The 144,179-nt window shown below is 41.1% G+C and overlaps 3 protein-coding genes and 1 long non-coding RNA gene across 9 annotated transcripts; 2 read left to right on the top strand and 2 right to left on the bottom strand.

Moving 5' to 3' along the window:
- Window positions 1–47,164: 47,164 nt before the first annotated feature.
- Window positions 47,165–51,533, bottom strand: sub1b (SUB1 regulator of transcription b). 2 transcript variants are annotated; one of them, XM_044197060.1, is made up of 5 exons: window positions 51,445–51,533; window positions 49,349–49,418; window positions 48,464–48,583; window positions 47,927–48,035; window positions 47,165–47,740 (listed from the first exon to the last, which is right to left on the bottom strand). In XM_044197060.1, the coding sequence occupies exons 2-5, from the start codon at window positions 49,415–49,417 to the stop codon at window positions 47,661–47,663; spliced, it is 378 nt and encodes a 125-aa protein (XP_044052995.1). In that variant the 5' UTR covers window position 49,418; window positions 51,445–51,533; the 3' UTR covers window positions 47,165–47,660. The 2 variants fall into 2 exon arrangements, with proteins under 2 accessions (XP_044052995.1, XP_044052997.1); XM_044197062.1 differs by having other exon boundaries at window positions 49,349–49,421; window positions 51,445–51,521.
- On the top strand, window positions 49,428–58,212 carry LOC122876563. 2 transcript variants are annotated; one of them, XR_006378091.1, is made up of 2 exons: window positions 49,428–50,808; window positions 55,625–58,212. It is a non-coding gene; the product is annotated as an uncharacterized LOC122876563 (long non-coding RNA). The 2 variants fall into 2 exon arrangements; XR_006378092.1 differs by having other exon boundaries at window positions 49,428–51,171.
- Window positions 58,213–66,627: 8,415 nt separating this feature from the next.
- On the bottom strand, window positions 66,628–72,300 carry LOC122875946 (ubiquinol-cytochrome-c reductase complex assembly factor 3). Its single transcript, XM_044195653.1, has 2 exons — window positions 71,982–72,300; window positions 66,628–66,860 (listed from the first exon to the last, which is right to left on the bottom strand). The coding sequence occupies exons 1-2, from the start codon at window positions 72,096–72,098 to the stop codon at window positions 66,729–66,731; spliced, it is 249 nt and encodes an 82-aa protein (XP_044051588.1). The 5' UTR covers window positions 72,099–72,300; the 3' UTR covers window positions 66,628–66,728.
- Window positions 72,301–85,410: 13,110 nt separating this feature from the next.
- zfr (zinc finger RNA binding protein) lies at window positions 85,411–137,790 on the top strand. Of its 4 annotated transcripts, XM_044195647.1 has the most exons (21): window positions 85,411–85,569; window positions 85,737–85,818; window positions 100,101–100,159; window positions 100,223–100,380; window positions 103,863–104,001; window positions 104,769–104,987; window positions 106,916–107,151; window positions 107,582–107,785; window positions 108,458–108,773; window positions 109,690–109,883; window positions 109,984–110,103; window positions 110,972–111,117; window positions 112,233–112,392; window positions 115,293–115,495; window positions 116,312–116,462; window positions 120,187–120,328; window positions 129,250–129,347; window positions 130,194–130,289; window positions 134,022–134,133; window positions 136,165–136,262; window positions 136,647–137,790. In XM_044195647.1, the coding sequence occupies exons 1-21, from the start codon at window positions 85,533–85,535 to the stop codon at window positions 136,827–136,829; spliced, it is 3,153 nt and encodes a 1,050-aa protein (XP_044051582.1). In that variant the 5' UTR covers window positions 85,411–85,532; the 3' UTR covers window positions 136,830–137,790. The 4 variants fall into 4 exon arrangements, 3 of the variants coding, with proteins under 3 accessions (XP_044051582.1, XP_044051581.1, XP_044051583.1); XM_044195646.1 differs by having other exon boundaries at window positions 100,101–100,380; XM_044195648.1 differs by lacking the exons at window positions 85,411–85,569; window positions 85,737–85,818; window positions 100,101–100,159 and adding an exon at window positions 100,557–100,792 and having other exon boundaries at window positions 100,257–100,380.
- The last annotated feature ends 6,389 nt before the right edge of the window (window positions 137,791–144,179 follow it).

Below are 144,179 nucleotides of genomic sequence, written 5' to 3'. Positions count from 1 at the left end.
ATCTCCTTTTTTTGTAACATAAGGGAGTCAGTTTCACTGACTCTACCTCAGTTCAACGTGCAGTAGTAGGTGGAAGTGAGTATGAGCAGTTTTACATTGCATTTCATAATTTTTCATCATGGTGAAATATTGTGTTTGTGTAGGTTGCATAAACTCCAGCCTGTCAAGACATCGAGTCCAAAATTTTCCTAACAGGAAAAGCAATGGTGCTAGCTCTCGTGCCTGGATGCGTGTTTTACAGGTAAAATGATAGGACTTCCCTGCTAAATCTTTAACAAAAAATATGACTGAGCCCAGGATGGGATGTCGAAGCCAGGACCATGTGAGACTGATAGCTGGTACGGTTCCTTCAGTATACACAGCTGCTTGAACAGGTCCACCATCAGCAGCGGCCTCTGGTTCTGCCGCCAGCAGAAGCAACGTAAGTCTTGTTTTCCACCATTTGCTAACTTCCCAATTAGTCAGTGTAATTATTTCAATAATGAGAAGCAACAATGTGATTAGTATTTATTGTTGTAAGGCAGCGTAGCTGTCTTGTAAAACCCTCCAACTGATTAGCTTAATGGCTAATGGTAGCTAGCATTAGCATCCTATTTTGTAAAACCTACCATTTAATAAGGCATAATTGGCAACTTCAGTTTGCTAACATTTGAACCCTGAAGTCTAGTTACATAACTTGGTGACTTTGTTTGCACTGCTAATATATTACACAATACACGTAAATTATTTTCATGTGGTGTAATGTTGGTGTGTTATAAGGTTGCTGTGCTTCACAGTGCTGCACAGTGCAACCTCAAACCTTTCCATCGTTCATCAGGTAGTGTAAAGTTACTCTTATATCTAGCATTACCTCTACATGTTCTGTAGCAAACAGATATGTCCACTCCACTTACATAATATAGAAGGGCAAAATATTAGAAACACCTCTCTATATACTAGTCCGGTACAACTCCTCCACTAACTATGATCTCAATTAACATATAATTGAATTGACATATCTCAGACCGAATGTCAACAAAAACTGAATGTTGTTTTGTAAAGGCAGATTTTATGGTAGGGCTATCTGTAGTTTATTTCAGGTTGGCTGTTGGTATAATTACATTTTCTATTTTAACATTTTGTGTCTGTTCTGAAACAGGTCTAGGGGAAACTTTGGTTTTGTTTGAGTGTGAGGACCTGAAGTGTGGACGCCAGTCATTATTAACCACCTATACTGGACTGCAGCTTTCACTCCAAGTCAAGATCCAGATATCATGGAGGCCAAGTGGCAAAGTACGGTGAACCAACGGCCTTTTTCAAGAAGAGTAAAAACACATGAATAAATCGTTATACCAATCGCACCTGATAGTAATCATTAAATCATGCCTTACCAGTGTATGTAATAAATGCATAGACATAACATCAGAACAAAATATGTGTTTATGCAGGAGGCGTTTTCACCCCTCATACTTTGCACTGGGTTCTCCTTCCTTGGGATGTCCAGCAGGTAAATATTATGTGATGTTGAAAGAATGAGTACGGCTAAAACTAATGAATTGAGCAGCCCAAACCTCATTGATATTGCAGGGCTGTTGTAAACTGCATTAGTTTTTACTTGGTGGACTTAATAAACTGGGAACTAGAAGTATTTAATGTATGTAATGAATATTCTGTCCTGTCAATGGCCAATGGCACTTTTTAGCCACACGATGGCAGTGTTGCCTCAACACTCTACACAATGCAAGAAAAATTAGGTTTTACAAATTTTCTATATGTTGTTTCTACTTCTTTGTTTATTAACATATGTACAACTTGTGAACTGCATAATCTACTTTTTCTACAGGTTTCTCTTGGCAGCCCTGCATTTCAACCACAATGGCAGCGGAGAGGTTGCTCGAACCAGTTATGATGAGGTCTCATAGCCCTAAGCAGAAGTCCACGGTTCACCACCAGCCTGTTCATGTTTCTAACAAGTTCTCTCCACTCAGCGACACACCCGCTTAGAAACCAACTCTGATTATTTGCAGCTCCATTTTGAGAAATGTGAGGTTAGCGACACCAGCGACCATAGTCAAATGTATTCCTGGAGCCAGAGTGGGTGACTTTGAATACTAGAGCAGCCTACTATTCATCATTAATAGAGGAAAATAAGTGTCACAGCTCTATTGAGCCATGTATTCCTATAGCCCTCAGTAGTAATGACTTCATGAGCTTCTTTAATGATAAAATTTAAACTATTAGAGAAAAAATTCATCACATCCTGCCCTCAACCGGTACCCATTTATCTTCAAACACAGGAACCTTAGAAACAGCTGTAAAACCTGATATGTATTTAAATTGCTTTTCTCCTATCGACCTTGCTTAAAGACGTTTTACCCTTATTAGCAGGCTTTGTCCCACAGTCTTTTGAAATAGCTGTAATTAAACTTCTTCTTAAAAAAAACACTCTTGATCCAGGGGTTTTAGCCAACTATAGAGCTATATTAACCATCCCTTTTTCTCTAAGATTCTTGAGAAAGCAATCGCCAATCAGTTGTGTGGCTTTCTAAATAACAATAGTTTATTTGAGGATTTTCAGTCAGGATTTGGGGTGCATCATAGCACAGGACAATGGACTTGTCTCATTAGATCTTAGTGCTGCATTTGACACCATTGACCATCACATCCTATTACAGAGACTGGAACATTTAATTGGCATTAAAGGAACCACACTAAGCTGGTTGAAATCCTATCTATCACATCGATCTTAGTTTGTACATGTTAATGGTGAGTCCTTCGTGCACGCCAAAGTTAGTCACAGAGTTCCACAAGGTTCTGTGCTTGGGCCGATTCTATTCACCTTACATGTGCTTCCTTTAGCCAATATTATTAGGAAACACTCCATAAACTTTCATTGTTATGCGGATGATACCTAATTATATCTATCAATCAAGCCAAATGAAACTAATCAGTTAGCTAAACTTCAAGTGTGCCTTAAGGACATAAAAACCTGGATGACCTGAAATTTTCTGATGTTAAACTCTGACAAAACTGAAGTTATTGTATTTGGCCCCAAACACCTCCGAGACACATTATCTAAAGATATAGGTCATCTAGATGGCATTGCCCTGGCCTCCAGCACCACCGTAAGGAACCTCAGAGTTATCTTTGATCAGGATTTATCCTTTAACTCCCACATGCAAGAAACTTCAAAGACTTCTATCACCTATGTAACATTGCAAAAATCAGGCACATCCTGTCTCAAAATGATGCTGAAAAACTAGTCCATGCATTTGTTACTTCTGATTGCAGAATCAGACTCAAGGTTTGCAGCTGCCAGTTGGGTTGAGAGAGAGAAAGAGAGACTCTAGAGAGAGAGTGAGTAAGAGTAGCTGCACCAAAAGATGAGCTCCTGAATACATCTCAAACTTGGACCTAAGTGGGACATTTTGCAAAATAAACTTCAAATAATCTTCAGAAAGGACTCTTAAGAAGAGGTAACTGCATTAATCAACAAGAACAGAAGAGGAAATATCATCTTTGGATTTATATTTTAAATCAAAACTACTTGCTAATTGTCAAGCTAGCTGGTAACTGCTAATGTTACCAACATTCTAAAGGAGAGAGCTAAGAGGTACTCTATAAAGCAAAATTAAAGGATCCTTGTTGGTAACATTAATATATCTGGTAAACTGTGCATAGTTCAGTTTTTTCCACTGTTTGTAGGTTAGAAAAGCTTGCAAATTGTTGGCCTAGCTCCCCTTGGAGTAAGCAAGTCATCGCCATGGAAACCGATCAGAAGGCAGCACAGCACAGCTCTCAGAGTTTAGAAAGCAAGAAGATTCAGTACCCTGCTAAATGTAAGAGTGGAACAGCTAGGGAGAAACACATGGAGTAGACAATCCGTGAAAACCCAGAGGTCCTCTTCAATGACTATGCCCAACAAAAGGAAGAACAACCTCATATTCTTCACTGATTCCATGACATTCATATAGAGATCAGAAGAGGATATGCCACCTTACCCAATGTCCACCTGGCCCTCCACCCAACCATTGACACCTGGGACCACTGTGACAGACTCCATCTACACAGGTGAAGATATTTGCAAAGACCCTCAAAGACATGGCCCTGGAATGCAATGCTTCCACCCCTTCTCTACTAGGAGCTTTAGAGACCACCCTGGACCTCCTCCTCCCCATCACCACTCCAGGATCATCCCCCCTCTGTGAGGAGACACAACAGTTCACCCTGGACATCCCACTCACCATGTGCCCACAACCTCACCACTTTGAAGCACAACCAGAGGAGGTTACCTTCCCCCTACTTAGCCCATGCCCACCAACCCCCTTCACAGCATCATTAGGAGAGATATGCAGCAGCACCTTCCCCTGGTCCCCCTCCCCACCCACAGCAGCGGAGATATGCTGCAGTTGTAGCCCAGCCAACTGCCACAGTCCCTCCCCCTGCTACCTCTGAGCTGGGAGACATCAGGGAGATGCTGCACAACCTGTGCACCCGGCTTCTGTCCAGCTAAGACACATAGTCAGAACACCTTCTCACTTGAGAAATAGCATGATAGCAATAGTAGTAGTTAGTACAATAGTAATATTAGTGAAAAATAGTACATGTCTCCATGTAATCCATGTAATATTATTATTCAGTATTGTAAATGTATAGATAGTTGTGGGTGTTTTTATATTTGTCTCACTATAGAGGTTCGTTTTGATAGTATTAATGCGTTCATTTCATATAAGCTGCTGGAATATTCAGGGTCTCCACTCAACCTTTGAGCTGAAGAAGATCTATCAAAGATGTTGATGTAATTGTGTTAACAGAAACATGGTGTCAAAATGATCTGCTCACTCACTGTCCTCCAGGATATAATGAAGTCATGGTGCCCTCTATAAAATTAAAAAAACATACGCAAGGGCAGAATATCGGGGATCTTGATGTGGTATAAAGGAGATCTTTGCCATCAGATCTCACCAGTTAAACAGGGTAAATCACACATTTGGTTAAGATTAGATCAAAGCCTGAGCATAACTGATAGAGACATATATATCTGTGCCATTTATATACAGTAGATTGTCTTTATTTTGAAGAAGACATTTTTGAAACTCTCCACTCAGAAATCGTCCATTTCCAGCTGGAGATTTGAATGGATGAACAGGAATCGAACCTGACGTCATCGACCCACAGGGCAACAACCATGTGTTTGGTCAGTCTCCCCTGTTTACCACACCAACCATCACCCATCGGAACAACCTTGACTCTGAAATAAACCAAAGTGGCAGGGAGGTAGTGCATCTCTGTCAGGCCTTAGGCCTGTACATAGTTAATGGTAGGTTCAGAGGGAACTTTTCAGGGAGAATCACATACTCCTCAGCTCTTGGGTCTAGTGTAGTAGTGTCACGGACTAACAGGCAGAGGACACCAAGATGGATGGATGTCTTTATTTGATGACACGGAGGACTAGAGAACACTCTGGAAACTGGAGAGACCACGGGGAACTGGAGAGACACAGGAATAGTCTGGTGCATGGAGTCCTATCCACAAACGAGGTTGGACACTGAGAGTGGAGTGAATTTATCCTGGGTGTGATTGGGGCTGATTGAGGGCAGGAGTGTAATTAGGAGCAGGTGTGGGTGATTATGGGCTGGTGAGGACATGACAGGCTGTGACAAGTAGACTATGCAATAACTTACATGGACCCCTCCCCTATCACTGTCGCAAAGCAATACCCCTTTAAGGCCACAAATAAATGTGTTCTTTAAACTCTCAGGGCAAATGAGTGATGCAAAACGGGAACCCAGTAAGCTGTATAAATTAAACCCTAATTACAGATGGGCCCAAAACAGTGGAGACATTCATCATGGCCTTGAACTCACCTGATCTGATGAATGACATATCAGTATATAACCAAAATCACTATGTCCCTACCAGAGAGGGTGTAAAAAAAGGCTATTGATGATATCAATATGATATTTCATATATTTCAATATTATATTTAGATATTTCAAGGCAGCTATTAAAAAGCAAAATGCCAACAAATGGTTTGATCTCTGACAAGTCTCACAACAACACTGCTTTCCAAACACCAATCAGAGTGAAGACATGTTGAAGGACTGCACATAGCTGGGGAGCACAGGCTTTTAGCACCCTGGGGAAAACGCCATTGGGGCCTGCAGCCTTGTTTGAGTGGAGTTTCATCAGCTGTCCTCTCACCTGGTCAGCAGTCAGGCACACAGCAGAGGTTACAGGCAGGGGGGGGGGCGCGTCAGTCTGGAGAGGGCCGTTAGCCTGAGAGCTGGGTTGAGGGGGACGTAGGACTGTCCCAGGAAGATGGAGGAGCGGGGAGCAGTGGACTCAGAGGAGTCTGAGGGCTAACAGCAGCTGAGTTAAAGGGGGGATGAGCAGGCGCCGGTGTGTTGAATCTGTTAAAGAACAGATTAAGTTCGTTGACCCTGTCCAAGCTGCCTTCAACTCCTCTGCTGCCAGTTGGTCTGAAACCAGTGATGCTCTTCATGCCGCTCCAGACCTCTCTAATGTTCTGCTGGAGTTTCCACTCCAGCTTCCTCCTGTACTTTTCCTTCAGGTCAGCCTGGATTGCCCTCACCTCCTCCCTATTACCATTGGTAATAAGGCCCTGTGTCTGGCCAATCACTTGACCAATGATATGACCAATCATTTAATCAGATAAACAAAAATTAACAGTATGCTTCCTTTAGAGATGCATTTCACTCCATAAATGTGCTGGCAATGTCAGTATCATCTTAAAAAAGCTCCCCAGTCACTTTTCCTACAACAGAAGCTTTACTAGGTAGCACAGAATAGGTAACAATCCATTCCAAATCTCAAAATTAGATTGGAGATTAGAAAAAAAGGTCAACAAAATACTACTGTACTGTACTATCTCTATATCCTGGGGAAGCCATTCCTTGCATCTATGTCCTTCCCAAAATTCACAAAGAGAATGTTCCACTCAGACCCATCATGTGCAGCACAGATTCCATCACATACAACGTAGCCAAACATTTGACTACAATCTTGGCTCCACTGGTGGGGAACACAGTAGATCATGTGGAAAACACACAGAAATTTGTGGACTAAGTGAAACATCTCCAGTTGGACCCAGATGACGTAATGGTTTCTTATGATGTTGTGTCCTTGTTCACCTGCATCCCGACCTCAGAAGCAGTGACAGCGGTGAGGAGAAGACTGCAGGAGGACTCCACCTTGCAGCAAAGGACCAAGCTTACACCTGAACACATATGCAAACTATTAGACATCTGTCTTAACACAACCTACTTCCAATTCCGGGGACACTTCTACAGACAGATTCACAGCTGTGCTATGGGCTCTCCGGTCTCTCCCATCGTGGCCAACCTGTACATGGAACAGTTTGAGAATAAGGCATTATCCTCATTCCCGGGCACACCACCAAGTCATTGGTACAGCTACGTGGATGACACCTTTGTGAAAATCAAGAAACAAGACTTGGAAGCGTTCTCAGAGCATATAAATACTGTGGACCCCAACATCAAGTTCACACGAGAGGATGCCAAAGAGAACCGCCTGGCCTTTCTTGATTGTTCTACACTCAGAGGAGAGGACGGAAAGCTCCAGATAGAAGTGTACAGGAAACCAACACATACGGATCAATACTTGCTCTTTGACTCACACCATCCATTACAGCACAAGCTGGGTGTAATCGGGACATTACAACATAGAGCCCAAGAAGTGCCCACCGGCTCAGAGGGTAAGAAGAAAGAGGAAAGGCATGTCCAGAATGCACTCTCAGCCTGTGGTTATCCTATTTGGGCTATCAACAAAGTTAAAAGAGCCAAAAAACAGGACAAAAATGGAACAGAACCAAGAAGGAACGGTGTCTCCATTCCTTATGTATCTGGACTGTCTGAAAAACTACAAAGGATCTTTAGACAGCACGATGTTCCTGTTTTCTTTAAACCAGGCAACACTTTAAGACAGAAACTCGTTCACCCTAAGGACAAGATGCCCACACAAAAACAGAGCAATGTAGTTTTGAACAGAAATGGTGGTCTGAGATTCAATCTGCCCAAAGTCTAGCAGTGTATTAGCACCTTGGTCACGCCAATCATATGCTAATCAGGTACTTAACAGTGATGAGGGAGGTGCAGCCAGAAAACAATAGCCCTGATTACTGATTACTGGGCCACCATGGAAACAATTAGGTCAGTTTCAGGTGAAACTAGCTAATCAACAGATACTCAGGTAGACTCCTTCCTGAGGGCAGAGCTTATGTAACACAGAGTAGCTTAAATATCTAGTTCCCATCCCATTTTTTCACAATTGAGAATGACTTCCGGATGGGAGCCGAAACGTCTTGATTCTCTTAACAGTGTCCAGATGACTACGACTGAAAGCTTTTCTACGAACCTTCCCTCTCCCCTACCCCCCTTCTCTCCCTCTCTCTCTCTCTCTCTCTCTCAAAACCCAACACAGCAGCGGCGGATGGCCGCCCACCCTGAGTCTGGTTCTCCCCGAGGTTTCTGCCTGTTAAGTTTTTTCTTGCCAAGTGCTTGCTCATGGTGGGATTTGTTGTATAATATTGTAAAGAGTACAGTCTAGACCTGCCCTATAGGAAAAGTGCAATGAGATAACTTCTGTTATGAACTGGCACTATATAAATAACTAAAATTGAAAAATGAATTGAATTGAGTCAATAAACCTGTAACATCACAATGGACCATGAAATATATAATAATTATTAGATGTGAAAATATGTGTGAAACATTAAAATATCCATAAAAGTAAAAGCCAGTACTCAAACTAGTTTTGGAAGCTAAAGTGCTCCCATAAATGCATTTAGAGATTTTCTTCCAGCTCGTCTGATCAAACGCTATGTCACTATAAATTATTACTATGTTTTATTTTGTTTATTTCCTGCAGTTTGTTCTGTAATTGAGAAAAGAATGGAGCAGCAGCTAGTTTGACAGCAGAGAGCACAGAGAGAACCATACCAGCAGCCGACCTGTCTGAACAGATTGCAGGCTCTGGATAACTGGTCAGCTGGGTTGGTCTGGAGTCAGTCTCTTTCACTCTCTGCACAACCCACTGTGAGCCAAAAAGCTTTACTGCTTTAAAGAGGCATGTCATGCACAATCACATTTCAGTTAATTCAATGATATTTTAAAAGTCATTCAACATCAACTTTTTTGTGGTGTACTTAATTACACGTATATGTGGTTAGTATGCCACTTCTCTATATGTTTCTTTAAGTAAAATACCTTGTTTAGCTACTTTTTCTGGGTAGCTTGTAGTGTAGGGTGCAATTTTCAACAAAAGTGGAGTATTACTTGTACCTCCGATCTTTACAGTTTTAAAATATCTTCCCCAACACTCCAGAGAGGTTGCATCACCAAAGGCCAGCAGTGTGTGGCACATGTTTAACCCAGGACAGAGGAATACCCATGTCTCAGTCAGTCTGAACTGGATATAACATCTTGGCTATGAGAAGTTAGCAACCCTGAAGCACCATGTGGAAAGGCCTCACCACCATCGTCAGCTACAAGAAACCATCCCCCACACTGCAGACAATCAAGGACTGACACAGATTGTCACAGACTGACTGGAACAGATTCATACCCCTCACCAGCTCCAAGTCACTCACTTCTCAGAGGCAGAACTCACCACAATTAAACCTTAAAAGTTCGCAATATTCCACTACTTCAATGTAGAGGAAATGTTTTATGTCCACATCATGAACTGAAGACCCATTAAGAATGTGTAACTTCCTAAAAGTAAAAACCCTCACACACACTCTTCACACTTAGTAAATCCATTGTAACACACAACTACTGCAATTAACAGACTCTATTCTTAAGTGATGGGTTACACCTTGAAAAAAATTGAGGTCTATTGAGATGCACAGATTCTATTTCCATTCAGTGATAGACAAACAAAGTCAGCACAAGTAGAAATATCCCCTTTATTAATGGACCACTTCAAAGATTTTCAAACATATCTATTAGAAGATTTTTCAAGTTCCTTCAAGGCGAAGAACAAATGTACTGCCTAAACTTGATGTATAAGTTTCAGCTGACAGAGCTTTTTGGTGTGTAAAGGATTACACAGATTTTCTATTGCTCAGAAACATGGTCCATTTAGCACCCAAAAATCCCAAATCATAAAACCTACACATCAATAGAAACTTGCTCTTTTGTAGCTAAACTAGCATTTTCAATATTTCACTATTCCAGTACAACATAATTTACCTCCAAAATGTTCCCTGTTGGCTTTGTGGTCCCATGTTGGTGAGTGTGTAATGACGCCAATGTCCACTGTTGGATAGGTAGGTAAGTACACACACACACACACACACACACACACACAAGGTCTCTAAACTCATAAGTGACTGCAAAAATAACATGTCTGATTTTAGGGTTTGGGAGTCTACACTTGACCTTTTATTCTGATTTTATACATGGTTTTGGAAGTACTTTTGTCTCAGCAGCAGGTGTATAAACACATCACACTCATAACCAGTTGTCAAATGGCTATTGTCAAGAATTGCCTACAGCTGCCTCAACACCAATGGTTACCAAGGAAACAGTGTATTATGCTTACTAGCTTAGCCCGTTTCCTCTTGACTTGTTACTTTGACAACAGGAATGTCAATTAGCTGTGCTCCCAAAGAAACATTTCGAGCAGCTTTTGTTTGCACACCTCATTTCTTGTAAGGGTGATTGGAGCTGCTATAACTAAAAGCAGTAACAGTTGCTATAAATCAACACGGTTTCTCATTAACATGGTTCAACTGCCCCCTTTAGACATGCATTCCAAACTGATGCTACAACATGTCAACCTGTGTGCTTATCTTTAATGTGTTTCCTGCGTTGATGTAATATGTATTATGTCGTTATCTACAATCTGAATTGAATGGTGTTCAGATTTTAAAACTTGATTTGATTTATGATTCAAAAACAAAAACGACAAAACTGAAGGTATTTTACTTGGCCCCAAACACCTCCGAGACACATTATTTCTCTTGTGGCATCGCTGCGAGTGGCTGCCTGTTTTAGCAGCTCTCCTATGTTTCTACTTTCTTTCTCTTTCATGCAACCTTTTCATGACTTCTAACTAAGAAAAATAGGAGATTTAAACCCTACCTGCCCTCTGTAGTCACGGGGAATGTAAGATCGCTGGCCAACAAGACGGACAAGCTATCAGCCCTGGTGAAAGACCAACGTTAATATTGAGAGTCCAGTATGTTATGCTTTACAGAGACATGGCTGAATGGGAATATACCAGACTGTTTTGTGGAACCGGACGGCTTCACGGTGGTGTGAGCCAACAGAGATAAACAGAGCGGTGGGAAGAAAGGCGGAGGGCTTGCTGTGTTTGTTTACTCCAGATGGTGTAACCCTGAATATATAACTGTAAAGGAACGTATCTGCACTCCGGACATAGAGATGTTGGCTATGAGTTTGTGTTGTGTCGTTCACAAACATTTGGTTGAAAAGAATGAATCTTTTGGGTGAACGAACTGAACTGAATCACTTCCTGAAACGATCCATTCTCTCAGTCAGTTCAGTTGAGCTCTGTCAGATGCAAGCAAACGTGCAGGGCTACACTCACTCACTGAGTGAGTGATTCAAGTAATTCGTTCGCAGGAGGAATAGGGTGTGTTCAAGACAGCAAATACATAGTTGATTCAGGTTGCTAACATTTAGGTGCAGTGATTCAACAAAATTGGTCATGGTCACAGGCTCCTCAGAACACCATGAAGCACCTTGGCCAGTCTTTTGTGCCAGTAGCCATCAGGATCCACAACCAAGTCTTGACCCCCACATGAGAACTTTTCAGATTTGTAATGTCTTACTTACTTTGGACCTTAAACTACTGAATCCTGTATGCACTCTGGAGTACTTTGCACATGGACTCATACTTTCATTGATTCCTATATTCATATTCGTATAAGTGCATTATACCTAATAGACAGACTATTTATTGATTGACTGTACATATGCATATATCTATTTATAATTATATTTATTGATAGAATGAACATATCGCCACTCATTTGCTCACTCAGAGATCCAGCAGATATCGAGGGCCAGCTGCTCAGTGTTTAACTTTATTTATATTTTTATTCTTATTGTCTTAGTTTGGCTCTGTACTCTTACTCTGTACCTCTCCTGGGTTTCATTCTCATTGCTGTTGCTACTATGACACCTGAATCTCTCTCCGGGGAACAGTAAAGGTTTATCTTATCTAAAGATATAGTTACTCTAGATGGTATTGCCCTGGCCTCCAGCACCACCATAAGGAACCTTGCAGTTATCTTTGATCAAGATATATCCTTTAACTCACACATAAAACAAACTTCAAGGACCTTTTTTCACCTACGTAACATTGCAAAAATCAGGCACATCCTGTCTCAAAATGATGCCGAAAAACTAGTCCATGCATTTGTTACGTCTGGGCTGAATTATTGCAATTCCTTATTATCAGGCTGCCCCAATAAGTCCCTTAAGATTCTCCAGTTGATCCAGAATGCCATGGCACAAGTACTGACAAGAAATAGGATAGTTTCTCCAATATTAGTTTCTGTGCACTGGCCTCCCTTTAAAATCCAGAATAGAATTTAAAATCCTCCTCCCCTACAAAGCCCTTAATGATCAGTCACCATCATAGAGCTCATAGTACCTTATTACCCCACTAGAACACTGCGCTCCCAGAATGCAGGGTTACTTGTGGTTCCTAGAGTCTCCAAAAGTAGAATGGGAGTCAGAGCCTTCAGTTATCAAGCTCCTCTCCTGTGGAATCAGATCCCAGTTTGGGTTCAGGAGGCAGACACCATCTCCACATTTAAGAGTAGGCTTAAGACTTTCCTCTTTGCTAAACCTTATAGTTAGGGCTGGCTCAGGTGAGTCCTGAACCATCCCTTAGGTATGCTGCTATGGGCCTAGACTTCCCATGATGCACTAAGCTCCTCTCTCCTCCTCTCCATCTGTATGCATTCTTATCCCATTAACGCACGTTACTAACTCAACATCTCTCTCTTATAGTTTTGTGCTTACTCGTTTCTCTCCTCTCTCCTTCTGTCGCTTTCAGCAGGTATTTCTGCCTCCGGAGCTGTAGAGCTTAGCCTGGCACTGAAAGTTGTTTTTCTAGAGATTATTGTTATCATTATTATTTTTATTATTATTATTATTATTGTATTCTATCCCTTTGAATGCATTTTTGAGGGGCTTGGGATGCTTGAAATTTTGCACACAACAACTGGTGAAAATCACACATTTCTGCAATGATTGGGCTTGGGTGTGGCCAGGGGGCTCTATAGCACCCCCAAACGCACACCATGGTTGAGAAAAAGTTGCTTTGATCTTCATGAGATTTTCGGGGTTCATTGCTCTCATCATAAAGAACATATTTCAGTTTCTTTTGAGAGAGTTTACCCAACAGGAAGTCAGCCATTTTGGATTTCCTGCGTCAATTTCAAATCTTTAAACACATGTTTGAGGCCTTTAGCATGCTAAAAAAAAGTCACGAAACTTTGCGCCCAGACTTGAACTTATAAATACTTTCATTTGAGTCCAATTTTGGTCTTGGGGTTGCCACGTCAGCTCTATAATGACTTCAAAACGGCTAGATATAGTCGAAAACTCATGAAACTTGGCACACGCGTCAGAAGGGGTGTGATTTGTTTCCTGGGGCTTGGGTGTGGCAAAATGGCTCGATTGCCTCTCCTACAAAAATTTATCGAAGCAACCCCCGCAGTACATTTCACCTAGATGTATGAAATTTGGGAGGCAGATGTATCATCTCTAGACTTAAGAAAAAGCCTCTTGGAGCCACACCCTAAACCCAACAGGAAGTCAGCCATTTTGAATTAAATGTGCCATTTTTCACAGGCTGTACTTTAACAAACTCCTCCTAGAGAATTTATCAGATCAACTTCAGATTTGGGCTAGATCTAAAGATCTTTGCAACTCTAAATTTCTAAGCTTTTTAGGTTTCCTCAAACGGCATTGCCGTGCGGCAACACGAATTTTAGCGATTTCTTTATGTTGCTGCTGCCAGAGAATGAATCCAATCGACTTCAAATTTGCACAGTGTAATCTAACGAGAGTTCTGATGCTAAATTGTGAAGCTTTTTATGTTTTCTCAAGCGGTGTTGCAGTGGCAATGTGGCAAATTCTGGGTTCCAAAATTAGTAACAGTACTACCTGGTTCCAGAATTAGTAGCAGTGCCACCTTGTTCCAGAATTAGTAACAGTGCCACCTTGTTCCAGAATTAGTAACAGTGCCACCTTGTTCCAGAATTAGTAACAGCGCTACCTTGTTCCAGAATTAGTAACTGTGTGACATCAACCTGAAGATATCTACATGACAATATTCATAGACATAATCATAGTGCCACCAACTAACAACAGGAAGTTACAGGCCCTATACTCTTAAAAATTACTCATAGTAGGTTAACCAGATCCACCTCAAAATTGATGATGCTTAATATTGAAGTAATATTGAGTTTTCATCAAAAGCCGTTGCCAAGATGGCTCATTATTCGCCATGAAACAGGAAGTTGTTGTAACTTGAGTGTACATTGTCCGATCTGCCCAAAATTTCACATGTTTGATAAGAGTCCCGGCCTGAGGACATCTACATGTCAGTATTGAGTTATAGTCATAGCGCCACCTACTGGCAACAGGAAGCAAGCCATGTGTGGCAAACATCATCTGATCTACATGAAATTTACAATGTGTGGTCTACACTCAATATACAGCAACATCTGTGTTACACGTGGCCGTCGTGGCAGACAAGTGACGCCATGCCAAACAGGAAGTGGGAATAACTCAGCAATGTTTCAACTGATCAGCCTCAAACTGCATGTGGTTATTGATGGACCACTCCCAGTTACACTTATGTGACATTCATGAGTGATAGTCATAGTGCCACTTACTGTGTACTCCATGTGGCTTGCTTCCTGTTAAGCAAGCCACATGGAACAAATATCATCTGATCTACATGAAATTTAAGTTGTGTGGTCTACACTTGATATACGGCAACATCACGTATGATTAGTGCGTGTTCTCCACATAGTGGACACAGGAAGTGATATTTAACTCCTTCGCACAGAGCGGTGTCAGCTGACCTCCGGTCACAAGACCGCGGTTGTTGCTCCCCCCTAGGCGAGGACCCGTTCAACGCTGCTTGCAGCTTGAATTATTATTATTATTACTATTATCATTTTATTAATATTAATATTATTACCATTACCATTGCTATAACATCTCTATGTGGAAAATTGTGCTACTGTATGTTCTCTTTCCTCCTGCTCTCTCTCTCTTTCTCTCTCTCTCTCTTATCCCAATTGGTTGCAACAGGTTCTGCTAGAGGTTTCCACCTCTTAAAAGGAAGTTTTTCCTTGCCACTGTTGCCAAGTGCTTGCTTATGGTGGAATTTGTTGGCTTTCTGTAAATAAAGAGTACGGTCTAGATCTGCTCTATATGACAAGTTCCATTGGATAACTTCTGTTATGATTGGGTGCTATATAAAAAAAAAGTGAATTGAACTGAATGCATAGCCTTAATCTTGTTCTAGCCCTTCTTCCATGGATTGTTTTTAACACTGTGTGGTGATTTTCCACAACGTGGACAATGAAGGTATACTAATAAAATAAATTGAATTGATTCATAGAATGTACTTTCTCTTGATCCCCTTTCTGTCCTCTCCATTTTGTAAAAGAAAATAATATATATAAAATGGCAATTCCAAAGAAACCACAGTTACAATATTTTATTAGCAATTTTCCATATATCTAAAATGTGCAATGCAAAGCATAGGCTAAAGTTTATCAAACGCACACCCTTAAAACCACAGGGGAAATGCTTCTCAGTAGATTTCTGAAACACAGATGAGAGCCCAGCTTTCTCAGTTCATTGTGATATAGAGATACTCACCCAAACCTAGAGGCTTTAAACCACTTGACATGCCTTTTTCCTAATAAAATTACTTTCCTTTGTTAAATTGCCTTTTATGGCTTGTCATTCACTATTGGTTGCAGCACCACTGAGCCACAGCATGCTGACCCTACAGGTGGGCTATGGATAAATCATTACAAGCATGCCTCACTGTTTATAAAAACCTGCCAGATGATCAGCAGATTTTGAGACTTCTGGTCTGAGATTCATACTTCCTGCATTGAAAGTAGTGTGGAAGTAGTAGGCCGCAGTGATGGGCATATAGTGCATCAAACCTTAATGCAGGTTAGTGGAGTTCTTTTATTCTTTTATAGACCAGCAATAAATGTTCACTTTTTTTTACCAGAAGCACAATCTTTTATAAGTTGGCTAACCCTAAAAGTTATTTTAACCATATTTTATTTGCCATAACCACAATCTTTTCCTAAGTTTTCCATAGTTGCCATGCACAGGTATTGTAGAAAACAAAATTAAAATGTTGGACACTGAAAGGTTAGAAGAATTTGGCCTTGACTGTAATCCAGCGGTTTGTAGAACCATCCAATCTCAGTGTTCTGTCTGGTGATACTGTTGAAACATATATGACCCACTTTAAATAACAAAATTCATTAACCAGTGGAGAAGGGTATCTTTGACATTTTAGCTTACCAAAAGTTAATTTCAGTTCAATTCAATTAAATTTTATTTATTTAGCGCCAATTCATAACAGAAGTTATCTCATTGCACTTTTCCTATAGAGTAGCTCTAGACCGTACTCTTTATAATATTGTGTTCTGTATATCTACGATAGAACACTCCTGGACGAATGAGGGACTACACCGTCTTATTGTGTTCTGTAGTTATCAGTTTCAAGAACTGGCAACATGCCACACTATACAGATTACTGTTGTGTTGTGTGCTGTGTTCAGTCTGGAGGAATTCATTGTTCCATGGAGAACGGATGTTCTTTTAGACATTTTGATATAGTTTTGGTATACTTCAAATTGGTATTGCTTATGTACAGTAAATGTTCCTTGCAGCTTTATTCAGATATGACAGGAGTGTTACAGAAAGAGAGGAGAACAGTGATAATGTGGAAAATAATGGTATGAAAGAAGACTGTTCTCTGTTCTCCCACAGGCTGCATGACTGATGGGTTTTAAAACGACCATTGTGAGCTTGAAAGTGAATCCACTATACATTTGTATTTGTAATTTTATCATTTATCAGATAATTCTGCTGCCTATTGCATAATGTCTGACAGTGGATATAGAATAACAAGGACTATTACTTATTATCTATTTGCTCACATGTTGTATGTATTCGAAAAGTTTATTATTTTATCCATAAGACATCTGGTCAGATTATTATTGTTGTTGTTTTAGTGTCCACGAGTACCATGTGGGGAAACAATAATTTTTACTGACTGATCTGACAAGAGAAGAATCTCCACACCAAATCTCCTCAAATGTGCTCATTCAGAATCAGAATCAGAAATACTTTATTGATCCCCAAAGGGAAACTCTTTGTTACAGCAGCTCACCTTTATGTCAGTGTACAAAAGAGAAAGTACTAGCAAAACAATATAATACAATACACTATAAAAACTATAAAAACAGGTCAGAAAATAGTACCAAGTGGGTATAAGTATAAAATAAAATAAGTGTGAAGTACCAAGTGGGTTTACCGGTATAATAATGCAATGTAATAATATAAGTAATAAGTAGTATTGTAACAGCAGTAATGGAGGTATGAATAATAAATAGGAAAAAGCTAAATATTGCACATGAGTATTACACAGATATTGCACAATTATTCAAGTATTGCAGAGATGTAATGATCAATGTCCAGTTTAGTGACCTAGAGTCATATAGACTAACCCTTAGAGGGAGGAGTTAAAGTTTGATGGCCACAGGCAGGAATGACTTCCTGTGGCGCTCTGTGGTGCATTTTGGGGGGATGACTCTTCCGCTGAAGGTGCTCCTTTGCTTGACCAGCACGTCATGGAGCGGGTGGGAGACACTGTCCAAGATGGCATGTAGTTTGGCCAGCATCCTCCTCTCTGACACCACCGCCGGAGAGTCCAGCTCCACCCCCACAATGTCACTGGCCTTATGGATCAGTTTGTTGAGTCTGTTGGCGTCCGCTACCCTCAGCCTGCTGCCCCAGCATGCAACAGCATACAGGATAGCACTGGCCACCACAGACTCATAAAACATCCTCAGCATTGTCTGGCAGATGTTGAAGGACCTCAGCCTCCTCAGGAAATAGAGGAGGCTCTGGCCCTTCCTGTAAACAGCCTGAGTGTTCTTAGCCCAGTCCAATTTATTGTCTAAGCTTGAGCTGCAGATGGTTCTGCTCACACCATGAGACAAAGTTCCCCACCACAGCCCTGTACTCAGTCTCATCACCACTGCTGATACATCCCACCACAGCAGAGTCATCAGAAAACTTCTGAAGGTGGTAGGACTCTGTGTGGTGGCTGAAGTCCGTGGTGTAGATGGTGAAGAGGAAGGGAGAGAGGACGGTCCCCTGAGGGCCCCAGTGTTGCTGACCACGCTGTCACAGTGTTTCCTGGTTTATTAAACTGATTTTATTTTTTGTTATGCATAAGAGATGATAATTTATTGATACATTTATTATTTTTGTTCAATTCTTTATTACAGTGACTAACTATCTGCTATACATTTAAACGTACACTAGTTCTGCTCAAGCACTCATAGCGCTCTCCTTCTTTTAACGACTTTCTCACTGATCCCACAGTTCACACGCTATTCAGTTTTGCTAGCTACTGTTCTTTAGCATAGCAGCTAGCGATGGCTTCTCTCTCTCCCTCTCACTCTCCTGCTCTCTCCTACTCTGTGTGTCAAATGTTTAGCCATTCCTCTGCCTCCTTTAGTGTTACATGTAATAAATGTAGTTTATTTGTAGCATTGGAGGCAAGGCTTAGTGAATTGGAAACACGGTTCCACACCATGGGAACTCAATCATTAGCTGCTGTAGTTAGCCAGCCCCCAGTAGCCGGTGTGGACCGACCAGAGGTAGCTCCTGTTTGCTCTCTCAAACCAGGGAGGCTGGGTGACTGTCGGAAGGAAGCATAGCCCTAAGCAGAAGCCCACGGTTCACCACCAACCTGTTCACATTTCTAACAAGTTCTCCCCACTCAGCGACACATCTGCTGAGAAACCAACTCGTGAAATGTGAAGTTAGAGACACCAGCAACCATAGTCAAATGTATTCCCAGGGCCAGAGCGGGCCACGTTGCATCCTAATTAAAACTGCTGGCTAAAGATAATCGTAAATACAGTAAGATTGTTATTCACGTCGGCGGTAATGACTCCTGAACTTATCTGAGGTCACTAAAATTAATGTTGAGTTGGTGTGTACATATGCAAAGACAATGTCGGACTCCGTAGTTTTCTCTGGGCCCCTGCCAAACCTGACCAGTGATGACATGTCTTCATTCTGCTGCTGGCTGTGGAGGTGGTGTCCAGCAAACGATGTGGGCTTTGTAGATAATTGGCAGACTTTTTGGGGTAAGAGCTGGTCTGATTAGGAGAGACGGCATTCATCCCACTTTGGATGGAGCAGCTCTCATATCTAGAAATCTGACTGATTTTATTAGTGGACCAAAACCATGACAAGTCAGAGTTGAGACCAGGAGGCAGAGTTGCAGTCCTACACGCTTCTCTGCGTTTCCATAGCTGTTACCCACCCACACCCAACTCCTTAGTGACGGTGTCTGCCCCCCGACCACTTAAATTAATAAAATCAAAAATTGACAGAAGAGGAGTTATACAGAAAAACCTAAACAAAAACACTGAAATAGCACAACAAAATAGGAGAAACATCTTAAACATCAGATCTCTGTCATCTAAAGCTGTACTTGTTACGGACAGGAGACACCGATATGGAGATAGATGGCTCTTTATTAGGTTATAGTATGTGAAGACAGGTGACAGGTTAAAAGGAAGTTTTTTCTTGCCACTGTCGCCAAATGCTTGCTCATGGTGGGATTTGTTGGGTTTCTGTAATTAATATTATAAAGCGTATGGTCTAGACCTGCTCTATAGGAAAAGTGCAATGAGATAACTTCTGTTATGAATTGGCACTATATTAAAAAAAAGTTAATTGAATTGAATTAAACTGAATGCATAGCCTTAATCTTGTTCTAGCCCTTCTTCCATGGATTGTTTTTAACAATGTGTGGTGATTTTCCACAACGTGGACAATAAAGGTATACTAACTAACTAACGTGAAATTTGTCCACAGGCAAGCAAACTCAATAAAATCAGCTATTTATTGTAATATAGTTGCAGGTAAAATTATTTTTATAGTTTCAATGCTTGACCTTTATAGTTGGTAGGTAGGCATTACAGAGCACTGTACACCAAAACAACCAGACACAAGAACTGTTTCTACCCACAGGCCATCACTGTGATGAACACTTCAATTCATTTCAGTTCAATTCAATTCTATTTATATAGCGCCAAATCATAAAAGAAGTGATCTCATTGCGCTTTTCCTATAGAGCAGGTCTAGAAACTCTTTATAATATTAATTACAGAAACCCAACAAATCCCACCATGAGCAAGCATTTGGCGACAGTAGCAAGGAAAAACTTCCTTTAAGAGGGCAGAAACCTTGGACAGTACCAGACTCAATGGTGGGCGGCCATCCGCTGCTGCCTTGTTAGGTTTTGAGAGCAAGAGAGAGAGAGAGAGGTTTTGAGAGAGATAGAGAGAGAGGGGAGGGGTTTGGGGGAAGGGGATAGGGTTAGGGAGGCACAATAACAAACTTAACACCAGTCACTTAGGAACAGTCCCTGTGCAATAACCTTGTGACACAAACATCCACTGTACTTGTAAATTTATGTCATTATGTAAATATGATCACTTTTTAAATCTACGCACGCTGTGCATACTGTTTATACTGTCACATCCACCTACCTATGTTACTGTTGTTGTTTTTGTACTAACATAATTCAGATTTATTTATTTATCTATATGCATATAGTTGCTTAATGTTTGTTTACCTTGTTGAGCTTGTTGTCCTTGTTTTTAGCTGTATTTATGTCTATTTCTGTGAGTGTACATTGAGAGCAACAAAAAACCGGAGTCAAATTCCTTGTATGTGTACACATACCTGGCCAGTAAAGCTGATTCTGGTTCTAAATATACACATTTCTGGGATGTTAATACCTCAAACAGTGTTTAACTGTAACCTCAAATAGTGTTTAAAAGTAAACACTGAGACACATTTATGACAGTTGATGGTGCTGCAACTGAATAATTACTTCCTGCAATCAGTCACATCAACACTCAGAGAGGAATAGCCAGTCAGCCACTCTGATAACTTCGCTTATTTTTTTTATATATTTCATATATTTTCATTTACTGAATGTATGATATTCAGAAAAAGCACAAATGATTTAAATGTTTAAAAAATATTATTTATTTGTATGAATTCTTGGCAACAAATAACATAATATGAAAGTGGTCTCTAACCATATAAAAACAGATGAAATTATGTAAAACTGGCAAATAGAAGCAAACTGGACCATGAAGGAAAGTCTGCAAACAGAGGAGGTGTCTATAGAGGAAAGCACATACAAAGGAGATGAGTAGAAATAGGTTGCAAGTAAAAAATGATATCTTTACTCTTGTCATTTGATCCTCTGAGTAATGCAAAAGTGTAACAACCTGTCAAAAGTGCAGTTGGAAATAACAGCTCATAAAAAAGCAGCCGTTCCACTGGTGAGCTGAAACTATTCTGTACTATACACATTGCTTCTGATAATGTGTTAACCAATGTTATATTGTGCAGGCACTGCAAAACATTCTCCCTATCTTCTTGAAGTTGCATGCTTTTCTCTGCCTCTGTAAAACTGCTTCCATAAAACGGTTTCATCAGACAGAACAGATTTATTGCAGCAAGTAGAATTTGGGGCAGTATCCAGAAAGCTCATTAGCCCTGCACAAGCAGCATTTGGTTTCTGTGTAAATAGATGTAATGTACATAAAGCAGCTGATGACCAGGGTCTCAGGGCCTTAAGGGTTGCTATGGCCACACACAGAGCTGTGTGAGTGGGCTGTGTAGGTCAGGTGCAGCCACACAGAGCAGGCAGAGCTTGACCAGTTTTAGCCAGTTTCCTGGTGACAGGCTTGCCACCACTGATGACAAACAGGTGGTCATGGGGATAAGGGTCAATAAGAGATAAGGGAGGTGCAGATTGGTATAGTTTGAGTAAAAATCTGAAAGATTCAATAAGTGATGTGCCTGCTAAATAGGAAGAAAGCTTGTAACAGTAAGGCTCTATGAATCTACGGGCATGCATGCAGATCAGGGCCTGTATTTATCAAACTGCTAAAAGTTAGAATTTGGACTTAAGTGAAACATAAAAGTAAATCTCTTTCACTTTTACTCCTACTCACAAACTTAAGAATAATAGCTATCTATTAAATCTCTTGTGACTAAAATAAGCTCTTAAATTTAAAAGAGCAGTAAGAGAACAGTAAGACCTCTGTGGTTTCACTTTATTGTTCCCAAAGCAGATATTTGCACATTACTTATCTGTGATAATCATTTATAAACTATGTACACAAGTGACATGGAAGTATATAGAATATCCAGTATGTTATTTCACTTCCACAGCAATCCACAATCTCCAAAGCTTGTCATTGTTTTGATTGTAACTCTAGCTTCCAGTATTCTTCAACTCTTGAGTAGTCTTGAGTCTTTTGTGCCAAAAGAGCAAAGAGTGAACAGTGCAGGCATGCATGAGTCAACAGTGGAGAGGAGGTGTAATTTGTAGAGCATGTTTTTCAGCCTGGCTTTGTTAAGTGTCACTCCTTGTATGTCTACACAGCAGCAATTGCCTGGGAAATGTCAACAAATACTCCACTCCCCTGTCCTTACTTGACAGGTCACCAGTAAACAGTAAATTGTGTTCGACTAGTTACCATCACGCTTTTCTTCTCAGCAGGCAACAAGATGATGTGAACTTTACCTCGAGTCAGGACAGTCTAATGGTTCAGGGAAAAGGTTTGCTGGCAATCCTGCAACGGTTTGTCTGTAAGAAAGCCTGATCTGAATTCTAACATACAAGCATGTGCTCAGAGCAAATGCACAGCAGCAATATATGCAGTGCTACAACAGGACTGAAATGTTTGCTTATTTACTGCTGGAATCTCTCTATAGAATACTGTTATTATAAGCTGCTGGAAAGAAACTTATAATAACAGTATTTGTTGGAACTTTTTTCTACCTCCCTTCCTCTTGAGCAGTAAGTGCCGAAGGTTAGAAACTGTAAAATGTGCCCTAATTAAGTTTGAAGCTACATTAAGTGTGGTGTTGATGAACACTGGATAGTGGACATGGAATGGACAATGCAGTTCAATTCAATTGTATTTATATAGCACCAACTCATAACAGAAGTTATCTCATTGCACTTTTCCTATAGAGCAGGTCATACTGTATTCTTTATAATATTATTTACAGAGACCCAACAAATCCCACCATGAGCAAGCACTTGGCGACAGTGGCAAGGAAAAACTTCCTTTTAAGAGGCAGAAACCTCAAGCAGAACCAGACTCAATGGTGGGCAGCCATCCACCGCTACTGTGTTGGGTTGAGAGAGAAGGGGGGGGGAGCACAATGCAAATTCCACCTAGAATTTTAAAATAATAATAATGTAATGGCAGTGGAAATATTAATATTAATAAAGTAATAATAATAATAGGAATGGCATAGGAATAATAATTACAATAATAGTAACAGAGCCAATAACAACAATTGTAGCAGTTGTCGAGCAGGAACAAGGGGGTAGCAGGTGGCCCACAACCACAGATCCAGACTCTGCAGCTCCGGAGGCAGAAATACCTGCTGAAAGTGACAGGAGAGGAGAGAAACAAGAAAGCACAGAACTACGGGAGAGAGAAGATGTCAAGTTAGTTACATGCAGTAATGGGATAAAAATGCATACAGATGGAGAGGGAGAGAGGAAAGAGGTGCATCTCCCGGAAGTCTCCCGGCAGTCTAGGCCTATAGCAGCATAACTAAGGGATGGTTCGGGGCTCACCCAAGCCAGCCCTAACTATAAGCTTTATCAAAGAGGAAAGTCTTAAGCCTACTCTTGAATGTGGAGATGGTGTCTGCCTCCCGAACCCAAACTGGGATCTGATTCCACAGGAGAGGAGCTTAACACAGCTTTGTAAATGCTATGTTAACATATCACAAATATGTTGTTAGTCATATATAAACCATTAGTTAATCATGAAATAATCATAATCAAATCATTAGTAAATGATTTTTAAATGTGTTCATGTGTATATATGTAAGTCATTCAAAGTGATTATAATAAATAAGGAACAAACTATTTTCAAAACATATATGATTTGTTTTCATGAGGATACACAGACCTACCACCACTTGGCTTCAAACCCCCGCTTTCCCATGCTTCCAGCATGGCCAGGTACTTTGTCGAACACAAGTGAGTGGGTGAGGAGATGGCGATGGATCAAATCCTCATCACTGCACCAGCAGCTCCTACTGGTTGGTTGGCGGGCCTGTGCAGAGTGGGTGAATAACGTTAAGGACTACTATGATCAGTGTAACTTGCCTTTTATAAATGATGTGTAAATGTAATGTAAATCATTTACAAATCATTTTGCATCCCTATTATCTTAAGTGTGAACAATTCATCATGTATAAAAAAATTCATAAAATGTAAACATCAGTTATGAAACTATTTTCTGTAGATAGCTTTGGGACATATTCTTAGATTGTCTATGTCTAAAAGTTGATACAAACTACAACATGCCGTTTTTATCCCCTTACTTTGCAACAAAATAATCCATAAAGATTAGTTAAGGTATAGCAGGATACAATGATTAGCAAGGAACAGCAGAATGGCAAAAAATTCATTAGCTGCAATGACTTTTTTGGTATCACAAAAAATAATCTAGATTTTTCTCTGCAGGTGGCTTACTTTACAGTAATTGGTGAAAGAACATTACGTAATCACTTCAACAATCTAACCACATTTCAGCCATAATATACTAACTTTTAACATGTTGCTGGAAATGCCATTGAAAGTGCAGCACGAGATTTGACAGGCTTATCTATACAGTTTTCCAATGTCATGAATGAGGCGGCCTAGGGGTCCATTACAATGTTTTACAAGCCATTAATGCCATTCACTGCCAGGTGGTCCACCAGTAATTCCACTGAGCTCCTGTTTGGGCATCGACAAATGCTACAATGTGGTTCACAGTATAATGCCAGCTGGGGCAGAGCAAGTCTGTAAGCCTGCCACTCATCACTGATGATGATGGACCATCTCTTGGCACGGTGAGCTGTGAGTGGAATTAGTTCTCTTCTAGTCCTTCTTTCAACCAAGCAGAGAACTGGTTTTGCAGATGTGTCTCTTTGGTATATCACCCCCTGCGTACCAAACACCCATTTCCTCCTGGTTAAAAAAATGTCAACCCTGGGTAATTATGGTGGCTAGCTTAATGTTTAATTATCAAATACTTATGTAATATTATTACTTATATATGGAGCATCCTAAAGGTCATGGCGAGAATTTTATTGAGGACTACTTTCGCATTCCCTCACAATATGTTTTGCATTACCTCGCAATACTTTTGGATTACCTCGCAATAAATTTTACAGTGAAAAAAAAATTCTCGCTGTGACCTTTAGGGGACTCCGTACTTGTAATGATAGTTGTACTTGCCTTGCTTTTATGTCAAAGTGACTCTTCTAAGTGTTTTCATCCCCCTATACGCTGTCCCCATCGTCATCTTAATCTGTCCATTGCAACCACACATGCCTCTTGCACTTTTTTGGCCATCTTTGACAAGGTGGTAGAGCTGCCATAACCAAAGTTCTTGAGAAAACCTTGAAGAATATGTATTGAGAAAATGCATTTACGAGAGCACAATGACAAGAGCAGAATATGAAAAAAAGTAAGAAATACATAATTTGATCCATGATATGGTAGAATTAACGTGACTTTCATTAACGTGACTTGCATCATGATATGTTAAACAGACATCACAAAATAAAAACTTGATTGTTAAACTAACCTGTACACAAATCCCATCCAGATGAAGAGGCAGACTTTGGAACACTGAAAATTGAATTGTGCCTAATTGACGTCCCACAGTAGGTGGAAAGTAACATGTACACAAGTATTGTACTTAAGTACAAATTATGACTACATTTACTTGGCAAGGAGTATTTTAACATAAATGCACTATTTTTTACTTATTATTTCAAATAAAATATATCAATACTCCACCACTGATGGGCTACTTACCGTTCACAGCTGTCAAAATAATCACTTTGATCCGCTTCATTTTATGACCACAGGAATTGCTTTTCATTTTCCTGTTAAATATTTTTTTCTTTTGCAGCCATTCAATAAGTTTCAGATGTTTTTTTTTGTAGATTTCTTTCCTTTAACCAGCTCTCTCTGACTATGTATTTTCATTTATTAATAATAATTTAATAATATAAATTAATATAATAAATAATAATAACTGTGTAATAACAAACAACAACAAAAATGGTTCAGCAGTTTAGACAATTATATAATTTACATATAGTGAGTCTTTAAGACTTTTGGATTTATTGAGTGCTGAATAGTTTGTATGTACTATTGTATTTCATTTCTGACAATTTTAAATGAAGATTTTCTGTTATAAAATGTAATTTTGTGAATGGGGCATTTTGCTTGAAAAGTTCAATTTTTGTCCACAGAGTATTTTCCCAAAAGTCTTGATGATCCCCAAGACTTTTAGGAAAATACTCTGTGGACTGACGAGACAAAAGTTGAACTCTTTGGAAGGTGTGTGTCCCATTACATCTGGCGCAAAAGTAATACTGCATTTCAGAAAAAGAAGATCATACCAACAGTAAAATATGGTGGAGCAACCAGCATCACACCATTGATACAAAGTTCAAGACACAAACAGCCACTTCAAAAGAAGACTTACACATATTCACAAAAAGAGCACCAAGGGCTGGTAAGGCGTAGCAAGGCACAGCTGCAGGTGTGTAGAATAACAAAAGCGTTGGTAGTAAAAAAAGAATCTTATAAGCTTTAAAACAGACAAGAACATGCCATAAAATTAGAGAAGAGATTTCTCATCTTAGAAGGGATATAGGCGATGAACACAAAAACTGGTCTAATTCTTGAAAAGTTGGAAAAGATGATCAATAAGTTGCGTCTGATATCGCTTATCTTATTTGTAATGTTCAATCATGAGCCGTAAACGCTTCCGCAAATCAAAACATGGAAAATGTTGCGCTGGGTTGGGTATACTGAAACGTGATGCCTCAGAATTTAGCGAATCAGACAATGAATCACAAACATATCTAATGGGGGGTAGCACAGAACTACAAAGTCAATACAAACAGCCAGTTCCCAAACCCAAAACAGCACAAATGGAGTGTAATAACATACCGCAAAAACGATGCAAGCAGTACAGTGCTGAACTGATTGCATAAGACAGACAGGTGGGGTGCGTGATTTTAACATCACAGAGAGAAGAGAAGTTTAACAGTATTGATATTAGTCATTCTTTAAACTTGTCTAGTATCAAGATGAATAATATGGAAACAGCTTTGGACGTACTAAAACATCACTTAACAGAAATTGTCGACGTTTCATCAAAACTGGCTGTGCCAGACAACATTTTAAAAAGTTTTGAGAGGTCAACTGGCTCGTGTAGCATGGCAGGCAGCTTTCAAAACAGCAGAGAGAACATGATGGCCACAACCACCGGCAGGGAACGACCACGGGCCTCAGGTAGGCAGCGGTCAAAACTGAGAACAAGTCCAAAAAGCAAACAAATCCCACAGGGAGCAGGCAAAATACAAAAGTCCACAATACTGGCAAGGTCCAAGGAAACAAAGAATCGATCTAACAGAACTCACTGGTAACAAATGCTGGGATGGGTGACATGGGAACAGAGCACAACCAAAATGCACATGACAAGGGCAACGACCCGACAATGAACAAAGGAAAAGACCCGGACTAAATACACTAAGGTAGGTGAGACAACGAGACACAGGTGCAATCAATCAAGGTGGGGCTCTAGATGTTCTAGAGTAAGAGTTTTTCAATATCTATCTGATATTGCTGTGGCTAAATTCAAAGAAGCGATCCCATTTGCATTTAATTCAATGCTGTCTCAATATAACAGAGGACTCCTATGCAAATTGCAGCCCCTCCCAAACTGACCATCTAGTTGATAGTGCTGCAAACGACACTGCGAACGACACTTGATTCTATCGCTCCTCTAAAAAAGAAGATAATAAAACAAAGAAGGTTAGCTCCACGGTACAACCCCAAACCCGCAAATTAAAGCAAACATCACGAAAACTGAAAGGAAATGGCGTTCCAACAACCTGGAAGAATCTCGTTTAGTCTGGCAAGATAGTCTTAAAACATATAGGAAAGCCCTCCATAATGCAGCTTACTACTCATCATTAATATAAGAAAATAAAAACAACCCCAGGTTTCTTTTCAGCACTGTAGCCAGGCTGAGAGTCATAGCTCTATTGAACCATGTATTCCTATAGCCCTCAGTAGTAACAACTTCATGAGTTTCTTCAATAATAAAATTTTAACTATTAGAGAAAAAATTCATCAAGTCTAGCCTTCAACCGGTACTGACTTATCTTCAAACACAGGAACTTTAAAAACAACTGTAAAACCTGATATATATATTTTGACTGCTTTGCTCCTATCGACCTTCCTCAACTAATTTCGACGAGTAATTCATCTAAGCCATCAATCTGTCTCTTAGACCCCATTACAACTAGGCTGCTTAAAGACGTTTTACCCGTTGTTATCACTTCTTTACTGGATATGATCAGTCTGTCTTTAAAGTAGCTGTTATTAAGCCACTTCTTAAAAAGCCTACTCTTGATCCAAGGGTTTTAACTATAGACCTATATCTAACCTTCCCTTTCTCTCTAAGATCCTTGAGAAATCAGTTGTGTGACTTTCTAAATAACAATAGTTTATTTGAGGATTTTCAGTCAGGATTGAGAGTGCATCATAGCACAGAGACAGCACTGGTGAAAATTACAAATGACCTTGTCTTGTTAGATCTTAGTGCTGCGTTCAACACCATTGATCATCACATCCTATTACAAAGACTGGAACATGAAATTGGCATTAAAGGAGCCGCACTAAGCTGGTTGAAATCCTATCAGATCAATCTCAGTTTGTACATGTTAACGGTGAGTCCTCCGCCCAAGTTAGTCACAGAGTTCCACAAGGTTCTGTGCTTGGACCGATTCTATTCAACTTATATATGCTTCCTCTAGGCAATATTATTAGGAAACACACCATCAATTTTCATTGTTATGCGGATGATACCCAATTATATCTGTCGATCAAGCCAGATGAAACTAACCAACTAGCTAAACTTCAAGCATGCCTTAAGGACATAAACCTGGATGACCTGCAGTTTTCTAATGTTAAACTCTGACAAAACTGAAGTTATTGTACTTGGCCCCAAACACCTCTGAGACACATTATCTAAAGATATAATTACTCTAGATGGCATTGGCCTGGCCTCCAGCACCACAGTAAGGAACCTCGGAGTTATCTTTGATCAGCATTTATCCTTTAACTCCCACATAAAACAAACTTCAAAGACTGCCTTCTTTCACCTACGCAACTTGCAAAAATCAGGCACATCTTTTCTCAAAATGATGTCGAAAAACTAGTGTACTATGCAACTATCATGCATTTGTTACTTCTAGTTTGGACTATTGCAATTCCTTATTATCAGGCTGCCCGAATAAGTCCCTTAAGACTCTCCGGTTGATCCAGAATGCTGCAGCACGTGTACTGACAAGAACTAGGAAAAGAGATCATATTTCTCCAGTATTGGCTTCTCTGCACTGGCTCCCTGTAAAATGCAGAATTGAATTTAAAATCCTTCTCCTCACCTACAAAGCTCTTAATGGTAAGGCACCATCATATCTTAAAGAGCTCATAATACTTTATTACCCCACTAGAACACTGCGCTCCCAGAATGCAGGGTTACTTGTGGTTCCTAGAGTCTCCAAAAGTAGAATGGGGGCCAGAGCCTTCAGTTATCAAGCTCCTCTCCTGTGGAATCAGATCCAAGTTTGGGTTTGGGAGGCAGACACCATCTCCACATTTAAGAGTAGTAGTTTTTTTTTTTATATAGCACCAATTCATAACAAAAGTTATCTCATTGTACTTTTCCTATAGAGCAGGTCTAGACCAGTATTAGTAACAGAGTCAGGAAGTTCATAATCTAATTGCAAATGGAGGTGTTAATGCCCAGGGATGACAGCGTTGAATGCAGAGCTGAAGTCAACAAACAGTATTCGTGCATAAGTGTTCTTATTGTCCAAGTGTGTGAGTACAGAGTACAGTGCCATGGAGACTGCATCCTCTGTGCTCCTATTGCTGCAGTAGGCAAACTGGTATGGGTCCAGTGTGGATGGGAGGAAGTCCTTTAGATGTGCCAGGACCAGCCGCTCAAAGCACTTCACAACAATGCTACCGGGCGGTTGTCGTTCAGGCACGTTGGACTAGACTGTTTCGGCACTGGCACAATGGAGGTGGATTTAAAGCATGCTGGCACAACTGCTTGGACAAGGGACAGGTTGAAAATATCCGTAAAGACCCCAGCGAGCTGCTCTGCACATGCCTTGAGTACGCGACCGGGGATGCCGTCTGGTCCAGCAGCCTTGCGTTTGTTGATCCGGCTCAGTGCGGTGAGGACATCTGTGGAGGTGAGTGTGATGGACAGGTGGTCAGCTGAGGATGTGAGCTTGGTGGCAGTTTCCCTATTGTCTCTCTCGATGGGCGAGCATAAAAGTTGTTAAGCTTGTTCAGGAAGGAGACATGGCTACGGTGGTGGAGCGTCTGGGTTTGTAGTTGCTGATGGCCTGGATGCCCTGCCACATGGCTCGAGGGTCGGAGTTGGAAAAGTGCAGTGTTGCATGCCTTCAACGGGAGGCGCACCTCCTTGTTCATCCATGGCTTTTGATTTGGGTATGAAGTGATCTGCTTCTGAGTTGTAACACTGTCTATGGTGATGTACTCCAGTATAGAGGAGGTATAGCTGTCTATGTCCGTATGAGAGCCACAGGTGGCCTGAGAGGCAAACATACTCCAGTCTGTATGTTGAAACCTGTCCTGGAGTGCGGAGTCTATCCCCACAGGCCATACTTTGATGGTCCTCGCTGATGGCTTCACACAATTGATGAGAGGTGAATACTTGTGGGTGAGGAACAAAGAAAGGTGATCAGATTGACCCAGGTGGGAGAGGGGTTCATGGCGTAAGCCTCAGCCATCTTTGTGTAGACATGGTCCAAAGTTTTGTTTCCTCTGGTGTGACAGGAAACATGCTGGTGAAATTTGGGAAGCACTGCCTTTAAGTTTGAGTGATTCAAATCTCTCGCAACAATAAATGCAGCCTCCGAGTGAGCAGTCTGTTGTTTACTGGCAACATGAAGGCCGCATGAAGTTCGCTCATAGCAAGCATGGCATCAGCATCCGGAGGAATATAAGCTACCGTTTTAATGGTGGAAGTGAACTCCTGTGGCAGATAAAATGGTCTACATTTAACCATGAGAAACTCTAGGTTAGCTGAGCAGTGTCTCCTAACAATAACAGAGTTCGTGCACCAAGCTTTGTTAACGTAAATGCACAATCCTCCGCCTCTGGTCTTACCGGATTCATCTGCCGTCCTATCTGCCCGGAGTGTGTGGCGTTCAACTAGCTCCATAGCATTGTCCGGTATGCCGCTGTGTAGCCATGTTTCAGTGAAGATCATGACGTTGCAGTTCAAAAGTCTTCTGCTGTTGATGATGCAATGTTGAATCTCGTCCATTTTGTTCACCAATGATCATGCGAGGAAAATGCTGGTTAAAGAGAGCCGGTGTGGTGTTAGCTTTAGCTTAGCTCTGAGCCCTCCGTGCTTCTGCAGAGGGCTCGAGCCTTCTTCTGGTTTGTTTACGATCTCAACGCCACCTGTGAGAACTTCTGCCAGGCCGTGCAGGGTGCATGGGATCGGGTGTTCTGGCGATCTCAGGGACGAGTCGAAGATTGTCGAACTGCCAGGAATGCGCAAACCAATATCCAAGAGCTCATGCCGGGTGTACGATGTTAAGGCATAGCTGTTCATGCACGAACAGACTCGAGATGAGCAAGAGAAACACTGCATAAATGCAAAAACTGTGAGACACTGAGCCTCGCAATGTACACACGCCGCCATCTTGGTATAAAGAGTACGATCTAGACCTGCTCTGTAGTAAAAATGCAATGAGATAACTTCTGTTATGAATTGGCGCTATATAAATAAAATTGAATTGAAATGAATTTCCCTCTAAACACAGACAATAACTTTTCCATGTGTTTAGCACGTTACAAAAACCCTAACAATGAAATTCAAGTACAAGCAGATGCAGGATTTAGTTCGACTCACAAAGTCTCGCTAGCAGAAGTGTCAAAATTTGAATGGCATACATGTGTTAAGATTCTTGTTTTTCATCACAATCATGGTACTAAATCTGTACCAAATCCGAGAGCAACCCCAGGAAGACATTTGTACGAAGACCATTATTACATGATACAAAACAAAACAGGATTTTTTTGGAAGTGACTATGTGTGTAAATCCTGTTACAAGGGTTATAAAAGCCCAGCTTACCACAAATGCAAATATTTTTGCAATGTAGGTCTGTCTGAAGAGTGTCATAAGCAGCAGGATTTGAAAAACATAAGGTGCCCAGATTGTCAGGGCATTTGCATCTCCGTGTCTTGTTTTTACAGACACAAAAACGTGACAGAAACCAAACATCACAAAAGAGCTAGTCCGTGTGATAAAACAACAAAAAAGGCTACAAGCTACATGTGAACAACAACAAAAACTACACGTTCATGGCGCACAATGCGTCAGGATTTGATAATTACATCATGCTGGAATACTTTCGCCGACCAGCAGATCACCCCGAGACTAATTATGCACGGTAGCTAAGTCATATTAATGCACAATGACACATAGAGACAAAGGTGGCTCGAATCTTTCAGCTTCCTTCCAATGTGTTTGTCGAGAGATCCCGAAGTGCTAGGGTTCGAAGATGCCAAAAAAGGTTATTATCCACACCTATTCAAGCTGTTCACGGTCGAGATAGAAACTGTGTAGGTCCGTATCCAGATCCTTATTTTATGGATATGACAACATGTCTGACAAAGACAGGGCAACTTTCATGCAGTGGTACAATAAAGTGCGTCATAGGGTGTTTGATTTCCAGGCTGAGCTGCAAGCGTATGGGATCAATGTTGTTGTGTTGCAGAAGCATGCATATGTCGAGTGCACCAAATCTGGATCCTTTTGATTACACACAACACTTGTTACATGTTGTATGGCTGTGTTTAAAACACAATTCCAGCCCCCCTGACACACTGGCATTGACATGTGATGGTGCTTACATCAATCAAAACAAGTCTTTCTCTAATGCGTCTATACAGTGGCTTATTTTGAGGCTTTCAAAAACAAGATAGAAATTCAGCATGCCCTCATCATGATGACGAACAAATTGGTCCATATCATGTTGACGGAATTTGTGAACGAGACAATGTATGCACAGTTTATGAAATTGCTGGTTGTTTTTGGCACGGCTGTTCGAACCTACAGTCCCGGACATAAAAATTCTGTAAACAGTATTGCATTTGGTGTTCTTTTCAGACAGTTTAAAGAAAAAAATACAAGCTCTTAGACAGACACACAAACTCCATGTCCGGGTGATGTGGGAATGCGAGTGGGAACGAACCAAAAAAAGAGACCAGATTCTGCAGGACTTTTTGAAAAGTTACGAGATGCCTGAAAGGCTTGACCCGCGAAAGGCGCTGTTTGGTTGTTGCACCAATGTGTACAGACTACACAACAAAGTTGCTGAGGGCAAGAAAATATATTATTATGACTTCACCTTGTTGTATCCAACTGTGCAGGCTCGTAAAAGCTACCCAAGTGGACAAAAAAAAAGTAATCTTCCACGACTTTGAGCTGATTGAAAATTACTTTGGGCTAATAAAATGTATTGTGCTACCTACCAGGGGTTTGTATCATCCTGTGCTTCCATATTGCTGTAACAACAAGCTAATGTTTCCTTGGTGTAGAACATGTGAACTAAACAAGGAGAATTTGTATTTAATGGGAATGTTATGAAAGGCTCGCATATGTATGATTTGATCTCTGGGAGCGCCATGGACTGGTTCTCCTCCTAGCTCTCGGATAGGAAGTTTTCTGTGTTGCTTGGTCTCTACAGGTCTGAAACTGCTGCTCTTTCCTGTGGTGTGCCTCAGGGTTCTGTATTGGGCCCTATATTATTTTCTTTGTATATGCTTGCCTTAGGTCATATCATTAGCACATTTAAAGGCATCTTTTATCACTGTTATGCTGATGATATCCAGCTGTAGGTCTCTTTTAAACCAAATGAGACTGACAAACTGCACAATTGTCTGACTACCATTAAGGACTGGATGGCTAACAGACTGAGGTCCTTATTGTTGCTTCAGATAGCTTAGCTTCCAAGGTTGCTCAGTGTATGGGGTCCTTTTCTTCAGCTGTACAGTCTAATCTACGAAATCTCTGTCATATTTGATCAGGTTTAGTACTTTGACAAACACATCAAATCATTGACCCGTACATGTTTTTTCCATTTAAGAAATATTGCAAAACTCAGGGCTGTTGTATCACAACCTGAGCTTGAGATGATCATTCACATTTTTATATCATCCCGGGTAGACTACTGTAATTCCCTTTTCACCTACCTCAGCAAGTCATCCCTGGACCATCTACAAATGGTCAAGAACGTTGCTGTAAGGCTGTTGACCAGGTCCAGCAGGCAGACTCACGTCACACCATAATTTTACTCTTGTGAAGCACTTTGTGACCTTGTTCTGTGAAAGGTGCTATACTAAATAAACATTACTTACTTACTAGCTTCCCTGAGGGATTGCTAATGGTTACTTTATCAGCATGTTATGGAATTGTTATTGTTAAAGTGTGTTTTGGTTTATGTGAATGTAAGTCATATGATTTGTTGGAATAATAATGCACCTTTTATTTTGCATTTTTTAGTTTGTTATTGTATTTAATAATTTCTGCTTTAGAGTCTGCCTTACTTTCGTTGTCTACTGCATTTCTCTTTTAATTCGTGTTGGCAAGTGGCTGTGAGTGAGACAAAGATAAAAATTAGATAAATTCCTTTAACATCTATGCTCGCATTTTATATGCAGCACCTCAGTAATCTCTAGGGAATGAAACTCACTCATGGGATCATAGTTAGTTATAGGTGCGCTCCATTTTTACGTCCATGCTTGCTTACGTAGAAGCGATGGCGGGGCAAGCCATTTAAAAGGTATGTGGGCAGCAGCTGTAGTAACTACAAGCAATTTTGCCAATTGTGTAACTGTAGCTGTGAAAACAAACAATAAATGAGCCATTATTGGCTCTTCATCAAAGCCAAACTTCAAAATCTTCTGGTAAAACTTTATGGTAGGGGTACATGAATTCATTCATGTAGTACTTCATGAACTATAATAATAGTATCTCAGCGATAGCCGCGGTCTGACACTGCTCTGATTCTTAAAGACCATCAGGCACTGCGCGAATGAGTGAAATATCACTTCCTGTGTCCATTATGTGGTGCTAGAGAACACAAACTAATCATTCACTGTGTTGCCATGTATCAAGTGTAGATCACACAATAAAACTCCAAATTAGCCTTTAATTGTCCTCAGCTCAGGACTCTTATCAAGCATGTGAAATTTGGAAAAGATCTGATGATGTGGAGCTGAGGTAGCAAAGTTACTAATTTTGAAACAAGGAACCACTGTTACTAATTCTGGTAATAGGTAGCACTGTTACTAATTTTGGTACCCAGAATTCGCTACATCGCCATGGCAACACCGCTTGAGAAAACGTAAAAAGCTGCGAAATTTAGCATCAGAACAGCCTTTGGATTACACTGCCCAAATTTGAAGTCAACCGGATTAATTCTCAAGGAGCAGTTCAACATCAAAAAATCACTAAAATTCGCCAAACTTAGATCTTGTAAAATGGTGTCTAGTTCTGTATTAGGATATCCTATTAGGTTTCTAATTAGCGTATAATTTGGTATAATAGTGTCTAAGTATTTGGGTCGAATACGGCATTATATGCAGTTTCTAAGAAGGCTGAGTTTACTGGGACATATTATCACAAATAATAAACAGTTCTGGTGGTAGTCTAGTGGATAACTGAGCTGCTAACACTGTATTCAAATCCACACCACTGTCCTTGTAATGGGCCTCTTGAATTACCTATATAGTGGCGAGCCCATAATTGAAAAGACTCTCGGCTATAGTTGTGAAATGATGGCAGCAGGGGAATGCCCCATGGCACTTCCTGTGCTCTGATGGATGGCGGCAAAACTTGCGCTGGAGCTCCACTTATGCTCGTGTTGGCTTGCTGCTCACCAGCGGAGGGAGATTCCTCTTCAGACATAACGAGTTTTCTTCCTCTCTTGTATGATTTTCTAAAGCTGTCTCTAATAGTTTCACCACAACAAATACATGAACTACCAGCTGCCTGAACAGTGCCGCCTAGCTGAAATACCTGATACCAGAACATCAACTTAACATTACTGTAAACACTAAATATGTGTAAACAAGATGGTAGATAGCAATTCATTAAGAATATAAACGTATGCTTGCGCAATTATGTTTAAACATGTGTTTCCACAATTATGTTTACATCACAAAACTTCACTCCTACATAAATTCAGTCCCTCAATGACATGCTTTGAAGATGTGTGAGAAGCTTCGCTGGTCTCAAAATAATTATAAGAAAAGGAATCCACTGCCAGTTAGAGGCTCTGGGCATGAGGCAGACTCTCTCTTTCTCAAATTTCACACTGTGCCATAAGTCTTTCAATTTCTCTACTCAACCCTAGCCTCCAGACTACTTGCTGTGCTCGTGCCTTACACTTTGAAACACCCATATGTCCTTCATGCACTCTGTCAATTTCAAGGCCATCTCCCAGCGCCCTCCTGTTTTGTTGTTTCTCCCAGGAAACTCCTGTAATTTGCATGCCCCTCAAACATTATTATGAATAATGGTCATTTACGGATCCATAAGTTTTGTATGTTTGTCTGACATCACCCAAGTTGCCAGCCCATAAACACAATCTACACACAGAATCCACACACTACATACAATTTCAACCCATCTGTCAAATTTAAGCAGAGTTGGACTGACCATTTATATCTGCTAGTCTGCCTACCGCAGCAATAGGAGCACAGAGGATGCAGTCTCCATGGCACTGCACTCTGTACTCACACACTTGGATAATAAGAACACGAATGCTGTTTGTTGACTTCAGCTCTGCATTCAACACTGTCATCCCTTCAAAGTTAATCACCAAACTTGGAAACCTGGGCATTAACACCTCCATTTGCAATTGGATTATGGACTTCCTGACAAACAGACCTCAGCTTGTTAGGTCAGGCCACAACTGCTCCACCACCATCACACTCAACACTGGCGTACCACAGGGCTGTGTGCTGAGCCCCTTCCTCTGCTCCCTCTTCACAATCGACTGCAGGCCTGCACATGGATCTAACGCCACGGCTGTTGAGCGTGTGTCCTGGACTACCAACACCTCCTGCCTGGTCAAGAAGGCTCACCAGCGCCTCTTCTTCCTGAGAACACTGAAGAAGAACCAATTGTCCTCAGCTATCCTGGTGAACTTCTATCGCTGCACAGTAGAGAGCATCCTAACCAACTGTGTCACAGTCTGGTATGGGAACTGCTCTGCTGCACAGCGCAAGGCACTGGAGCAGGTGGTGAAAACTGGCCAGCACATCACAGGGACTCCACTTCCAGCCATTGAGGACATCCAGAGAAAACGCTGTCTGCGTTGAGCCCGCAGCATTCTTAAGGACTCCTCTCACCCCACCTAGTGTTTTCTCCCCTGCCTTCCGGCAGGTGCCTCAGGTGTCTCTGGACAAGGACCAGCAGCTTTTTTCCCCAGAGCTGGCTTCCTACTGAACTCTGCCCCCCGCTGATTCCACTGTCCCCTCATACACCTTAACTTTAAATGCTATATTGTTTTTGCTGCTACTAATTTGTTTTTGCTACATGTACCACATGTTCATTTGCACTACCGGATTATTTATTTATACATATACTGCATCATTTGCACTCCAGTACTCTGTACTGAATACTGCAATAACTCATCTACTGCACTGTTATTTCTGTCCATAATTTGCACTCCTTAATATTCATTGCACTGCTGTTCTGCCCAGTCCAATTCATTATTGTACATATCCATCAGTATACTTCTGTTTATAGTAATGCCATCTGTATATAATGTCCATAGTACCACTTGTAAAATATTTTCACAATATTGCTCTATCCTGCATTTATGCACACACTTTATATCCTGCACTTGCTAAGTGCACTTCTGGTTGGACCTAAACTGCATTTCGTGGCCTAGTACTTGTACATGTGTAATGACAATAAAGTTGAATCTAATCTAATCTAGTCACCAGGATAGTGGTCATGCCTTTTGCAAAGCCTGTTGGGTTGATTTTAATATGGGGCACATTAGAAAAATTACATGAGCCAACATATCAGCTCCCAACGGCACATAAATGTTGGCAGATGTAACTCTGTCCAACATTTCAGCCTTTAAACTCTCCGCGATGACAACCCTCGTCCCTTCTATGAGCAGCCATCTAATAGAGTAGAGCTCACTGCAGTAAGTATGGTATGGTTTAAGCTGAGCTGGCAACTCCTCTCTCCCTCCCTCTTCTTCTTTATGGTGTTCCTCCCTTATCTGCTGTGGGAGGTGGGCAAATGTGTATAAATACAATCAACAAACATCTGGACCTCTGTTTCAAACTCCTGCCCCTCTTCTGTCAGGTTGCACACGGTGAGTAGAGCTTTACCAGCCACATGTACCATCTTGAGACAGAAACGTGGTATTCTAGGTGGCAACTGCTTTGCTCCATAACGGGGTCACAAAGTTTGTAAGCTCTCTGCTTTCTCAACCCATTCTCATTCCCAGGTCATCTATTACAAACGCTTTGTCAAACCCTCCGGCGTCTCAATAGACATGTGAAAGTTACCCTTTGGTGTCTGTATAGATGTCTGGATAACTTAACAGTTAAATGTAGATATCCTGATTTACATTTTACACCCACACATCTGGACCAGAGGACGGAAGTAGCCCTCTGGATTTTCAAAGTAAATGAACAGTGAGTGTTTTGAACCGTGTTGCTGCAAGACGCAGCTGTACCATTATGCTGTGAGAGTCTTTTTAAGTAAGTTGAACTTTTATGTGTTTGTTGTCTACATCATTCTCAGTGCGACGGGTGATGGGTTTGCTTGATGGGAGTGGGAGAGTTCTCATACGAAGCCACACAACACTCCTATGGAAGTTTTTATTGGACTTTATTATTTGTAACCAACAGAAGACAATCCACAAATGTGTATCATAATACACAAATATTTCACTATCCACAAACATGTATTTTTTAATTTGTGTTGTGTAAAGTTCTATCCACAAAAATATGGCGCAATTTGCAAATACGCATAAATTAATCTGTAAAAACATTTTAATTTCAAATGTAAATTGTTTCACCACAACAAATACATGTAAAGTGATAGATATTCATTTGTGGATCAGTTTTTACATACAAAATGGGTTTTGCACATTTGTGGATTTTTGTCCAATCTGTACCGCAACAATCTTTAGAAAAAATCCACAAATGTGTACTATAATACACAAATATGTCTCGATCCACAAACATTTTTTTGTGTTGTGTAAAATCATATCCAAAAAATATGGAGCGAAGTTTGCATGACAGGTGGTGAGATTCCCTCACATGAGCTGACGGAACTACAGTCTGTAAACTACTGGAAGAAGGCTGAACAAGAGTCATCGAACAACCGGAGAAAACAAGCTGGCTTCTACCAGGAGGTGAAAGACAAGGTGGAGCATCTTTATTTAACCCAAAGGTCATGATTCAGGATCGGGTGCATCATTGTCATCTCCAGTTGAGTGTGCTGTGCTTGCTTACTTACTGGCATTACCTACAGTTTGCTAAAGTTAGTGTTAGCCAGCTGTGGCAGTGCTGTACTAGCTTGCTCATGTTAGATCATTTAGTTCGGGGCCCTGTTTCAGAAAACGGGTTTAGTGAAAACTCTGAGGGAAACTCTGGGTTTTCAGATCCCAGGTTTAAGAAGTAACTTTGTATCAGTTACCATGGTAACTGACTCTGTGAACCTAGCCTGCTCGCTGTTTCTCAGTGTCTCCTCCCTCTTACAGAGCCAGACACACTGTTTCATTTCCTCATTCATTCAGTCCGTATCAAAACGCATTAATTAGTGGAGGTTTACTGTCAGAATCTCAATCCTGGTTGGATATTAGTTTGGTACTCAGGACTATCTTAAGTTACCGCTTTTATGTCATTTCTTTGAACAGTGTTTTTTGCCCTCACATTCAAATATTACACAGCATCAAGTTAGCTCAGAATAGAACCTCTGCATGTCCTTCTGTTTTTATAACACTGTGACTGTGCACACAAGACAGTTTGTTAGAGCTGTTCCACTAAAATGTTTATTGCACATAATGTAGTTTAAATGGTAAAAATTTGTATGAAGCTTTAGACACGTAGGATCAATGAATAATTATCACTCATGATGTGATTGGTCGCACTGATGGAACATAATTCCTGTAATATCAGAGGTTTTATGTTAATATTTCTGAGTGAGCAGGACCGTGGTGCAGCTGTGGCTGTCTCCCTCTCAGTGTGGCATGCTAACAGCAGAAACACAGGAGAACTGAAAACTCTCTCTTACAGCAGCAATGCGAGGAACTGCGTAAGATTTCTGCAACAATAGTTAGCACCAACAGCAACTACACAAACTCTGCCAGCTAACTTTAAGAAGCAACTAAGGAAGTTAGCAGCAATCTAACTGTAAGGAGAACAACAGACAGAGCGACCGGTTCCTCCGTCTGCACAAACGGACTGCACAGCAAGGACTTTCTTTTTTTGGAACCAACATTCTTCCCTGCCTGGCTCATTCCAACAGAACCGCCAAATAATAACAGAAACTTCAAAGCAACTTCTTCCATTACAAACTGGTAACGCAACCACTGAACCTATAACTGGGCATTATATAACTTCACATAGCTTAATAGTGTACTTGGCTATGGACAGGACTGTGCTACTTTTGTGAAGGTATATGTATTGATTTGGTTCATTGAGTTTTATTGTTGTGTTATGGAGTAGGTTAGGTTAGGTTAGGTTATTTGGTAGCCACATGTTAAGTGATGTTAGTGATGTTCACACAGACCTAGGATCTTGCATGCAACTAACAATCCTCTTACTAACCTGGCACTGTTTATCCTATACAGTTCACACGTACACTCCAATTTGGCATTTAACAGAGCCACACTCTTTAACATATATGGCTTTTCCATCCTTTTTGAATTTCCTTTCTTTGTCTAATTATGATGGCACTTCTCAGCTCAGCCGACATTTTGAGTTAGATTTCTTTTGTTTGACGCCATCTTGGACCTAGCAGCCATTTTGGCCACACACACACACACACATACACACACACACACACACCTTTTGTTCTGTAGTTTAGTGCATTTTGGGTTAGACTTCATATTTGTGTGTGTGTTTGTGTGTTTACGCTTTGTTTATCGTTTAATAAATGCGTGTGTATAATTATGCTGGTTTCTTTAATGTTGCACAAGAGTGAATAGTTTGCCAACCTCTTGTGTTGAACTCCAAATCCTTCAACCTACAAGCTATTGATGGTAATTCTGGTTATATTTATTCATTTAATTATTAATCTGAGTTCCAAATTGATAGTTTAGTATATTATATGAGACTCAATCAATTGATTGGCTATAAGTTCTTTTCTTTAAGAAGAGTGGTGCCCCCAAGGACTTTATTCATTAAAGTTATTATTTATCTATCTTTGATAATCTTGATAGCCAAATTGAATTGATTGCATCTACACAATTTGGTGCCCCTTTAACCATTGTAAATCCCAACACACTAATTTAAAAGTTAAATGCTTTGTAAGCCATGATGTCTCTAGTGTGTTTCTACTCTATGATTATGGGAATGATGTGACTTGTGGATTTTCTCCGAGATATCGCTGACCCTTTCATCCCTTTCTTTCTCTCCGTCACCTCAGCAGCACCTTGGCCTCATCTCTCCTGTCCTGTTACCATCACTGGACTCCAAGCCACCATCAACACTGCATTCTACTGCTGCTGGACGACGCTGGACTCTTCTGATTTTCATCTCCATCTAAACTTTTCTGTGCAACTATATAGTTTACTGTTGAATAGTTTATCACAATGTACATGTTTTACATTTATATTTAAATACATATGAGCCTACTTTTGAGAATTGTGTCTTGTAGTACAGTCTAGTATGAACAAAGTATAATGAGAATTATGGCATAAGTCTTGTCTTTTACGTGTTTGTTTCCTGATTTTAAAGGCTGCACTAACCATACTTTTCTGAATTCATTAGACTGTTGTAGCTGTTCTGTTATTTGCCTCATGCCACTACCATATCTCCATTAATAGGGGCTGGCCAGCTCTGTTGAGCTTCTATTAATTGGTGTTATTGTTATTTTTGTATTTCCTAATAAAACTGGCCCTATAACCAGACCCAAACCTGATGATGCTTAGTAGTGAAGCTTGTGAGTTTTCATCAAACGCCGTAGCCATGATGGCTCATTATTCGCCATGAAACAGGAAGTTGTTGTAACTTGACTGTACATTGTCCGATGCCGAAATGTGGTTTAATATTTTTATTCTATTACTGCTGTTTTTATATGTTTATATGTTATGTTTTATGTGTTCGTTGCTTGCTATGTGAAGCACTTTGTAACTTGTTTTGATAAGTGCTATATAAATAAAGATATTATTATTATTATTGTTATTGACGCAAATTCAAAAAAGGGAACTGTTCCTGTAGTGCATTTTTTGAATTTGTGTCTGGAGGAATATAAACAGCAGCAACAGAAACACTGGTGAACTCTCTGGGCAGGTAGTATGGTCAGCATCTTAACATTAAAAACTTGACATCTGGGGAACATTGTCCATCAACTTTGCCTACGTTTGAGCACCAAGCATCATTGATGTAAACCCAGAGTCCGCTTCCCCTCTTCTTAACGGAGTCTTGTGTTCTGTCGGCACGGAACATGGTCCGCCCGTCGAGTGCAATAGCACTAGAGCACAACAGTCTCTGATTTCCAGTTGCTGAGTTAGCCTGAGTCTTATTTTATTTTCCTGCGACGAAGACATTAGCCAGAAGTAGGCTGAGTAGTGGAGTAGCCAAGTTGGGTTAGCTTAGCTCTTAGCCCGATTATCTTCCGTCTCTTCCTGGGGCAATCGCACCGCTTGCAGTGACGTTTGGTCTAGCTGATCTGGCTGGATGGTAGGAAGACGTTGTGAGCAGTGATCATCTCATGGTCCGCTGTACTTAATCCAATCCCTGCACTTCCTTTTCTGACGCTGATGAGTGTATTTCATGCTTTTATAGGTAATATGTGCTTCAGTAATAACGGCGAAAAAGTAACAAATTAAAACAAAAATGTAGCAAAGTTTGAGGGAGCTACTGGCTGCCTCATCTGCATGCAATGTCATCACCATGGTAAAAATAGATTTAAATAAGCCAAAAAGTTAGCTTTATGAAAAAAATTACACCTGGTTTGGTTTGTTAGGCTCATTCAAGCCGAACTTTTCACAATAAGCCCAGCTTTTCTGAGCTGCTTTCATGGACTGTGTACTGGATAAAGTCAAAATTAGGGCCCTCAGGGGACTGTCCTCTCTCCCTTCCTCTTCACCATCTACACCACGGACTTCAGCTACCACACAGAGTCCTGCCACCTTCAGAAGGTTTCTGATGACTCTGCTGTGGTGGGATGTATCAGCAGTGGTGATGAGTCTGAGTACAGGGCTGTGGTGGGGAACTTTGTCTCATGGTGTGAGCAGAACCATCTGAAGCTCAATGCGACAAAGTCTAAGGAGCTGGTTGTGAATCTACGGAGGGCCAAGGCACCAGTGACCCCGGTTTCCATCCAGGGGGTCAGTGTGGACATTGTAGAGGAGTACAAGTACCTGGGAGTACACATGGACAATAAACTGGACTGGGCTAAGAACACTCAGGCTGTTTACAGGAAGGGCCAGAGCCACCTCTATTTTCTGAGGAGGCTGAGGTCCTTCAACATCTGCCGGACAATGCTGAGGATGTTTTATGAGTCCGTGGTGGCCAGTGCTATCCTGTATGCTGTTGCATGCTGGGGCAGCAGGTTGAAGGTAGCGGACGCTAACAGGCTCAACAAACTGATCCATAAGGCCAGTGGCATTGTGGGGGTGGAGCTGGACTCTCTGTCGGTGGTGTCAGAGAGGAGGATGCTGGCCAAACTACATGCCATCTTGGACAGCGTCTCCCACCCGCTCCATGACGTGCTGGTCAAACAAAGGAGCACCTTCAGCGGAAGACTCATCCCCCCAAAATGCACCACAGAGCGCCACAGGAAGTCATTCCTGCCTGTGGCCATCAGACTCTTTAACTCCTCCCTCTAAGTGTCAGTCTGTATGACCCGAAGTCACTAAACTGGACATTGATCATTACATCTCTGCAATACTTGAATAATTGTGCAATATTCTGTGTTAATACTCCTGTGCAATATTTCAGTTTAAAATTCCCTATTTATTGATATTGATATTACTCATACCTCTATTACTGCTGTGCAATATCCTCCGTGTCATTATAATCTTAATAAGCTACACTTAACTTGACAGTTCATGCGCTATTACCTTATACCGTATTATTATCATCAACCGGTAAACCCACTTTGTACTTCACACTTATTTTATTTTATACTTATACCCACTTGGTACTTCATTTATTTTCTGACCTGTATTATAGTGTATTATATTTTTTTAAGGGAAAAAGATTAATTTACTAAAAAATATCATGAGTTTCAAATGGTCTGTGTGTATTTTTATGTAAAGCCAGATACTAATTAATATTTATAATATTTTCTTTTAATAAAATATTGAGGATTGTACAGCTTTAGTTGGATGTATGCTCTCTGAGTGCTTTCTAGTTTTAAATGGGTCAATTGGTATATATTTCTTTTGACCATATACAGTACATTTGGTACAACCACATACATATTTTCAAAAGTTCCAATCTTGTGGTGTTAGTTCTAACTCTTAGTTTACGTTTGTATTGAATGTGCCTTATTGTCTTAATTGCAATCAGTAAATTAGAATATATTAATAGTTTATTATTTATATTTATACCTATATATATATATATATATATTTATACCTATATATATATATAAAATGTTATACAGTCACCCAAATGAGGCCATATAAAGCTTTGTAAATACCCCCTTTTTCTGGATATCAACTTTGCGTATAGATGATTTAAAAGCAGTGATTTTTGTGTTTAGATACCTGCTGAACACTCAGCATCAGTATGGACTTCATTACCTTGGTCCACAAGGCTTTTTATTTTAATTGTAGAGAAAATCTGACAATTCAACAGAATAACAGGTTATTTATTTCTCTCTCTATTTCGTTTATATGTATATATGTATATATAAATAATCCTTGTCTGTTCCTGGTCTCTTGGACAAAAAAAATTAACTTATACTTTTATTTTTTGGAAAATCTAGTTTTTACATAATTTCCCTACACTTTCATTCACTGGGGTCTCCAACCTGCAAGTTGCTCTTCGAGATCGGCACCGCGAATCAAGTTCAACCACCAATCACAGGGCAGAGTCCGCCCCCTGACTTTTGATGGATGAAGTTGGCACATTTATTTATTTCGCTGCAGCAACTTACACTAGGGATAAATGAAAGTATATATAAATAAATAAATAAAAAAAATTACAAATAGATAAATAAATGTGTTAATAAATGAAAAAGTAAATACATAACTTAATATACAAATTAATAAATATATAAATGTCTAAATATATGAATAAATAAATGCACAAATAAATGGAACATTTATATATTTAATGTTTAATTTAATTTGTGATTTTATGGGGACAATTAAGCATTAAATTACATAATTATTTTGTATTTATTTAAGCATTTTATTATATAATTATGTATTTAAGCATTTTATTATATATTTATACATTTTTAAGCATTTAATTATATAACTATTTATATATTTAGTTTTGGCCCTTAAAACCCTCCATACACGCCTTAATGCCTTATAAATAATAGTCCTCCCTCCGTCCCTGCTCACTATACTTGCTGTTTTCTCTGTTTTCATTGAGCTGGGCGCTTTAGCAGGCAGCTCCCCCTGCTGTCCACAAGGAGCCTCTGCGCCCCAGCCGTTTCAAAGACTCCCCCCAGCCTTTGGGCCGCACCTCCTCATTTACATATAGCTTGAAAAGCCAAATGTCAAATACAAAATGACAAATGCCTAATGGCAAATGAAAAAGAAAATTTTAGCGAAATTTAGTCAAAGGTCAAATGCACAAAAAAACGTATTTTGTTTTTTCTATTTAAGCTTTTCAATTTCCCATTTAGAGATTCATATTTTATGTTTACCCTTTTCTTTTAAATTTCACTTTTTTCATTGTCATTTTCCTTTTTAAGTTTAATTATCACCTGATTATTCCTAGTTGTGTAGTAAAATAATATTTTTAATTTGATCTCTTTTAATTTACTATCAGGACTTTTAATTTGAATTACAACCAAAAGTATCCTCCATATGAAGTGAAGCTAAACTTGAAAGCTAGTCTACACGAGTTAGTATCCATGGTAACTTATTTAAACTTCCTTTATGAAACACAATTAAAATAAAAAATATTTAAAAATAAGCTGATTTTGTATAGTTTTGTCTGCAGGTTTTTGTGCCATCTATGTCGGGTCTCCCTTGCAATAGAGGGTTCTGATCTCAATGGGACATACCTGGTTAAATAAATACAAATAAATACTTCACTTATACATAGGCCTATCTGTATTTTTACATGTACACAGCTATTTACTTACACACTACGGCCACACAAGCCTCATATTCACTGGTCCACAACTCAGTCTTTATGACAGAGCTGGTTTATAATTTCTACAAACCTGCTTAGGTAATGCAAGTGTAATACAATGCTTTCAATAATTTAATATGCCAGTTTGTTTAATAGAATCATTTATTTTCAAAACATAACCCATGGTTCACCATGAAGCTAATCACCTGCAGGTACAACATGACAGATTGGGCTCGGCTTTCAGAAATGAAGAGCACTGATACTGGGTGCTACATATTACAAAGGTCCGATGAAACAAAATCTTATGATATATATTTACTTGATATTCAAACTGTGAACATGAACTTACACATTAACTGAACAACGATATTAAGCTAGTGCCTTGTTTTTATTATTCAATACAAAAGCTGTATTGATGCACCCTACCCACCAACTGTAATGATCAACCACCTACTCATCCACCCATACCTTTACTACAACAGATCAAAAACAAGTTTCACACAGAAAACCAGAGTATGCAGACGACACTAGATCTATACAACTACAAATTAAAGTCCATTAGAAAACAATCCCAGGCTTTTTACAAAACTGATTAGCCAACATGTTCAATTAGTTCAACAGTTAACATTGAACGGAATGCTTATATTCTCTTAATCGCATCATCAATTTCTGAAATCTGGTCCTTCAGTTGGTTCCACTGTTCAGGATTCAGGGAGATACCTACAAGAAATGTAAAACAGAGTTTCAAACTGTTCCTTACACCACAACCGCAAACCACTAAAAATATCAAACATGCATGCATCTTTCCAGTTTCTCAGATAAATATGTACCCTATGTATATAATTGAAACTTATCATTAAAACATACAGTATCTATAACATATGCAGAGCTTATTGATGTGATTACCTTTTTTCCCCGGCTTCATCTCCCCATCTTGGTTCATCCAGTACTCTCTGATGTCAATAAGGACTTTACCTTTGAAGTCCCTGACGCTGACATATCTCATCTTTCCAATCTGTAAGAAGTAAACTGTCAACTGGACTTGACTTTTCTACACAAAATATTTTTGGGATCAATACATTTTATGTCCTTTACAATACGAACGAATACTCAACAATACCTAAATCCACACAAAAAAAATGAAGGTACAATATTGAAGGTATTAACATAAAATATTCTTTGCAACAGTAAAGAATATTTTATGTATTGCATATATAAGGAGTTTGTGTAATAGTGAATTACAACGGAATTAAAACCTTATTTGATCTGATAATCTGCTTCATGAATAATTCAACTTCATGAACTTGAATTTTACATACTCAGATCTAGCACCTACTTTCAAAATTGATCTGCTGAATAAAAAATAATTGTTAAAAGTACACAATGGATGCAATTTCTGGAGAGTTTAAACAGCTGAAACTACAGTATACCTGTGATACCCACCTGGAACATGTTGTCATCACTATTACTGCTGCCCTTGGATGAGCCACCTGGCTTGGAACTCTCTCCGCTCTTTGGTTTTTTGGCTGGTTTCTCCGGTGCACTTGACTTCTTTCTTTTTGCCTAGACAAATGTACAAATACTTTTCAAATTCTTGCCCCCCATCATATCCTTACCATCCACTCCAGGGTTAACTGGTATACATAGAGTGGAATAGTAAAGAATAGTAAAGCACAGCCAGTATCAGTAGACTGGGAGAAAATTATATGAAGAAAAGCATCAAAGGGAGCACTTGAGCATAAGGCAACATTTTTATTTATCAGTACCAAGAAGCATGGTAAATGGACTGTACTTATATAGCGCCTTTCTAGTCTTTTTGACTACTCAAAGCGCTTCAACAACATATCACATTCACACACTGATGGCAACTGCTCATCAGCTATTTGGGGTTCAGTGTCTTGCCCAAGCACACTTCGACATGTGGGCTGGGGGAAGCCGGGATCGAACCACCGACCTTCCGATTGGTGGATGACCCGCTCTACCACTAAAGCAGAAGCAGTAACAGTATCAATAAATTCCTAGCTATACCCATCCCTACTCGTAGTTGACATCACTCCTTTAGTATTTATGTCCACAGGCTTGTACCTTTGACTTTTTAATAATCAAAGAACCAGATCTATTCTAAAACAGCTGCTCATATTTTTTACTGGTGAGCTTCGGGAGAGTTTCCTGCCATCTAGCCTTGAAGTGCATAAACTCTCAGTCGCCTAACATTGCCTGTCTATCTCAAAATATTATCTCCTTTCAGTGCTTCAATTTTGATGCCAAGACGTATTATAAGCACATGGATAAAGTAAACAAATCTGAAGTTCGTATTAAAGCACAAACCTTGGTCTCTACTTCACTGTCGGAGTCACTTCCAGATGTGGAAGACAGCACTTCCTTTGATTTTGGCATTCTGCTGAGACAGGGATCAAATATCAGACCTTTATTTCAGTGCAAAACCACCACGTGTTCATTTAAAAGAGTATTCAGTGACAGGTTTATTCTAGACTCACTCCGCGGAGACTGACAGTCTTTGGGCATTACTGCACACGAAACCTCTCTTTCAAATTAACTTTCACATTTTTCAGTCTGTGTAATTTAAACAGAACATATTACAAAATACTAGTGTGCACACTACAAATGTAATCCTTAAAAGGAGCATTTGTCTATCCACCTGCACTGTGAAGGGATCTGTTTACAGCCAGTATGGAAAGGAGGAATCATTACAGACACTAATAACTCTGTCGAAGTAAATATGAGCATGTGTGCAGGTAGGTAATAAAATATTTGCCATGCTTTTTGGCAATAAAATGTGTCAGTCTGTACAGCATTTTACACACTGGAAAAATACAGGATGTATTTCTCTAATAGACAAGGATATTAGACTGACTGGTTTAAACTATTTATATTAGTTTTGTTTATCTTATTATTCTATTTCTAAATACATTATTTACTCAGACAGTATGCCTACTATGCTGTTTCAGTAAGGGACGGATGTCTGCAAGGCAGTGAGTAAATAGGTCACTTCACTTAAAACTGACTGCAATTAAAATCAGACAGAAACCAGTTCAATGAGGGTCTCGCTCTTGTAGTGGTTTTTGGTTTTTTGTGTCATGGTAGCGGTTCCCAAATGTTACAGGATGTTAGCATCTATCAGTTTCGAAAAATCCTTTCCCACTTGTGACAAAGAACTCAGTCTCAAACTGTGCTGGAGCTGATGAAACTAAAAGTCTCTGAAGGCAGGAGTGTGCTGAACACTGGGGCTGTGTTACTGTTGCTGATGGGTTCAATACTGCATGCACCCATCAGTGTTACCTGATGGGTGCATGCAGTATTGAAATCACCCCACAGAATTAAATCATGTCCAAATTGTACAATTCGATTTCTATACAGTAACAACTCTTGTTGGAAACCAGAAAACCCCTACAGGAAGACACGCAGTGAGGGCAGAGCTGAGCGTTAGCCCGGGCGCTGCTCCGGTGCGACAGCCCTGACCGCCCGGGCGCTGCTCCGGTGCGACAGCCCTGACCGCCCGGGCGCTGCTCCGGTGCGACAGCCCTGACCGCCCGGGCGCTGCTCCGGTGCGACAGCCCTGACCGCCCGGGCGGTGCTCCGGTGCGACAGCCCTGACCGCCCGGTCCTGACTAATGACTGGCGATGTTTCACTCTTAGCTGGACAGGACCGGAAAACGGGTTTCAAGTCTTTTTATCGGAATACTTTTTCATCCAGGCGGTTAGAGGGCTCTTCGAGGGTTAAGGAAATAACGTCACCTACAAAACTGCGCTAAGTGCCGTGAGACATGGTGAGTTTAGCAACCATCGCCTGCTAATTATGTTTCTAAGAAAGCGAAGGTTGCCACTGTAATGCACAGCCGGGGCGAGCTGTATGTAGGACCGCAACGTTGGTTCCGCATCTGCGGCGGAAGGGTTATTTAGTCTGCGCAGTTTACACAGGTTTAGGATTGGGCGATGCATAAAAACACTTTGCATATTTGCCTCTATGAGCCTTCGTTTGATTATTGGCAAAGCAGCGTTTTAGCGCTTCGATTTGCATTCCGCGGATATTTTTCTACGTTTGACTTCAGACAGGATCAACTTGGAACGACATCTCATCTCGCTACCTCAGTAACACTTCGTCATACAACGTGTTTGATCGACTGGTTGCTGTAAGAAGACTGTTCTTGTATACGGGCATGGACGTTAGCTAGCAAGCTAAACGCTATCTGGATAGCTTAGCCACGGTAGCTAACGTTAGCAGAGTTGAAGCCCCGTTGCACATGTATGCTGTCTCGTTATGTAGATGACATTAACTTTCTTTAGCCAGTGCACTGTAACTTAATAGCTGTGCAGTAAAACACCGACATGTTCTTCTAATAAAACACAAAACTCGTACGCAAAGACACGTTTTAGCATGTTCTTTTCAAGCTGTTAATGCTTACATGATGTGATGTAGCAGAGCGGATCTCTGGACAGGAAGCGGAAAGCTAACTGGCTTTCCGGCGCGAGTTCTGCCTGCCTGCGCACAACCGTATGGAGGGAAATCTGTGTCAATATCGGAGCACAGACTGAGAGTCGCAAATCATTTGTAAACACAGATTCCTTAGATTCGAAATCCACAAACAAACACATCATGACCCACAAACAGAAATCAGTGACTTGTATTTTAAAACTCAGAATTTGAATGAATGCGAAAGGATTTGTCTGCGCTGTGGGTCATATTCTCTTTGTAGATTGTTTCGTATTTGTTTTCAGAATTTTGACTGGGACGTTAACTGTTTCGTTGTTTTACAAATTGCAATTTCTACAAATGCACTCTTCATTATTTGCAAACAAGCACAGTCTAACTTATATTTTCAAACCACTGTTTCAAGACATGCGTACAAATTCCGTACAATGCTCAGCATTCATGTGTGAAATCTGTGTTTGCGGATCGCTTCGTATTTGTCTACAAATCATTTTAACTGTTTTACCATGGAGAGTGTGAATAGAGCCACAAATGTAGTCAGCCAATCAGGGTATTGCTTGCTACGTGACGTCACGACTCTTCAATAAGCCTTTCAAAATAAGAGCTGAAACCTGTCAGAAACAATGTTGCCAACTTGGCAACTTTGTCACTAGATTTAGCGACTTATTCAGATCATCAGGTGAAAGGCAAGAAACATATTCAAATATATTATATTGTACTTCATTCCCATGCGTGCTGCGGCTCTTCTGCCAACAGTGTGTCTCTCCCTCTCCTCTTGCGCTGTGCGCAGGCAGTCAGTGTGCGGCAGCTTCACTCTCTCTCTGCGGATCTCTGGATCAGGATGTTATAGCTTGTAAATCTACAGGGTCATCCACCAAACGGAAGGTCGGCGACCAATTCATAACAGAAGTTATCTCATTGCGCTTTTCCTATAGAGCAGGTCTAGACAGAGACCCAACAAATCCCACCATGAGCAAGCATTTGGCCACAGTGGCAAGGAAAAACTTCCTTTAAGAGGCAGAAACCTCGAGCAGAACCAGACTCAGGGTGGGCGGCCATCCGCCGCTGCCAGAGAGAGAGAGAGAGATGTTCACCTTAAATCCAGCCCCCGAGACACCCTCCATCCCAAAGCCCTCCAAACCCAAGAGCTGAGCCCAGAAAAGAGTCCCCTATGTCAGTTGGTCCTGAGATTAACTGCCCCCTCTCAGACACACTCTGATCAGTCTCACAACAACACTGCTTTCCAAACACCAATCAGAGTAAACCAAATTATAACGCAATGTAAAGAAACTTATTTAGAACACTGGAAAGGAGAAACTAAAAGACAATATGTCTTATATATGTTATATGTCTTACCTGTTGGACAGGTGAGGTTGTGACAGAGATGCACTTCCTCCTACAATGTAAAACAGTCAATGAAATAAGGAACATTTACTTTAACAAGTTCAACTCTGTAATCTCAGATTTCAAAGAGCTAAATGAGCTCTCAAAAATAAAAATACTCCTAGGAGAAGGAGACAGGGCAGATCTTGCTATTTGTATTTGTACTTTTTTAACTGCAAGTCTACAATTTTTATTATTATTATCTTACTTATCTGTATATATTTTATTAGCACATTTCTTCTGTTTATGTATGTTTTATTTCACACTTGCTTTGGCAATGTTAACATCTGTTTCCCATGCCAGTAAAGCCCCATTGAATAGTGAATAATAGTAAGAGAGAAGAGTGAGAGAGACAGTGGTTGTTATGTCCACACCTGAAGCACACTTTCACTTTTTCATCTGTGAAATTCTTTGCTTCATTTTTGATATTTCCCCAGTGTTCCACATCCCTAGAACCAGTCTGTGATGCTGGGGGTCAGCACGTCTAGGTCTTTGCCTGCTGCCCGGCTGGCAATGCACTTTTTTTTTTTTTAATTTTATGTTTCACTACTTCACTACTTACTGTTTCCCACTTGCATACAGTTTTAATCTTTTATGCAGTTCTGCTGAATACATAATGCATCTGCTGCTGTCCTCAAAAAGACATATAAGGCATAATATAATAAATACATTTCATGTTTGGTCTTGTTATATTTAGTATATATTTAGTTAGGCAGGACTGGCCGCTGGCGGAATCCGGCAGGAAAACTGGTCCAAGACTGAGGAGGCACAGTACAAAATCAAGTCAGTCAGTCAGGCAGCAAGGCAGCTGGACATCCTGGGAGGGCAGAGTTGCAGAGTTGTAAGCTGGGCTGATATGTGGAAGATACCACAGGCTAAACTCAGTTTTGTCTAGAAGCAAAGTAGGGATTTCAGGCACAACTTCACCTACTAAGTTGCATGGAGAAGGGGAAAAGTCTGAAGAGGTCAAAACTCCAGCAACACTTAACAGTATAAAGAACAACTTTATTTTCAGACCAATGCATTTTGGCTTGTAATCTTCATCAGGGTCATAATGAAGCAAAACATTTAAAAAGGTTACACAAAGAAAACCATTTAAATCCATACACATATCCAGTGCCAGTGGGGCACCCACGCATAGATGGGCTGGGTATATGGTCACGTGGCAGGCCAATCACATTCCGAAACTGGCAGAGAGGCAAGGGGAATGCAGGGGCAGCTTGTAAAAGAGGAACCCAAAATGTGCTTATATAATGTGGCATACTTACAAAGTGCTTGATTGAGATTATAAATATATTTTTAAAAATACAATTTATAAATAAAATAAAAGAGTACCCAATTCCCCATTGTCCGACATGTATGTGTATGTATATGATTGGTTGTTGGTTAACCTTTTTAATAGGGATGCACAATCCACTTTTTTTCAGTACCGATCCAATACCGGTGTTTAGCGTTAATTAATAAGCTGTATGCCTCACTGTGTGGAAGAGACTGGGATCATTCTTTTATGTGTAAGGCAACATCAGGCTTGAATTAAACATTGCGTTCTTAACTTTGTAAAACAAAATGTTACAAATAAATACATAGATATAAATTGACTGAATTGTTCTTATTATTAAAATAATAATCGTGCTCCGGCAAAATCTTCAATATTAACAGGAATTACAATTCAAGTGTAAAACTTTTAAATGTAGCAACATATTGGTCAAAGCAGAATATAAGGGGGACCTGTCTCGGAGGCGTGCATGACCTTCTCGTGTATGCGCAGTACCCCCAATGACCTTAACGTGCACACGTATGATCTATGGTGCACGAGCGTCCTTGAGTGATGGGAGATGCGGACATGTCCGGTCACACCTTCCTTTCACACCTCTCCCCAAGACCATTTGTTGTCCCCTAATATGGGGCACGGATGTTGTTAAAATGGTGTAAGTGTTTTGGGAGTGGCTTTTGACATGGTGCAGCTATATAGTGTCGTTGTGGGGGACAGAGCATATACTAAACAGTGAGTGTGGGTCGACGGTTGCTACATTTGGACAGATTTTTGCATTGTTTCTGGACAACGGCCGGGCATCTTTTCCTTTTTGCACTGATTCTGTCAACATCAGAATACAGGTAATCATTCAGGGTTCTTGACTTCAAAACGACCCATAAATCTTGCTGATGCTGATCTCCTTATTATCCTAGAAAGAAAACGTCCTCCTCTAAAAACCTGACTGATTTTCTGGATCAAAAGGCACGGGTTCCACAGTATGAATGGGATGTGGAAGATTTTAAGGTATCGGGATACTCGGCTCGGAGGGGCACCTCTGACACGGATAAACTCTGCCCCATTACATCTAAAGAATGGGAGACATGGTTTACCACTGGTTTAGTAGTCCAGTGGTAGTCCAGTCGACACATTATTCAGATGGTCTAAGACTTACAAGCGCTCTGAAGGTCTCAAAAGAAAACCTTTTGACATTGATAAATGAGCAGACTCCAGAGGATGATAAGGAGAACAAACCGGAGCGGGCAGATCCCGGCATATGCACACCTTTGCCCAGACCAGCATGGCCTGATGAAACTCAAATATTCCAAACCTCTCTCCTGTTTACAGGGCCATTCTAAACATTTGTGCAGAAGGATACGCAAAAAAAAAATGTAAATGTTGAATATTTTGAATGTTCTAAATTAGCATATGTTTTGTACAGATGTTTTGTGAGATGACTTATGCCTGGTGTGATGTGCCGCCAACATATAACATCCTAATTATTTTCCAAAACCCCCAGATGATGGCAACGACAACTCCTGGGTGGATGACCTCGGAAAAGAGTTGGGGAAAAGAAATCTGACATTTCTTTCTCCTGAAGAAAGACAAGGAGACGATACCTGAGGCACAGTTTAATGCAGATTGTTTGGACACTCTGGACTACTTTGATTATGATACCCCATCTAATCCGACTATTCACAATATTATGGAGGCAACAATAGCCTATTATTTACACAAAATTCTTCAACAAAGAGCTAAAAGAAAACTGTGTATATTGTATTTATACAGGTGAATTGTACAGACAATCTCACTCATGCACTGACATACTTCCCTTGCATTATATCAAAGGGCATCTGGGAGAAATTTTTACGCAGAAGCACATGTACTGGATTGTCTTGGGATCGTATCGCCTTCTACGTACGACATTCAAGACATTGCTGCAGGTGCTTTGCAGAAATGGTTGATGAGCTCAAGAAAGGATTTACCGTCGCAGCACCGCATTTAAAGACAGCGGCTAAAAACATTGTTTCTTATGTTATCACCAACGTTATGCATCATAGTAACAAACAGTAAGAGGGGTCAGGAATAATGGCAATAAAACGTCCGCCTGGATGAAGGGGGAGTTCCCAATCAAAGACGCGTCGCCGAATATTAAATAAGAAGAGCGATACTAAGACAAGAAAGAATACACAAGCAAGGAGAAGCAAGTCGGCAAAACGTGGTAAGACAAGAGATATATTCTAGCAGGAATGGCTTTGGTACATAATGTGTCGAAAGAATGTGCTAAATCGGAATTAGATCTGTTTATGGTGCCTTTGACACAAACAAGTATCGATAAATGTGCCTACATCGAAATCCCCCCTCTAGCAGCCATTTTGGACTCTACGCCAATAGAATTTTTTGTTCCGACTATCTGGATCTGAACAAGACTTTTTTATATACACGTGTTAAGATTACCAAAGCTAACGGGGGAAATCTGGCACAAGGAGATGAAGTAGGATTTATCAACTACCCAGGTTGTACAATATTTTCACAAGTGGACATTTCGCTGGGGGATGGGCTCATAACAGAGTCGTCAAACACCTATCCTTATCTTATGTTTTATAGAATGTCTTTTAAATTATAGGAAGGACACTCTGCAGACGTAGTTTGGATCTGGACTATTCTGCATGGATACTGCAGGACATATGGAGGATGAGACAGTTGGAGGAGATAACGAAGGTCTTGTTAAGAGAATGGGGTATACAGAAGGAGGCCGTGTGGTAGAGGTAATTGCACCTTTACATTCTGATTTGTTTTTTCAAGACAAGTTAATGATAAATGGTGTTGATATTAAGATAAAATTTATAAGAGCTAAAAACAAATTTTGTTTAATGCATAACACTGTAGATGACTTTCAAGTCAATATTCTATCTGCAAGCCTGTTTGTAAAGAAGGTCACAGTATCTCCTGCTGTTAAACTAGCTCATGCCAAGGCTCTAATGCACAGTAATGCGAAATACCCTGTCGACAGAGTATGTCTCACAAATGTCAGCATTCCTACAGGCACTCAGGTTTATAATCAAGAAAATATATTCTTGGGACAGATACCTACATTTATTGTTGTAGGATTTGTAGATCATGATGCCTTCACAGGTAGTTATGCACGTAATCCGTTTACATTTAATCATTATGATATAGAGTTTTTATGTTTATATGTTGATGGACAGCAATAGCCCTCAAAGCCTTTTCAACCTAATTTTGCTAGGAGTAATGCCATTAGGGAATATCACCAGTTATATTCAACAACTGGAAAGTATCTTAAAAACAACGCTGCATCCATTACCCGTGATGAATTCTGTAGAGGATAATGTTTGTTTTGCTTTAACCTGGCCCCTGTCTCATAAAAAACGGGAATGTCAGATTAGAGGCTCGGTTTAGAAATCCTCTTCAGCGAACAATAAATGCAGTTATCTATGCTACATTTGATTCTATAATTGAGATATCATCAAGGCGTCAAGTTCTCATTGACTTTTTCTAATTTGAAATAATTGTAATATGAATACAGTAAAATTGTCGGAAATTCTTGATTAGAAACAAAGTCTAATACCTTCTTACTTGAGCGGCCAGCATTGGGTCGCTATTTACGTCAATAAGCCGGGTATGGGATTATTCTTTGACAGTTTTGGGAATCCGCCTACATACTCACATTTTCCAGAATAATTTTCTGGCTTCCTTAATAGAAATTGTGAGTTTATGCAACGTTCTGTAAAACAGGTACAAGATGTGTGATCTGCTGTGTGTGGTCAACATTGTATTTTTTTTTCTGTATCATATGGATAATGGGTTATCGTATGATATGATGAAATATACTAATATTTTGTATGAAAATGATTTTATGGTTTGTAAATTTGTGAAAAAAAACGCCCCTCGATTGCATGTGTTAAAAATCATTTTTTTAAATGCGTCCAAAGTGTACAATCAGAGGATTCTTTTAAATATGTGTAAAGCAACATTATATACTGCATAATTATTGAAAAATATTTTAAATAAAATGTAAACATATACATGTACAATAAGTTTTGTTATTGCCTTGTAGATCTAAATAAACAACTCTACAATGATAAATGTCTGCTTCTTTGTCTTTTATTTAAAAATAATCAAAGATATACATTTAAAAATGTATCCAGTCATTCACACGTGTTTCAGGAGATAAAAGGTTTGTTTCAATTTGTTTTTCAATTTGCTGTTTCCTTCTGCTAATAAGAGGAGTAGGGGCGTCAGACGTCGTTCTCTTAAACTCTTCGATTTTTCTCTTGACTTGATGATTTGGTACAACTGATAAAGGAACATTCAACATAGCCAATGATTGTAAGTATTCGTTCCATCCTGTAGGCCGATGACTGTCAGACACATTGTGAGCAGCAGTCACGCTTCTTATCAAATCATACACATGCAAGCCTTTCATAATATTCCCATTAAATACAAATTCTCCTTGTTTAGTTCATGAAGTAATGTTCTTTGAGGCTGACATTTTGTCCAAAATATGTCGTGCCTTATTCTTGCTGTTTTTTGGAATGTTTTTAAAAATTTCCTCAATCACAGAGTCTTTTCTTTCTTGAGCCGCCATGTTGGCCTGTTCTGAACCACGAACATCCTCCTCGACTGGGATAGACAAAGTTAGCGTTTCTTATCCCGTTCTCCCTGCTTTACAATTGTGAGAAATCTCTGCAAGGCGATGGAATATTTTTTAGCCTTTTCATGAATATCTTCAGTTTTCTGATCCAAAATGCCTTTAATAGCACAATCTAATTCATTTTCTGCGGTCTCTCGAAAAGACTTGTGCAGGTTGTCTTAAAAGATCAAGTTGATGTTGAGGCACTAAAACATTTTTTGAGCATACTTAGTGGTCTTTTAATTCTGTCTTGAAGCAATAAGACTCGATATAAAGGGCACAGCAATACTCAGGAGAGGCAAGAGAAGTCCTCCAGACTGGTTATTCAACTTCTTTTTTTTCTTTGACACACACCTTTTTATTAGCAATTAGTCTAATCCCCGCCTTCTTCTCTTTTAATTGTTGATACTGTGATTTGTTTAAAGGTATCTTTCTTTTTAAAACATTGTATGCTATCTCGCATAATGTTAACGTAACGTCTGAGGATGCAGATTGAATGATAATCTCTTTCTGAGAAGGAGATGCTCCATGCAACATTTTCAGTAACGACAAGTTTCTTCTGATGCGTTCGGACATGCTTTTATTTCTTCTTAGACACATACACAACAGGCAGGTCAGAAAGCAGATCAGCTCTGAGCCGGAGATGATCGGGTGTCTTGGCTTTATAATCAATCAATAGATACCCGTAAGGAACACTTCATCATCAAAACACTCCATAAAAATTTTCCATTGCCCAGGAAACATCTGCCTTGCCATTAGCATGACTTGGTATTTAAACAAAACAAGATAATTTGTGTTTAGATTAACACAAATTTTGGGGAGTCCTGCTGGTTTTACCTTGAAAAAACTAATTCTGTACCAAATATAAACAACTCAAGTTTCTATGATGCACATACTTTGTAAATACATTTTGCACCTCAACATTATTACTAGCCGCAGTCATCAAATCATCAATAATCAGCAATTTTTTTTTATTTACAGGTAACAATGCATCATCACATAAAGACAAAGGCAAAAACCTTCAGTAAACCTTCTACCAACTGATTTGGGTTTGTTTTTTTTTATTCCTCACTATTGTGTCTGATATCATAAGAGTCACTAGGGCGTCGAGTGTGACCACGGCAGCATTGCGCACATTCAGAGTGATTCCTTTACATTTCAACATTTCTTGTTGTTCAGCGTCTGATAAGCATAACATTTTGGACCACCGGACACAAATTCTACAATATTATCATCACCTCCAGTGTCTCCATTCATTTCATCAGTTAGGTCCCCTAAAAAGGGGCCTGTCTCTGGGACCCAATCTCCATTCTTTGCCATAACAACAACAGTCTGTGTCAGAACAGATGAATCTCTCCCCTAGCTTGTCCATCAAATCATAATCTTGCATGAGCCATCGTAAAGGCTCACATATATATATATATATATATATATATATATACACACATATATTTATGTTTTTAACTTTAGCAGCCTGTGCCATTCTGTATCTCCACTGAACAAGAGCAGCATCATCAGATACAAATGCAAACTGTCTGACATCATACTGATCGCTAAACATGTAGTGGGCAAAATGCTCAGGGTCTGTCACTAGTTCGCATGTAGCCTGGTTTTCACACATCGAAAAACGACCCCACAAAGAGCTGAGCAACAGTTTGTTGATGCTTCACACAGCTTTGATGACATGATATGGACCAATTTGTTCTTCTCCATGATTGAGGGCATGCAGAATTTCTATCATGTTTTTGAAAGCCTCACATTTAAGCCACTGTATAGACGCATTAGAGAAAGACTTGTTTTGATTGATGTAAGCACCATCACATGTCAATGCCAGTGTGTCAGGGCGCAGGAATTGTGTTTTAAACACAGCCATACAACATGAAGCAAGTGTGGTGTGTAATCAAAAGGATCCAATTTAGAAGCACTCGATAAATGCTTCACAGTACATAATGCACGCTTTACGCCACACAACAACATCATTGATCCCATACGCTTGAAGCTCAGCCTGGAAATCAAACACCCCATGAAGATCTATAATGTACCACTGCATGAAAGTTGCCTCGTCTTTGTCAGATGTTGTCATATCCATAAAAATATGGATCTGGATACAGACCTACACAGTTAGCATTCTCGGCTGTGTTGAATAGGTGTGGGAAATAACCTTTTTTGGCATCTTTGAAACCCAATGCGTCGGAAGCTCTCGATTGACCCATTGAAAACTGAAACAGAAAGAATCGAGCCACCTTTGTTTGTATACGTCGTCGTGCATTAATATGACTTTGCTATCAAGCATAAATAGTCTTGGGGTGATTATTCCAGCATGATGTAATGATCAAATCCTGACGCATTGTGCGCCATGAACGTGTAGATTTTGTACTTTGGCTGCCTACATTTTTTCACAAAGAGATTGATGCAGTTTTCATCAGAGGCACACCATATTTGGTTTTCAAAATCAATCGCACAGACAATAACAGCATTGTGTTTGTTGTTCTGTGTTCGCATTTCAAAGTCATAAAAGATATATTTAGTCTGGGACGGTGACGGTTTTTCTGGTTGAATGAAACACTGATGTTGTGTGTCTGATTTTAACAGATCCCACATCTGTCACATCAATGACCACATTTACCTTTTTGACATTTATGCCCCACTGCATTTTTGCTATAGCTGACTGCGTACATACGACCACAATCGTCACAATGTTTTGCCTTATCACACAGACTAGCTCTTTTGCTGTGTTTGGTTTCTGTCACGTTTTTGTGCCTGTTAAAACAAGACGAGATCTGGGCACCTTATGTTTTTCTAATGCTTTCGCTTATGACACTCTTCAGACAGACATATATTGCAAAAATATTTGCATTTGTGGTAAGCTGGGCTTTTATAACCCTTCTAACAGGATTTACACACATAGTCACTTCCAAAAAATCCTGTTTTGTTTTGTATCATGTAAAAATGGTCCTCGAACAGATAAAGCCATGCTGTGTCTTCCTGGGTTTGATCTGCTTGTAAATCATTATCTGGTTCAATAAATTCTGAGGCAGCACGTTTCAATATACCCATTTTTTGCAATAGTTTAAGACTCAATTCTACATCCTCATCTAATGTGTCAATTTCGTTTTCAATATTAATGAAGTTTTTCGAATGGGGGTGATGGTCCATTTTCTCTTCACTGTCTGAATCTGTATCACTAACATAGCGATTGATTTCATTCCCTATATCTGAAAACCGCTCTCATCATCACTGATTACAATAGCGCAACGTTTTCCATGTTTGGATTTGAATAAGCATTTACGACTCATGATCGAACACTACGAATAAGATAAGCATATTTGAATACAAAATACTCACCCAAATCTTTGGAATCCAGCATCTCAACAGGGTCCACATCTTTTGGTTTCTGATATTCCATAGGCCTTGCTAAGGGTCTGTCTGAGACACTAATAGTATCGTTTTGATCATATAAAAACACGCACACAAACACACGCACACACACACACGCATTGTCAATTACACAGGTTAAATCGTGAAAACAAAACAAAAAACAATCTTATTTAAAATGATTTTTTAAATGCCAAAATGCGCTGGTCTGACAATAAAGTTGTTCTTTACACAACAAGTGTTGTTTTGTCGTCTTTAAATTCAGTTTCCTCATCAGATCCACTTACTCCCCCCCAAGCCCCAGCAACCTGACAGGTACATCTTGGAAGAAAAGGGCCACCTCTGCAATACCCCAAATGCCAGCCTCCAGCATATCCTCTCCAGCTGCAAGGTCACACTTGCTCAAGGCCCATATATGTAGAGACATGACCAAGTTCTCCGCAAACTAGCAGAGATCCTAGAGGCAAGCAAACAGAGGCCAACCTCCTCCTCAAAAACAGCTGATCTGCTTTGTGAGGCAAGGGGAGACTATTCATGGCACCAAACAGAAGGAGGAAGCAATCCTGACTCCTGAGTGCAGTTGGGAACTGAGGGTCGATCTAAACCAGCAGCTCGAGTTCCCAACAGAAATCGCCAACTCTCTACGGCCAGACATGGTGCTGTGGTCGGCAGCCACCAGCACAGCAGCGCTGGCTGAGCTGACAGTCCCTTGGGAGAATGGACTAGAAGCAGACTATCCACTGTGTGTACAGAGGTCGGGGGGAGGATGGTCACCCACCCTGTAGAAATTGGACGCAGAGGCTTCGTGGGAAAGTCAACCAAACAGTTCCTCAAGAAGAGCGGAGTCAGGGGCCCAAAGCACACGAAGGCCTTGATAGAGCTGGTAGAGGAGGCAGAGAATCAGAATCAGATCAGAAATACTTTACTGATCCCCGAGGGGAAACTCTTTTGTCACAGCAGCTCACTGTCACGTTAGTGCACACAGGAAGAGAAGTTCTAAGCAATAAGAATATAATACAGTAAAATACAGGTAAGATAAATTAAGTACAAAGTGGATATAAGTATAAAATTAAAATAAGTGTAAAGTACAAACTGGATTTACCCCCCACAAAGCTGTTATTGGTTTTATTTATAGTAGATTATTTATTGTTTTATCGAATTTAGTAGTCTTGTTTTTGAATATTTTTATTCCTTTATTCTATTGATTTGTATCTTATGATTCTTACATTTCTAGGCATTCGCCAATGGTTGGTTTTATTACTTTGTGTAACTAGATAAATAGGCTGAAAAAAATGAACATATCCCTTTCAAACTGTGACATAAGCATTGCTATTAATTCTGGCCCATTGCTAGTTTGTAGTTCTTTTATCCATTCAAATCCTTCTTTAATAATAATAATAATCTAGCATTCTTTTATATCAGTATCTACATTTTTTAAGTCCAGAGAATCCAAGAATCCAGAGTCACCTCATCGTGGTTTCCCTGTGACCATGGGAGCTGTGTTGTTGGGAGCAATAGCTCCTGGTAGAGTCTCCCAAGACAAATTGGTCCCAGGGGAGGGGACAGACCAAGAGCAATTCACAGACCACATGAATCAGCCAAGAAGGAGCTGCAGCACCTCGTCCGGAATAGGGAAACCAGGGCCCCTCGTGGAGCCAGACCAGGGAGGGAAGCTTACTGGTGAGCTTCTGATGGCCGGGCCTTGACCCATGGGGCCTGGGTGGCCACAGCGCCAAAGAACTACCTAGGCGTGCTGCCCCAGTCACCGCTCTGGCAGGAAAGGAAGCAGAGCTAGTGCGGGGGGAGCAGTAATAATTAGATATAGCTGGGCTCACCTCTACACATAGAGATTCTATATCTCATCTGGTCTGGAAACACCTTGGAAACGTTGGGGAGAGGAACATGTGGACTACCCTGCTTAGCCTGCTGCCACCACGCCCCGGCCCCGGATAAGCAGCAGAAAATGGATAGATGGATGGAAGGATCTGTGTAGTACTTTCTATGGTAATTGTTTCCTTCTTGGAAAATTAATGTAATTCACATGTTGTATTTTACTGAATTTGTGTACTGTAGGCTTGTAGAATCAACATGTTTTTCTGTATTTTGTGTATATCCTTTAAAGAATTTTATTCTAAGTATGGGATGTTGTCCTCTTCGGGGTATCACAGTGTTTCCCAGTGCTGCCCTGATCAGTCCAGTCTGGGTGTAGATCTGATGACACGTCTGTTTATGTCTATATATCAGGGTTCATACAGAGTCTTGAAAGTTTGGAAAATGCTATGTTCTTAAGGTTAGGAATATGCTTGAATTGGAATATACTCCTTGAAAAATGTTTGATTTTCAACATAATAATGGTGTTTCATCTACACAATCACTCGTGTAAAACAAAATCTATTATTATTTGAAATGAAACAATCCCATCGTCATATTCAGGGATGCAAACCTGTCACCTTTCGGTGAAAATTGCTGTTTTGAATCCAAGATAGGTAATTTGTGTGATTCGTGTAGATCCAATGAGTTTTTGAAATGGGGGGGGGTGAAATGAGAACCACACCCTCTGAGTTGTCAAAAAAAAATTTTATTTCAATGAGCTATAAGCCGTAATTATTAAATTACAGAAACTAATGAACTTTTCCATGATATTCAAATGTTTTGAGATGCACCTGTATAGTAACAATTTAGATTTGATGATAAAGGCTTCGAGAGTCTGGACATTTTTGGCTTAGGTACCTTGAAAGTGCTTAAAAAGTGCTTGAATTTTACTCTTTAGAAGCTGTACAAACCCTGATATGCATTACTTGTTCTTGCTCAGTGGTGTTTACTTGATAATGTCTGACAAATGTCTGTTAGATTGAAGTGTTGCTCTGTTAAAGAAAATTAATTTGGAGCTATCGGTACAGTATGTCTGACTTGTGCCTCTCTTATAAGACCTATAAAGAACTTGTGGAAAATGTTAATAGAAATTCTACCATTACTACTCTGATAAAACAGACGTTAGTTAGGCAGTAGTCAACACAGAAACGACTACAGTACAGAGGAACTGAATGTACGTAGACCAGGGCCTTTGTTATTTACTGTTTATACCTCAATATATACAGCATTATCCAGTGGATGAATGGATTTGTCTTCATCCAGTGCTGGAGGACGAGAGCAACAAACACATTCTTCCTGGTAAGCATCAGTTTGTCACTTCTACCAAATAATATAACTCTCTTCAGTTGAACACACAATCAGTGGTCAGAAAACTGTCAGCAAATCCCATGAAAAGACCAAAGCCAACAACGTGTTAATCTCTTAATATTTTCTTCAGTAATTTCCTAAAACAGCAGGGCGCTGTAGTTTCTATCAAACGTTACTCAAACTGGAGGAAACGTTGCCTTTTTGGGGACTTTTTTCAGCAGTGGATTAATTCACATTTGGTGCTCTTGTGAGTATTTCCAGCAGCAGGACGGTGTGTGTGGGATGGAGTCAAAGTAAACGACAGTGGTCGTGTTCAGGGTAATGAAGAAACATGGTAAATGGACGGCATTCATATAGGTAATGCTTTTATCTAAAGTGCTTTACAATTTGACTCTTATTCAACCATTCACACACACGAACACAGATGGTGGCAGAGCTACCATGCAAGGCACTTGCCAAACAATCAGAGCAATTTGGGGTTCAGTGTCTTGCTTAAGGCCCCAGCGGCCCCTGGGGTCAGCCATGTCACCCCTGTGGCTCCCTGATGTGTTTTGATACACACAGTACTTCAGACATTCATTGTTGGTTTTGGTCTTTTCATGGGATTTGTTGATAACAAAAAATAAAGTATCATCAGACTTGTCTTTTAAACTTCTATGTGTTAACACATAACAGACTACAACGGACAGTCAGGACTGCAGAGAAAATCTTCTGAGCCAACCTGCCCTCCATTCAGGACTCTCCAGATTCAGGAAATGGGCAGGAAACATCACTGCAGACCCACCACACCCCGGACACAACCTGTTCCACCTTCTCCCCTCTGGGAGGCGCTACAGAGCACTGTACGCCAAAACACCCAGACACAAGAACAGGTTCTGCCCACAGGCCGTCACGCTGATGAACACTTAACACCAGTCACATAGTGTCAATGACCCTGTAACACCAAAACATCCACTTACTTCTATTAAGGATTAGATTTGTACAGTTTAAAATGCACACCGTCTTTAACATGTACATATCATCATGCACGGTCACTCTCAATATAAATCCTGCATGCTGTATATAGACATGTATACATGCATATACTGTACATAATCATCCACTCCATGTATATCCTTTCAATATTTAGTTCTTTGCACTATTGTGTTGTTTGCAACTTACAAATCATTTTATGTTTGCTGTTGGTCATTGGTGCTTTTTAGACACCTTTTCCCCCACATACTTGTGTACAAAATAGTCCTGTCTATTCTTTTACCTTTCTTTGTTCAGCTTTATTGTCCTTGTTCTTAGCAAATTAGACAACAACCTCCCTGTAGAATAATACTATGTTCATCTTTATTTGAACAAATCGTGGCCCTGCATTCCAGCAGCATTCAGTACATGGAGACTTTGCAAACAGGTCACACACAGGGGCCTATTTCGCAGATCCTCCGAGCCCTCTTGCAATGTTGTCGTTAGTTTCAGCAGCTTCCTTGAGTGCCTGCATCACCAGAGCGTTCCTCTTTCTCGTCTCTTCCATTCTCATTGGGTTCGATTCAGGCAGATTCTGGTGGGCAGTACAGGAAGAGGCAGATACATGTAATGAATTACTGCATTAAACCACAATGAAAATGTTGACCTAATTTCTTGTGTGTGTGTTAAATACAATTGTCTCACAAGCAAATGATATAACTTATTTGCATAAATATTTTATGAAAATACTTCTTCATTTCAGTTGTAAAAATAGCCTTTGCGCCTTTATACTGTAACCATGTAACCAATCTGTAACAAAGAATTTCCTGTGCAGAGTTCAGTGACAAGTTGCTTAAGCTTTAGCAGGTCTTACCATCAAACAAAGCTACATGTAAACTTTTTACGTAATTAAAGCATCTTTCGATCTTTCTGATTTATTCTTTTTGTAGAAAAATTAAACATGAGCCAAAATGAGGGGCTGGTTGAAAACTGGTGCAGTTCCTTTCATCTCATTCATTCTCAGCGTCCCCGGTTCAGATAAATCCACAATACTAAACTTTATGCTACCGTTTGAAGTCAGTCAGAAAGGTACAAATCCTACACACAGGGGCTTTGATCTCATGAGGTTATCGTTGCCTACATTTGCATGATGCCAGAGACAGAAATCTAAGCGGGGGGGGGCAAGATGGCAGCATGCTAAAAGGGAGTGTGTTTTTCGTGCTGTGTCAGGTATTTTCGGGGTATGTAGCTAAACGACTAAATGCATTTACGCACTATAAAACAAATCCAGTAATTTGAATTTTACACTAAACTGAAGTTCAGTTTGTGGTCGGCCATCGAGACCATGGCAGAAGATATAGAAGTTACTTGTGTTAAGGCTAGCAGGAAAGCTACTGCAAGTCGTGGAGCCGAAGCACGTCCTTGCTCAGCCTCTACCTGAAACTCCCAAAAAGCTTCCTTTGCAGAAGAAACAAAAACCAGGAATAAAACAAATAAATAATCACACCAATGAGGGCTATTCAGGAGCTCTCTTGCTTTGTCCGGGGCAACAGACTCCGCCTTGTGGTAGTGTATGATCCAACTAGTCCTTATTCACAATTTTTAGAAGAATTTGGAGATTGTATCTTTCATCTTTAATTATTGGTGATTTCAATATTCACCTAATCTAAGTTGCATGCTTTGGGCCGTGATCGCCATTGATCGAATCTGCGCAGGCCTGGCTAATCTCGAACAAGCCTTTTCCAAGCACAGTTGTGCTGTGTGCTGCTAGATTAATTATTCTGGTTAATTATCTGATAATTCATAGTCATCCCAAGACCCTTTAAAAAGTTTAACTAAACTAATCACAAGTTCTGAGGAAACGAATATGCCGAAGCCTGGAAAAAAAAATGAATTGGCAGCTAACGATGAAGATTCGGCACTCGATGAAGGAGACGCCATGCTAGCTAGCAACGCGGATAACGCACAGGAACCAAATGTGTGCGCCTTTATTGAAAAATGAGATACGAGATAAAAGTAATGAGAATACAGTACATTATCGAATCCATATCAACATACAGTATAGTATATACTGTTTTGTAAGTGTAAACATTGCAAGGTTAGAGCTCACACCTACAAACACAGATCATCATATGGGGGATCTCTTCCAAAAGGGGTAAAACCTAAAGGATTGCACTATAAAAAATACAATGTATAATAAGATCGACTGTGAATGTCACTTGAGCATATGTAATGTGTGCGCCTTTATTGAAAAATGGCTTTCAGAAACTCAACATACCCTCAGCCACAGACCTTTATTGTGAAGTTTCTTGACTACAGAGTTAAAGAAAGAGCCCTGAGGGCAGCGAGACTGCAGGGCCAGATAATGTACAAGGACAATGTTATCATCTGAAGTCTACAAGCAACAAAGGGGCTTTGATGCCGTACGGCAAAAACTGCAAGAGAAAGGCATCACCGAGCATGGGGTCCTATTTCCAGCCAGACTTTTCTCGACTCATGGAGAGACCACTTTCACCTTCGACTAGCCAGCAGCAGTCAACAACTACATCGCTGGAATGTGAGACTAGATGCACCTCTTTTCACTCATTGCTAATATCCTTACAGTAAGGAATGCCAGAAATCAATGTAAGTAACCTAAGGACTTTAACTGATATGACGTTACTGAGAGTAAGTTACTAAGGTTACTCAAATGTGTTTATCTTCACATGGAAACAGTAGAAATTAGGCACGTCTGTCCTGCAGTTAGAGTTATTGCATACCTTGCCATTTACAGGCTTATTTATTATTATTACTATTATTACAAAATGATTGGATAAAGAAGAAAGGTCTTGACTAACTAATATGCAGTGGACTGAAATCTCTGCAGTGCATCCGGAAAGTGTTCACAGCGCTTCACTTTTTCCACATTTTCTTATGTTACAGCCTTATTCCAAAATGGATTAAATTCATTATTTTCCTACAATACCCCATAATGACAACATGAAATCTTTGCAAATTTATTAAACATAAAAAACGAAAAAAATCCCATGTACATAAGTATTCACAGCCTTTGCCAATTTTGGAATAAGGCTGTAACATAACAAAATGTGGGAAAGTGAAGCACTGCAAATACTTTCCGGACGCACTGTATATAAGAGTGACGTGAGCAGGACTTAAGTAAACCCAAACAGACCTGTACAGATGGTTCCTCGCTGTGGTGTGGACCCACATAGCTGAAGGGAGTTATTTTATACAAGTCAGGGGTAGTCCAAGCACATTCAAGTTGGACAGGTTCAGGGAGGGGTCTGGAAGTTCTAAGTTTTCTCCTCTTCACAGTTTTATAATATACCTAATTGCTAGTATATATGTGCCTCTACCAAAGTAAACCTGTGTTAAAAAAGGTTATTTCACAGCAGCAAATTAAATCGCATTAATGTCAACAGTTAAGGTGAATTGCATTTCTTGGAACTGCAGATTGGCAAAGGTGAAACGGGTTATGAGCAGGAGACCCATTTGCTACCTGGGGATACATTAAAGATAAGGAGGAGGTGGCCTGGGCCGGTGTTTTCAGCATCTCATTCATCAAGTGCTAGAGGAGTAGCTGTATTTTGCATGAGGCGATACGTCTGATAAATGTATACGGTCCCAATGAGGATCACCCAGCTTTATAGAGCAATCTCTTCCTGAAAATCTTTTCTGGTAAGTACATCATGGCTGGCGACTTCAACTGCACCCTTGACCCTACAGAAGACAGATCTACAGGCGTGGATGTTACTCATGTGCAAGCTAGCAAAACAAGAAATGAACCTAACAGACATATGGCGGCACCTAAATCCAAATGCTAGAGAATACTCGTTTCTCCGGCACACACCAAACATATTCAAGGATCGACTTTTTTAATCTCTGCTGAACTTCTTTCAAAAATTGAAGGATGTCATTAATAGCATAGTTCTCTCAGACCATGGGGTTGTGTCGCTGGTTTACATACAAAGAAAGCTGGTATGTGCTCCTCCTAAATGGAGATTCCAAACTCACTGGCTCAAGGACCCAAAATTTGCAGAATATTGAGGCCAACAAGTTGTATTTTGAGATAAACACCACCCAAACTTCTACAAGCACTAGATGGGAAGCTTTCAAAACGTTTATGAAAGGACCAATCCTCAGTTTTACAAGCAAAAAGACTAAACAAGCCATGGAAAGAAGATTTTATTAGATGCGAAGATTAAAACATTGCAGAGACAAATATTTCAGCCAGAATTGAATACATCAGATGCAAATAGGGAACTTCTGTCACTTCGCTCTGAGTACAATAGGTATATAATCTAATAATATGATATAATATGATCTGCCAATAAGGCCGCTGCAAATGTTTTGAGACTCAAACACATAAGACCAAGGAGAGAAACCTGGTAAACTAGTTGCTTGGCAGATTAAACAGCAACAAGCATAGAGAGTAATAACTCACATTGAGGATGATGAAGGGAAAAAGATAGTGGACCCGATGGAAATTAATGGAGCATATAGACACTATTACGAAAATCTTCACTACTCAGAAGACAATTTAGACATGCAATCTGGACATCTCGATATTCCAGAAATTCCAGAGGAAGAGACTCCTTAGAGGAAAATAACTTTCAGAGGCTGTAAGGGCCGTGAATGCTGGTAAAAATGTCTGGACCAATGCTCTACCAATTGACATATACAAAATGTTTTAAGATAAATTTGTGGGTAACAAACTTATCTTAAAACATTTTGTATATGTCAATGTATTTGTACGAAATGTTTAAAGAATCCTATGCAAATGGGGTCCTTTCACCCTCAATTAGAGAGGCCTTAATAATTTAGTTACCAAAGCCAGGTAAATCTAAGACCAAATGTGGAAATGTTCGACCTATCGGTTTACTAAATTCTGATACAAAAGATCCTCTGCAAAGTTATAGCGAGAAGAATGGAGGGTATACGCCTTTCTATTGTGGGGCGGGACCAGAACGGTTTTATACAGGGAATACAAGGCTTCCACAAGGAATGATAGAAAAGCCTAATGTAAAATGGAAGATTAAATTTAAAATGGAACAGATTAAATTTTAAATGCTTAATGTCAAATGCCAAATGGTAAAGTGCCAATGCAAAAAAAATATTATTTTGTTTTTTTCTATTTAAGCTTTTAGAGTTCCCATCTTGAGTCTCAATTTAAAGTTTTAGTTTGAGCATTTCCATTTAAGCTTTTGAATTTTAAATTTCCCTTTCTTCTTGGTCACGTTATATTTTCAAATCATCATTTTAAACTTGCTTTTTCAACTTCCTTTTTCTTTTAAAGTTTAATTGTAGCCTGATTATTCCTAGTTGTGTAGTAGAATAATAATGTTTTTAATTTGATCTCTTTAAATTTTCTATTTTGACTTTTAATTTTAATTCTGACCTAAATTACCCTCCATAGTTGCCACCACACCGGGGAAAGCCGCTCACTGCTCGGCGGAGGAAACGTTTCTTCGGCAGGATAAACCGGAAGCGTCTGAGAGCTGCAGGACGCTAAAGGACCGGACCTTCGTTTATTTCCGAGGACGACAGACAGCTATTTGTGGCTCGACTGTAGCAATCCATAAACTAATGCTTTTAATAAAAACGACTGTCGCACTTGAGACGCAAACTGGCACTACAGTAACAGTCACACTAAGTCAGTTAATTTGTTAAGTTTACTTAGTTTGTCTGTACACCGAATAACATTCAGCTGAATCACCTTGATGAGCTCTCTCCGCCTGTCCTCTCCTGGCGCTATCACACACCACATCCCATAACCGACCCCCAACATAGCGACCATCGCAGTGGAGCTCAGGATGGTCCGCAGGCCGCTCATCCTGGAGTGGGTGAAGGCCACACGATGGCTGCCTCACTGCCGAAAAACTCACCTGCAGTATCTAGTCTGCTTTGTTTGGTGGCGTCGGCCACAGCAGCAATAGACCTGGTGCACGCTGGAATATGTGTCTTCTTTAGTTTAAAGAGACCGACAAAGCTAGAGGAGCTTCTGGTTTGTGTTTATTGGCGGATTGGAAACCAACGTTAATTATGTATACCGCCACCTGCTGTCTCGGAGTGTGTAGAGTCATGGCAATAAAGTATGAACACTGAGGAATGTGGATGACAGAACTTTTAATTTCACTGTCAGTGACAGAACTGACTAACAGTGGTGGCAGAAGAGCTCAGTGTCTTTACTGAAGTGGAAGCAGCAAGACCACAATGTAAAATACTCCAAAGCTCCCAAACCCTTCAAGCCCTGCACTCAAAATGTGACCTAAAGCTAGGGTAGGTAATATGTATTTAAGAAGCCTTTTTTGTTATATTTGTTAAAATTCTCTTTACATCCTGACAGCAATCAATAAGTCAAATGTTCTGGGGGGGAATGAAAAAGATCTGGTATCTGTGGCTGTCACAGGCCTGTATTAAAGCCCAGCCAATCAGATCATTCAGCCCAAATGAAATGATTGGCTGGCGTACCTGCCTGTCTACCTATCTATCTGCCTACCTGCCTACCTGTGCAGACTCTGCCATGAACTCACTGCACATGTTGTATTTCGGAGCAGTGGCTTTGGAGGGAGGCCTGAAGGGAGGGGGTGGGATTATTTCAGTTGGATATTTTCAAAATCTAGCTGTCTCTTGCTAGTTTCTCAGTTACCTACCCTAGCTTTAAGTAAAAGTCCAGAATTCATCAGCAAAATGTAATCTACTTAAGTAAGTCTTAGCACAATGCTTAATATAAGCCATTTAACTTTACTTTCTGTCTTTCTGTTAGTGCGCATGCGCCAGCCCGCATGCTGTCTTTTGCCGTAGCTCCGTCTCGTCGTCTTACTTTTTCCAACTTTTAACTTTCCCTTTTCTTCCAAACTTGAGTAACGTTTGTGTCAGTATAATTTAAACTACGCTCTTTACGAAAATGAGAGTAGAAAGTGTTTTGGTACTTTTCTTCGCCGTGGAACTTCTTCTTCTGCTACTCGGTCGGGGCACCGCTGCAGATCAGCTGTTTGGCCGCATTGTTTACACCAGGGAACAGCTGATCGCGCTGAAGCCGAGAGGCATGGCACCCAGGACTACCGATGTCCCCACTGAGATCTGGAGGAGGACACACCGAGGATGCAGAGGTGGAACGAAGCGGTGAGGGAAGAGAGAGGGGTCCAGACAAAAGAGATGTAAGAACAAGAGATTTAAGCCATGTCTGCCTTCTCTCATCATGGGCAACGTGAGATCACTGGTGAATAAAACGGGCGAGCTAACAGCGTTAGCCCGGAGTCAGACGGCGTTCCGTGAGTGTAGTTTGATGTGCTTCTCAGAGACATGGCTACACCAGGATATCCCAGACCATAACGTTTCCATTGACGGCTTTCAGACTGTTCGGGCCGACAGGGATCACACCGGGAGCAGTAAGCAGAAAGGCGGTGGGCTTGCTGTTCTGGTCTACAACAGATGGTGTAACCCTGGTCACGTTACTATCAAGCAGAGTATCTGTAGCCCGGACATTGAACTGTTAGCTGTGGGACTCTGGGCATATTATCTGCCACGTGAATTCTCACATGCCATTGTTGTGGCTGTTTGCATCCCCCCCTCTGCTAACCCGGCATCGGCGTGCAACGCCATTCACACCGCCATAGCACATCTCCAGACTCAACACCCGAGTGCACTCATTTTAATCTCAGTTGACTTCAACCATGTCAGTGTTTTAACAACACTGACTAATTTTACCCAGTATGTGAATTGTCCTACTAGAGAGGAGGGGACACTGGACCTGCTGTATGCTAACGTTAAGGATGCATACAGCTCATCAAGGACATCAAGGACATCCTGAATGCCAAGAGGAGGGCCTTTACTGATGGTAATAGGGAGGAGGTGAGGGCCTGAAGGTGAAAGGTGAAAATCAGGGAGGCCAAGGAGAAGTACAGGAGGAAGCTGGAGCGGAAACTCCAGTAGAACAACATGAGGGAGGTCTGGAGCGGCATGAAGACCATCACTGGCTTCAGACCGACTGGCAGCAGAGGAGTTGAAGGCAGTGTGGACAGGGCCAACGAACTTAATCTGTTATTTAACAGATTTGACACACCAGCTCCAGTTCCAGGTGAGAGGACAGCTGATGAAACTCCAGTCAAACAAGGCTGCAGGCCCCGATGGTGTTAGCCCCGGGGTGCTAAAAGCCTGTGCCCCCCAGCTATGTGGAGTTCTTCAACATGTCTTCAACCTGAGCCTGAGTCTCCAGAGGGTCCCTGTTCTGTGGAAGACATCTTGCCTCGTTCCTGTGCCGAAGACGCCACGTCCCAGTGGCTTCAAGGACTACAGACCGGTGGCACTGACCTCCCACATAATGAAGACCCTTGAGAGACTAGTGCTAGAACAGCTGCGGCCCATGGTAAGACCCCTCCTAGACCCCCTTCAGTTCGTCTACCAGCCCTGGCTGGGAGTTGAGGACGCCATCATCTTCCTGCTGAACCGCATCCACACCCACCTGGACAAGCCGGCAAGCACGGTGAGGATCATGTTTTTTGACTTCTCCAGTGCTTTCAACACCATCCGACCTGCCCTGCTGGGTGAGAAGCTGGCAGCGATGCAGGTGGAAGCCCCCCTTGTGTCCTGGATTGTGGACTACCTGACTGGCAGACCACAGCACGTGCACCTGCAGCACTGTGTATCGGACAGCGTGGTCAGCAACACTGGGGCCCCTCAGGGGACTGTCCTCTCTCCCTTCCACTTCACCATCTACACCACGGACTTCAGCCACCACACAGAGTCCTGCCACCTTCAGAAGTTTTCTGATGACTCTGCTGTGGGGGATGTATCAGCAGTGGTGATGAGTCTGAGTACAGGGCTGTGGTGGGGAACTTTGTCTCATGGTGTGAGCAGAACCATCTGCAGCTCAATGCGACAAAGTCTAAGGAGCTGGTTGTGGATCTACGGAGGGCCAAGGCACCAGTGACCCCGGTTTCCATCCAGGGGGTCAATGTGGACACTGTAGAGGACTACATGTACCTGGGAGTACACTTAGACAATAAACTGGACTGGGCTAAGAACACTCAGGCTGTTTACAGAAAGGGCCAGAGCCGCCTCTATTTTCTGAGGAGGCTGAGGTCCTTCAACATCTGCCGGACAACGCTGAGGATGTTTTATGAGTCCGTGGTGGCCAGTGCTATCCTGTATGCTGTTGCATGCTGGGGCAGCAGGCTGAGGGTAGCGGACGCCAACAGACTCAACAAATTGATCCGTAAGGCCAGTGACATTGTGGGGGTGGAGCTGGACTCTCTTGCGGTGGTGTCAGAGAGGAGGATGCTGGCCAAACTTCATGCCATCTTGGACAGTGTCTCCCACCCACTCCATGACGTGCTGGTCAAGCAAAGGAGCACCTTCAGCGGAAGACTCATCCCCCCAAAAAGCACCACAGAGCGCCACAGGAAGTCATTCCTGCCTGTGACCATCAAACGTTTTAACTCCTCCCTCTAAGGGTTAGTCTGTATGACCCTAGGTCACTAAACTGGACATTGATCATTACATCTCTGCAATACTTGAATAATTGTGCAATATCCGTGTAATACTCATGTGCAATATTTAGCTTTTTCCTATTTATTATTCATACCTCCATTACTGCTGTTGCAGTACTACTTATTACTTATATTATTACATTGCATTATTATACCGGTAAACCCACTTGGTACTTCACACTTATTTTATTTTATACTTATACCCACTTGGTACTTAATTTATTTTCTGACCTTTTTTTATAGTTTTTATAGTGTATTGTATTATATTTTTTTGCTAGTACTTTCTCCTGTGTGCACTGACGTAAAGGCGAGCTGCTGTAACAAAGAGTTTCCCTTCGGGGATCAATAAAGTATTTATGATTCTGATTCTGATTTTATGGTGTCAAGCTTGCCATATATTGAGTTCCTTAAATCTCTTGTACAGCTTCACAAAGATTATCCATAATCTTTTTTCACTTTTTGCCAACATTTTTTTCCATCAGTTATTTCTCTCCTTCCCTGAACTCTTCTGACAGATAACTATGTGCTATAACTATTATTCTAGCCAGTATGCTAGGCTTTCTTCATCCTTTAATAATCCACATGTTCAAAAACAGCATATTTTCATTATTTCTCACTTACATTATTATTCACATTGCAGCCACCCCCTGGGCATTACTCTGTGTGGTGTGCTTTTCATTCAAGCACTCAAATAAAGTGGCATAATCTTTTTTGGCTTCATTATAAGATAAGCTTTTATTGATCTCCAGTGGCGAAATTCAGGTGTTCAAGGGGCACAAAGACATAATTAAGTATATATGGGTAAATATAAAGAAATAAATTTGAAAGAAATACAATTTAAAATTAAGAATAGAAATGTTGGACACTAATACACCTTAATTTGGCAAATAAAAGATGATAACAGTGAAGTCTTATTCGGTTGTCTTTTATTATGAAATATCGTAACACAGTAGAGCCAGGTTATGCTAGAAAAGAAGTAGTTTGTACGATGACCATGTCACAGTACCCTAGCCAGAGGAAAAGTCTTGGACGGGCATTCATTCATTAACTCATTAATCATTAAAAAAGATAAAATATCATACATATAATATTATATTATAATATAAATATTTCCATTTTATGATGATATTTTTGGACGGAATTTTGTGAGAGTCGGCTGCACTTGTTGCGTCATGATCCTTAGACAAGATTTGTTTGATGTGATTTTCTTATAAAAGCAATTTATGCATTCAAAACATTACTGTTACACTTAGTTACATTTGTGTGCAAAAGACTTTCATAATGCCCTTACAAAATAGTAAATCACATTCTTGACAGTAACATATGTCATTTTGTCAGTGAAAAAATATTACAGTATGAAAACAGCATAGTTTAGAAATATACTGTAGTCATCAAGAGAACTGCACTGACAGCGCAGGGTCTTCACTCATAACCACACTTTTTAAGTGCTGCTGTTGGTTGAAAGTTGCATTCGAACTTCATTTTGTTCATGCTGGAGAGGCTATCTGAATCTGGTCCAAACCTTCAGCCACACACTATACAAAATAGTGTAGGAAACCATCTGGAAAGGTTGCACTGCTCGCAACAATTAAAACAAAGATATTGCAGGGGACTTGGACCGGTAGAGGTGGGATGTAACAAACTCAAACTTCAGTGAAAATGTTTTGAGGTGGCTTAGATTCAATTGAGTATGTGACTCCTTTTTGGTTTGTCTCTTAATGACAGCATGGTCAAAAAGCAAATATGATCAAAAGTTTCCTTGTGTGGCTTCACAGCCATTGTGACAAATGAGAGACCACAAGTACGCACAAAATGTTTTTGACCATCCAGTATACAACAAGAATCAAATTCTGATTTATGAACAGCTGTGAGCTTGATGTTTCTCAGTTTTTGTCACATGTTGTTTGTTCTTTGAAGTGGGTAAATATGACTTCATGAGCAATGGCCTATTTATTGGTATTTTTGTGTTGACTGTATTAAAATGTCTTCATGGAGTCAGTCTGTCATGGTGGTTGTGACATTGGTGTAAACAAGTGACTTGCATTAGTTTTAGTTAGTTCTTAGTTCATTCTTTTATTAAACAGATCAAGAGCTCTTTTTCAAGACAGACCTATGTACAAGAAAAAAAAAACATACAGTATAAAAACATAGACAAACACACAGTTTAGTGGATTTTAACTGTATCGGTAATTGAATTAATGTAATATAAAGCTGCCTGCTTGAGCTTAGATTATTTACACAAATACATATTTCTAGTATTACCACCATCTTTTGTGTTCATGTATGCATACATTGAGACATGGTTCTGTGCTCTGGAAAAGGATATTCTAGGCCTCTATTACACTTTAATACAGTTACAGTACCTGCTAATTCTAGATGATCTAGTACTATATCTCTGCAGTGGATATGTGGGCACCTGAGTAACTTGTCAAGTCATATTGGAGTTATTGAAATTAACAGTTTTAAGCCTTTGATTAGTCACAGCTTGTAACATGATGGACTTCTTCTTTATGGGGTCTTTTTGCTAGAGAAGAAATTGACATTTTGGTCTCCTCACTGATAAATTAAATAATGGAGCCTGTATCTAGCATGATGTGCATATCAGTGGCAAGAGTCACAGAAGGGTCTGTTGGGAGAGGTTTGTCTCCCTTTTTTTTCTCCTCATAAGGGCACGGTGTGAGAAGTGGCTGTGAAAACTGTGGTTTGACATGAATATCTGGATGGGGAATGTCCATAGCCTGAGCTCCATGCATTTGTGGGTCTATCTAGGCTTCTCCCATAAGGTCAGGGAGATCTGTTAGGACACACATGCATGTGCCTGCCACGGCAGTGCACACTGCTTAGCTTATCCAGCTTCAGAGATGGTGGAGGGAAGGGGATGCCTCCTGGCACGCCTTGTACTCTGCTGGACAGTGGCAAAACTTTGCACTCTGGAGCTCCACTTGTGCTCATGTTGGCTTGCTGCTCACCAGCGGAGAGTAAGTTTTTTTCCCCTCCCTTTATTATTGTAAAAGCAAAACTGCCGCTTAATATAAGCATTGATGTAATCTGAAAGGGAGAGTCATATTAAATGCTCAAAGGATGAAATCAGTTGTGGATGAGACTAGGAAAGACACTGAGACTGTTAAGATTTTTCAAGAATTTCAAGGGGAAGTCATCCCTAAACGAGTGATGTTGGGCTTGATATATTACATAGTAAGAGATTATATTCCGAGACCAATGAGGTCAAAAATTTTAATCAAATGACTGTAGTAATTGGTCATGCCTAAGAAGGAGCACATCTCTGCTTTTGTGTGTGGAGGAGGCGCTGCAGACAGCAGCTTAACTCTGTCTGGTGAGAGGAGGTGAGAGAGAGGATACCTAGGTGACCCTAGGCTGACAGCTTGGCAAGCGATGCTCTGTGACCTCTTTCAGTCAAACATTTCAGGAGAATAGAGTCTGGTTACATGCTTTCTCAGAAGCAACATGCTTACATCAGGTCAGCAAGATCAACAAGGTCTCTCTTTACGTACAGCTTCCAGATCTAGAAAAAAAGCGCCATTGTCCAGGCTTTTTAGCTTTCAGAATAGGAATATAGGTGTATTACTGCCTAGAGGCAGGTGTTAATAAACCCTGTTCTAGAAGAGAAACAACAAAAGGCTTAATGCCTTTAACTGCTTCTTGAGGTAGAGGATATTGCTCAATGTGTGGCAAAACTACATTTGGTTTCAAAGTCACTTTATGTGGAGGAGCTAAAGTTACAAAGTCAACATGATTTTATGCAAAGCCCACAATGATGTTGGTACTTTAGCCAACTCTAAGGCTACATCCACACTATTACAGAGATTGTTTTTGTTTTGAAACGCAGTTTTGAAATGAAAACAATCTCTGTCCAGATGAGTATTTTAGCTCAGTTTCAGAAGTAATCGCCATATTTAAACACATCTGAAAATGCATATCACATGACCATTCACGTACACTGTGCATGCGCCTGCCGGTGTAAACAGGAACAGGACAAACATAAAAAGGCAAGGAAATGAGGGGAACACAATGCAAATACCACCTAGAATTTTAAAATAGTAATAATGTAATGGTAGTGGTAATATTAAAATTAATATAAAATTAATAAAATAATAATAATAGGAATGATAGTCATAGGAATAATAATGACAATAATAGTAACAGGGCCAATAACAACAACTGTAGTAGCAGTTAGTGAGCAGTAACACGGGGGCAGCAGGGGGCCCACAACCACAGATCCAGACTCTGCAGCTCCGGAGGTAGAAATACCTGCTGAAAGCGACAGAAGGAGAGAGGAGAGAAACGAGAAAGCACAAAACTATGGGAGAGAGAAGAGTATAGAATGTAGAGTTAGTAACATGCAGTAATGGGATAAAAATGCATACAGATGGAGAGGGAGAGGGGGAGAAAGGAATGGAATGGTCATGGGAAGTCTCCCGGCAGTCTAGGCCTATAGCAGCATAACTAAGGGATGGTTCAGGACTCACCCAAGCCAGACCAAACTATAAGCTTTGTCAAAGAGGAAAGTCTTAAGCCTACTTTTAAATGTGGAGATGGTGTCTGCTTCCCAAACCCAAACTGGGGTCTGATTCCACAGGAGAGGAGCTTGAAGGCTCTGGCTCCCATTCTGCTTTTGGAGACACTAGGAACCACACGTAACCCTGCATTGTGGGAGTACAGTGTTCTAGTCGGGTAGTAAGGTATTATGAGATCTTTAAGATATGATGGTGCCTGACCATTAAGAGCTTTGTAGGTGAGGAGAAAGATTTTAAATTCTATTCTGGATTTTACAGGGAGAAAGTGAAGAGAAGCTAATATTGGAGAAATATGATCTCTTTTCCTAGTTCTTGTCAGTACAAATGCCGCAGCATTCTGGGTCAACTGGAGAGTTTTAAGGGACTTATTCAGGCAGCCTGATAATAAGGAACTGCAATAGTCCAACCTAGAAGTAACAAATGCATGCACTAGTTTTCGGCATCATTTTGAGACAGGATGTGCCTGATTTTTGCAATGTTGCGTAGGTGAAAGAAGGCAGTCCTTGAAGTTTGTTTCATGAGGGAGTTAAAGGATAAATCCTGATCAAAGAGAACTCTGAAGTTCCTTATGGTGGTGCTGGAGGTCAGGGCAATGCTAGAGCAACTATGTCTTTAGAAAATGTGTCTCGGAGGTGTTTGGGGCCAAGTACAATAACTTCAGTTTTGTCAGAGACATGAGCCTTCAATTCGGGCTCAGTACTCAGTGTTTTGATGTAGTCTGGACCAGGAAGATGGTGATGGTCTTACAGACTTGTTGGATGATGATTTCCGGAATCTGTCAAATCGGTTGTAGAGGGGTAGGTTAAACCTTAAACCTTAAGTCTAAGGCTGTAATTGCGCATGCATTGGCGTTGTGTGTGCCCGCCAGAGGCTTCGTCTTAAACCACCATAAATGGACATTTTAGCTAGTTTTTAAGCCACATTTCTACGCTACACTTTTTTCCTGTTTTACCCATATGTTTTGACATGGTAAAAGTTTTTAGCCATCGGATGTATGGTTATCTTAAGTCATTTTTATCTGGCTGTCAACTCGACGTGGTTTACCGAACTTCCTCCACTGCTGCTAACTCAGCCATGTTTGTTTTTAGCCTGGTGGCTAGGCTAGCCGGTCGCTTTTATTAAGGATCTTAGGCTTTTAGCACTTTTATGAACTTTATTGTGGATTTTAAGCTTTTAGCACATTTACGGACTAACTGCAAGCGTGATGGCAGCGTGTGGATCTTGCCACCTTACCATCTCAAAGCTGAAGAAAAAAATTGCTTGTGTGGAAGCTGAGCTCAGAGAAAAAGACAAGCTCATGCTCCAAAGCACCCGCCTCCCCCTCCTTCACATCAGGACCTCCCGCTGGCCAACAGGTTTGACATCCTGGATATGCAGGACTTTCCTCCACTGGAGGGACACTCCCATTTTCCAGCGGTCAAGTCTTCCTCCTCCTCTCACTACAAGTCACTGAAAAAGGCCGTGATCAGGAGAAGCTCTGGAGGTCCCTCTGCTAAGAATGACGCAGCCCCCTCGCCGCAGCAGTCCCCGGCCGGAACTCGGTAGTCTCCACGACCATTGACTCTGCCTCCTCTCATCCCCCCAACTACACTGAGAGTTGGAGATTCCATCGTAAGGAATATCCGCTTTGTTAATGCGGTCACACACTGCTTTCCAGAGCTACGATCCCCGACATCCTCGACAACCTCCCTGGACTTCTGGCTGAAATCCTGATGACTATCATGAACATCATAGCCCATGTCAGCACCAATGACACCTCCCGTCAGCAATCTGTGCTGACGAAAGCAGACTTTCTCCGCTTCTTTAACCTGCTCAACAGCAGTGGAAAGCATGCTTTTATTTCGGGTCCAATTCCTACACTGGGCGTTCTTCCTTGTTTGCATGAGACAGTTTTCACCCAAACAAGTCAGGAAGTCGCATGCTGGTGGCTAACCTGCAGCACGCTGTACTGTCCTCCTCACGTAATTGACTATTTACATCACGTGTTTCCCCTCGCTCTTCTTCTTTCTCTTCTCTGCCCACCAAAAACAGCCATGCTCCTTCTGCTGTCACTAACTCCCCATTGTGGGCTGATCTTAGTGCTGCTATTTGGAGCCCGGATCCCTCTAGCTCTACTTTTAAAATTCCTGTGGTCATTTTGCATAGGTCCTTAATACGAAACAGACACAGCCGACACAGCAATAATAATAATTTAATAAAGATCCGGGCCAGAACCCTAATTCCAGTCTCAACTTCAGCTCTAAACCAGCACAGACTTTTTAAGATGGCTCTTCGCAATGTAAGATCCCTCTCTAACAAAACATTTATTTTAAATGATTTTATCTCTTCTACTGATTTAGATTTCATGTTTTTAACTGAATGCTGGTTACGTCCTGGTTATCACAGTCAGCTTGCTGAATTGTGCCCTCCAGATTATGACTGCTTTAGCCAGTCCTAAAAAAACCTGGGATGATCCTACCCTCCTGGATAACTATCATCCAATCTCCAAACTGCCTTTTATTTGCAAGGTTCTCAAAAAAATTGTCTCTAAGCAGCTTCTCGCTGCTGTGGAAAACAATAATACCTTTGAAAAGTTCCAATCTGGCTTGTCCAATCATGTTTTTATCACCTCAGAAATATTGCAAAAATATGATCTATTTTAAATTTTAGTGATGCAGAAACTGATTACTGTAAGAGTCTGTTCACTTGTCTTAATCAAAAAACTTTTAAACGACTACAGACTGTACAGAATTCAGCTGCTAGACTTTTAACCAGGACCAAGAGGTACAATCAAATCACACCTGTTTCAGCCTCTTTACATAGGCTCCCTGTTTGTTTTAGGATTGATTTTAAGATCTTATTGATTACTTTTAAGGCTCTTCATGGCCTGGCTCCAGATTATATTTTAGACCTTTTAATCCCTTATGAACCTTTACGTAGTTTGAGATCTTCAGACATCTGTCTCTTCCTAAGTCCAGGATGAAAACTAAGGGGGACAGAGCTTTTGCCATCAGGGCCTCGAGGCTCTGGAACAACTTGCCCGAAGAAATTAGGTTGTCTGAGTCAGCGTCTTCTTTTAAGTATCTTCTCAAGACTTCTCATTTTTATCGGAAAGCATATCCTGGTTATCTGCCTTATTCTCCTGTGGGGTGTATTGACATAACCAGCCTCCAGCACGTTCCAGCGGGCCCATGCAGGGCTCTCTGCCCTCTAGCCTTCACCCCCTGGTACTCCACTCCAGCCTGCTCACAGCTGGGTTTGTGGGTGTGCCTGGCCGGCTGGCTAGTTAGCTACCCCCGCAGGCGCTAGCTTGCAGTCGCTCCTGTTTGTGGGGCTTCTCTCTGCTGCTGTGGTGCGGGAGAGACTGTCATGACTCACTGTCAAAACACCCCACAGGAGAACAAGGCAGATAACCACAGGTTCCCGTTAATTTTATAATGGACATTTGTGTTGTGATATTTAAACCACCTGTCAACAGGTAAATAAAAGCCTCTTCTGTACGAGAGTCGCGCTCCTCCTGGTTCCTGTCTAGTTCGTAGCACTGATTTGCATCAGCTACCTGTAGCCTTGAGCAGATGCCTGGAGCAGTATATTTACTTTCACTTCTGGGTCACATGTCTTGCTTTTCTTATTTTTTCGATATGGAAAAATGAAAAAAGGAATTTACAAAAAACAAAATTGGACTGTTGTTTGAATTTTGAATTCAGACAACAAAAAATGGAAATGGAATGGAAATGGAAATGGAAAAATGGCTTTGTTTTTTCGTTTTTGGTATAAAACGAAAAAAACATGGTATTTCCGTTTCTTAGTTTTTTGGTTCAAAACAAAAAAGAAACTATCAAAATGTACACAGACATTCAATTGTTCCGTTCAATCTAGCAAACGAAAAACGGGTCAGAATTTCGTTTTTTGTGGGCATCAAAAAAGGAAAATAACGTTTTCCTGTTTTCATATTGAAGTGGGTAATCAAATTAAATAGAAAACCAAAACCAAAAACAAGTCTAATCTCTATTAGAGATTTTTTAAGATTTGTGCGCATGCGCTGAACGTGACCGCTGCACACACCTCACACGCAGCGCGCAGACTGAAAAAGACTTTTACTATCCGGTTCACCGGTGTTGACAGATGGCCTGTAGCCTGCATAATAATTATATAGGCATTATTAGACCAGAAATATTCCGAGGTATAGGCTATAGAAGGCCAAGTATTGTACTGATAATGAGATAACCTCAGCTTCATGTTTAAAAAGTTACACATCACACATTATCACACATCATTTTTGAGGGGGAGAAGAGTTTTACGTGTTTGTTGCCTTTGTGTGTGTGTATGTGTGTGTGTGTGTGTGTGTGTGTGTGTGTGTGATGTCTGGATGATGAATTGCTGGGTTACAAACGCAGTATGGACATAACCCCTACAGGTAAACCCATACAGGGATTAGATTACTAATGAAGCTGCTTTGATTACCATGGCTACTAGATGCCGCTGCACAACGTGACTCAAAGAGTCATTTAGGGGAACAAGAGCGTTATTTTCTCCTCTTATACTATTCATAGTGCATCACAGGACAACTGTCTAAACTCCAATGCTTTAAAACATATTGGGGAGGACGAAACATTATAAACGCTATTTATGGGCATTTTGTCCCTCCTACGACAGACTAGGTCCGTCTACCATCAAATTCCGTCAAATTGACCATACATTCTTTTATTTAAAAAATGCTTTACAAACTTTTTCTTTGAATCTGCGTGCTGCTGAAAGTACACGCTGCAGATCAGACTACGCATGCTCACAACGCATAAACTGCAAAACACTAACAAAAAACAAAAATAAGACTTGTTTTCTGGTTTTGGTTTTCTTGTTTATTAGATTACTAATTTCATGACAAAAAGAAGAAAACACAGGGCACATTTCCTTTATTAAAGCCTACAAAAACGAAAAAAAACGAAATTCTTACTCATTATTTTTCGTTTGATCGGACGATACACTGACCGATTTTGTTAATTGAGTGGTTTCTATTGATTCATTTTCCATCTTTGTGTTATTTCTTTTTTACATTTGTACATTTTAATTGTTGTCTTGTTTTTTCTCTATTGTTGTTTGTCTTGTAGTGTTATTGTGGCTTTAATAAAGTTGGTGAACAGAAAACAAACATCCCCATGGCCTCTTTCCTCCGCGCAGGCGCCAAGACGGCTTTTCCGGGTACGACATGTAATATAAATAGGCTGGTCTACAATACGACCGTCGGTAGAATATACGAAACCAATGATTCCCATATGTCCAGTGGTCTCCTTCACCTATGGTGAGTATCGTTAAAAACGTGGGGATTGTTTGAAAGTCAACTAGAAAGTCTTATGTAACTTTATAAGCAATATTAAGATAGTGACGTTAATGGATAGTCCTTGGACCTCATTTGAGCCTGCTGCTAACGGTTAGCCTAGCGTTACCCTGTATGTCTGTCCTCCGCAGTGCCCAGCCGGCTTGGTGAAGATGCCAAAATGGCTACCGGCAATTACTTTGGATTTACCCATGGCGCTGCCGCCCAGTACAGGTAAGGTGATCCTAGATACTCGGCTTTTCGGTTACAATACCCTGCATAATGTTTTTGAGCTCAAATGCTAGCTAAGATTATATGTTGTGCGGCATGTACAGGCTGTATGGCTCCCACTGCTGCCATTGTTCAAACTGGGGGAGGGGGTGGTTATCACTCTGCTGCTGCAGTTGCGTGTAAGGGGGAGTTCAGACTGAAAATTGCACTGCGTTAAACGCAAGGGGTTGCATTGATGCCCTTTGCGAAGCTAAAATAGTATACGGGAAGTCCAGTTTTAGTAATACATCCATGAGTTTAAGGGGTTATCAGACGCCAAAACACAGCACATCGATCTATAATATTGTTTTCCGGAATTTACAGCTCAGGTAAACGGTGGAAGTTCGCCATTAATGTTATAAATGAATCCACCACCAGGAATGTGCACTTGCAGACATTATTTTGGCCAACTCTGTGTGTTGCTGGATAACCTTGTATTGCATTGCAGTAAATGTTGAGCGAAGTTAAACTTATTTGCCAGAAGACCCCAGTGGTCTTATTTAAATGAATGAAGAGGCTGTGTTTTTGTTAGTGTCATTGGAGGTCTGAACACTGGCCTTACATTGCTAGCCAACAGAGAGAGCACACCATCGGTAATGTGTATGCCCATTCCTAGCAGTTGTGATAAAGCATACTGGCAGCCTATGGGTGGGGTTATGCTAAAAAGAAGTAATGTTTCCTGAGTCGTACACCTTTTTAGCTAACATTCTATTTATATATATATATCAATCACACACACACACACACACACACAGTTGTATGCAAAAGTTTAGGAACCCCTGACAATTTCCATGATTTTTATTTATAAATATTTGGGTGTTTGGATCAGCAATTTCATTTTGATCTATCAAATAACTGAAGGACACAGTAATATTTCAGTAGTGAAATGAGATTTATTGGATTAACAGAAAATGTGCAATATGCATCAAAACGAAATTAGACAGGTGCATAAATTTGGGCACCCTTGTCATTTTGTTAATTTGAATACCTGTAACTACTTAGCACTGATTAATTGGAACACACAATTGGTTTGGTGAGCTCATTAAGCCTTGAACTTCATAGACAGGTGCATCCAATCATGAGAAAAGGTATTTAAGGTGGCCAATTGAAAGTTGTTGTTCTCTTTGACTCTCCTCTGAAGAGTGGCAACATGGGGGCCTCAAAACAACTCTCAAATGACCTGAAAAAAAAGATTGTTCTACATTATGGTTTAGGGGGAGGCTACAAAAAGTTAGCGCAGAAATATAAGCTGTCAGTGTCCACTGTGAGGAACATAGTGAGGAAATGGAGGACCACAGGCACAGTTCTTGTTAAGGCCAGATGTTCAACAATTCAGCGCACTTTGCACAAGGAGAAGCTGTATGGGAGAGTGATGCGAAAGAAGCCTTTTCTGCACACACGCCACAAACGGAGTCACTTGAGGTATGCAAACACACATTTGGACGAGCCAGCTTCATTTTGGAATAAGGTGCTGTGGACTGATGAAACAAAGATTGAGTTATTTGGTCATAACAAGGGGCGTTATGCATGGCGGCAAAAGAACACAACGTTCCAAGAAAAACACTTGCTACCCACAGTAAAATTTGGTGGAGGTTCCATCATGCTGTGGGGTTGTGTGGCCAGTGCCGGTACTGGGAATCTGGTTAAAGTTGAGGGTCGCATGGATTCCACTCAATATCAGCAGATTCTTGAGAATAATGTTGAGGAATCAGTCACAAAGTTGAAGTTACGCCGGGGCTGGATATTTCAACAAGACAACGACCCAAAACACTGCTCAAAATCTCCTCTGGCCTTTATGCAGAGGAACAAGTACAATGAAGACCTGAATATCATTGAACATCTGTGGGGTGTTTTGAAGCGGGCTGTCCATGCTCGGCAACCATCAAACCTAACTGAACTGGAGATGTTTTGTAAGATGGAATGGTCCAAAATACATTCATCCAGAATCCAGACACTCATTACAGGCTATAGGAAGCGTCTAGAGGCTGTTATTTCTGCTAAAGGAGGCTCTACTAAATATTGATGTGATTTTTCTGTTGGGGTGCCTAAATTTATGCACCTGTCTAATTTCGTTTTGATGCATATTGCACATTTTCTGTTAATCCAATAAACCTCATTTCACTACTGAAATATTACTGTGTCCTTCAGTTATTTGATAGATCAAAATGAAATTGCTGATCCAAACAGCCAAATATTTATAAATGAAAATCATGAAATTGTCAGGGGTTCCTAAACTGATGGATAGTTAATTTAGTGTTAGAGTATAGTCTAACTTCTTACCTTTCTAGACGAATATCATTTTAACCATCTACTTTAGCTCTGTCTTTACCAGAGTTGGTAAAAGGATGCTGATGCCGGTGATTTAGCCATGCTCTAACTGTTTCCTGAGTCGGACACCTGTATCTCCTCAATGTAAACATTGAGCGCTGCTGTTTTTCCGGGGGGGGATTATGATGTTCCTGAGTCTGTCAAACCAAAGTCAATGCTGTTAACACATCCGGGGCCTTACTTCCCTCCTTCAAAATAAGATGGCATGCTTCAACAACTCCAAATTATGCCGTTAAGGCTCCTTAATTTCTATTTTGAGTGTATACCACCACCTGCTGGATGTTTGGTTAAACTCCCTTCTCATTTCAATACCTTGCAGAATACCTGCTGATGCATTGAAATTTGCAATTATGCAAACTTATATGTAACAATTACCTATAATACACACTTTGTGCAGAGTAAGATTTATACTATGAACACAAGTGTTCATGCATTAAATGGTCATTTTTGGAATCAAAAGACAAATGACTAGAGACAATGATTGAAAGGTCATGAAAATATTTAATAAATGATAACACATTTTGTTAAATAAGACAAGATGAAAAATGAACCATAAAAAATAAACCTGGGCACAAATAACGGCAAGAATCACTGTCCAGCTCCTCCTTTCAGCTCACACAAATCGTGTGAAACTACTTGTGGCAGTCGTCACACTGGACCCACTACACCAATCACTCTAAACTTTTCGAAGGGTTGGGTTTCCTGCACCCACCACACTGCTAAACCGTCGGCTCCTGTCCTCTTTCCAGCTGTGTGACCTACTCACAGAAAAAATATGTAAGAAAATATCCTGATTTATGATGGGTTGGCATGCAAAGACTGTTAATATTAAGTACATTACCGGTGGATGTCATGGGTCCAGCAGACGAGGAGGAGGAGTTGGACAATAAGAAAGCGCTGGAGGTGCGCTTTTTTTTTTTTTTTTTTTTTTTTTTTTTTTTTTTTATTAAAGAGCACACAGTATATGCAGGAATGTGCAAATATACAGAGAATGAAGTATAAAGAATATGTGCAGCGATAATGATCCAAATTGAATTGTTAATGTAATGTAACACATTGAGTCAGATGTGGAGCTATAACGTGTAGTGTTAATTATAGATATAATAAAAGCATCTACATTGGCATTTACATGTCATGCTATCTTGTCAGCAGGAGGGCTAAATAACGTTCCAAAGTTAGCCTACAATTTGGCGAGGGAAAGGAGGTCCCTTGGGTGTGTGTGTCTTCCACGTGTGAATTAGAATCTTTCCTTTTTCATATTTGCATGGACTATTGTAAACCTATTTGTTGAAATTCAACTGGCACTTGAACATGGAACACATTTGTTGCTGTTAATTATCATTTATATTAGAAAGTATACATCTGAGCTGATATCGAATTTTAATGGCCTTGATGATTTTGAAATTCAGCTGGCACAGGCCTGGGTTTTATTTCTGCTAGTGCATATAAGAAATATGCCGTTCAAGCTGACAGTCAATGGCCTTGATGGGTTTTATGTAAAATCAGTAGTTCATGAGAGAATCTGTGTTCAAAGTTAAAAAGATGATATTAAACAATAGTATTTGAATTTTAAATATACAAGAGGGGGCAGAGCAGGCTGAGGGACTGGCGATGAACGGCTGGAGCTGGTGGCAGGAGCAGCCCCTAGGGCCACTCTTCTTCTGCGGCTGGGGCAGAGTAGAGAAGGGACTGCCGGGCTGGTCTCTTCGGCCCGCTGCTGCTCTTTCTCTTCTGGCCAGAGCTTGGGCCACAACCTGAGATTTTATTAGTGGAAAGCCGTAAATGGTGGAATAATCTGGCCTTGGTGGCATTCCTCCTCCCCTTGCCAGTGTTGCGGAAGTAGTTGATCTTGGCCAGGAGGTGGACTAGGTCTGCTGTTATCAGGCCTGACATTACCAGGGGATGGATGAGGTAGGGATTGGGGGTAAAACCAGAGAAATCTACCTTCAAGGGTCCGAAGAAACTCTCATCCAAAGGCTGCAGGATGTGGGACATGTGTGGTGGCAGGCACAGGGGAATTATCCCCCTCCGTCTGTGCCGCCCGGACCAGCTCAGAATCCAGGTGCGATTAATGATCATCCATGACAAGCAGCACTGGGCACTCCTGCGCAGCGAACTTCAGAAAATACCAAACAAACCACTTCCTAAAAAACAAAACAAAAAAAACAAACAAAAAAAACCTCACTGTCCATGTACCCTGCTGGCGACTTCCCCTAGAGAATGTCAGGGACACTTCCTTGTTATTGGGGCCTCCTGGGTCTGTGTTGAGGCAGGCCAGCACGGTGATGTGGTTCCCTGGGCCTGCCTATAGGCATGCTTGGTCCCCCAGTGCACGATGACCTGTCCAGCTGAAAGAGGTTTTGTGCATAAGAGATGATGAAGATAATACATTTATTACAGTGATAGAAGTCGGTACAAGATACACATTTCTATCTCTCTTGCGTGTTTCACTGTGGGCTGCTGTAGCCTTTACGTTATTCTGACGGCATTCAATTTAGACTTTCGTCCCGTGTTGGAACTGGTACGGAAATGTTGCTTGGTCTGACCTAGTAAGATTGCTGTTGTGACTCTTGGGTAAAAGTGATGAGGGTGCTTATTCAGACATTAGGCTGACACATGGTATTGCTGCCAGATTAATGTAAAAGGGTGCATGTCTGAAAGGGGCTTTAATAACGAATAACAAATATCAGAGTTAGGGATGTCTTGATCAAGTTTTTTTTTTATTTATTTATTTTTTTTACCCAATGCAGATCCGAGTCCTTTTTTAGTATTTGGTTGGCCGATTCAGAGTCCGATCTGATAATTATATTTACCTGAATGTTGAATAAATATGTAACACATTGAAATAACAAACTACTAAATTTGGCTCACTTTAATTTTTACAAGCTACTTGATCCAAATGCTGATGGTCCTGGTTCAGCACTATTAAGTTTATAGGCTTAAACTTTATTTAAATCAGCTCAATGATATAACTGAGAGAATGCAGCTCCTGAAATCGTTCATGATCAGCTAGAGCGAAGATGTATCGCTCTGTTGGAAGTCTGGGGACTTGAGGGTGTGCAATATGGCCAAAATCTTGTATCACTGTATATGTAATTTTATATCACGGTAACAGTACATATCATGATACAGTAATTGTTCTGTTAAAAAAAATAACCAGTGACTTATTATTATTTATTTTTTTAAACTTTCATATAAACAAAAACAACTGCCTCACATGAAACAACCCTTTACTGTTCTCATTTGGAACCTTAATTTCAAGTGTTACAGGTTTTAAGGTTAACAGGAACAAAATACCAGTCTGGCTTCAGTCAGTCAGTAAGCTAGTGTGCAAAATGTCTGGCAATCATGTATATCCAGCTTCAATTTCATGCTGCCAGGTCATATTAGTGTGGGATCGTAAAAGTAAACAATACACTAAATCTGATCTACCATACCAGCAAGTCTTAAGCCTACTCTTAAATGTGGAGATGGTGTCTGCCTCCCGAACCCAAGCTGGGGTCTGATTCCACAGGAGAGGAGCTTGATAACTGAAGGCTCTGGCTCCCAATCTACTTTTGGAAGACTCTAGGAACCACAAGTAACCCTGCATTCTTGGAGTGCAGTATTCTAATGGGGTAATGAGGTATTATGAACTCTTTAAGATATGATGGTGCCTGACGATTAAGCGCTAGCTGTAGGTGAGAAGGATTTTTAATTTTATTCCGGATTTTACAGGAAGCCATTGCAGAGAAGCTAATATTGGAGAAATATGATCTATTTTCCTAGTTCTTGTCAGTCTACGTGCTGCAGCATTCTGGATCAACTGGAGAGTCTTAAGGGATTTAATCAGGCATCCTGATAATTGCAATAATCCAACCTAGAAGTAACAAATGCATGGAGTTTCATTTTGAGACCAGATGTTTGTGATTTTTGCAATATTACGTAGGTGAAAGAAGGCAGTACTTGATGTTTGTGTGAATTGAAAGAAAATTCCTGATCCAAGGTTTCTTGGGGGTGGCGCTGGAGGCTAGGGCAATGCCATCTAGAGTAACTTTTAGATAATGTTTCTCAGAGGTGTTTGGGGCAAAGTACAAAAACTTCAGTTTCTTCTTCTTCAGAAGAAGAAGCTACCCAAACTCCTCCTCCTCTTAGTAGGAAACTCTTATCTGTGACTGCTTTAGCTGGTGGAATGCAGACTTTGCTTGTTCAGCCACCAGGCTCTCCATCTCTGCAGCAGCTTTGGACTTCATGTAATCCACTCTCTCTGCCTATAATTCCAGTGCATCCGGAAAAGATTCACAGCGCTTCACTTATTCCACATTTTGTTATGTTGCAGCCTTATTCCAAAATGGATTAAATTCATTATTTCCCTCAAAATTCTACAAACAATACCTCATAATGACAATGTGAAAGAAGTTTGTTTGAAATCTTTGCAAATGTATTTAAAAATAGAAAAAACAAAAAAAATCACATGTACATAAGTATTCATAGCCTTTGCCATGACACTCAATTGAGCTCAGGTGCATCCCGTTTCCACTGATGATACTTTTCTACAACTTGATTGGAGTGCACTTGTGGTTAACAGTGCATGTCAGAGCACAAACCAAGCCATGAAGTCCAAGAAATTGTCTGTGGACCTCCAGACAGGATTGTATTGATGCACAGATCTGGGGAAGGGTGCAGAAAAATTCTGCCGCATTGAAGGTCCCAATAAGCACAGTGGCCTATATCATCTGTAAATGGAAGAAGTTTGAAACCACCAGGACTCTTCCTAGAGCTGGCCGCCCGGCCAAACTAAGCGATCAGGGGACAAGGGTCTTAGTCAGGGAGGTGACCAAGAACTCGATGGTCACTCTGACAGAGCTCCAGCGTTTCTCTGTGGAGGAAGGAGAACCTTCCAGAACCTCTGCAGCACTACACTAATCAGGCCTGTATGGTAAAGTGGCCAGACGGAAGCCACTCCTTAGTAAAAGACACATGACAGCCCGCCTGGAGTTTGCCAAAAGGCACCTGAAGGACACCATGGTCACTCTTTGGCCTGAATGGCAAGCGTCATGTCTAGAGGAAACCAAGCAACGCTCATCAGCTGGCCAATACCATCCCTACAGTGAAGCATGGTGGTGGCAGCATCATGCTGTAGGGATGTTTTTCAGCGGCAGGAACTGGGAGACTCCTCAGGATCGAGGGAAAGATGAATGCAGCAATGTACAGAGACATCCTTGATGAAAATCTGCTCCAGAGAACTCTGGACCTCAGACTGGGGCAAAGGTTTATTTTCCAACAGGACAATGACTCTAAGCACACAGCCAAGATAACAAAGGAGTGGCTATGGGACAACAAAAATAGGTGCGCCAAGCTTGTAGCATCATACTCAAAAAGACTTGTAATTGATAAAAGAGGAAAAGAGGTTGTAATTGGTGCCAAAGGTGCTTCAACAAAATACTGAGCAAAGGCTGTGAATACTTATGTACAAGTGATTTATTATTATTTTTTTTATTTATTTTATTTTTTTTAATAAACTTGATTTAAACTTCTTTCATGGTGTCATTATGGGGTATTGTTTGTAGAATTTTGAGGAAAATAATGAATTTAATCCATTTTGGAATAAGTAACATAACAAGCTGGCGTCGAAGGGACCTGTGATGCCTGTCCATGTCTGGCGCCGTGTCCGACTCACTCTGCTAGCTTGATAGCTAAATCTGCCTTCAGATAAGAAATTTGCTCTTCGCTCACCGCGAGGTAGGGCACAGCGCATAGTGCCAACACTTGCAGAGGCAACGTGTAGTGCAAAAAGTGCCCCAAGCTAACTTTAGCATTGGATTTAGTTAAGTTCTTAAACTATATGCCTATTCACAAATGGTGTAGCCCCATCTGACTGCTGACATGCATTACTTTTTTACTTTTCCTGGCGAGATCGTGGTATTTTAAATGGTGTGCGTTGGACAAAAAAAAAACCCACAACAACTACTCACTGTTTCACAGTCCCCCCCATCACACACTACCTCCCCTGCTTGCATGTGTCATTTCTGGCCAAGTCACATACAGCTGTTATGTCATTGGTTGTGCTTTTGAAAGGACAGCGGCAACCAAGCTCAAAGTTAAAATTATTTGAGCGGTTTTACCACTGATCATGTGTGGGGGGCCTTAGCAGTCACAATCTTTAAAATGATTGATAAATGTCCTTTTTGCTTTCTTAGATGTCGTACATTGGTTTGGAAAAGGTGAGAGAGGGAGGAAGATGGCATAGATGACAATGTTTGACACATTTGGCTACTCCCCAAAATTTTATCTTCGGCAATTCAAGCCCACTGTGACAGGTATCAGACCTGTTCCATTGTTTTTACATTCATACGGCTTAGATCCGGTGCAAAAAATGCTTAGGGCTGTGCTTAAGCCATATAATGGCAGGAAAAACCCTGCAGTAGGAAACATGATGGGAGGCATGACTTGTGCTTCCCTTCTTTACAAGGTATTGTTGTGGATGATTTCATTAAACAAATCTCTGCCATAACCACACCCCTAGGCTCTGACACGTTCTCAGGATCGAGTTTCATTAGCCAACTCAATGACAGTCGTGTCACTCAGTGCTCACGTGAATCTTCAGAATGACGGAAAAGTTGAACCTGAATAACCTTCTTTGAGCGTGATTTATAATGATCGGTCTCTGATGTTGTTAGCTAGCTAACTTGCTAATCACTGCACTGGTTCTGAGGTAAATTATCCTGTTTTGAAGTGTGGAACAATGACCAGCCCTATTACATGTGAAATACTTTTGTTGTGATCTAGCTAGTTAATTATATATTTTTTTAAAATTTTCTTTGCCTTTTCAGCAGACATGGAAAGCGAACATTACAGCATATTCATATTGGCTCTGTCATTATGTATAGCCTATTTGTAATTGAAAAAAGATCACCACGTAGTAGCTGATTGCATCAAGTACGTCTGTAAAGGGAATATTGTTGTTCCTCACTTCAAAACAAGATAATTTACCTCAGAATCAGTGCAGTAATTAGCTAGCTAACAACATCACTAATCAGACAGATCATCACGATCACTTTAACAACATATTAAAAAGCGTTCCTGTCAGCCACAAGCTGTAAACAAACTAATGACGCAAGTAGAACTACGACTCAATTGGCTATCTGGAAGTTTGGGCGTGGCTATGGCAGTGGTGCGTTTGGAAAAGTAAAGACGCTTCCCGGCGCCTGCCATCACCGCTGCACCCACCACCAAGCAACGTATCGCTAAAGTACGACCTTGCAACAGAGATCTACTCAGTCACAATCCATGATTTTCTGTTTATTGTTCAGCACAAATAATTTAATAAGAGCTCCACTGAGGATGGAGAATCTTGTGCACAAGTGTATTAATAATAATTAATTAATGAGGTAAATGTGATGATCAGTCATGATTGATTTTTGGGTGGTATTGCCTAGCCCTACTATACACCTCACCCACATTCCTGACACTAGTAACACATTTCCAACTTCAGACTGCCCACAGTCTACACTCAACCAACATTCACATTCATTGGCTCCCCCATCTGGACTGGGTGTCTTGTACTGTTAAACAGAAAATTTTGTTTGAGTTTATTCAATTGCTTCTTCACATGTGCAAGCATGTGGTATTCCTCAAGGATCAATTCCTGGACTAGTTCTATTGTTTGTTTGTTTTTGTTTGTTTTTTTGCCAGACACTGTTCCTATCGCCGGCGCGGTGGCATTATGTTTACGGGTTGTCCGCCCTATTCTCCTGAACACGATATCTCAAACGCCTTAAGGGAATTTCTTCAAATTTGGCACAAACGTCCACTTGGACTAAAGGATGAACTGATTAGAATTTGGTTGTCAAAGGTCAAGGTCACTGTGACCTCACAAAACACGTTTTTGGCCATAACTCAGGAATTGATGCAGTTATGACAAAATTTTACACAGATATTTAATGGGATACAACGATGAAGTTTTTTTTTTTTTTTTTTTTTTTTTTTTTTTTTCTCACTGACAATTTCACTGACATCATGTCAAACACTCTTTTGGCCATTATTCAACACCATAACACTGAATAGCTGACACTTTTGACTCAAAGGTTTATTGTGACCTCAAAATAGGTTTTTAGTCATAATTAAAGAACAAATTGGGCAATTCCAGATTTCAGACACATGTTGACTGGGACAATACAATGAGTAAACAATAACAAGCACAGTATGGGCTTTCCTCCATTCTACCTTTCACGTCCTGCCTCATTCTGAATTTCGAACTGCAAACAATGTATTGGAGCACACCAAGCTAATTGTGATCCTGTGAGTTTCACCTGCAGCTCATAGACTTCACATCTAAAAGTACCAGGAGACCACATTTTGTGTAGCTGTACTCTATAAGAATCCATCTTTTTACAAAGTAATCAAGTATGAGTACCTGTTTAGCCAATATATCTAGGATAATCCTTCATTAATCAACAATGTATATTCACTGGAATCATAACTGCCATTTAGCCAAAAAATACTTTTATACCTTTTTTTTATTTTTATTTTTTTAATTTATTTTTTCCTCATTCAATTCCTTCCAAGTATTCACTGCAAAGATGAGTCTGGATAGACATGGATGTAAACTGCAACTTGACCGGTTGGCGGAGGCACACAACTGAATGATGGCTGCATTTTTTTTCAAGCAGCACTAATGTCTGTCTGAAAGCAGCCTTAGGGTTATCTGTGGATAATAATTTTATTTAGAGTACTTTCCATGCAATGAGCACAAAGTGCTTTCCAAGGTCAAAAGATTAAAAACATAAGCAACATGGTCAATAATGTGCATAAATATACTTACACATAGTACATACAAACACAAAAAATAATAGATAAAAATTTCCCAAAAAATATAACCCAGCCATCAGCTGTTAGGAAAAGCCATTCTATAATTTTTTAATTTTTTTATTTTTTTTTAGGACAAGATTTAAAAGTAGCAGCGGCATATGATTGAATGCTCAGTGGAAGGCTGTTCCAGAGCTGAAGAGCAAGTACTGCAAAAACTCGCTCACCCTTTGTTTCTAACCTGGACTCTGGAATAGATAGAGACCTAAGGGGCCTGTTTGGACAGTACAGTGTGAGGAGCTCCGTTATGTACTCTGGCGCCAGATCATTCACTTTAAAATGGATTCTGGAAGCCAATGCAGTGACACCAAAATTGTGTGTGTGTGAGAATTGCTTTGTTTTGAACAATTTGAAGCTGTTCCATGGCTTGATTTGTTAAGGCAAATAAACGAGGCCTTACAATAATCGATATAGGAGGCTATAAGAGTGTGTATAATTTTGTGTTACTGGAGGACAGAACTGATTTAATTAATGAGATATTTCTCAGTTGATTAAAAACACGACTGGCTTACTTTCTTCCAGGCTTAAGCTATTATCCAGGATAACACCCGTATTTTTTGTATCTGACTTTGTTTGGCACCAAGGAGTAGCTGTAAAAAAAAATTTTTTTTAATTAATTAATACAAAAAAGTCCAAGAAATAATCCACAAAGAAATCCAAGAAACAGGGGAAGCAGGAACATGAGAAGCACAGACACCAGAAAAACCGCCGAACTTGGAACAAACGCAGACGACCTGACAACTGACGGGGGGGGGAGGGAAGACAGATGGGCTAAATACACAGAGGCTGATTAACTGACGAAACACAGGTGACACAGAAAACAGGCAGGAAAATAAACCAAGACAGGAAGTAAAGTACAAAATAAAACTGGAAATGACTAAACTAAACCTCAAAGCCATCTGTCTCTTTAAAAAGACGCACGCTGCCAGAAGAGATTAAAATTATCAATTAAAACTAAGTTGTGTGAGGAGCAAACTGACTAGCCATGTGTTGAGATTGAGCAACCTGCTAAAACGGTCTACATCTCGATGGAGAGAGGGGATCGGCCCAGAGATTAAAAAGTAGGGGTGTAACGGTACGTGTATTCATCTTTAATCCGTTCGGTATAGGACGTACCGAACGGACCGAGACTTCCTCGGATCGGTACGCCCTGTGACCCGAACTCTTACTGTCAAAATAGCCTGTTTATATCTACTACTCGCACTTGTGGAAAAGAAATTCTAGAGTGTGGAGCCTTTTGGCAGAGCACCAGTTGGGGCTCTGCCTCCTCCTGCACCTGTTTATCAGCTGCCGGAGGAGGGAGGATCTAAATGTACTTTTTTGATTTCCTGCTGTACCGAAAACGTACTGAACCGTGAATTTTGTGTACAGTTACACCCCTAATTAAAATGTTTTTGCTGTCCTTGAGTAACTTAAAGACTGTTAAAACTATGTCCAAAACATGTCACATTTTTTTTAAATATAACCGTTATATTATTAATATAACGGTGTAGACCCTCATTTGTCCTGGAGTGTTCCATCGGACACTGTTCTGGACACTGTTTTCAGAATCAAGACGTTTCGGCTCCCATACGGAAGTCATTCTCAATTGTGAAAATGGTCTGAGAACTCAGAAATTTAAGCTACTCTGTGTTGCTTAGGCCCTACCCTCAGGGAGTCTAGACTCCCTTGATTCTGAAAACAGTGTCCAGATGACTACGACTGAAACCTTTTCTACAATATTCTTTAATATCTTATTGTCAATTTTATATCTATGATTTTGTTGATCTGCAATACTTGCTTTTGCTATTTCTACTATGTTGTTTTGTACCAAAATACCAAAGCAAATTCCTGTGTAAACCTACTTGGCAATAAAGCTGGTTCTGACGTTATGTTGATGGAATAAAAAAGGTGGGACCCATCCACGAGAGCACAGTACAACACCCAGACATGTACAGCACGCACACACTAGAATTATCATGTCCATTTTTAAAAATGTAAGCGCTTGGGTGCATTTTGGATTTAATAGTTTTGTACGCTTTCAGCCAGAGACAAATTATTCACAAAATACTTTTGCTTTGTCTTACTAAGCAAATTATTAACAAACTCCAGCACTACCAAACAAGCCGGCCAACCAACACACACTGTAGCACTTGACCAGATTTTCAGCCAAATCTGCTCGCGTGAAGAAAATAACTCCAGTCTGTTCCATTCCAAGAGCCCTGCGCCCATGGTACTAACATTGCAGCAGAGAGGCTGTTTTCCACTGCCAGAGACAGAGTGTAGAAGTGTTGTCGTTTTTTTTTTTTTCTTTTTTGTCCCTTTACTCCAGAACACAGACCAACTTCTTTTACAAAACACTTACCCAGTGATTTTTGGTCATTTTCATTTATTTATTCTTATGCAGAAGAATGTAACATGCTTCCAAATGAATGTAATTAAAGGTAGGGTATGAGATTCTGGAGAAATCCAATACCATGACAAATACCATGATATAGAGCGAACAATGACACAGCAAGTAATGTAACTAATGTTAGCTAGGTTGAAGGTTAGCTCAGCTAGGTTGTTGTACAGTTAGTGTATTTATAGTTGTGTATCAAGAGCCTATGCATATAGCCGCCGTAGCTTCACTTTAGGCTTTGCCGTTGTTGACGTACACCACCTCGGAAGTCAACAAGAACTGTGATTGTCAGCTTAGGCTGCTTATGTTTTCTCCTACTACAACATCATGCGAATTGGGGGGGAAAAACTGTTAAGGTGATTACTTTGGCTATTGATTGCACAATAGTAGTTTCCGCTACAGTAGTGAGTCAAGGCAAACCCTTCCATTGTTGCCCTACATCACGAGATGCCCTGATTGCATTGGATACCTCTGTCTAGTGTAGAGGTAATGCTATCAACATGTGAAGTCTGACATTAAACTATAAATTAAAGCCATTGCCATAACCTTGTCCCACTTGATCACACATCTACCACTCTGCGTACTTGGGGCCAGGCATGCTCTGACTCACACACTCACAATTGGAGTGATGCCAAGAAGTTGTGACTGGCCAAATAACTTTTGACATTTCTCATTTGTGTTTCCCTACCAGTCAGCAGCCAGCTGCCGGGGTAGCATACACACATCCCACCACAGTGGCCAGTTACACAGTTCATCAAGCACCTGTGGCGGCACACACCGTAGCGGCAGCCTACGCTCCTACTGCAGCCACAGTTGCTGTAGCTAGGCCTGCACCTGTTGCTGTGGCAGCTGCTACTGCTGCAGCTTACGGAGGATACCAGCCAACCCATGCTGCTACTGACTACGGCTACCCTCAGCGGCAGCCTGAAGTCCCTCCACCACCACCGCCGGTCACCTCACAGAACTACCAGGTACACCACAAGTTTTTACCTTTCAAGGCTGCAACACAATTATAGAAATTTTTGAACAACTTTATTGTCATTTTGATCACATTCTTTCAGCCCATCACATCAATGTGCATGCTTATTCTGAGGGTGGGGTAGGGACCTGATAATCCGTGGAGGACCACAGCTGTGTCTCAATTCAGGGGCCGTATCCTTCGAAGGCTGCATTTGAAGACCGACTGCGTCACAGCGGGCGCAACCTAGTCGTATTTTGAAGGCTCCTACAAATGCGGTCCTCTTTCCCTGAATTTGGAATTTGGTAGATCCTTCGTGGCCCAACCTATCCCAAGATGCATTGCGCGCCAATGGATGATCCTAAAAAACATGCCGTCAAATGTTACTGTAACAATGGCGGCGGATGAGGAGTACACTTTCAGATGTAAGTATTGGCTTTGAACTCACTTGGATAGGTAACGATACAAATGTTTAAAAAAACCAAGGGGCCTAAAACCTCAAATTTTGTTAAAATAATAGGCTAAGTTAGATGATATTAGTGATGGTATCTGACGTTGCGAGCTAGCCAGCTAACCTAGCTACTTGGAGCCACTGCACTTACTGCAGCTCGGCTGCCCGCATCCAACCTAATGTTAAGTTACACCCTTTGAAAGTAGCTAAAAACCTTTTTTTAAATTTATTTTTAATTTAAATTTTTTTTTTTTTTAAAGCCTTCACAACTTCCACCGCATTGTCCATTGACTGGGTTTGCAGGGCTGCGTCAATCGGCAGCTGCCGTGTCACCAAGATGTTTTCAGATAGAGGCAAGAATAAAAGACTACTTCACAACCTTATTGTGACAAGAAATCTCACTACAAAATATTTCAAAAGGCAAAATTTAAATAGTCTCCAAACCATTCTCCCCCTCATCCTCTGCCACGTCCTCCGCAGGCTCATCCTGCGAGGTCACAATGTCACTAGCTCCCACACCTTGTAATGGCCTCTTGTAGGAAAGTGATGTGGGAGAATGGGTGTTGCAGGCATGGGTACCCTCTGTCTGTGAGGATAAATTGTCCTGGGGGGAGGGTAGAGTAAACTCATGTACAGTGGGCTGTGGCGACGCACTGTAGAGTCATGGACTGAACCAGGCCAGCCCACGTAGATGTCTATGAAGCAGCCCTGATGGTCGCAGACAGCCTGCAGGATGATGGAAGGGAACAGTTTCCTTTTCCTGTAGCACTGACCATCAGGGCCGCTCGGTATCTTGACGCGGACATGGTAGCCATTGATTGCTCCAGCTGCTTTCATGAAGGCTCTGTCTTCCCAGCCCTGCAAACCCACGGGATACAGCCTCCAGCTCTTCCGGGGTCTTTGGGAGGTGGATGACCTTGTGGTGAATGGCCACCACCTCCTCAGTGACACAGTGGACGATGATGTGGACAGTGGAACGAGGCATCCCAAACACTCTGGAGACCACCCTGTATGATGCCTCACTTGCCAGCCAGAAGAGGAACACCAGGGTCTCAATTGTGGTACCCCATCCTTGTCTCCATTCCTGGTTGTGAAGGTCCAGCAACACTGCCAGGGCGTACCTGCTCAACGGGGTCTCCAAAGGCCACGCCTTCAAAGACATTGTCCTTTTGAAGGATGCAGCCCCTGAATTGAGATCCCATTAATTCATTAATTGATATTTAAATGGAAAATAAAAATAAAAGAATTTGTAAATGAATATATTAATCCATGCCTAAATGCATTAATTAAAATTCAATACATTTAAAAATGGATTCATGAATATTTTAAAACTGAATTTTCAAATGTATTTTGAAAGTCCATTATTTAAGGGGAAATAACTAAATTCACAATTTTAATTGTCTGGAAAGTACAGTTTGTCACATTATGCATATGGTTTGAGGTGTTCAATGAGGAATGGAGAGGTTAGCTAGCTAATGATAGCTCTCCTGAAACGCCCGACCATTGTCATTTTACAATGACACTCACTATATGTGAGTTCAAATATTAGAAGTCTCTGGAAGCCCACAGACAGTTTGCAAAGTGCTGTGCACAAGACTTGCAGTTCTGTAAGCCTAGCAAAAGTAAGTTAGCCAAGCTGTTAGCATTACCCCTGTGTACTTCTCTAACTTGAGCTGACTAAAACTGTCTTTTATGAGACTTTTGTCTACATTTTGTCAGCATTAAAAACATAATATTATAAGCTCATACACTGAGGTATTATGAAACTGAAGCAGCTTACAGTATGTGGTCACTGAGTCTTTGGGGCCTCAGTGTGGTAGTCATGAAGGTAAATCATCAACTCAGTTTATATAGTCTACTGTCATGTATATTTTGCATTTGTTTTTGTTTTTTATCAATGGACTTGTTTGTCTTTTGCCTCTGCCAACTCTCTTTGTAAAACTCAATTTATATTTGAACTTAAGCACAGTGTGACAAATGTTTTTCATTGGCGCTGATCATCAATTGGACGAACATTATTTAAACATTAATTAGCCTACATTTGTTAGAATAAACTTCGAGTAGCACTATAAACTATAATTATGAGCACAACGTGACAAACTGTACATTCAAGACACAACAGAGCTTTTATAACCATAAGCCGTGGGTGCCTTTTGGTGGACACTGACCTGCATTGTTTTATCTTGTTTAACCAGCGCAAGGCCCAGTGTCATGAAGGTAGTGGGAATTACCCTTCCAACTGCCTGATTAAAACCTGTACTCTTAATTGACTTTATAGTTATTTATTTCTCTTTTAAAACTGCATTTTCGAAATGATTTTAAAATTCCATTATTTGTTTAGGTGTTAATCTATTTTTGAATTATGTATTTATTGATAGGTGTATCTCTTATAAACCCCGTTTTAATTTGACCTATTTCCTCCCTTATTGATGGATTAATATATTCCTTTTGTAAATTCTTAATAATTCTTGTTTTTACTGTCCAATTTTATATCAATTGATGGAATACATGACACCTGTGGTCCTCCATTTCAGTTAACTATTAAATGGATTAAACACATTGTCAGTGTTCAGACCAGCACTCTCCCTGCATCGAAATTGAATTACTTCACACAGCAAAAGTTCTTGTCTCACTAAATGTAACTTCCCTGCAAACAAGTAATAGGTCAGGTAAAAATGTTTGGGTGGTATCGAAATTACCTGTACTTTAAAGTTCACGATACATTCAGCATAATGTACATTTCCACAGCACAAATTCTGTCAGAACCACATCGAGTGGTGACTTGTTTGTCAATGCAGAAATACTGTTTTTATTCACTAGTTGTAAATGGACTTAATTTTATACATAGTGCCTTTATCCAAAGTGCTCTACAATTTGCCTCTCATTCTCACACACACACACACACACACACACTCTCTCTGATGGCAGCATTGGGAGCAATTAGGGGTTCTCTGTCTTTCCAAGAACACTTTGATATGTGGACAGGAAGAGCCGGGGATTGAACCGCCAACCCTGTGACTTTGTTTTACTGTATTCCTTTGCAGGACTCCTACTCCTATGTCCGGTCCACAGCTCCAGCTGTAGCTTATGACAGTAAGCAGTACTACCAACAGCCCAGTGCTACAGCAGCTGTCGCTGCTGCACAACCACAACCCAGCGTGGCAGATTCCTACTACCAGACAGGTATGCGAAATACACATTAAATTAATTTTCATTCACTTATATCCCGTTTTTAAACAGACACGCATATGACACTAGTCTATTTATCGCGTGTTAAGACCAGCATTGGACCCATTCATATGACACAGCTTGTCACCCTGCTTCTCACTATTAGCAGAGATTCAAGTCTGCAGTGTAGTTGCGTACACACAGAATTGCAGTTAATTACATTGAATAATTACCATATTAATGTTAAGTTTCAGTTTCACCTCTGTCTCTCCATATGCATGATTTCTCTTTTCTCTTTAAGAAAAAAAACAGAGATGTTTAAATGTCAGTATCATTCAGTGTCCATTCCTGGTAGCAACGCCAGTTCACCAAAGCTGGGCATCCTCCGACCCGCGCCTCAACCATGGTCTGATTTATATAAAACTTTAAAAGCACATGTGCTATCAATGTGCGTCAACAGAAACCTATCCAATTCACTTTCTAAACAATAGATTCAAATGACATTGAAAGTTCTGGTTTCTCATTTTTTTGCCATATAAGATATACATCCAGGTGCTAACCCAACAATTGACCTGCATGGTCTACAGACAACAGCTGTCCCACAGCCAAAGCTTATCAGGTGGAACTCTCAAACTTTAGAATTTATGCTCCCCATGTGCCAAAACATAGACATAGTTAGCAAGTTATTAATTAATTAGTAATTCAACAGTACTCAACATTTTGCTGTATATTTAAAGAAAATGATTTTGAGAGGTATGTATATTCACTTCTGTGTTTTCTAGCCCCCAAACCAGGATATAGCCAAGGGGTAACATCATACACTCAGAGCCAGCAGACTCGACAGGTGACCGTGATAAAGCCAGCTGCTCCCAGTCCAGCCTCATCTACTTTCTCCATCTACCCAGTGACCTCCACTGTTCAGCCTGTGGCCGCTGCCGCCTCTGTGGTCCCTTCTTACTCCCAAAGCCCAACCTACAGCACAAACGCTGTCACATACTCTGGTAAGCTTTGACACTGAATTGACTGCTGCCTGAAATGGTATAAAAGATTGTTCTGGGAAAACTAGCTAGCTTCCAAGGGAAACACACTGTCCATTTTTGACTCTGATGAAGATACAGTAGTGTCAAAACATTAGTCTGTTTGCATAATTAAAGGCTGCAAATCAGTGTGCTCCAAAGACATGAGGCAAACAACATATATATATATATAGTCAACCTATAACAGGTGTACTGTCATTGGATCATTAACAGGATTTCAAATCTATTGGATAATGAATCCCATGGTGGGAGTTGCCTTTGCCAATGCATCAACACCAAATCAGAAACAAAAGAACACAGACACATCTTAAAGTTGCAAAGATAGAAGTACACTACATCCATCATGTACAACAAATTAGAGGAAACATGACAAATTCAGTTCATAATTTAGGTCAAAGGGCTCCACTGTGTTAAGAGTGTGAATCCAAAATGCCTTTCTGCAGAACAGTGAGTTGATAATATCCCCACCTCTAGGAGAGGGTGAACTTTTGTAGAGCAACTTTAATGATGCAGCAGAACCAAACCCTCTTTTCAGCACTATCCGATTGGTGCGGGGGAGAAACACTCCTAAAGCTCTCTTCACGTGTGTGTGCGCGTCAGGCAGACTCCTCTGGCATGCAGCTGCAAATCCTAAACACCTCAACTGCAGCGCTCTGTGTGGCAGCATTTGAAGCACACTATCCAGAAATCCACAAACGCCAATAAGTCTCTCCTCTTTTTAACTGCAAATTTCCATGTGAATTCAGTTTATGGTTAGTGACCATACTCACTCAGACACTCGGTGCATAATGTGTTTCCCACACACACTCAGTCTCTTCTCATCCCAGCTAGAGAGGGTGACGGCTAACTAGCGACAGTCCACGGTGTGGTTACTGCGTTTGCGCCAGTCGAGTGAAATTTCCAACAGAAAATGGCTGCAAACAAGGCTCACTTTTCCATTTTTTACCAGGTTACCAAACAATACAAACTTTGGGCTTCTAACTGAATTAAACAGTAACTTAAAAGACTTTAACTAACTTAAAAAAAGGGTTTTGCTTAGCATCTTTCCTCACTTATTTCCTTAGTTCTGTCTCTCGTTCACTTTAGTCCCACTCATCCAGGAACTTGGTAGGATATAGAACTCATCACTGATTAGCTAATACAGAAGACTGATCCCTGGCTAACCAATATACAAAAGAGAAATGGACCGTGACAAGTTCAAGGACTGCTCTACACGTTTCAATTGTTTCACAAAACAAATGCAAAATTATTATTCATAAGACATTATTGAGCCAGTCCATATTTAGAAATATACATTTGTTACTGAAATGGAAATGAAACCATAAGGTAAACAATACTACATACACTTATTACTACATACACATTTATATTACTACATACATACATACATACATACATACATACATACATACATACATACATACATACATACATACATACATACATACATACATTTTTATCTTCCTTTCTAGCCATGCTAGCAGCATGACATTAGGGATGATGGCGTCGGTCAGTCCTCATCTATGTTCTGAAGTAAAATATCCCGCCAGCTATTTGATGTATTTCCATGACATTTGGTACAGCCATTCATGTTCTCCCAAGGATGGATTGTAAAACTTGGGTGATCCCCTGACTCTTCATCTTTGTCCAATACTTTGGTCATAAACCAAATACCAGCAAAACTGACATTCCCGTCAGCCTCACCTGTACTTGGTGTTTAATTTTCATTTTATCAAATGTTAGCATGCTAACAAGCTTAACCAAGATGGTGAACATGGTTAAGATTATGCACATAAACCTTTTGCTTTGCTTTTTCATGGAGCCTTTTCAGAAGGCCATAAAATGAACGAGCATTGAGTAGGTTATAAGTAGGCATTGTTTTATTTTTCCAGGAACCTCATACTCGGGCTACGAGGCAGCAGTTTACTCAGCAGCCTCCAGCTACTACCAGCAGCAGCAGCAGCAGAAGCAGGCAGTGGCAGCTGTAGCAGCCACAGCAGCATGGACTGGGAACACTTTCACCAAGAAACCCCCCTTTCAGAACAAGCAGCTCCGGCCCAAGCAGCCGCCCAAACCCCCTCAGATCCACTACTGTGATGTCTGTAAGATCAGCTGTGCTGGCCCACAGGTGAGTTCAATATAGCACACAATGATAACATTTTATCAAATGTGCTAAGCCTTAGGCACACAAGGCATGTGCGTGCGTCAATATAAAACACCTTTTTGTTTTTACAGTCAGCTGTTTTTCTATTGTGTAACCCCACAGGGCCATGCCTTTCAGTAATGCAAAATAACGCATGAAATAACAGCCCTCAGATAGTATCAAACATGAGTATTCAACAAATGGTCCAGCAGAGCAGATTTAGGTTAAAAAAACATGGTTACCTTAATTTCCTCGGCACAGTCGAGTAGAGAAAGCCTTGGACGAATGTAGATTGACATTTTTAGATTTGTAGTCTAATGAATAAGTTACAGTGTCATTTTTAGTGTCCCAAACAAATACTTGCCAACCAATGCGACTAATGGCTCTGTCTCCTTCCAAACATTGAATGCATAAGACTTACAAGGAGCATCTGGAAGGCCAGAAGCACAAGAAGAAGGAAGCTGCACTGAAGGTTTCCCAGAGCAGCGGCAGCAGCGGTAGTGGTGGAGGGGTATTGGCCCGCAATGCTCAGAATCAGCTCCGCTGTGAACTTTGCGATGTTTCCTGCACTGGCGCCGACGCATATGCTGCCCATATCCGTGGAGCCAAGCACCAGAAGGTATGGGTATGAGTGGGATATTGCGTATCTACCCTGACTCAGTCGGGGGCTAAAGGTGGTGTTAACCCGTGTTAGATGGTAGTAAAACACACTTCTCGGAAGCAGCTCCATCTTTCTTTAAATGTTAGATACAGTATGTCACGATTTCTCTTTTAAATTCAGAGTTCAGGTTGTTTTTTTTTTTTATTATGTCTATGGTCATAGTGCTAAAACCCTTTTTTATATTTCCATTTATTTGTTGCCAAACTTTCTTAGTAGTAAAACATGAAGTCCCATAGCATCCAGCCATCCATCCATTATTTATATACTTGTGCAGTGATGTGGGGGCTGGAGCTCACATTATATGAGAGAGAGACAGACACCCATTCACACCTATGGACAGTTAAAAGTTCTCATCTAACTTAACATGCATGTCTTTAGTCTTTGGTTGGAAACTAAAGCACCCATAGAAACCCACATAGACACCTTAAAATCATGCAAACTCCACAGAGAAGGAGAGAATAAAACTGACAGAATAGAAAAACAAGGACAAAGTGTACAATCCACAAAATCTGAAGTTATAAATAAATGAAATTATTGGGAATCAGTAATCTACTATGTTGTCAGTGTGTTAAATAGAAACCTCAGACTTGCTGAAAATGCTCTTTCTGTACTCTGAATTCTCTTTTCCAGGTTGTGAAGCTTCATACCAAACTTGGTAAGCCCATTCCCTCTACTGAGCCCAGTATGGTCACTCAGACATCGTCCTCAACCACCGCTACCCTCAGCAAGACCACCACAGCCACCCTGAGCAGTTCCAGCACCACCGGCTCTCTGTGTGTGGCTGCCTCCTCCTCCTCCCCTGCCACCAGCCCTCCCTACCTGAAACCCGTCAACATAGTCAGCAGTGGTGTGGCAGGTGTCAAGAACCCATTAGCCAACAGCCTCTCTGCTGCCAACTCTGCCTCAGCTGGGAAAAAAATCAACACCCCCAAGATCAATTTTGTTGGTTAGTAAGCACATGTTGAGAGTGCTGCACTTGGTTTATTGTGTCAAAATTAGGCAGATATCAGTATCACAGTGATCTTGATGCTCTTTTTAAATACACATTTGGTCACCTGAAAGGACACTTTGTAGCAAGAATGATGTTTACATTCAACTGGTGACCAACTGAACCATAAATTTTGGGTTTCAATGGAGTCAAGTGCACATTACACCTTCAAGTAAACATTTTCTATGGTAAAATGTTGAAAGATGACTGTGTCTCTCAGAAAATAATTTATGACATGACTATCTTGTGTTGCTGTGACTCTTTGTGTGTCAGACAAGATAGGGCACGCTGGATTTATTTTTTTTTCTCCCCTTGCCAGAAGTTGCCTTGAAAATTAACATCCAAATTCTATAAATGTCTGAAACAAGAGAAAACACTGTTTATAGATATGCTCATTGATCTAAATGACAGAGCTTTACGATTTGAGTGTCAATACTATGTTGTATGTTGCAGCTATGTACATTTAGCTAGAATGTGGTCATTTGAAACTATCTACTTATTAATTCTATGACATTTATTTAAGGCATTTTAGTCTAGTAATTGTTCTGTTTAGAAAAAAGTCCTTTTTGTATAGCCATTTAATCAAGCCTAAAAATATTGAGTTATTAGTTGTTTGCTATATTACTGTCTGTGCTGTGTAGCTGTATTGAGCTCCAAACCTAGGAATTAATTTGCATACAACCAGGTTATTATGCTTGTCAAGTCAACAATATTAACCATTATGACAACCACAGAGAGAAATCTCCATCAGAATTCCTCCTCACAGAGCCAGCTAACCAACTTTGTCACGTTGTCTTTTTGTTATTTAGGACCAAGGTTCAGCATTAGCACTGTCAGTGGTCTATGATTAAACGATGTAATTTCTCAAATACAGGTGGAAATAGATTGCAGACCACAGTGAAGATGGAAGAGGCCAGAGCGGAGACCAAAGTGGAGGCTTCTAAGCCTGTGACGCCCTCTTCAGGTACTCAGGACCCCAAGACTGAAGTTTCGGATTCTCTGTCCACATCAGCCCTGGCTGCATTGCAGAGTGACGTCCAGCCTGTGGGTCATGACTATGTTGAGGAAGTAAGTTTTGACAGACCAATGCATGGCCTAGAGCCAACCTACGCTTACTGAGCAGAAATACATTTAAATCTTGAGTGTAATATATGGAACTCATTTCTAGGTCCGAAACGATGAAGGCAAAGTCATCCGCTTCCACTGCAAGCTATGTGAATGTAGTTTCAATGATCCAAATGCAAAGGAAATGCATCTAAAAGGTCGTAGGCATCGTCTGCAATACAAGGTTTGTAGCTGACACGTCTTGCACCACTCTGCAGAGTTTTAATACGTTAGTGTATTTATCAGGTGTCTCCGAGCAGGAAATGAATTATGTATATTTGGTCCTGTATTACACATTTGAGTAAAGCGATTCATCTCTATGGAAAGTTGTCCTGTTTGAGAGCTGCATAGCTGAACTAACCTGTTTGCAGGAAGTAATCAGTGATAGGTCACTCTTGTACACATTGTTGAGTTGAAGTGAGTAAAGACAAAAAAAACAATGTTATTGGGCCTTGCTGCATTCATCGCTGGCACGGACAGCTTGCATACCATCAAGTTCTCAGGGTGCACATGATGCTCAGATGCATCTATTTCATTAGAGTAGATGTCTCAAATAATGATTTAGTCATAGCACATACACATTTAATGTAAAGGCCTATTGACTGATAAGCAGAAAACAAAAAGAGATGAGCAGGCATGCATATCGACAGAGCTGATTTTAGTGCTGGATCAAAGACTGCTGTAATTTTATGGTTATGTGGTAAAACTGCCCTGTTGTTGTTCTTGAAAGAGACTTCTCCTTGATGAAAGTGAGTGGGAGAAGCTTCATGAATAAACTCTTAATGTTCTACTCTGAGGTAGGAGTCCTAGTCAGACTTTCAGCTAAATTTCTAGGGATGACTCTGAGATGCTTGATAAATATGGAGCCTGCGATATGTTTATACCATAATTTCTCCTTTTTATTGCTGATTACCCCTGAGATCTGGCAGAAGTCAAAAATACTCTACTTGCTTCACATTTTATTTTAAGCCCTTGGGACATTCACGTCCACTGTATATCTTATTTCTTTATTACACTCATAAAATAGCTTTTTACATGTTTTTGTTTTGTAGAAAAAAGTGAACCCAGATCTGCAGGTGGAAGTCAAGCCCAGCATCCGAGCCAGAAAGATTCAGGAAGAGAAGATGAGAAAGCAAATGCAGAAAGAGGAGTACTGGAGAAGAAGAGAGGAGGAGGAGCGCTGGAGAATGGAGATGCGGTATGGTTATGGTCATTTCTTATCAATGGTTGTTAAGGAGGAGAGATACAGATAAATATATAAGTAATGATGTATCCACCATTTTGGGCAGTTTAAAAATGCTGCCTCAGAATCAGGTTTCTAAAAAGGTTAAGAACAACCTTTAGGCAGTCCTTTTATATACGGATGGGTGAGAAATTAAAGGAAAAAACTGCATAAATGATGGTGTATATAATGAATGCAGATATGCAGATGGTTCCCTACAAGGCACATTTGGGAGCAGCATGATAGACAGCATTCTCCACCACCACCATCCTCAAAACACCAAATAAGGGAAATCTAGAAGTGTTAAGTCAAAAGGCAACTTGACTTGCTTTAGATTCTTGAAGATGTGTCGCCTGTCATCCGTTCGGAGTGGGCGTTCAGACCGAAAACAACGCAACCCTGCGTTAAAATGATGCAACGTGTTGGTGGGGGTGTATTGCTTCAGGTACTGGTGAGACATTAAATACGATCCCGGAGGTCCAGTTTGAGTAACAGATCCATGAGATTGAAAGCTTATCAGATGCCAAAATACTGCATAGCAGTTAACCAGGCTTTTACAACTCTGGAAAGTTGTCACAGCAGCAGTTATTTTATCTTTTGTCGCAGCGATCGTGAGGTAAACCATACAACAGGTTGTGATCCTGTATTTTTTTTATTTTTTTGCCAGAGCCCTCTGCATTAGCAGCCCCTGCTGCGTCACTGGACTGGTCTAATTCAAATGAATTAGGGAGCTGCATTTTTTTTTTTAGGCAGGGCTTAAATCTGTCTGAACGTGGCCTGACTGGTGGAGAGGTCCAGGCATTTAATCGCCGTAGGATCGTTTCCACCTTGAGTCATAATGGTCACATTTGGGTCCACCTGGCTGTCATGTGACATCGACAGCTCAAGGTCTGAGAATCTTTAGACACAAACTTGGAGAATCTATGCCAAGGGACACTGAAGTTGTTCTCCATGCTCATGGTGGAACAACAACTTACACTTGATGTTGATTTTTCCTTAATTTTTCAACCATGTGCAAACTGGTACATTTAAAAGACAGTTTGTACAGTTTTAAAACTGGGAGAGAGACAAACTGTGGTTTATATTTTCAGGCGTTATGAAGAAGACATGTACTGGAGACGTATGGAGGAGGAGCAGCACCACCACTGGGATGACCGACGTCGTATACCAGACGGAGGGTATCCACAGGGGCCTCCCGGTCTACTTGGAGTCCGGCCTGGCATGCCTGGCCTGCAGCCTCAGGGTCCTTTGGTAGGGCTTTATTGTGCCTATTCAGTGTGGCTCAGTATGTTGCTAGAGACCATAAGTTGGTCACACAGACATTTCACTTTAGGAAATATTTTGGCGTTGGTAATTGTTGCCCCCTGGTGACATGACAGACTATTACTTTACTACCTGGTTGTTGATCGCTTAACCCCACATCATTGTCTGAATAGTTTGCTTTGGCATTTTGGCAAAAGAGCAACCTATCAAAACATTATGCAAGCCTTCAAAACTCTGTTTGAAAGCTTGAAATCTAACAAAAACAGGTTTTGCAAGATTGAAACTGAGTTTCGTTCGTTCGTTCGTTCGTTCGTTCGTTCGTTTGTTTGATATGACATGATATTCATCACATAGGGAATAGGCCTGTCAAAGCATTCTGGGCCCGAGCCATAGGGGGCGCCACAAATGCCAAAAACTTGTACCTCGAAAGCTGGTGGACAGAATTTCACCAATTTTGGTGCAGATGCTCTGGGCACAAGTATTCTAAAAGTATACCAAAATGTGAAGTGTTTTTATTGATGGGTGCATGTGGGCGTGGGCTTTTTATCATTATCTGCTTTCTTATGCTGTCGCTCAGTTTGCCGTAAACTGGAATGAGCTAGAAACATGAAACTTGGCCAAATAACTGGAAATGGCCAGCTCTCACTTAGATGTAGAGCGGGTCGTCCACTAATCGGAAGAAAGACGGTTCGACTTCCGGCTCCCCCCAGCCAGCATGTCAAAGTGCCCTTGGGCAAGATACTGAACCCCAAATTGCTCGAAGGCTGTGCCATTGGTGTGTGAGACTGAGCATTAGTTATTCTTTCTGATGAGCGTTTGGCACCTTGCATGGCGGCCTCTGCCATCAGTGTATTAATGTGTGTGTGAATGTTGACATGTAGTGTAAAGCGTTTTGAGTGGTCGGAAGACTAGAAAGGCACTAAGTGCAGTCCATTTATCAAATACCAGGGTGTCCGCGGGGTCTTAAAGTATAGAAAGTTGATAAATCAATATAGCGACAATTAAGGCACTTAAAAAGCATTAGTCTTAAATGCTGTTTTCTGAGGTATTCAATTTTGAGGGTTGTTTTCAATATGTATATTTGTCCAAAGAGGTTGTTGAAAAAAGTTTGACTTTAATCATTGCATAGGCGTGTAATGGAATTCTGGGTAGTTTATTTATGGAATCCTGCTAGATTTGACGTCCTCGGAAAAGGACAACAGTTACTGTCACTGACCCACTGTTTGACTGCTGTTTGATAACGTTATTCGAAGGTCCCTTTTTACGTACGGGGGTTAAACTACCTAGCTAATGGGGAAATGTATGTTTTCGGCCAAATGGTTGGAGGACAAGTTTTGAAGCATGGCTGAGGTCCGTCTCTGGAAATAACCATGAGGCGTACTGCTCTGTGTTGGAAGGCGATAAGTGTAGCCTCGAGGGGGATCAACCCCAGGTCTCTATCGTAGCATTTCTGTGCTACACCACTGTTCCTACCCACCACCACTGAAGCTACAACAACGGCCGCTGTTTCATCATCCACTGCTGACCTCGGAGTGATGAAGGGCGCCACTCCAGCGCTGCGCGCAGAGCTTCCTTGGCATGTCAACACAGCAGCAAAACACCAATCCCTCAACTCTAATGACAGGATTTCAGATCTTTTTCAAGCTATGTTCCCAGATTCAGAAGTAGCCGAGACGTTCACATGTTGAAAAGATAAAACCAGGTACATAATCCGATTCGGGTTAAAACAATTCTTTTTAGTAATGGAAAAACAACCGGTAAGAGTGTTGATAAAGAACGAGACCGTTAAAAGTATGGATAAGATAAAGTTAAAATACTAACGTTACCCACCCCTACAACTGGTAAGTGGCTTCACCCTGACATTGGGAGAATGAGCAAATCGCCAAATGACCAGCCCTCCAGAAACTTAGGCAAAACCCTGAATGTGTTTATGATTGAATTGAATAAAACAGTGTTTACGAGAGCACAAAATTCTTCATAGATCTAGCCTTTTAATTTTGCTCTCAAAGTGCACCAGATTGATGCATTTAACTTGAAAATGTACAAAATTTTCTTCCCCTCTAGGGGGTCCGAGGTCCACCCACCACAGTCTCACAATATTCTGTGGGGAAACACTGAGACTACAACACCTTATCTAATATATTTATTTTAATTATTTGGAATCCAACGTGGGGTGAAAATATTGTGGTGCTGAAGTCCGCCAGCAGCCACAGAGCTGGAGCTTGTGTCTGGTTCATTGACTTGTCGCATAATTATTTAGCAGAGCTTTGTTCTAAATTGAGAGTTTCTGTGTTTTCACCATTTTGTTATGGTATAAATATATTACCTCGACATATTGGGTGAAGGCCATTGCAGTTTTTTTGGGGGTTTTTTGTTAAGGGGAGGGTCCAAAGAAAATATTAATAATGCTAAGGAGGGTCTTGTATTTTATTAAAATGAATGAATAAATAAATCAAAAAAATTCATATAAAATGACAGAAGGAAAACACAGTACAATCTAAAAGCATAACTGACCTGCAATGCCACTGTAAAAATGACTCCTGGAGAAAGGGTTTAAAATCAAGGAGACATGGGCGTTTACAGGTCACCTGAAATGTTAAGAATGGCTTTGGTCAAGTGATATGGTGTCTGCGAGGAGAGATAAACATTCAAAAGTCTGATCACAGTATTGGTCAAAATACTTGTTAATAGCTATGGGAACAGTAATATTGATTACGTTCATTTTAAGGTACTTATGTTGGTTGTGGAGTTACCATTATTAATCATGGAATCAGAAATTGTAAATCAATAATGCAATTTGCCTCTTTGCTATAGCTGTGTGTTTTAAGCTTTTAAGTTTTGATGCACTTTATCTCAACATGATATTTTGATCCTTTTGTGTCTTTCAGCCCCCACGTCGGCCTGATTCTTCAGATGACCGCTATGTCATGACCAAGCATGCAGCCATCTATCCCTCAGAAGATGAGCTGCAGTCTATCCAGAAGATCGTGTCAATCACAGAACGTGCCCTCAAACTGGTCTCGGACATAATTACAGACCAAGACAAGGCCAAGGAAGAGGACAAAGAGAAGAAAGAACCCTCTAAAGACAGGTGTGATATCTGGGCTGCTTATACATTTCAACGTTACAATGATTAACCTTCCTTTGCATAGACATACATTTTGCTCAAACAAATGCTCTGAAGTCCCATACCTGCAAAGCTCAGTTTTGGGGGTAATGGGTCGGTTCTGGTACTAACGGCTTTGCTTCTTTTAGTTTACTACATTTGCATCCAGTGTTAATTTTAAATGAACATCAAAATACAACTTTGAATGCAAGTAGTCCTGCCCTGATTTAAAAAGGCAGAGTTTATGAGTTAGAGTTGGCTAATTCTTACCAAAATGCCATTCACAAGACTTTGTAGAATGTGAAGTTTTTTATTTGTCAGTTAAATACCTGTAGCCATCATAGCAGCTATTTGTGTTATATCTGCAGTGTCTAAATTTGCAGATATACGTGGGTACTTTAATTAATGTTTTACATCTTGGCAGCAGGATCTAATGGTAATTGGCCATCTGTGCTTTTCATCACTCTGGTGAGCTGTTCTACAGATTCCAGGTTTATACAGTACGATCATAGCAGCTGACTTCTTTAACTTTTTTTAATTTAAGCAATAATCCTGTTTGATAACAGATTCATAAAATCATGCTGGTAAAGATGAAAATTAAGACTGCAACATATGTCGTTTTTATTTGTTTATTTCACCTGCAGCATGTCTGCTTCTAATCAATTTTTACTCACATTCGTATGCATATAAATGTATTTGTTAAATTCTGTATTTGGATGTAACTTTTCAGAATAATGACCTTTTTTGATTGTTGCTTGTTTTGCATATTTTCCCTTCTATCTTCCTTGTGTAACTGTGTAGAGCCCTGAAGGGAGTGATGAGGGTTGGAGTCCTGGCCAAAGGCTTGCTTCTTCGTGGGGACAAGAATGTCAACCTAGTCCTGCTCTGCTCTGAGAAGCCCACCAAGGGCCTCCTCACCTGCATTGTGGAGCACCTCCCTAAACAACTAACAGTACTATCTTTACAAATATCACACCACAATTAATTTCTTCAGTGGCCACTTTTAATAGGTACCTACCTCATAGTTTAGTTGTAAAATTGTAGTAATTTTAGTTCTAAAATCTTCTATGTAGAAGAATGAGAGCACTACTGTCACAGTAATTTACTGGCACAGATATTAAGCAGTCCCAGCTGACATTGGGCGAGAGGCGGGGTACACCCTGGGCAGATGGCCAGTCAATCACAGGGCTTAAAATGTATAATGAAAATTCTATTTATTAGTTATAATATAACAGGTAAAGTAACACCAGTTGGTGATTTATGGTTGCTTATCATATAAAATAACAATTACATAACAGAGCATGTAAATTATTCATCAGGGAGATAACTGCTGGAGTTACTAATGAGCTTGTAATAGAAGAAAAGCTAACTACTAAAAACAAAGGGTTTGTGATTTATAATAGAACGTCATCTGCGTAGAAGCTTATTTTTTGCAGTAGGATGGCTGTGATGTTGTCACATTACCTAATTGATGCCCCCAGGGGTTCAATTTTAGAGTGGGGGGAAAAAAGTATTAGGGATGATGTCTATGGCTTGTGTTAATGACAGATGCAGTTGGTGGGTTGTGCAATGTTTTTATCCAGTTGGTGAAATATGGCCCATATTCAAAGTGGCCGAGGGAGCTAAAGAGAGAGTCTACCCATGCTGAATGGTGGCTTGTCGAAGTAGGTATTTTTAGAGGACTGAATCAAGCTGATGTTGTCTTTAAACATGGGTTAGAAACAAAGTTTCTAACAATACTAGCAAATTGCTAGTTCAGGAACTCAAGTGTCTCCAATATTACAACGATTTATACACACAAAGGAGGTGGAACAACTTGTCTCATTTAAATGCTAATTTAACACAACTCGAAATAGGAAATTATATGATAAAATAATGTGATAAATATCAACGTGGAGTATTGGCAAGAATATGGGGTTTAGAAGTAAATACAGTTAGCTTAGTATTTAATGATTAAGATTACAAGGTGGGAGAGCTTATTAACGATCAGTTAACCAACTTAAATGAGTGGGAGAGAACATTAGACTGAATTAAACCACTAGTTAATTGTAATGTCTGAAGTGATTGTTTTAGGGATCACTACCTCAGAGGTGAACCTTATAAAACCTAGAATGCACCCTTAGCATAATAGAAGATGGTACCTATTAGTGATGGGTGCGGAGGAGTGATGGCAGGGCGAAGTCAATCAGTAGCTTCCCGGAGTAGAGTCGGTGATAGGTGAGAAGGCCTGCAGTCCGACGACTTGAGTTGGCCGCCTGGTGGTACCATCAGGCGATCAGGTAGTTGGCACTTAGGGTGCAGCGGCGTTAGTAGTAGAAGCTTTTGTTGAGGACTTTGGACCAGCCAGGCTGCAAAGTGAAGCAGCAGACACTACTCAATAGATCCTACAGCAGACCACAATGGGCACGCAGAATGATTTGTTGTTGTGGGTTGCTAGGCAATGGCATGTAAACATGTAGGAAGCTGGAACAAGAGAGCCCCTTTGCCACTGCCCTTCATAAATGGAAAAATAATCCCCTTGCTGTACTCACTGTGGTAGTCTTGTGGCTAGCCTACTCCTCTGACTTAGTAATAGGGGTGTAACAGTACACAGAATTCACAGTTCAGTACGTTTTGGGTACAGCTTAAGTCCTGTATTCTCTACGACAGAGTATGGTCGCATATCCGCAGCGATAAACACTCCTGTAGCATTAGTTATTACTTTGGTGATCTGAATCTGCAGTGAGAGGCTGCCTGAACGCTGTGGGGAGAAGGACTGTCCGGTCTGTTTTTGTCTCGTTCCGCTAATCGACACATTCGGGTGGCGTTTCCACAGACATACCCTACTTCAGTTGAACAATGTCGGCATACAGTTTGACACTAATCGTTGCCCATTTTCGCTGTAACTAACCGGGAAATCGTAACTAATGCTCCCATCCAGTGGATCTAAATGTCATGGGAGGATCATCCAGCTCTCCTTTGTGTTTGCCTTTTGGCTGGCTAACTGGGATAAGCTTACTAACATGCTACAGCTGATGGACAACAACTGGTGCGCTGCCAAAACTTTTCCAGGTAAAACTCAAGCTCTAGAATTTCTGTACCGTGCATGCGCGTAGTAGACATAGACTATTTTGACATAAATTGTTTGGGTCACAGGGCACACCAAAACAAGAAGTTGCATTCCGAACATCCTGTATGTGAAAAGAAGTCCTGGACTGGTTTTTGATGCAGTTGGCACAACCATATTTGTGCATTCCCAGGACATCTGTTCTACCCGAGTATTTGCAGAGAACGACCTGCGCTCGATTGACCCCAATTATGTAGCTAATGTATGCTTATCTTAAACCAGTAAGCTTTACATCTGCTGTCAAGAGAACGGTATAACCTATTTTAGTTAATTTAAAGTTTACACTTTCTGCCTGGCTTCTCTCGGCTAGGCTGAAATATACACTACCGCTCAAAAGTCGACTGTCACAAGCTTGATTCGGTAGAGTCAGATGGCTGAGAGGAATACTCTATATTTTTGAATGATTTTTCATGCTTTTAGGTTGTAGAGTGTCCTCTATACAAATAGATGTTTTGTATAAGGGGTTTCCAAAAACGTCTTGTACATGGAGAACAAAACACTGTACTATGGTTCAACCAGACATACAATTGAAAGGGCAGAAAGAGACAAAGATTCCTCTGAGCAATAGTTAAATAAGAATATAAGAAGTCAGCAGTCACTGGTAAAAGAAATTGGAAGCTGAGCATTAAAATCTGTGCTGATTTCAGTATCAACTGCACAATAATGCCTATAACAAGCTGGAATTAACAGGCGTGTTGCTTTAGTAAAGCTATTCTTAAACCTTCAAAATAGAAATAGGTTAGTTTAGGGTTAGCACTGTTGGAACTGGATCACAGAATAGCAGCTGAACATACTATGGACTGACAAATCACTTTTAACCTATTCAATCTAACCACTGAATAGACTGCAGAGGGCCCAAATGGTTTCAACAATATTCTCCCCTGTCATGAAACACTGGGAACATCGATTAAACGGAACTTTTAATCATTTACTTATTTTAAAACTCTTTCAAATGTAAATAATACATTTATTGTATAATTATACTGTTTTTATCTATTTTAAAATAGCCATTATTGAAGGAAAGAAGAAAAACATCAATATAACAGGTGACTCCAAACTTTTGAGCGGTAGTGTAATTCAGTCTTGGTTATTCGTCACATTGTAGGAGGGCCCCCAGAATTCAGCTTAACTGACCTTTCAACTCAAAGGAGACAGATACAAACTTGTTTTGAGCAGCAAAAGAGGGTTTTGCACACTGTGTATTGTTGGAAAAATCACCTGTATTAACATATCACACCAACATAAGTCTGTGACTGTGTGAACAGTGCAAACAAAATCATTTAATGTGGAGTTCCTCTTTAAGGAAATGTCTTGAAATTTGCATCCTTACCACATTACCTAGTTGCATAGACCACGTGTCGTGCCCATTTTGTTTCAACAGTAACTGAATCTCATGATTCCAGTGAACATCCTTTATCTTGTTGCATGTTTGAAATGTTGTGAAGACCTAGCAGTCCACATGAACTAACAACTGTACCTATGAAAGTGGCCACTAAGTGTAGATGACATCAACAAGGTATGTTCCCTAGCTATGTATGTACAATGGACTTTGAAACGGCATTTCTTCCAGATGGTAACACCAGAAAAATATGAGGTCAAGGGATCTATCCAGGAAGCGGCCATCATTCTGACATCCTGTACCGAGCCAAAGATGCAAGTGACAATCACACTGACTTCACCTGTCATCAGAGAGGAAAATGGCCGGGATGGAGGTTGGGAAACCCATCACAGCCTTTCCCATTGCACCTGTTTTCGTGTCTTTCTGATATCTCTCAATGAAATCAGTTTCAATATGTTGGTTGACACCCTGAAGAGCACTGTCCTGCTGGCACTCCACAAAGATTGTTTTGTTGGGCTTTAAATCAGATTATCCTGGCAACTTGCTCTTTATTTATGATTCATTTGGAATTCAGAAATAAGAATTGACAGGGTAACCAAGGAAGTGCAAGCTCACCATATTTAATAACTTTAGTTGTGGTCTCGTTCCTTCAGGGTTTGTTGTGCACATTCAATGACCTGCAAAAATTGCATTTTTAAAACCACCTTTTGGTTAAACAATCTTTTCAATGAAACATTAGATTTAGATAATCTGCTTTTACTGGTCTAAGGTGGAAGCCCATGAGAGACCCCCAACTTAGTTATTTTTCTCAATTAATGCTCTTTCTAATTATGTGGGGCAGATCCCTTCTACTGTAAAATTAAAAAAAAAAAGATGCAAGAAGAGCCAAGTGCCAGCAGTATTGCTCTTAGGCTTTTAGCTCTAACTCCTACCTCTCAAATGCTATCTTTATCCTTTGAACAAAGCATGATTAGTGTTTGCATTGTGTTAAGTTTAGTTATTCCCAGGTGAGATTCTATTTTGTTTCCTGTGTTCCTGGGGATTCTGTTTCCATTTATTTTAGCTATAATCAATGTCAGACATGCAATAACAGTATATTTTCTCAAAATTTTCTTTTGAGATGAGGAGACAAAAGTTGGAATTAATTGTGCAAAGATGTTTTGAATTTTGCAACCCTTTCTCAAATCGAGATTTGGCAGAGGAAATTGGATATTACTTTCCCACAGGAAACAAATCTTCCTTTTGTGTACTGGTGAACAGTTCACCATGCTGAGGTCCCTGTTCTGAAGTGCTCCCCTGAGTTGATTGAAATGTTCCTTTACACACGGACTCAAAATCCATCTCAATAGGAGATGATATTTAGACTGATTCAGCAAAAATGAAAGTTTTTGAAAGTTTTTGTCGTTTTTGATTTAACTGACAATGGAAGGATAGGGCAAATAATTTAAAGATGGACCATTTTCTCTCTTGAATTAACTGACAGTGGAAAGATGAAGATAAATCATGAACAATATTATTTTGAAATCTGATTATTTCAAATTATTCTAAGGGGAGTATTGTTTAACCTTCAGGTAAGAAGGCTATGAGGAATCTTTGGTTGGACAGGCTTTGGTATACAATGATTGTTGGGGTCTTATTCCAACCTACTGATGTTAGATATGCATGCAGTGATATCCTAACCCCTTTTGTTTGCTGGTAGTTCTCATGTTTTTTATCTCTTCTTCAGCACCCATTGCTTTCCTCCTTTATATTTGTAGTAATATTTACAAGTCCAGCACAAAGATCCCTTTATTTCTGTAAACAAGAAAAAAAATAAAAATTCTAGTACATTGTCTCCCAATAGAGGTTTAGAAGGGCCCAACAGCTTCGGAAGGATTTTTGACCAAGGTTTCTCACATCCCAAAAACTTTGCCACACCTACTATTGCCATGCCACTGTTTTTTATCAGGTCACTCCCTATTAGCCATTTGCTCTTTCTTTCTCTCTGCACCAAGTTCATACTAATATTTATTATTAGTCATGGAAACCCTCCTCTGTCCCAATGCTTGAGCAAAGATCTGCTAAAATTCAAAATTCCCATTATACTGTTCTCTTCATATGTTTTGCTTTCCAAGCGTGAAATATAAATAAACAGCAAGCCAAACTCTGTTCAAGAGCCAGGGTATGAGCGCCTTGCTCCTTTAATATTCCATTGTGTGGTTTACACAGGCAATCTCAACAGCCACTGAACCGAGTAAAAAGCCATCGCTTTCGACAGGGTTTAGAAGGATGATCAAATCAGATGCAACAAAAACATGTTAAGCGTTTGCTACACCATAAGCTCGCTATTTCCTGTTACCCAATGTGCGGTGCTCGTGGAAGCACGTCAAAATAAAAGTCCTCACATAGGAACTTGCATAATAGCGGCAGATAAAATAAAACTTATAAAGAATATTAAGCAATCATAAAAATATAATGTTTATACATGCGAATGTCCATCACAAATTATGCACAACCTCTGACAGAGGCAACAAAGACAGAACACTCCCGCCTGGCATTATTACTGCCATTATAATAGTCTGTTTTTAGTTTTACTTAGTCGTCTTTAGCTAGCAGTAAGATCAAATCAGAAATTGGTCGTAGGAATGTTTTCACATTACCACTTAAGATTGTCTTAACCTCTACCTTGCGGACCCTTCCGTCACTGCTTGGGAAGACGGATGTGATTAAGCCCAAAGGCCAACCGTTCCTTGAGGACTGGGCTTGCTTCAACAGCACAACATCTCCAACATGCAGGTTTCGTTGATTCTCATGCCACTTTGCGTCGGGGTTGGAGTGTACTGATGTATTCTTTTCGCCACCGGCTCCAGAACTCGTTGGCCAATGCCTGCACTCGCCTCCACTGACATCTCAGGAGGTCTTTTTCAGCATAGGTCTCACTTTGGGTGGGTACTCCTGGCTTTTGGGTTAAAAGCATTGCAGGAGTGAGTATGCATGGAGAATATGGATCCGATGAGACAGGAACCAGAGGCCTAGCATTTATGATTGCTGACACCTCTGCCATCAAGGTGCAAAGTACCTCATGAGTCAAGTGAGCATGTTTCTTCTGCAACAGCATACCGTCTAGAATCTTGCGGGTTACGCCGATCATGCGTTCCCATGCTCCTCCCATGTGGGAGGCGTGTGGAGGATTGAATTCCCACGTACAGCCATTCTCATGGAGGTATTTCAGAAGACTAGTCTGGTTTTCCTTTGTTGGCTGCATGCCTAGTTCTTGGCTAGCTCCGACAAAGTTGGTCCCTCTGTCCGATCTGAGCTGCTTTGCTGGTCCCCTCACAGCAAAAAAACCTTCGCAGAGCGTTAATGCAGCTGACAGTGTTCATAGACTCAATGACTTCTATGTGTACTGCTCTTGTACTCATACACGTGAAGAGTATAGCCCACCTCTTGTTTTCAGCCACACCACCTCTGGTGCGCCGAGTGACAACTGTCCATGGACCAAAAACATCTAACCCCACGTATGTAAATGGAGGAGATGTACTGAGGCGTTCAGGCGGAAGATCTGCCATCTTTTGAACTTCCAGTTTTCCTCTAAGTCTGCGGCACGTCACACAATCCTGAAGGATGGAGTTTATCAGTCTTTTCCTCCTACAATCCACAAGCCAGCCAGTCGGATTGCTCCTTCTGTGAATAGTCTGCCTTGATGGTGCACTTTGGAGTGGTAGTGATTCACCAACAGCTTGGCGACATGACTTTGCTTTGGGAGGATGATGGGATTTTTCACCTCTGACTCAAGAGAAGAGTGTTTCAGACGTCCTCCAACCCTCAAGAGACCGTCATCGATGTAGGGGTCGAGATTCCACAGCGTGCTTGAACGGGAAACTTGTTGATCCTTCTGCAGAGCAGAATACTCCTCTGGATATAGGTCTCTTTGGACATGTAGAAGTATTAGTCTCTTTGCTGCTGTCTGTTCTTCGGGTGTATGCGCTTCGCTGCACTGATGCCATCCTCTGCACGTATGGCATGTGCTGACTGAACTTGACATGTGAGAACGTGCTTGATGAATCAGAGAGGAAACAGCTCTTACCAAAGATTCCCAGATAGAAAAGCGCTGAAAACGTTCTGAGAAGAGGCTTCTCTCTACGCGAGTAGTGAAGCTAGCTACACAAGGTCTGACTTCTGCATCCATCTCAGGATTCATCAGTTCGAAGAACTCACACTGTTGCACTTGGGGCGGTTCGTAGAGGAAGCTGGGTCCTGTGAACCATATAGTGTCATTTAGCCCTGATGCACTCACAGATCTTGTCGCCAGGTCAGCTGGATTCTGAACTGTAGGCACATAACTCCACTGTTCTGGAGAAGTTGACTGACGTATCCGCTGAACACGGTTGTGCACATAAACGAAAAAACGTCTGGACTGATTGTAGATATATCCCAGGACCACTTTGCTGTCGCAGTAGAATTTCACTGCATTAGGCTTATGGTCTAGCTCGTCGAGAATGTGTTCAGCCATCTCTACAGCCAGCACTGCTCCACACAGCTCCAGGCGAGGGATAGAAGGCTCGGGACGTGGTGAGAGCTTTGCCTTGCCCAACACAAATCCCACTTTGACCTCGCCTTTATCAGTCTGAGCTCGGAGGTAAGCCACTGCCCCTATGGCCCAGCTTGAGGCGTCTGAAAAGACACACAACTCAGTGTATGATGTGTTGGAGAGCGAATGGTGTACGTATGTGCGTGTGATATGAAGGTCACTTAGCTTTTGAAGTGAGGTTTTCCATTCTTCCCACTGGCTTCTCTTCTCTTCAAGAAGGACCTCGTCCCAGTTATGTACTCCTTTGGTCAGCTCACGTACCAGTGCTCTGCCCTGGATTGTCACTGGTGCCACAAAGCCCAAAGGGTCAAAGAGGCTATTCACGACAGAGAGTACTCCACGATGAGTGTAGGGCTGGTCATTAGCTGCGACTTTGAAAGTGAAAGTATCAGTTTTTATATCCCAGTATAAACCCAGGCTTCTTTGTGTGGGCCAACTCTCATTTCCAAAATTCAGATCTTGAAGGTCGGAAGCGAGATCTTCTGGTGGGAACGCTTGCATCACCTCGAAACTGTTTGAGGCTATTTTGTGGAGCTTGAGGTTCGACTTGGAAAGTGATTCTTGGGTGCGTTTGAGCAAGTCAATTGCTTTGACTTCTGTGGGAAAGGACATCAGCCCGTCGTCCACGTAGAAATGTCTGTTGACAAAGTGCAAAGTATCAGCACCATACTCTTGCTCACCTTGCTGTGCAGCTAACCGCAGACCGTATATCGCTACTGCTGGCGAAGGGCTGTTCCCGAACACATGTACCCTCATACGGTATTCTACCACTTCCTTGTTCAAGTCGTTGTTGCTGTACCAGAGAAATCGCAAATAGTTTCTGTGGTGTTCTTTCACCAGGAAACCATAGAACATCTGTTGGATGTCTGCCATAATTGCAACAAGATCTTTCCTGAACCGCAGCAGCACACCCAATAGGGAGTTGTTCAGGTCAGGGCCTGAGAGGAGCACATTGTTCAGAGAAATACCGTGGTGTTGTGCGCTGGAATCAAACACCACTCGAATCTGTCCTGGTTTTTGCGGATGATACACTCCGAAGATGGGTAAGTACCAACATTCTTCATCCTCGTGAATAGGTGTTCCTCTTTCCGCATGATGGTTCTGGAAGAGCTTCTCCATGAAGGCAGAAAACTGTTCCTTCATCTCAGGGTTTCTACTCAGCGTGCGCCGCAAAGAATTAAGACGAGACAAAGCATGTTCACGATTATTTGGCAGTAATGGTCTGGGTGACTTGAACGGCAAAGGAGCGACCCAGTTTTTCTGTTCATCTTGGTGGAACTCTGCTTGCATGATCTTCAAGAAGTTCTCATCCTCGAAGGACATGGCAGGTTTGTTATCATTTTTGGTTCTCTCAAATACTTTGAGCCCAAGTTCATCTTCGACTAGCATGCAATGAGTGGCGTGATTGAACGAATGGGGAAAAACAACAGACTTATGCTCCCGCCATGGCACAATTTCTCTTTCACTTTGATGTGGCTTTGGCATGGAGTGAGAAGAGATGGGCGACCATTCTCTAGGATGTTAGTTTTATAGACACTCACCATCGGCTTATGAGCTTTGTCAATGCAGACATCACCTACAATCACCCAGCCTAAATCTAATCGCTGAGCAAAGGGTGCATTGTGAGGCCCATTGATTTGTTGTCTTGCTTTGTGTACACGGATCATGTCTCTTCCCAACAATATTAAGATCTGAGCATCAGGATCTAACTTCGGGATGAACTGTGCCACACGTTTCAAGTGTGAATGAGCAAGGGCTACCTCTGGTGTAGGTATTTCACATCTATTGCTCATTATCTCGTTACACTCAATCAATGGTGGGAGATCTAGACATGTTTTACCATCCAGTGTCTCTATTTGGAAGCCGACTGCTTTCCTTCCTGACGTTTCTATGGAACCAGCACATGTTCTCAGCAAATATGGAGAGGGGTCACTCTGAATTTCAAACAGCTCAAAGAACTCTCCTTTGGCCAGCGAGCGGTTGCTCTGGTCATCAATTATGGCATACACCTTAATAGCTCGTTCCCGTTGCTCATGAGGAAATACACGCACCAAGCACATTTTCGCACAGGATCGCATTGGAGCATGTTCTCCACAAACTTCTGTACACTTTGAAGTTACCTCTAGGGTAGCATTGTCCTGCTGTTCTGTGTCTGGTTCTTGCATCTGAGGTGTTGAGCGAGGCGGAGCTATGTCTGGATGCATGACTGTGCAATGTCTATCAGAATCACACTCGACACATTTGAGGATCGCGAGACATTCTCTGGCTACATGATTCGGAGAACAACACTTGAAACATCTTTTATGTTCTTTCAGGAGGTTCTTGCGTTCAATCAATGATCTTTTCCTAAAGGCTCTGCATTTTGTCAGGGGATGTGATTTGTTGTGAATAGGGCAGTACTTCAACAAGTTTGCTGAATTTGACTCATCATTATCAGACACATCTGTCTTGTGTACTGACACAGGAACTCTGCTAGCACCATATTTATACAGCGGTCTTTCACTTCTGATGACTGTATGGCTACTGCTTGAAAGCTTGAAACTTGGATCATTCCTGGTTTTAGCTTCACTGCAAATAAAATGAGTGAAGAACGAGAATGGAGGAAAACTGACCTTGTTCTCTTCCTTGAAACGCGAGCCAGCGAACAGCCATTTCTCCTGCAGACTTCCTGGTAACTTCTCCACTATAGGATTAATGCCACGAGGGGTATCGAGATAAGCTAGTCCAGCTAAGTACGTGTCTCCTTTCGCTGCAAGTATCTCCATGAGCAGGTCTGCAAGCTCCCTGAGTTTCACATTGTCTTTCGGAGATAGACGTGGAAAATTATCCAGTCGCTTAAATAAGGCACTTTCTATCACTTCTGGAGTGGCATAACATTCTTGAAGTCTCACCCAAGAAAGTTGGAGAGCAGCTTGAGGATTAGTAACATATACAGCTCGAATCCTTCTCACGTGATCTGACGATTCCTTCCCCAGCCACTTGACTAATAAGTCTAACTCTTCGCCAGCTGAGAGCTGCAAGTCTTGTGTGGCATTAACAAATGAAGACTCCCAGGCTCTAAAGTTCTCTGGGTTATCGTCAAACTTGGTAAGTCCTGTGGTGATAAGCTCTCTACGTGCAAGAATTTAGCAAAGTCTAACATAGGCTCAACTTGGCTTTGAGAGAAATGTTGTGTATCTGAATGGACTGCATACTTTTGTGAAGCAGGGTCTTGCCGTTGAGATGCTTTAGATGCAGTATTCGGTATCGGACGAGGCAGATTATACAGGTAATCTGGATATCTTGTGCTCTGCAGACCTGTACTATCACATATTCTGCTCTTTTCATGAACTGTATCACTGTCATATGCAGCACTCATGCTCTGAGACGTATTGATCAAACGTGGAGTCGATTCCTTTACACCGGCTGAAGATATATTTAGAGGTAGGGTGGAAAAGTCAGAGCTCACCTGAGTTTGGTGTTTTACATATTCCTCTGTTCTCATTGAAATCACATGTGATGAAAGTGTGCTTCTCTCACTGCAACCATCATCGCGTTCCATTGCTGCTGCTGCTGTCTCTAATGCTTCAGCTTCTGCCAGAGTGGCTGCAGCTTCTTTTTCAATTTCCAACGCTTCTAAACTCGCTTCCACCATAGCTCTTTCCTGTTCCAGCCTGGCTTTCTCCTTTTTCATTTCAAGCTGTCTTTTTGCAAACACCATCTTGGCACGAGCCGCTTCTGCAGAGGCTCTAGCTTTAGCAGCAGCGCTGGCAACTGAACACTTGGAGGAAGATGAAGATCGTTTAGAACTGACCTCTGAAGATGCTTTTTCTTTTCCTCCATTCTCTTCAGTTTGTATGTTTGCATCTGCATATTCCTCTTGCACCCGCTGATCCATGGCTTTTTACTATACTGTTCTCTTCATATGTTTTGCTTTCCAAGCGTGAAATATAAATAAACAGCAAGCCAAACTCTGTTCAAGAGCCAGGGTATGAGCGCCTTGCTCCTTTAATATTCCATTGTGTGGTTTACACAGGCAATCTCAACAGCCACTGAACCGAGTAAAAAGCCATCGCTTTCGACAGGGTTTAGAAGGATGATCAAATCAGATGCAACAAAAACATGTTAAGCGTTTGCTACACCATAAGCTCGCTATTTCCTGTTACCCAATGTGCGGTGCTCGTGGAAGCACGTCAAAATAAAAGTCCTCACATAGGAACTTGCATAATAGCGGCAGATAAAATAAAACTTATAAAGAATATTAAGCAATCATAAAAATATAATGTTTATACATGCGAATGTCCATCACAAATTATGCACAACCTCTGACAGAGGCAACAAAGACAGAACACCCATGGTACTTACCAAGGTAATGGTAAGCTTTACAACACAATTACCTGATAAAATGGTATTGGCTTCAAGACATTTCTGACCTAAACCCATGTAATTTAGATTTTTGCTTTTCAAACACATCAATTTGTCTTCAATGTAATGACCTAACATACAGTCAGTGTACACACTGTCAATCTGTATCTGTCCACTTACTTTTAAAATGTGTTGGTTTGTGTGGTCAGTTTTTTAATCTTAATAACCTTTTGGAAATCACAAAATAAGCAACCAGCTGTAGGTTGTCATGGAAAGAAACACTGGTATGTGTGGCAATGTGTTTGTTCTTTGCCAGCCTCGCTGACCTGGTCAAACACCCATTCCTCATCACCATTTTGACACTTCAAATCCATTTTTAGATGTAACCTCGGGTATGGTGAAAGACCCAGCGGACGTCTTGGACAGGCAAAAATGCCTTGACGCTCTGGCTGCTCTGCGCCACGCTAAGTGGTTCCAGGTTCGGAACATCATTTTACTTTTTTATTGTAGCCTTATGAGATGCTTATGTTTATTCATTTATTTGTGTTTAACACATTTGGTTTTCATTTTATTATAATGAGGAAAACTATTACTATTTGAAGCAAGAAAAAATATTCAAGGATGCCACTTATTACAACAAGGATCTGGTTAATGTCCATCATATGTTTTGATTATAAATCTAAGTTCATTTGAAGCTCTCATATGAAAAAATACTAGCAAAGAATTGGCATCCTTGTATTCCCTTTTTAAAATTTTCCAAGTACTGCATTATAGTTACATGTGATTCCATAAGGCTGCACAATAACTTGCACAAAGATGTGCCATCAAGAAGTGCTTTCGTGTTCAACGTTTGTATTGTTTTTATTCTATTTATTTTTGTAGAATGGGGATTGAGAGAAAAAGGAATATCTGAGTAGTTTCCTGTGATTCTGCTACCTGAGCAAAAGCACAGGCAAAGTAAAGCAGATTTCCTTGGCTCTTTCAGTCCTTATACTCTCCTCTCAGGTGGACTCTTGTACTTTTAAGTACCTGTTTGTGAGATACCTAGTTAAACCTGGGTGTCAGGGTTTAGAAGATGGCAAGAAAAATCCTCATTTCTTGTGCATCTTGCAAACTTTGAACTCCCTTACTAACTGAGGTACAAGACTACTGGGAATGGCAGCTGATTGCAAACTCTAATGGCTCATACACACCTTTAAACCATACTCAAGCTTCCATTATGCACAGTAGTGTTTGGACCTCTATTACAGAACTGATTCATTTATGTGGTCCATCTCTTGTCACTCTTGGTCACTCTGTAAACCTAACTTTATTACATCAAAAGGCTAGAGCCAATGGACTTCAGTCCTGTGTGATCATCATCCGAATCCTGCGAGACCTCTGTCAGCGAGTTCCTACATGGTCGCCCTTCCCAGGATGGGTAAGTATGTTATTTAAACATGCTAATGAAACATTTAAAGGCCTGTATTTACTGTGTAACTTTGGGCTGTCCCTGACGAGAGTTGACGTTCATGAGATAAACATTAAAGGGTAATTCCAGTATTTTTAAACCTGGGCCCTATTTTTTTTATTTTGGGTCGACATTTAGAATAACAATCTGAGCCTGTCAGTGGCAAAAACAAGCAGTTTTAGTACAAGATACAAGATAGATTTATACACGGGGTTGTATAATGACATTTTACTTTGTATTTCCCTTTGTGCTACTCAAAATCGTATTAGTATCCTTTGGGCTCTGTGCAGGCACCTCACCTCTCTGACATCACTGATGCTCGGTAGGTTGGTACCAATGATCCTGTCCAGTTAGCCAGTTTGTGATGTTTCCAGTCAGGATGCTTTCTATGGCTCCTCTGTAAAAGTTAATAAGAACTTGGCACAGGAGTTTTGCCTTAAGTTTCCTTAAGACATACAGCTGTTTCTGAGCTTTCTTGACCAGGGTGGAGATGTCAGGAACCTAAAACTATTCACCTGCTCCACCTCACCCCCACTGATGTAGACAGGGGTGTGTGTCTTTCCTAAAATCAACGATCAGCTCCTTGGTTTTGCTGACATTGAGCAGTAGGTTGTTCTCCTGATATGAAGTCTCAGCGTTGTTTGTGATCCGGCTGATGATGGTGTTGTCTCCATGTCGGGGACTGCAGTCGTGGGTGTACAGCGTGAACAGGAGGGGGCTGAGCACACAGCCCTGGGGGGCTCCAGTGTTGAGCACTAGAGTGGAGGAGGTGTGACCGCCAATCTGAACTGCCTGTCTGTTTGTGAGGAAGTCCAATATCCATGTGCAGAGTGTGGTACTCAAGTTTTCAGTTTCATGGGGGAGGTTGTGTTGAATGCTGAGCTGAAATCAACAAACAGCATTCTGCTGTAGGTGGTGTTCTCAAGCTGGGTGAAGACTGGGTGAGTGGAGGGCAGTGGAGATGGCATCCTCTGTGGATCTGTTGGTTCTGAAAGCAAACTGGTGAGGGTCCAGACTGTGTTGGAGAACCAGTTTCTCAAAGCGCTTCATCAGAATGGGGGTGGGTGCCACAGGGCGGTAGTGGCTGTCGTGAAGCAGGTGGGAACACTCTCCTGAGACAGTGATAGGTTAACATGTCAGTAATGACATCACTAGCTGATGGGCACATGTTCTTAGTACACGGCCAGGGATGTCTTCAGGCCCAGCAGCTTTACTCGTATTCACGCTCGGCAGGATTCTTCTCACATCCGCTGTGGATACTGACAGTGGCCGTTCTTCTGGACTTTACAGCTGACGCTTTGTTGCGGAGATCACAGCGAGCATAAAATGCTAACTCACCTGGCGACGTGGTCTCGCACATGATGGGGTGCTCCTGCTTTTGTAGCCTGTGATGTTTTGATCGCCTGCCACATATCTTTGTTGGTGTTGATGTCTCTCTTGATGTCTCCGCTTTGCCTCTTTGATGCCAGCTTTCAGTCTCTGGCGGCGCTGGAAGCTTCCTTGTCTCCTGACCGTAAAGCAGCTTTTTGGCTCTGGATAGAGCCCTCACCTCTCCATTCATCCAGGCTTTCTGGTTGGGGAATGATTTTATTGTCTTTTGTGTTCACCACATCATCAACACATTTGCTGATGTATGATGTCACTGATGATGTATATTCCTCAAGGTTGATGTGCTTCTCCTGGGTGGCGGCCTCTCTGAACATGAGCCAGTCTGTGCACTCAAAACAGTCTGCCGCAGCTTCATCTGTCCACACTTTAACTGTTTTTACTGATGGTTTGACCCTGTTTATCAGCTGGGTGTAAGCAGACAGGAGAAGCAGGGAAATATGGTCTGATAGACCAAAATGGGGACGGGGGAGGGCTTTGTAGCTGCCAGAAATGTTCGTGTACACACGGTCCAGGGTTTTTGTTCCCCTGGCGTGGACATGCTGGTGGAATTTAGGTAAAATAGTTCTGAGGTCTGTTTTGATTAAAATCCCCAGCTACAATAAAAACACCATCCGGTTGTTTTGTCATGTGACTGCTGATGACCTCATACAGTTCCTGAATTGCGTTTCCAGAATTTGCATCTGGAGGAATGTAAACAGCAGCAACAAAAACACTGGCGAGCTCTCTGGGCAGATAATATGGTCGACATCTTCTGCGTCTTATCTTCTGCGTTTGAGCACCAAGCATCACTGATGTGAACAGAGACCGCCTCCTCTCGTCTTACCGGAGTCTTGTGTTCTGTCAGCGCGGAACGCGCTCCGCCCGTCGAGTGCGATAGCTTGATCCGGGATGTTGTGATGCAGCCAGGTCTCAGTAAAGATGAGGGCACAGCAGTCTCTGATTTCCCGTTGTTGAGGTAGCCTGAGTCTTACTATTTTATTTTTAGCCAGGAGTAGACTGGGTATTGGAACAGCCTTCGGTCCGACCTGGGTTAACTTAGCTCTTATGCAGCCTCTCTTTGCGCTCTTCCTGTTGTGGTCACACCTTGTGGTGACGTTTGGCTCAGCCGGTCTGTTTGTCAGGCTGCGAGATGCTGTGAGCAGTGATCGTCTCGAGGTCCACTGCACTTATTCCAAGCCCTGCACTTCCTTTTCCGGTGTTGATGAGTGTATTACTGTCATAAGTAATATGTGCTTCAGTAACGAAGGCGAGAAAATGACAAATTAAAACATATGTAGTGAAGGCTGAGGGAGCTACTTGCCACTTCATCTACATGCGCAGCCGTTGCCATGGTGATCAAGCGGACGTACTTTTGACGGGGGCAGATGCTCCCAAGGACTGCGTTGCAGCCCGTTTCGCCTGTGCCAGCTGAGGCAATCTACTGGACCAAAACTTTTTGTACCTATTAGTCATTGAGACCCCAAAATATCTTTAAAAAAAGGAATTACAGTTTAATTAAAAATGGTGGCCCTAGTTTGGGCTTTAGTGACCAAACAGCCTGCGTCAAATTTCTGTGCAGTGTCCTTTTTGACGACAGGAACTTTTTTTTTTTTTTTTTTTTAAGAAATCGTGGAAAACTATGTGCGTTTAAAAAAAATAAATAAATAAAAACACTTTAGAAATTGATGGTTGTGGGATTGTTTCATTCAAAGATCAATGCCTGCATTCTCCTCCAGGTGAACGGAGTTGCTGTCTCGTGGTTTGCAAAAGACAAGATTTCTCAAACCAAGAAATGCTGTCTTTTTGAAATCCTTCACTGGTCATGTGGTGTAAATGCAAACATGAAATGTGCAAAAAAACCCAAAACATTAGTTCCAAGATTAGCTCCTGCGTTTGGTTACTGATCGAACACTTGTTAGGCGTGCAGCAGTAACAAATATCTTGCCTACTCTGAATCAGTATCTGGGTTTTTCAGTATGAAGCTGGTTTCACCTCTTAGATGCTGCACTAATGTTGGTTTAGTTTCTCCCAAACAAAGTCCAGAGCAAACTGTGAGGTTGGGAGTACTGAGCTCTCGCAGAAAACACACTGATGGGAAGGCCTGCCTGTGAATAACAATATCAGCAGCTACAGAATTAAGAGAAGTTTCTAGCATTGATCAGAAACATTTGCAAACCCATGCTGATATGTTGGTAATATTTTACTGCGTGTTTGCACCAAATATCTGAGTTCACCTTTTAAACAATTACTGTAATTAATGTGTATCATAATACAAGCAGAGATTGTGTGCATTTGCCATGCATCAAAGCCATCTCTACTGTTCACTGTGTTCAGGCCATGGAGCTGCTGGTGGAGAAGGCCATCAGCAGCGCGTCTGCCCCCCTCAGCCCAGGTGATGCACTGAGACGTGTCTTCGAATGTATTTCATCTGGGATTTTACTCCCTGGTAAGATATTGTTTCTTATTTTCCTATGCATTACTCGCATTTACGGGGGGGGGGTTCTTTGCATTCACGCTGTATTTACATGCACTAATGTAATCTGACTGTTTCTGTCTTTTGGCACTGACCTGACTTAGAATCTAGTATCCTTCCTCTAAGGAATCCTGTACTGAGACACAAATCGCTCATTTTTCGGCCGGGCACTCGGTCACTCTGCTTGTTTGGTCCTGACTAATAACAACTATTGGATGGATCGCCATAAAATGTTGTACAGCCGTTCGTGGTCCCCAGGGGATGAATTCTGATCACTTTACTGATCCCCAGACTCGGAATAAAGTGAGGACATCTCTGCCCGTTTCGACCAGTTAGGCTGCCTACCGCTGTGGGTCTGCCAACAAGGGGAGTGTTAAATCCCTCGTGGTTTTTGGACACTGTGTAAATGATGGTGGTCAACTCTGAAAATGCAGAACTCAGTTAAAATGGATATGAATTTCTCAAAGTGAAACAGGAGTCTAGAGTGAACCTGGGATTTGAGTTTCTTTAGTAGTAGCAAAAATATTTATAGCTAGGCTTTTTGGACAATACATTTATCAGTTATTTTACTGTAACATATTGCACAAGAACGTCTACATTTATTGCAGCGCTTCTGAACAAAAGTATTACAGATTTAATAATCACTTCTGGGACTTTCATTGCACAGACATGAGTAAAACTGTTAGGTGTCGTGGTGCTTCAGCTCCAGTCTTCAGGGTGTGCTGTAAGTCAAGCCACCAGATGTCACTGTCCTGGAGGTGTTTGGAGCCCAGAGCTTCTCCTTTGTTTCTGCACAAATAGAATAAAAACTTCATAGGGCTTCATCTGCCGTCACTAAAATCTAGGAACATTCTGCCTCAAGGGGGCAGCAAAAGCTTTCTAACTCATAACTGAATGGAATGTGTTATTTATTTATTTTATTTTTTTCTTCTGAAATTCACTGGACATGATCTAGGGCCATGTCCAAGTCAGCACCTGAAATTTGGTTGTGACTGATAAAAATAAGTAGAGGTTATATATACTGACTCAAAACTTATAAAATCACCAGAAGGTCCAAGAGTTCATTTAGTTTTGCATCACATCTTGCAAAATGTGAAGGAACTCTGCTTAACTGACTTATTGTCAGTTATGAAGTCCATTACTCTAGGTTTTTCAAAATTTGCAAAGTCAGTTAACTCCTAAAATTCCTAAAGTGTAGGGATCAAATGGTGTAGAAAGTTATGACATATGTCCAAAAATAGGGACACAGTGACAATAAATGTCTTAGGACATGTTTGTACAGTACATATTATTATGCTAACTTGCCAAATGTGTGCTCAAGCTTCATGAAAAATACACTTCCTCCTTCTTTTCCTTTCGGCTGTTCCCTTTCAGGGGTCGCCACAGCGAATCATGTGCCTCCATCTAACCCTGTCCTCTGCGTCCTCTTCACTCACACCAATTAACTTCATGTCCTCTCTCACTACATCCATAAACCTCCTCTCTGGTCTTCCTCTAGACCTCCTGCCTGGCAGCTCCAGCCTCAGCATCCTTCTACCAATATATTCACAGTCTCTCCTCTGAACACGTCCAAACCACCTCGATCTGTCCTCTCTGACTTTATCTCCGAAACATCTAACATGAGCTGTCCCTCTGATGTCCTCGTTCCTGATCCTGTCCGTCCTCGTCTCTCCCAAAGAGAACCTCAGCATCTTAAGCTCTGCTGCCTCCAGCTCTGCCTCTTGTCTTTTCTTCAGTGCCGCTGTCTCTAAGCTGTCCAACATCGCTGGTCTCACCGCCGTCTCCAACACCTTTCCTTTCATTCTCGCTGAGACTCTTTTATCACACAACACACCTGACACTTTTCTTCCACACACTTATGTGACTTGTGTGAGTTTTGTATGTACATTAGACATTTTTGTGAATATTCAAACTTTACAAGGTATTAATTCTCATAGACCTCCATTGTATTGATCTAGAGGCCACCTGAAACATCACTTAATGCTGTTTTATTTGTTTGAACAGGTGGGCCAGGATTGGTAGATCCTTGTGAAAAGAAGTCTGTGGATACCCTGACACCTATGGGAGAGCAACAGAGAGAGGACATTACCTCAAGTGCCCAAGTACAAGCTCTTGAATTATTCTACAAAATATCAAGTTGATTGAGACATGAAGAAATTAGACTTTAAACTGTTCGCCACCTGACACAACTGCTGTAAGAGAAATGACTAAACTTGTCATGTGATGGTGAGTGCACTGAATCCATAGGAACATGTGAGAACGTCTGAGTTCGACATTCTGACAATAGAGCGTGCACTAGTGTCATAACGGGTACTGTGTCATTACCTTTTCACCTGGAGATGTCAGTCGTCACATAAAATGTGTTTTGGGGATTTGCCAGCTCTTTAAGAGTCTGCAAATCTTGGTTTGGTTTGATCCCCTTTCATGAAGATGGCTGACACTAAAAGAGGAATTGTTTTTAAAATGTTCTTTCTGTATTTCTACAGTTTGCTCTGAGGCTGCTGGCATTCCGTCAGATCCATAAAGTTTTGGGCATGGACCCTCTGCCGCAGATAAACCCTCGCTTCAACATCCGCAACAGCCGCAAGCGTCGCCGTGACAACAGTGATGGGACAGACAGCTTTGAGGGTGAAGGCAAAAAGGACAAGAAAGATTATGATAGTTTCTAAGTTTCTCTAGTAATCTCGATACAAAAATCGATGAACATGTTGTATGCACCATCTCCTGTGTACTGGCGAAGGTCCAGTGTTGCTGTTCTTTCCTTTTTAAGCTACAGATGTACCAGTGTAATTGCAGTCTCACTCGGTATTACACAAACAAATGTCAATTTGTGTACTGTATTAGTTGTAGATTTCTTAAAGTTGGGGTTCAGGCCTCTCTGTACTAGATAAAGCAGTTTTTACACGATGTACTTCTGACAGTTGCTTCTTAAGCTTCTGCCGCCAGTCGCCTCTGAACGGTTTGATTGAGATCAAAAATGGAGCCAGACTTCTTTTGTGTTGTGGATCATGAGGAAAAGCAATGATAAATGTCAATGCCTTTGTTCATCTGTATGGTTACATTCAGAGGTGGACTGTGTTGTTACCATTGTGAAGCATTTATTCGGCCAACTTAATTTTCAAAGTTTTTCTTTTGAATATGAATTAATGTGCATAACACAAGTGATGTTTGATGCTGTGGTCTTGTTATGTCTCCACTTAAGATAAGACATATGAGGCATTGCACAAAGATTCAGAATAACTGATAGATCTTTATTAGTAGTGAAGTTGTCAGCCCTGAGTGTAGTCGTCTCATTTTCATATATCTATATGAAAGTATTTGTATAATCTTTAAATAGAGAAAAATGCTTTGGTTTGTGGAAAACATGGCCATGTTCACATTGCTTACCGTTTTGGCTTTTAAACATTTGTTTTCTTGGTTAATAAGGAACTTGATTGGCTTGCTTGCCTTTTAACTTGGTTAGGTGTTAATTTAAGTTCAATACTGGAAATAAGAATAAAAATCATGACTGGGAATGGGAGGGATTGTAATGTAATTGCCCTTTAGTGTAGGCCATGTTGTGAATGCTTGCCTTGCTCTCCATTCTGCTTTACAATTCCAGTAGCAGAATAAATACATTTCCAGACTGAAGATGTGTGTATTTTGCTGAGTACATTGGTTTCAGAATCAGAAACACTTCATTGATCCCCGAGGGGAAACTCTTTCGTTACAGCTGCTCAGTCACGTCAGCGCACACAGGAACAGAAGCACTGAGCGAATCAGAATAATACATTATAATACAGGCAAGATAAATTGAGCACAAAGTGGATATGAGTATAAAATTTAAATAAATGTAAAGTACAAAGTGGATTTACAGGTTAAGTATGTACGGTAATAATACAATGCAATAATATAAGTAATATGTAATAGTGCAATAATGAGCACTGTTAAGTGTAGCTTATTGAGATGATTATTAGACGGTGGATATTGCACAGCAGTAATATAAGTATTAATATTAATAAACAGGGAATACTGAAAAAAAGTTGCACAGCAGTATTACAGTTTTTTCCAGTTGCTAACGAGCGTCCAACACTGAAACCACATTTTCAAAACTCTTCACACAGCCAGCGGAACAGAAGTCCGTGCGGACCAAACTGGGAACCATTTTTCATCGCTTTCAGACAAAACGCATTCAGCGACCGCACTTTCCAAAGTTCAGGAGCTCTTTTCCCGGTCGTCCTCCACAACATGCAAAGCACTGTGTTTCCAGCACGTTGTTCTAACGCTAACACACTGCGTTCAAAATGATTACACACACATTCAAAACAGAATGATGGCAAATTCCAAGCATTTACGCAGTAATTCTTTTAAAATACTAAAGTAAACTGAAACACTGGAGGCAGTGGAGACGTGTCTCCTGCAGGCCGCCGGACGGATCGGACGTCCAGCAGGAAGTTTCTCAGCTGTGATGCTGATGAGGACAGAGAGCAGACTGGAAGCATCTCTGTGATTTACTGTAATGAACAACTACACGTTGTTACAGTAATGTGTAGTAATGTATTTATTCTTTTTTTATTATCACTGCAGTCCTGGAGTTTTCCCCTCTTTTTTTCACCTTTTGGTTATAATTTTCAAGTTCTATATTCATATAAAAAAATGAAATTTTGATTAATTTCTGATTCATTCGTGTTACAGATGCTTTCAGTAAAGTGAAACTGTTACAGTATTTATGTGGAAAATCAGTGAAACTTTAAAAAAGAAAAGTTCATCAGTCATGTGACGCTCCCTGTTAGTGTTTTTAGGTCAGTGTGTGAATGAAATGTGTGTTTCTGAATGAGAAGTGTTGCGAGTGTTCTGTTGGTCTGAGTTTTGTAGGTGAGATCAGCTGTTTGGCCAACGTTCGTGCTGCTGATGCAGACTGTGTGAAGAGTTTTGAAAATGTGGTTTCAGTATTGAACAACGCTTGTTAGCAACTGGAAAAAACTGTAAACACAGAATACTGCACACTGTTTCAAGCATCGCAGTGATGTTAATGATCAGTGTCCAGTTTAGTGACCTAGGGTCATACAGACTGGCACTTAGAGGAGTTAAAGAGTTCGATGGCCACAGGCAGGAAGGACTTCCTGTGGTGCATTTTGGGGGGTGTAGCGGCTTCCTTAACCAACCTTGCAGCCGCGGTGAGGGTCAGAGGTGAGTCCTGGGTTCGAACATTTGTGACGCGCTTGAAGTCTGTACTTGACAAAAGTTCTGAGATCCAACATGCGTTTTGTAGGTTTATTGCACATGAGCCATCAAAGCACGACAGACAGAGGATGGACATGAAAACCAGATAAAACAGGTAACGTAGATGGACAAAAACAGGAAAATCAGGCGGTCAACAAAAATTACGGCTACCCGTCCATGACTCTCAACAACCTGGCCTCAGGTAAGTGCGCACCTTTACAGACATACGCGCACCTGCTCCCGTGAGCTCCGCCCCCTCAGCACCAGACCAACCCACACACGCAGCAAACACAGTGCACCCATGTTCTGTCTCCTATAGGGGGGGATGAGCCTTTCGCATGGTATACAGTGTAAACACTATTTCAGGCAAGAGTTAGCATCAAGCCTATTTTACAAACTAGTACTAGTCCATAATTACTCTATATTTCTTTATAATTACTAACACGGTGTCGTCCCTCATTCGTCCAGGAGTGTTCTATCGTAGAAAAGGTTTCAGTCGTAGTCGTCTGGACGCTGTTTTCAGAATCAAGACGTTTCGGCTCCCATCCGGAAGTCATTCTCAATTGTGAAAAAATGGACCGGGAACTAGAAATTTAAGCTACTCTGTGTTACATAAGCCCCGCCCTCAGGAAGGAGCCTACCTGAGTATCTGTTGATTAGCTTTATAATTACTCCAAAAAGGATTCCGCTTCCTTTCTGTTTTGCAACTGAAAGGTTTGGTGTGTTCTGTTGTGTTTATTGTCACCAACCTGCAAAAAGAGAAAATGGGAGATGTGCACAGAGTAATTAAATCATGAGTTGTAGTGGCAGCCAGCCTGTTTTAAAGTGACCCTGCTGCTTTTCTGCTATTGGAATCTCAATCTCCACCACATAGTTCAGAGAAAGGGCGGTAAACACCAGTTGCAGATAAGGGTTTTTACCCACCACTTACAAAAAACACCCGGGCCATGTTCCAGAAAGCGGGTTCAGTGAGGATTCTTGAGTATGTTAACCTTGGAAACCCAAGCTCACTTAAACTTTCGGTCAGGGACTTTAGCAGTTCACACTGTGGACCCCAACCAGCTCACTGGCAGTTTTACTTCAACTAACTCTGAGTCTCAGTGTCTCCTACAGTCGTGCTGAGCCTGAAGGAGTTGTTGATTATTGCATTTCCTTTTCTTGACAACACTATCAGTCTAAGAAGCACCAGGTAACATGGAGGTTCATGTCAGGAGACGGATCACAATCCTCTTTGGATATTTAATTGTTACCTGATGTCTAACTATTCTAATGTTACCATTTTTCTGTGCAGTCATTTATTTAAAAGTTCTCCACCCTTACACTTTAAATATTAGATATTGGGAATTTTTACCCTCAGCCCAGATTAAACTCTTTACGTCTTGGAGTTTTCGAACATTGTAATGCTGTGCTCATTGTTTAGACAGCTTTCAGGCCATCAAACTGCCCTGCACCGAAACAATTATTGCGCATTTTGTGACGTTCCCAGCCTTTACCCATATGAGTTTGATGTTCTACCTGACAGAAGGTACTTCTGCCACCCCACTCTGATCAGAATCAGAATCAGAAATACTTTATTGATCCCCGTAGGGAAACTCTTTGTTACAGCAGCTCGGCTTTACGTCAGTGCACACAGGAGAAGTACTAGCAAACAATATAATACACTATAAACACTATAAAACTGGTCAGAAAATAAACAAGTATCAGGTCGGTATAAGTATAAGATAAACTAAGTGTCGAGTACCAAGTGGGTTTACCGGTTGATGATGAAAGTACAGTATAAAATACAGTGTCAACACATATGTAATAAGTAATAGTAATAATAAGCGGAGGTGCATGTACTGTCAAGAGTAATAGAGGTATATGATATCAATACAATAAATAAGAAAAACTAACATGGGAAAACTAATATTGCACGGGAGTAGTACACAGAATATTGCACAATTGTTATTAATTATGGCGGAGATGTAATGATCAATGTCCAGTTTAGTGACTTCGGGTCATACAGACTGACACTTAGAGGGAGGAGTTAAAGAGTCTGATGGCCACAGGCAGGAATGACTTCCTGTGGCGCTCTGTGGTGCTTTTTGGGAGGATGAGTCTTCCGCTGAAGGTGCTCCTTTGTTTGACCAGCACGTCATGGAGCGGGTGGGAGACGCTGTCAGTGGTGTCAGAGAGGAGGATGCTGGCCAAACTACATGCCATCTTGGACAGAGTCCAGCTCCACCCCCACAATGTCACTGGCCTTATGGATCAGTTTGTTGAGTCTGTTAGCGTCCGCTACCCTCAGCCTGCTGCCCCAGCATGCAACAGCATACAGGATAGCACTGGCCACCACAGACTCATAAAACATCCTCAGCATTGTCCGGCAGATGTTGAAGGACCTCAGCCTCCTCAGAAAATAGAGGCGGCTCTGGCCCTTCCTGTAAACAGCCTGAGTGTTCTTAGCCCAGTCCAGTTTGTTATCTAAGTGAACTCTCAGGTACTTGTAGTCCTCCACAATGTCCACACTGACGCCCTGGATGGAAACCGGGGTCACTGGTGCCTTGGCCCTCCGTAGATCTACAACCAGCTCCTTAGACTTTGTCGCACTGAGCTGCAGATGGTTCTGCTCACACCATGAGACAAAGTTCCCCACCACAGCCCTGTACTCAGACTCATCACCACCGCTGATACATCCCACCTCACAGCCTTAAGGTTGGCCCTTAGAAAATGTGACTGACCAGGATATAGTTGAATAAACAGCAGAAAAACACATTCAGTTTGATCAAGTGCCAAAAGATCAACAACTTGTGGATCTTTTTTTGCCAGTGCATCAATAAACACAGCCGAAAAACGCAGTTTGCCGGTGAAAAAAATGTTGTGAGTCTGTAAATTAGCTGCCGGCCTCTGAGCCGTTCCTGCGCTGACTGCTTGCTAGCGTAGTCGGCGTGCTTCGTAGCAAAGTGACGGCTGATATCTTTGAAAACCGTGACAGTTTCTTGGCATATTAGGCATACGGCCTTTGATCGGACTTTAGTGAAAAAACATTTTGTTGTCCGCTCCGTATTAAACACTCGGCGTTCACTGTCCACGTATCTTTTCTTTGATAAGCTCATTTTTGCAGAAGGGCTCATAAGAGAAGAAGAGAGTAATACACGCAAACAAGGTGAATGTAACTGAAGTGCGCCATCTTTTGGGGAAACGTGGGCTTTACAGGGGAAGGTAAATTGAACAAGGTTTACCCGTACCTATTTTAATATAATTTGGTATCGTTCAGCGGGCCGGATTAATAAGCCCAACGGGCCGTGTGTGGCCCGCGGGCCGTAGTTTGCCCATGTCTGGTCTTACCAGTGTTAAGCTGCGGGTGGTTCAGCCCACACCACTCAACAAGAGTCCACTACTCCGCCTCCTTCCCCTCGTGATGCAGCCCACTATTGCAGTCGTCAGATAATGTCTGCAGGTAGCAGGACTTGTCAGAGTTGTGTCTGGAGTCCGAGGTGTAGAGGGTGAACAGAAAGGATGACAGGACCGTCCCCTGTGGGGCCCCTGTGTTGCTCACCACAGTCTCAGACACGCAGCCCTGCAGTCTAACATCCCGTGGCCGACCAGCCAGACAGTCCACAAGCAGGTTGATGCCGATGCATCAACCTGCTCCCCGGCAGGGCGGGGCGGGGCAGATGGTTTTGAATGCACTGGAGAAATAGTAGGACAGGGGTGTTGAGGGGGCCAGATGGTCGAAGAGCTGGGGGAGGGGTGAACAGGGCCCCCACTGTCAAATCTGCTGAAGAAAAGATTCAACTCACTGACCCAGTCCAGCCCCCCCCCCCGGCTACCAGTCTGCCACTCCACACATCCTTCTCACATTGTTCTGCTGGAGTTTGTTTAGCTTCCTCCTGTAGCTATCCTGGCCCTGCTTAATCCTCACCTCAAAGTCTCTCTGAACCTGTTTCACCTCCTCCCTGTCCCCGTCTCTGAAGGCCCTCCTTTTCTCATTCAAAAGGACCTTGATGTCTCTGGGGGCCCAGGGTTTGTTGTTTGGAAAACAACGTACAGTTATCCACACAGAAGTTGATATACCCTCCAACAACTGTGAGTTCATCAATGTCCTCTCCATGTTTGTTTTGTACAAACAATAAAACCAAATAAAGAAATTATAAAAAATATTTTTTAATATAATATATATTATTAAAGACAAAAGTTTTAGAAAAAAATATAGACACAAAGAGTTGGGCCCAGATCAACCTGACCTCGCAATCAGACAGCAGGCTAGCGAGAAAGGGAAGCAGTGTGCGAGGCTTCTCTCGTAGCTGGTCCACCAGAAAGGCCTGGCTAGCTGGATGCTGTCATGCTAATGCTTTGTTTTGCTTTCCGTGCTCGCTTTTTAAAACAACGGGAACAGATCCAGCATGGACAGTCACAGGGGTGAAAGATACCCGAACGTCGCTACACTGCTGGATCCAAAATCATCGATTGTGTAAAGTTTTGTGGGGCTTTTGAGTCAGCCTTGTGTGGGCATGACAAGACTGACTACTTGGACAAACGTGGCATTTTCAGGGGATAGGTGGATTTTGTTGCCACCCTAGACAGTGTGCTGGAGGAGCACCTGCTAACTTACCATTTTTAAAGCATGGACTGCATGCTGTCAGTGCTAAAGGATTACGTTCTAGAGGAAGAGCGCTGACTGTGTCGCTATTCAAGCAGACGAGACTGACATGTCCACCCACTGCCAGCTGGTGCTTGTGCTAAGCTACATCGACGCCAACAGTAACGTCCAATAGTGTTTTTTTTAAAGTTCATTACCATCCAGAAGAGAACCACCAACACCCTCGCTACAAATG

Source organism: Siniperca chuatsi, linkage group LG5 (genome assembly GCF_020085105.1).
Source record: "Siniperca chuatsi isolate FFG_IHB_CAS linkage group LG5, ASM2008510v1, whole genome shotgun sequence".
NCBI classification, from domain to species: Eukaryota; Metazoa; Chordata; class Actinopteri; order Centrarchiformes; family Sinipercidae; genus Siniperca; species Siniperca chuatsi.
The sequence above is the reverse complement of the archived record's forward strand: the minus strand, read 5'-3'. Positions and strand labels throughout refer to the sequence as shown.

Excerpts from the sequence above, each read along its gene's own strand:
- sub1b (XM_044197060.1), bottom strand. The coding sequence starts at position 49,417 with ATGCCAAAATCAAAGGAAGTGCTGTCTTCCACATCTGGAAGTGACTCC. Across the intron at positions 48,584-49,348 it reads ACAGTGAAGTAGAGACCAAG|GCAAAAAGAAAGAAGTCAAG; the intron begins GTTTGTGCTTTA and ends ACATTTGTCTAG. Across the intron at positions 47,741-47,926 it reads GATGAAGCCGGGGAAAAAAG|GTATCTCCCTGAATCCTGAA; the intron begins GTAATCACATCA and ends CATTTCTTGTAG.
- LOC122875946 (XM_044195653.1), bottom strand. The coding sequence starts at position 72,098 with ATGAGCGGCCTGCGGACCATCCTGAGCTCCACTGCGATGGTCGCTATG. Across the intron at positions 66,861-71,981 it reads GGCGGAGAGAGCTCATCAAG|AATCTGCCTGAATCGAACCC; the intron begins GTGATTCAGCTG and ends ACTGCCCACCAG.
- zfr (XM_044195646.1), top strand. The coding sequence starts at position 85,533 with ATGATTCCCATATGTCCAGTGGTCTCCTTCACCTATG. Across the intron at positions 85,570-85,736 it reads AGTGGTCTCCTTCACCTATG|TGCCCAGCCGGCTTGGTGAA; the intron begins GTGAGTATCGTT and ends TGTCCTCCGCAG. Across the intron at positions 108,774-109,689 it reads CCCCAAGATCAATTTTGTTG|GTGGAAATAGATTGCAGACC; the intron begins GTTAGTAAGCAC and ends TCTCAAATACAG.